Source organism: Callorhinchus milii, unplaced genomic scaffold (genome assembly GCF_018977255.1).
Source record: "Callorhinchus milii isolate IMCB2004 unplaced genomic scaffold, IMCB_Cmil_1.0 Scaffold4, whole genome shotgun sequence".
In the NCBI taxonomy this organism is placed as follows: domain Eukaryota; kingdom Metazoa; phylum Chordata; class Chondrichthyes; order Chimaeriformes; family Callorhinchidae; genus Callorhinchus; species Callorhinchus milii.
This window is the reverse complement of record NW_024704745.1, coordinates 73803400-73947578: the sequence shown is the minus strand read 5'-3', so window position 1 is coordinate 73947578 and position 144179 is coordinate 73803400. Positions and strand designations below refer to the sequence as shown.

The 144179-nt window shown below is 42.3% G+C and overlaps 1 protein-coding gene and 1 long non-coding RNA gene across 2 annotated transcripts; one reads left to right on the top strand and one right to left on the bottom strand.

Moving 5' to 3' along the window:
- Nucleotides 1-50378: 50378 nt before the first annotated feature.
- cog6 (component of oligomeric golgi complex 6) lies at nucleotides 50379-137895 on the bottom strand. Its single transcript, XM_042334026.1, is given in 20 exon segments — nucleotides 50379-51084; nucleotides 51730-51809; nucleotides 55673-55726; nucleotides 55835-55884; nucleotides 55887-55941; nucleotides 62103-62270; nucleotides 63790-63921; nucleotides 68131-68248; nucleotides 69564-69655; nucleotides 71958-72022; nucleotides 75185-75276; nucleotides 75366-75494; nucleotides 84298-84391; nucleotides 86021-86091; nucleotides 86866-86948; nucleotides 87050-87161; nucleotides 123500-123558; nucleotides 125013-125084; nucleotides 127814-127957; nucleotides 137720-137895. Coding segments are annotated over 20 exon segments (1956 nt in total). The 5' UTR covers nucleotides 137858-137895; the 3' UTR covers nucleotides 50379-50936.
- LOC103177179 lies at nucleotides 99056-116284 on the top strand. Its single transcript, XR_487686.2, has 3 exons — nucleotides 99056-99131; nucleotides 101313-101439; nucleotides 115978-116284. It is a non-coding gene; the product is annotated as an uncharacterized LOC103177179 (long non-coding RNA).
- Nucleotides 137896-144179: the final 6284 nt, after the last annotated feature.

Genomic DNA, 144179 nt, shown 5'->3' with positions numbered 1-144179 from the left:
AAAATATGAATTGTCTGACGAACTTACAATGTTCTGGGTCAATTCCTGTCTGGCCTTGTTTGAGCTGCTAACAATATGTATGCAGTACTTTGGGCTCTCCAAGTAATATTTGTCACTGTAAACACAACAGCACTGAGCCCCCAGTTAAAGTCCTGGAATGAACTTATTAAAATGAGAGAGAAAGAGAGAGACAGAGAGGGAACATGACACAAACATCATGGAGTGGTACAGAATGCTATTACTGTGTAAGAAAAGCATGAGAGACATTTCGCTAAGTGGAATATATTAGGATCAGTTTCAGCTCATTAACTTTTCCTAGAAAGCATGTTCTTAGGACGCAGATGATCCTGTTCTCTTTATTACAGTTGTAAGACAGACAGCAACTATTGCTAACCTGGGAACATGTTGTCCTGAGGTTTTTTTCCATTCCAACAACAACAACTTGCACTTATACAGCACCCCCCACACAGGCAGGGAAGTGTCTCAGAGCACTTAACAGTGGTGGAACCTGACTCTGCCTGGGGGTGGGGGGAGGTGGCTGTAAGCACAGTCGAAGAGGAAGGTTTTCAGGTGGGACTTGAAAAAGGAGAGAGAGGGGACATGTGGAGGGATTGAGGGAGAGTGTTCCAGAGTTTACGGGCGTAGTGGCTGAAGGCGCGACCTCTTATGGTGCGGCAGAGGGTGCGAGGGATGAGCAAGAGGCCGGTGCTAGTCGAGCGGAGGTGCCGGATTGGGGAGTGAGGAGGTCGGAGAGGTAGGGAGGTGTCAGAGAATGAAGGGATTTGAATACAAGTGTGAGGAACTTATAATAAGTTCAGTCAGACTGTTCAAATGCAGAATGGAGATGAATCGATTATCTGCCCTGCAGAAAGTATCGGGGGAAGGTATCAAAGCGTTTCACCCGATTCACTGTAAAGTGTAACGACTGTGTATTTGCAGGTGAACACAAAATGCTCAAAATTGTGGCAACTTTTTAAATTCATAGTTAATTCGGGAAGCTTGTTCTTCGTAGGTACTGTGGAAAAATGCACAAGTACAGGCACGATGGGCCGAATGGTCTCCTTCTGCGCTGCAAGATTCTATGATTCCATGAAATGAATTTAGGAATTTTCCATGACACTGTGCAATTTACCTGCCTTTTCCCTCTAACCCTCAAATTACTCGTTTCTAGATATCTCTTGTATCTAGTTCCCTCTTGAAAGATGATATGGATTCTGCTTTGACCACCACATTGGCCAGGACATTCCACATCCTAACAACTCTCTGTATAAACAAATTCCTTCTAATCTCTCCCTTTGATCTTTTGCTATCGGTCTTCAATGTGTTGTGCTCCTGGACCACCAAATACCCTTTTTAAAAAAATTACATTAATTTAAAGTATTGCCACATCATCTTTCCCCTGTTCATAGCTGTTAATCTCCAACACACCTTCCTGCAACTGGGAACGTAAACTAGACTCCTAGAATTTCCACACCATCTGTGTGACTCAATGTTTTATCCAGCAGGTAGTACGCATCTGTGTGAAATAAAACATGGCTAGTAGAGAAGATAGATCAAGTAACAAACAATGCCCTAATGCGTGGATCCATTAGTTGGAAAGAAACACAGGGTTGGGTGTAAATATTGATAGTTTGGTGTAGGTTGGATCTGAAATGCAAAATTTGCTTTGCAACAAACAAGGAGATTGCTGTACGAGTTGCGGGTTCAGTTTTTGCGAATGAAATTGTGGGTTTTGCTGAAAAAGCATTCACTAACATTCTCAGCCAAAGGATGTTATGCAGCTAGCATTTTGCTCTCGAACCTTTTTGTTGCATTTTTCAGGCAAAAAAAAAGCCCCAATAGGGCACGTGCCGATGGAAGGAGTTACAGGATGAAAGCTTTTCCTCATCTCACACTTTCCCTTGCTCTTAAATTGTAAGAATGGCTCTATTGACACTGGGGCAGGAGAGATCTGAATATTAAATGTTGAAGTAATATGGACAATACACATTGAATATAAGGACTATAATACAACAGTGCAAAGCATACAGCAGAATGATACAACCTGTACTTTACAAGGAAGCTTCTTCTAATTCCCATGTTTCCCAGAATTAATACTTTCCCATTACTACTGAAAATACCTTCTATCCAAATAAATGTTTTGAGTCCCCCTGGAATATACCATTACAATGAATGCCCCATTAATAAATTATTAATTAATTTATAAATTAATTAATTAAAAATTAGTGCTGTTGCAGGAACACATTACATAACACAATATTTATCTGACCTGAGTTCAATTCCAGGCACAGGGCGAAACCTTGGGCAAGTTTCCTTACTCCACACAGAGCCTAATAATAATCCCTCCAAAAAAACAAAACAATAATAAATTGGTCATTTTCAATCCATGACTGTTTGTGGGACATTGCTGTGCGCAATTGGCTGCCGCGTTCGCCCACAAATTTACACTTTAGAGTGTGTTCTGTGAAGCGCTTTGGGACGTCCTCCTGACGTGAAAAGCGCTATATCAAATGCAAGAATTATTATTATTATTATCCCTTTCAGATTGCACATCAATGCACATTAGGTTTAGAAAATGGAGTTCAATTGCAGATCGCAGGCAAACAATCAATCTTATTTTGCCCATTGTCCATATAACTTTGTGGCTGTTTGTGGGATATTGTTGTGAACAAATTGGCTGCCACGTTCGCCTACAAACACCATCACTGCACTTCACTGTAGAAGCCTGTGAGGCACTTGGCGAGGTCTCGACGACGTGATAAGTCACTATATCAAATGCAAACAATATTTTTATTGTGCATAGATTATTATAACAGAAAACTATTGCTGCAGATTGTTCCAGTTTGGTGGATGAAATTTAATTTCAATAATTCTCTGTCATTAAACTGGCAAATATTATGTTTCCTAATTACAGTTTAGCTTTTTATTGGGTTCTCTAGGACCTTTGGCTGAACTTCAAAATGTGTCATTTGTGCTGCATTCAAAGCAGGAGTTCAAACTTCAGCAAATGGAAGCAGATTTATACGTTGTTGCTGATTAATTAATACTATCATAAAAGCAAGTGCCTACCAGGGGAGAGGGACTTTCCCATCACTCACAGATTGGCAAACATTGGATCTCTGTCTGACTCAGAGTCTGTCACATAGTACCATTGGGGAAGTGGGGACTTTGGCGCATCAGATGAAAAGACTAACTTGTTGTACTGGTGAAACATAGAGTTAACACTGTATAATAATGTCTGACATGGTCCTGGGGAAAGTCCATGTGTGCCAGATCTGAAAATTGGGGTTCAATAGCTGCCAATATCTGTTGGGATTCGTTAATAAGGAAAACAGAAGTACATCGCACCAAAGTGAGCACACATGAAGCATTACCACTGGCTACAGCCTTCTACATGTCCCTTGTGCCCTCCATTCACCATTGGTGGCCGCGCTTTCAGCCATTACGCCCCAAAACTCTGGAACACCCTTCCTCTATCCCTCCTCCTTGCCCCATCCTTCCCCGTCTTCAGGTCGCGCCTGAAGAACTTCCTATTCGACCGTGTTTACAGTCACCTCCCCCCAGCTTGGGATCATGCTCTGCTACTGTAAGTGCTCTGGGACACCGCAATGTGTGAGGGGCGCTATATAAATGCAAGCTTTTGTTGTTGTTGGCAGTGTTGAGATGAAACAAAAAGGACTTTGATACTTTAATATTTTGAATGAATGGGTTCTGTTTGTTTTTATTTATTTCCCACTGGCGCAGGCCTCTCTGCTCCCAGCGTAGCCTCCTTTTGCCAGTGTGCAGTACCATGATCACTGGCTGCCCTCCGGTACCCCATCCAGTGTTCATGTGTGAGCCTTGGCAATAAGTTTAGGTCGAGTCTGACCTCTCTCCAGCTGGCTGTCACACACGTGTACAACCAGTAATAATAATAATAATTCTTGCATTTGATATACCGCCTCATCACGTCATTGAGACATCTCAAAGCGCTTCACCGCATATTTTGTGGGCGAAGCATGGCAGCCAATTGTGCACCTCAGTGTTCCACAAATATTCATGGTTTGAGTAACCAAATTATTATTATTAATGTGTTTGAAGGGATTATTACCCCTGGAAAGGGATCGCCAATCGAATATCGCCAATCGCACCTCCCTCCACAAGCTGCAGGTCATTCAGTACTCTGCATCTCGTGTACTGTCCCGCACCAGGCTTCTTGACCACATCACTCCCACCCTCGCTCGCCTCCACTGGCTCCCCATCCCCCAGAGGATCGAATTCAAGATCCTCACCCTCACCTACAAGGCCATTCATGGCCTCGCTCCCTCCTACCTCTCTGACCTACTATCCCCCTACTTACCTGCCCGTACCCTCCGTTCCTCTGGCTCCGGTCTGCTCCACATCCCCCGCCCCAACCGCCCTACCATCGGGGGCCTCTCAGCCCCCAGGCTCTGGAACTCCATTCCCCAGTGCCTTCGCCGCCTCCTCCCTTTCCTCCTTCAAGGCCGGTCTCAAGACCTTTCTCTTTGACGGTGCCTTCAGCTCCCCTCTCGACTCTCTACCCCCTCCTCGCTCCCTCCCTTCCCTCACCTCACCCTGACCATTTCTCCTCTGCTCGGGTCCTGACCCAACTGTACATCGCCTTGGGACGTCCTCCCGACGTGAAAGGCGCTCTATAAATGGAATGTTGTTGTTGTAATAACTGGGTTCCTGCGTACTGCTCGATAAACAGAGGTGTGTGGAGTAAGGAGATTTGCCTAAGGTTTTTCCTTGCTCGGGAATCAAAACTGGGTCTTCTTGCTTGTAAGACGAATGCTCTAACCAATGCTCTACAGGACTCGACAGTAGAGAGAACTGGAAGCAGGAACCCCATCTGGTTTTCCTTTCCCTCACCCTAGAAAGTCCCGGATCAATTTAGCTTCACCTACAGTCCCGGCCAAGACCAGCAATCCCAGTACAGATCTGGATTTGAATCAATTACCTCCTAATCTATAAATTCAATCTTGATCAACACTGCCGCGGTTCACCCATAAACTACACAGTCAATCCATTTTACGGTATATTCTGTGAAGCGCTTGGAGACGTCTCAATGACATGATAAGACTCTACATCCAATGCAAATGGAAAGATTAACTACACTACTGAGGTTGCTTTGTTTAGAAATCTTGCCTCTCATGTTCATCATCTTAGTTTTCTTTCCATCATTTTGTTTAAATAAACAAACAAACAAACAAATAAATAAATAAATACACAAACAAACAAAGAAACAAACAAACACACAAATAATTCTTGCATTTGACTTAGTGTCTTTTACGTCGGTTGAGGGAGGGGGCCTTAATGTGCTTCACAGTAAAGTGGAGTGTGTATTTTGTAAGAGGGTTGAATCTGACAATTGAAATAAATTGTTTTTTATCCTGCAAATTTCAGATCTGCCAATAACGTGTTTTACATTCTGAAGTCATATTATTGAGTTTAGGGTCTACACGTAACCTGCCCCGTTAACCCACTCAAAAAGCTTAATTGTTAGACTCAAGACCACATCTACTGTAAGTGCTGTGAGGAAGCTCATGAATTCCAAATCCATAGGGGACATGATCTACTCACAGGGTATGTGATCTGGCTTGTATCTAAGTAGGAATTGGTGTAAATGAGCCCAACACTGTAACAACACAAATAGACTCATCACACCATTTGCTGTTAGAAAAACACTCCCAGTTCACCAACAGTAATGACAAGGTTCCACAAGACATTTCCATTGGGGGTTTGAAACGCTGAGGACTAATGCTTATGTCATTTCTAAGTTAAGTATCAAGCAGCAAACGTTCAGGGTTGCTAGAGATGGATATACCTGTGACTACATGGGATGAATCTTGTTAGAAATTGGATGTGTAGACCAGACCAAAGGGTTACTCTTGGTGGAAATTGTTGTTATATTAAGCAAAGGTATCCGATAATTATATTTTTATGCATATGTAGGAGTTAGATTCCCAAAGATCTCTGTTTTAAGTGAGAATGTGTATGTGATTTGCCTCTCTGTTTTATAATAATAATAATAATACCTGCATTTGATGTAGCATCTTATCTCCTCTTTGAGTTGTTTCAGAGCACTTCACAGGATTTTACTGCAAATTGTGCTGACTGGTTTGTGGGCAAACACAGCGGCCAATTTGCACACAGCAATGTTCCACAAACAGCCAGGAAGTGAATGACCGGTTTTATTTGGGGGATTGTTGCCCAGTTCACTGGGAGAAACTCCCTTCTCTTTTAGATAGTGTCACAGAGTCTTTGACAAGCGCCTAAACAGGCAGACAGGGCCTTGGTTTGATGTCTCAGCCAAAAGATGTCACCTCCAACAATACAGTGGGTTTGAGTGTCAAAGTTGAGTATGTGAATTCAAAGTCCCATCATGGAGATTGGACCTATTACCTTCTATTTCAGAGACAAGAGGGCTACCAACTGAGCCTGGCCAGGTTTTCTACCAATCACACCATTAAATTAGGAGCAAAGGTCAGCATTGTAAGCATGTATTCATATACTGGGTCTTGTGAAAGTTTAACATCTCAAAAAATGGATTCTGTATGGAAACAATATTTCTCGTGTGCGGGTAAGAAATAATGAGACCAAGTTTAACTCCGAGTAACTCACTTTAAATTTGAAGCTAACGTGAGCTCTGGCTGCATGCCCTGCTAATAAGACTGTCACAAACCAGCCAACCTCGCATCCTGACCTGGTGCACCCTCTGCTGACTGATTCATCCAGCAATACTGTAGTTAGAAGTCAGGAAGGAGCCTGCTTATCTCAACTTAAGACTTAGAGGCTGGAGACAATTATGTATCCAGAAGAAAGATGAAGAGGAGAAAACCGGGGATTAAAATTCAAAGACAAACATTGCTACCTGATGTGAATCTGCTCTCGTTACTAGTACACGAGTCTATGTAGTCTCAAGTAGAAGTCTATATACTCCCTTTCACGTGCACATGCATGCACTAGCACATGCACATATACACACACATATATACAAATGTGCATCCATTTTTTATGGTCAGCAAGGTATTTCACACATGTGTAAACTCATCACCAAGCTTTAGAGTATCCAAACCATCTACACGCCACCTAACATGGACATTTCTCTGTGTCTGGAATGGAATGCATAAACTCTCCTTGGTTAGACACATGCTACCTTCCTAATTCTGGATAATATTAGGTGCAGGTTGGCAACAGCCAAGATTTGGGAATCCTAGAATGTGTTTGATATACTGCTGGAGTTAACCAGTTAAAACCGCATAGCTTGCCATTGATTTCTGCTGCTCGTCCATCTAGGAGCACCCCCACCCATTAGGGCTTTGGCTTTAGGGTTAACAAGAGATAATTGGGAGGAATCCCTGCTCCCAGTTTGTTCTCCAAATCCTGCCAATGAGCCAGACCTGCCTGGATCAGGAACCTCCAAAGAGGATTGCCTCAATTCCGACATTCTGTTCTAAACCTATCAACTTGGAGCCGGCTCAGCTCTGATACCCCCCCTAAGGAGACTAGTGCATACATGCATAATATTCCTTGCATTTGATATAGGGCCTTATCACGTCTTCGAGGCCTCTCAAAGCGCTTCACATAATGTACTGTAAATGAATTGACTGTATATTTTGTGGGCGTACACAGCAGCTAATTGCACACAGCACTGTCTCACAAACAGTCGTGGACTGAGTGAATAAATAATTAGTATTATTTCTTTTTGAAGGGATTATTACCCCCAGAAAAGCGATCCGCCAATCAACTAACTACCGGATTCCTACTTACTGCAAGGTAAACAGAGGCATGTGGAGTAAGGAAACTTGCTCAACGTTTTGCCCGCGCGGGAATCAAATCCAGGTCCTCTCGCTTGCAAAGTGAGCGCTCTAACCACTAAGCTACAGGACTCATTTGTTTATCAAAGGGCGTTGGGTTACTGTTGGAGTTTAACCAGCTAAAACTGCAGAGCTTGCCATTAAAAGCACCGTTTGGCAAACTTCCCACTGCTTGTCCAAATAGGTCCATGCTACCTGTCAGGGTTTTGGCTTGCAGAGTTAACTAAGCCAAATCCCTGCTATTGGTGGCACATTTATGCAGAACTCACAATCTGGTTTGCATACTTGTAGACATGCTGATGGTTTTCGGCACGTGTCAGATACCCGACTGACCAAAAAAAAAATCGCAGTGATAAACTCAAACAAGGGAAGATGATCAGATATTTCAAATTGAATTCCGTTGCCCAGAAAGCAGTGAATGTGTAAAATCGAATAACTGAGGTGCCGATGGAGACAGGTTGCAATCGTGACTTCAAGAAGTAACAATAATTTTTGTTGCTGTTATTTGCCTTCATGAAAACTATCTGACTCTGCTTCCTTTTTTCATCAGATACTTTGAGTCAATGCTACATCACTACTAAAAGGCTAGATTCTATCCTAATCGAGATAGCCTAAACGTGCTCTATCACTGATATCATTTTTTTACACAGCATGTTTCACTTTTGCCATTTCTTCCACTATTTTTGTACCCATCTTGAAGACTGGGACTCAGGCCTTTTGCTGGGGTAAAGTAACGGGAGCTTTGCCCTGCAATAAACCATGCTATATCTGACCTGGGAGGCCTGGACAATGGTGACAATGGTGCTCCTTACAGGATAAAATGCTCCACATCCCAACAACAACAGCAACAACAAAATTACATTTATAGAGTGCCTTTCATGTCGGGAGGACGTCCCAAAGCGCTGAACAGTCCGGTGTCAGGGTCCGAGCATGGGGGAGGGGTGGTGTAGGGGTGAGGGAAGGCAGAGAGGTGGGAGGGAGACCAAAGGCACGGTCGAAGAGAAGGGTCTTGAGACCGTCCTTGAAGGAGGCGAGGGAGGAAGTGAGGTGAAGGGACCGTGGGATGGAGTTCCAGAGTGTGGGGGCGGAGAGGCTGAAAGCCCGGCCACCGATGGTAGGGCGGGTTGGGCGGGAGACATGGAGCAGACAGGAGGCCGATGAGCGGAGGGAGTGGGCAGTACTACTACTAATATCACGTACCTTGAGGAAAATCAACAACAAATTACATTAGTATAACATTCTTCTTGTAGTATAACATCCTGCAGTGTTTCATGGTGAAGGGTCAAATTCCTAGCAGGGGAGAGGGGAGAAGTGGGAGGTTACCATAGCATGGACAAAGAGGTAGGTTTTAAGGAAGATGGGAAGGGACAAGACAGAGGGGTTAAGGGAGGGAGTTCCAGAGGTTAGAGGATAACATCTAAAACATAACCAAAATACCCAAACACTTTTTTATAGAAATGCCCCCAAACCATTAGTGAGCAATCTTTCAGCTATTTTAAACCCTGCTGTCTGGAACCCACTCCTTAAATCTCTCCCTCTCTCTCCCTCCCTCTCTGCTTCTAGAACCTGTCTTAAAAGGTGACAACCTGAGTCAGAAGGTTGTAGTTAGAAGGTTGTAGGTTCAAGCAACCAGTTGGCACTTTCTGCTCACCGTTTGGGATTACTCTAATGTGGGTGAGTTGGATTGTTAGAGGTACAGTCCTTCAGATGAGACATTAAATCCACAGCACTGTTCAAAAAGAAAAGAGAGTTTCTCCTGAGGTCCTGGCCAACAATCCCTCAAATATAATTGATCATTCATTTCATGGTTGTTCGTGGGGCATTGCTGTGTGTTCATTGGCTGCCGTATTCACCTACACAAAATAGTCACTACACTTCACAGGTTAATTCCTGTGGAGCACTTTGAGATATCTTGCCGAAGTGATAAGGTGCTGTATCAAATGAACAACAACAACAAGATTACATTTGTATAGTGCCTTTCATGTCAGGAGGATGTCCCAAGGCGCTGGACAGTGTACAGCATTTCAGACCCAAGCTGGGGTCAGGGGGGAGAGGGGAGGGGAGGGGAAGCGGGGTGACCAATGGCATTGTCGAAGAGGAGGGTTTTGAGGCAGGACTTGAAGGAGGCGAAGGAAGGGGCGAGGAGGAGTGATTGGGGATGGAATTCCAGAGGTTGGGGGTGAGTGGCTGAAGGCTCTCCTGCCAATGGTGGGGCGGGTGGGTCGGAGGATGTGGAGCAGGCAAGAGCCGGCTGAGCGGAGGGAGCGGGCCGGTTGGTAGGGGGTTAGGAGGTCACAGAGATAGGGTGGGGCGAGGCCATGGAGGGCTTTGTAGGTGAGGACCAGGATTTTGAACTGGATCCTCTGAAGGATAGGGAGCCAATGGAATTGGGCGAGAATGGGGGAGATGGGGTCATGGAGTTTGGTGCGGGAGAGGACACGGGCTGCAGAGTTCTGGATTATCTGCACCCTGTGGAGGGAGGAGTTGGGAAGCCCAACAAGCAGGGCATTTGCATAGTCGAGCCTGGAGGTGATGAAGGCATGAACAAGAGTTTCAGCGGCCTGAGGGGTGAGGTAGTGGCGGAGTCGGGCCATGTTACGGAGGTGAGAGAAGGCAGAGCAGGTCATGGCTTGAATGTGGGGGAGAAAAGACAGTTGAGGGTCGAACAAGACGCCTATGTTCCTGACTGGCTTGGTGAGTTGAAGTGTGCAACCATGGAGGTTGATGCTGCCAGAGCCTGAGGTGCAATGAAGGATTTTTTCTCTTTGATTGTGTCTACAACCACCTCTCATATATCCCCCCCGCCCCCCATTCCGATCCGGCTTGAAAAGTGCTTTGAGACAAAGTTACAAAATGCAGTTACAAAAGTCAGTGAAGCACTTTGAGTCGTCCCTTATTATATGTTAAGGTACGTAACAACAACAACTTGCATTTATGTAGCACCCTTATTGTGGGATCCAGCATCTGGGCAGTGTTTCAGCATTTCAGTGATGAGGATTTCCTTGTATTATATCTTTGTGTGGAGGGTGAAGGAAAGTGGGGGGAGAGGGAGAAGAGCTGGTGGGGGGTGCGGTGGGGAAATTGTCATATTTATCACATCAAACACATATCATGTCACTAACTTCACCCTATCAAGCTGCGTGATGAATACTGAATAAAGATCTGCACTTTCTATATAAGTGTGTTCAACAAGTCACTCGCTGAATTCATGAGGAATTCAGCATTCCACTGTTTTGGCTTTTCTGCCCTTGTGGAAAATGGTAATAAAATACAGTAGCAAAAACATGTTGCCTGAAGCACAGTCTCACTGAAATGGTGCCAGCAGCACATTGTCAGATAATGTTAGGCCAGCTACTGTCCTTGTGCTGCTGAATGAAAAAGTTTGTAGTACAGATTCACTTTTGGAGTCCTGTAGCTCTGTGGTTAGAGCACTCATCTCTCAAGCCAGAGGACCTGGGTTCGATTCTTGTGCAGGGCAAATCCTTGGGCAACGTTCCTTACTCCACACGGCTCTGGTTACCTAACATCAAGTAGGAACCCGGTTGTTAGACAACTGGCAGATCGCTTTCCAGGGATAATAATCCCTCTAAAAAAAAANTATTTTGGTCACTCAATCTACGACTGCTTATGGGACACTGCCGTCCGCAATTGGCTGCTGCGTTTCACCCACAAATTAGACCAGTCAATTTACGTTACAGTATATTGTGTAAAGGGCTTTTAGACGTCTCGAAGAAGTGATAAGGCATTATATGAAATGCGAAGATTATTATTATTTTACAGGCGAACATTCTCTGTATAATAATAATAATCCTTGCATTTGATATAGCGCTTTTCACGTCGGGAGGACTTGTTAACAATACTCCTGCTTAATAACCTGCTTCTAAATCATTTGTATCCATGGCTTCCGTGCACATGAACACACACAGGTACAGACCTCTTCAACAGTTTCAAATCCAGAGCTATCACTTTCACACAGACCTCATTATACACTCGGTATCCGGGGTAAGGGCAACTGTGAATTGATGCACAATTTTCCCGTTGAGTGTAAGCACAAACCAGGTGACACAGGCAATACTAATGATCCATGGGATTCACATGTCCTTTGCCACTTGCACAATGAGCTCCTATAATTCAGATTCACTGGTGAATTCACTCACCCAACTCTAATGATTCCCCTGTACAGCAGGTTCAGAATAGCCTCTCCCTGCTGACACCCAGCACATCCAATTAATATTCATATTCCAATTAACTCATTTCACCTCATACGCAGTCAGTGTTAACTTTTTTTTATTGCTTTATCAAACTTCTTTCCTCCCCGCTCTGTCACACCAGCTGGGTACATTTAAGTTTTGAATGTCTATATCTTGTCTGTTGCACTCTTAAAGTTAACAATGTAATAGTTCTGAATGTTTTCAGAGTCTTTTTTTAAAGTTTTTGTCTGAAAGATTAAGTTTTACGAAAATTCGTGCAAGTGACAGGATTGTTATTGTTAGAGTTCAATGCTGGGATCAGGATATTTATACTTCCTGTTCCATATTCCTGTCAATTGGGGCCATTCCTTTCCCCTTCAAACATTTTCCTTTCCTCCTCCCCTTTCCACCTCCCATCTTCACTCCCATCCATAGAATTATAGAAATATACAGCACAGGAAAAGCCCATTTGGTCCTAATAATAATAGTGGAGTCCTATAGCTCAGTGGTTAGAGCACTCACTTTGCAAGCGAGAGACCTGGTTTGATTCCCGGCAGGGTGAAACCTTGGGCACGTTTCCTTACTCCACACGCCGGATAATAATCCCTCAAGAAAAAAACCCAATAATGTGGGACACTGCTGTGTGCAATTGGCTGCCGCATTTCGCCCACAAATATACAATCAATTCACTTAACAGTATATTCTGTGAAGCGCTTGAGACGTCTAGAAGACGTGAAAAATGCTTTATCAAATGCAAGGATTATTATTATTGTTTGTCTGTGCCGGCACTTTTAAAGAGCAATCATTTCAGTCCCATTTACCTGTCATTTCTCCCTGTACTCCTCTCATCCCTCTTCCCCTTCCCAACTTATTTCTCATCTCTCTCTCCACCTCCTCCTCTTCCCCCGTTTCAGCTTTCTACCCATTTTGTTTCTAATGCTATTACAACATCAGCTGCTTGATCAGCACTTTAGTAATGTTGTGATGCCAAAAGTGTGACCACTCACTGTAATATGAACACAGCACCATTGTGAACAGCGTGTGTGCCTGTAACACTCTGCACTCTTTTTTTCCAACAACAACAGGCCGTAGGATGGAATGGGCAGGTGTGCTTGTGGCCCATCCAAGCTTGCGTCCCATTTATCATCTACTCTGATTACATTTTGGACTCGTACCGTATCTGTCGTCGTGCAGGGATGTTTGTGTGGTCAGCTCTCAGCTTCCACGAGTTCAGGTTATTTAGAGCTGAATGGTCAGAGTGTACTTGCAGACATCTTTTCACATAAGGACTGGATTTCAGCAGCATGTACAAAGGAATCCAACACTTATAACTCAAGAGTTTACAGACTTTGTGGGTAAATTCCTTTGCACTGATTTCTTAGTAACAATCTGCGTCTTCAGACACTGATGGTTTTTTTTCAGGAACAGGCCACTGCTATTTACTTATGATGCAGAATGTTGTAACAGATACTGATGAGCATGTAAGAATCCCGGCGCTGTTTCTTGGTTAAATTGATAGTTAATCACAGTCCTAAGTTAAGTCATTTCATGTGACAGTGGAAGAGTTCCATATGATGCAAAGTTATTCCATGTGATCTATTAAGTAACAGCAGAGCAGCATGTGACTGAACACTGGAAAATTCCTCAACGAGATCCTGGTCATGTAAAGCGCACGAAAGCAACAGAGAAAGTAGTCCCACTGGGCATTTCCATGTTGTAGTGACTGACTGAACCGGTAATTCTGCGAAGTGAGTGTGGATCCTAAATAGGAGCATTTCACTTGTTAGACACATAGCAACATTTGTAGCATCAATGCTACTTACCAATTGTAAAGCAATTTACATGAATTCCACAGGTGTTCATCATAACCCTTGAATCTGACAAAGCTCCTATAATGTAAAGAGCTTCACAGGTAATTGCTGTTAAGTGTATTGATTGTGTATTGGTAGGCAATACAGCTTGCTCACAGTGATGCCCCACAAAACAGGATGATGTGAATGACTTATTTATCTGGAAGATTGTTGACCTGGAAGGGGGGTGGCTGATGGCACGGTCGAAAAGGAGGGTCTTGAGGCTGGACTTGAAGGAGGCTGAGGGGACGAGACGGAGTGACTGGGGGTGGGAATTCCAGAGGTTGGGGGCAGAGTGGCTGAGGGCTCTCCCACCAATGGTGGGGCTGGTGGGTCGGGGGACGTGGAGCAGGCCAGAGCCGGCTGAGCGGAGGGAATGGATGGGTTGGTAGGGGATTAGAAGGTCGTAGAGGTAGGGTGGGGCGAGGCCATGGAGGGCTTTGTATGTGAGGACCAGGATCTTGAACTGGATCCTCTGAAGGATAGGGAGCCAATGGAGTCGGGCAAGAATGGGGGAGATGGGGTCACGGAGTTTGGTGTGGGAAAGGACATGGGCTGCAGAGTTCTGGAGTATCTGTAGCCTATGGAGGGAGGAGTTGGGAAGGCCGACAAGCAGGGCCTTTGCATAGTCGAGCCTGTAGGTGATGAACAACAACAACAACAACTTGGATTTATATAGCGCCCTCCACGCCGGACAGTGTCTCAGAGCGCTTTACAGTAACGGATCCCGGGACTGAGCCAGGGAGAGGGGGAGGAAGGTGACCAAAGGCGCGGTCGAAAAGAAAGGTCTTCAGCAGAGACCTGAAAATGGGAAGGGAGGGAATGAGACGAACAAAGTGAGGAAGGTAGTTCCAGAGCCTCGGGGCATAGTGGCTGAAGGCACGGCCGCTGAGAGTGGAACGGAGGACTCGGGGGACAAGGAGGAGGCCAGACCCGGAGGAACGAAGGCAACAGGTACTGTTTTGAGGAGCGAGGAGGTCAGAGAGGTAGGGGTGTGCAGAGGAGTGCAGGGACTTGAATACAAGGGTGAGGATCTTGAAATCGATCCACTCTGGGATAGGCAGCCAGTGCAGTCTGGCAAGGATTGGGGTAATCGGGGAGCGGAGTTTCGTGCGGTGAGAATGCGGGCGGCAGAGTTTTGAATGATTTTGATTTTATGGATGGCAGTGGATGGGAGACCGGTGAGGAGGGCGTTAGAGTAGTCCAGCCGAGAGGTGACAAAGGCATGGACCAGGGTTTCAGCGGCTTTTGGGGAGAGATATTGGCCGAGATGGGCGATGGGTTGGAGGTGGAAGAAAGCGGTGCTGGTGAGGGACCGGATGTGGGGGAGGAAGGATAATTGGGGGTCGAACCTGACGCCTATGCTGCGTATGGGTTCGGAGAGTTTTAGGGGGAGGTCGGGTAGGTGGAGCCATGAGATTTTAGACATTGACGAGAGCCAAAGAGTATGACTTCCGTCTTATCAACGTTCAGCTGAAGGAAGTTTGCGCTCATCCAGCCCCTGAGACCTGACAGGCAGCTGACAGAACATCAGGGGACTGGGGGTCGCAAAGAGAGGTGGAAAAATAGAGTTGGATGTCGTCTGCATACATGTGGAAATGTACCCCATGTCTGCGGATGACATTCCCAACAGGGAGCATGTAGATCACAAAGAGGAGGGGGCCAAGGATGGATTCTTGGGGTACCTCGCAGGTGACCGGTTGAGAGCAGGAGGAGAAGCTATTTGTGCAGATGTACTGCTGGCGTTTTTGAGGTAATAATAATAATAATAATAATAATAATAATAATAATAATAATCCTTGCATTTGATATAGAGGGATGGCCGAGATGGGCTTGGGAACCCCAGAGTGTGCATTGGTGGTACTGCTGGGGTCTGACCATTTAAAAAAGCAGTTTGCTATTGAGAGCACTGTCTGCCCACTGCTTTCCCACAGCTAGAATCAGCCATACTGTTGTGTCTTTGGCTTGCAGGGTTAACAGGAGCTGAGTGGGCAGAGTCCCTGCCCCCAGTGACTGGTCTGGCCTTCCAAGTCTGCAATGAGCCAGGAATTCTGGTCTGTCATCAGCAGTGCCCTGGAGTATCCGATACCCATCTGGCTCAGGCACCAGATCACCAAGACCACTACATACGGTTCATGTTTCAATCCCGTAATCCTGTTGATAAACATTCCACCTTGGAGCCATCTTAGACCCTGCTTACCTCCTCCCACCCTTGCCAGGAAGATAAAGGGAGAGTGGATTGGATTATTGGGTGTTAGTGGCTTGGAGGATCTAAACATAGTTACGGCCCAAAGTGCTATTGAGAGAGAAAATGTGTTCTTAATTCCTGTGGAGCACAACTGGCTGTTTCTTTGAACTCTTCTTAAATGGAAATGTTTTGGTTCATTTTGGTACAAACTAGTGAAAAAATAGCACATGCTCAAAATATTGAGCCAAATGTGCAGTACAAATTATAATGCATGTTTTTTTTTCTCCCTCATCCCAACAAAATTTCTCCCGAGATTCATTTGGCCGGCAAATTCTCTCCAATCAGGTGAAATTTGCAGCATTTTGCAATGTGTTCCTTGTGATAGTTGTCACTAGTTGTGAAACATTACAAATGCCCCTCCCCACACATACACACACACACACACACATACTCTACAGGGTGAATCAGAAGTCCTTACTTATAGAATTTTTAATTATTATGTTCTTTTTTAAGACAATATTTGTAGATACTGTGCCACTATTACAGGTACCCAAATTACTACCCGCTGCCTCTGCTCGACTGGCGCCAGGCTAATCCGTGTCCCTCATGTCCTCCTTTCCACCATCGATGGCCGCGAAACTCTAGAACATTGTTCCTCTATCCCGCTGCCTTGCCCCTTCCTTCCCCAACTTCAGATTGGCCCTTCCTCTTTGCCTCCAGTCACCTCCCCCCTTCCCCATCTCGGTGTCATGCTCCACCACTGTCAAACCCTCTGGGAAATCACACTGCCTCAACCTTTATTTATGATGAGCATTTGGTGACAATTGGCTCCGAAACATGCAGTGTAAACACGCCCAAAGAGACTGTTTGTTTTCATCGAATCATAGAAATTTGCAGCTAATCAGGAGGCCATTCGGCCAATCGAGTTTGCACTGGCTCCCAGAGCAAAGAGTTTGTTCATGTGGAGTCTTGCAGCATAGTGTGTAGAGCACTCACCTTGCAAGCGAGAGGACCTGGCTTCGATTTCCGGCAGGGCAAAATGTTGGGCAAGTTTCCTTACTCCATATGCCTCTGTTTGCCTCTGGAACCCAGTTGTTAATCGATGGGCAGATTGCTTTTCCGGGAGTAATAATTGCTTCAAAATAAATTAAAACGATTTGGTCACTCAATTCACGACTGTTTGTGGGACACTGCTGTGCACGATTGGCTGTCGCGTTTCGCCCACAAAATATACAGTTAATTCACTTTACAGTATATTCTGTGAAGCACTTCAAGACGTCTCGAAGACGTAATAAGATACTATATCAAATGGAGGATTATTATTATTATTCATTCCCACTGCCCTGCCTTATCCCCATATCCCCTTCCAATCTCCTATCTTTTATTGCACAGATTCTCCTGGGGAGAGATTAATGGAGATCCTCCTGCAAGATTTGAAGGGCTGATCTTCGAACAAACTTCCAGTAAACAGCTGGATTAGTGATTGCAAACAAATCCTTGGTTAAGGCGTAAGAGTTACTTACATCAATCATTTATAGTGTGGCAATCAATCTATTTCCTTGACTCCTGTCTTGGGTGGGTAATTTTTACTATGAATATTGGAAACCACGCACACTTATACAGTACAAACGAGTTCATTAAACCCTTCAGAGACCCTATAGCATGAAAGCAATGTACTGTATGTATATATCTATCTATCTATCTATCGTGCTAGATGGCATAACCACATGAGAGAACAGCTTGTGCTAAATAAATTAAGAACACAGTGTCTTTACTATATTGAGCCTTGTGGTTTCTGAGAAGGCACAGATTTTATGTCAGTGAGGTAAGAGCACACCCAGAGAATTCCTCTGCATGCTCCAACAAGCCTTATTCAATGCTGCTTAAATCAAAATTCTAACTTGTGTAATACAATAAATGGATTCTCCACAATACCGCTGAAGGTGTTGTCACACCCCTCCTCAAAAAACCCACCCTTGATCCCTCTAATCTCTCACACTACCGTCCCATTTCCAACCTTCCCTTCCTTGCCAAAGTCCTGGAACACATTGTTGCAGGTCAACGTCGGTCATTCTTCTCCCTCCACATCCTCCTCGAACCCCTGCAGTCTGGTTTTTGCCCTGCCCACAGCACAGAGACAGCGCTTGTCAAAGTCACAAACAACGTCCCCTCTATCTGTGACCAGGGCTCCCTTTGCCCCTCATCTTCCTGGATCTCTCTGCCACATTCGACCAGTCGACCATACCATCCTTATCCACTGCCTCTCCTCCCTCATCCACCTTAGTGGGACCACACTCGCATGGTTCAAGTCCTACTTAACCAACCACCTCCATTTCATCTCAGCAAATGATTTCTCCTCCCGCCCCTACCCGGTCACCTGCGGGGTTCCCCAGGGCTCCATCTTTGGCCTTCTTCTTTTCCTTATATCTATATGCTCCCTCCTTGCAATGTCATCCGCAGACACTGGGTCAACTTCCCTGCTCCAGTATCAACTCCAGGGCCACCGATGTTCTATCAACTTGTCTGGCAGACATCAGGGCCTGGATGAGCGCAAACTTCCGGCAGCTGAATGTGGACAAGATGGAAGCCATACTCTTTGACTCCCATCAATCTCTTCACTCCTGCGGATCTGAACATCTCAACCTCCCTGGGGACTCCCTCACACTCACCAAACCAGTGCGCAACCTTGGCATGTGGTTAAACCCCCAGCTGTCCTTCCTCCCCCACATCCAATCCCTGACCAGGATCACCTTCCTCCACCTCCGTGGCCGGCCTCCGACTGTACCTTACCCCAAATGCAGCCGAAACCCTCATGCATTTGTTTGACACCTCCCACCTGGATTACTCAAACACGGTCATCGCCGGTCTCCCCAGCTCCACCATTCAAAAGATCAGCTCATTCAGAACTCTGCTGCCCACATACTGACCCGGACCAAACTCTGTAACCACATCTCACCAGTTCTGGCCCAGGCTCCGCTGGCTTCCCATCACCGAACAGATCGACTTCAAGATCCTCACACTCGTGTTCAAATCCATTCATTCTCTGGCACCTCCCTACTTCTCCGACCTCCTCCCTCCCCAATCCACCATCCAACGCCTCCGCTCGACTGGCACCGACCTCCTGCTCATTCCTCGCACCCTCAGTCCCACCACTGTACGTCGTGCTTTCAGCCACTACACCCCGAAACTGTGGAACACTCTCCCTCAATCCCTCTGCCTTGCCCCCTCTCTCCCCTTTTTCAAGTCCCACTGAAACTTCCGCCACTGTTAAGCCCTCTGAGATGTTATTCTGCATAGACGGCACTATATAAGTGCAAGGTGTTGTTGTTGAAGGCAACTCCCTCTCAAAACCCCTCTGCCTTGTGCTTTCTCTCCCTTCCTTCAGTGACTGAAGTGATCACTGAAGTGGTCCACTCTCTTGTTGATCCTGCTCTTGATCAACTCACTTATTCATTACATTTTCTCCCTGCTCGGTAATCTCCATTTCCCTTTGGAATGCTTTTGGAATGTTTTTCTCGTGTTAAAAGTTGCTTGCTGTATGTTGTACAAGCACAAAATGTTATGAAGCAGAATATTCTTCACAATAATAATCCTTGATTAATATAGCACCTTTTGTGTTGGAAGGATTTTGCAAAGTGCTTCACAGGATTTACTGTAAAGAGAAGTGACTGTGTATTTTGTAGGTGAACGCAGCAGCATAGAGGAATGTCCCACAAACAGCCACGACATGGATGACCAATTTTATTTGAGATAGTTGCTGTGGGTTCACTATTAGCAGAGGCACAATAGGACAATAAGGGTGGGTATTGTGGAACGCGACAAATTGGGCCTTCTTTTAAATCTAAATCTCCCTTGTGTATTTTGTTATCTACATGCATCTATGCTGTTCCCTTGCCATTGCCCTTTCTATGTCTTCCAACTCATTTAATTTTGTTCAGGTCCTCCACCAGGTCACCTGAGTTGCAGATAACATTCAGAGCAGCCATCCTGCATGTTACCATCTTTACATGTGAAGGAGAGGTGTCCACTCCCCCACTAGAAAAGCCACACCATTGCCATGAGCACACGCACTTGCCTCTGATAAGCAGCTCATATTATTGGCCATTGAATCACTGCCTCCAAGAATTCCGACCTGGACAGTTATATTCTATGACCTTTTACCTTAGCCTTCCGTTCCCAACCTTCCAGGTGAATCCATTTCATGGCTATTGGTGAGTTTTTTGTTGGTGCAATACGGTTGCCATGTTTGTCGTCAAAGTGCAGTCACTTGAGCATGACTGGGATTCGCTGTGTAGGGATTTGAGATATTTCGAACCTGATAAGGCATTAATGCAAGGATTCTCAGTTTAACTGTATGTTGAGGGATTTTACAAGTGTCAACCGAACATTGTTGAAATCATCACATGATCTTCGTATTTCAGGAAGCTGATGATTCTACAAGAACGAAAGCAACTTACATATATAGCCAACGCCTTTCTCAAAGCGCATGACAAAGACAAAAGGGAGAGCTGGGTAAGGAGGAGAGTAAGGAGAATATAGGAACATAAAAACATAAGAATTACTGGATGAAAGAAGACCAAAGGTCCATCCAGTACACCTTCCACCATCCTGGCAGTCGCATGCACATGTCCCAATCTACATACTGTATCCCGAGATATTATTTCCTAAAAGAAATCTGTCGAATTTGCTTTTGAAAGTATCTTTCTGCTTTCACCTTCTTCCTATGGAGCCTGTTCCATACGTTTTCTACTCAGCTCACTGAAATAATGTTTCCACAGGTTTGTTTAGAATTTAACCCCCCCTTCAATAAGGGTGGTCACTGACTGCTGTAATTTCATTGCATCTCTGACAGCTGCCATTTTAGAAATTCAGACGGTCATTCAATTTAATTAGCGTCACGTCAAAACGTCTGTTAAACAGCCTTTGAGCCTATTCATAAAGGACAGAGGAATGTGGGGGCCTGGTAAATGGGTCTTCCAGGCTTTTAGCAGACAAGAACATCCTTTTTAAACAGAGATTTACCAGTTCTGACCAGAAACATCCTAACGTGACAATCAACAGTGCTGACTTTCAAAAGGATAAAGAAGTTATTTTTACTGCTACATAAACAGATCAGGGAGGCTTCACAGAACCCACAGCAGACTCCGCCATGTGAACATAGCAATAATTCTCAGCTGCTTATCTGCTCCAGCCTGCCCCGTTTTCCATGGGAGAAACAGATCCGAAATGCGCAGGTTGTTTAGTCTAGTTTAACAGGTGAGAGGCGATTAAGCAGATTCTAATAATCATCAAGTAATCTTCAATTTGCAGGAAGCTGATAATTACACAAGAACAACATTTCCACGGCCTTTCACATGTGATGAACATCGCTAAACACGTAACAGAGACAGTAGGGAGAGGCTGGTAGGGAGGAGTGGATGGAGACCGACAGGATGTTGTACAAAGTGTGGTGAAAGAGAGAGTTTTTTTTAAAAAAGAGGATTTTAAGTGTGAAGTTGATAATTGCTTAGCCAGTGAGACATTGTGATCTGGGAGCATTTCATAATTAATTAGAGTTATAATAACAATAATACTTACATTTGGTATAGCGCCTTATCATGTTGTTGAGAATCTCAAAGCGCTTCGCAGAATATACTGTAAAGTGTAGTGACTGTGTATTTTGTGGGCGGAATGTTGGGTGCTTGTGGCTGTTTGTTATAATTGCCCCCGACTCTGAGGAGGGCTCCTCTGAGTGCCCGCTGCAACCAGTCAGATTCTCACACAATATGAAGTTGTGTGCTTGCTGGCGTCTGAGGGCTGGAGCCACACCTTCGGTGAGGAGGCTGCAGTGGAAATTACAGTGCAATTTTTAGAACGTGCACGTTGGATCCTGGCTTTGTGGAAAATCAGCATCATCCTGTTATCAGAACTTTGTGACCCTTTAGTTAAAGGAAGACTCCAGCTAAAGCCCTGAATTCAACTAAACAGAATTGCTGTGGAGTCCCCATAGCACAGTAACAAGCAAGAGGACCCGAGTTTTGATAAAAATAATGCGGTCATTTATCCACGATAATAATAATCTTTGCATTTGGTATAGCACCTTATCGCGTCTTCAAGACATCTCAAAGCGCTTCACAGAAAAATTGGGCAAGTTTCCTTACTCCACAGGCCTCTGTTTACCTAACAGTAAGTAGGAACCTGGTGGTTAGTTGATTGGTGGATCACTTTTCCGGGATAATAATTCCTAAAAAAAACCCAATAATAATTTGGTCACTCAATCCACGACTGTTTGTGGGACTCTTCTGTGCGCAATTGGCTGCCGTGTTTCACCCACAAATATGCAGCCAATTTTCTTTCCAGTATATTCTGTGAAGCGCTTTGAGACGTTTAGATCAAATGCAAGGATTATTATTATATGCAAGAATTATTACTATTATTATTATTTTATTATTAGAGAGACTTTGAACATAAGGATTTTAAAAGATATAGAGAAAAGGTGGGGATATGGATATGGCCTACTCCTGTTGCTATGTTCACACTGCAGTAAGTGGGGAACATCATGCACTATTTATTTAATCATGGTCTATTTTTAGCAAAGACAGGAAGGAAGTTGCTTTAAATAAGGTCCACTAGATTAAGGACTTGAAATCCAGGTTTGCAGATAGTCTTCTGGTACACGTAATAATACAATAACATGTCTCCAAGAGGTTGAAATCTCAGAGTGCATTGAATCTGGGTGGAGTTGCTCAGATAATTTCATAGAGATTACCTAGAATGAGACTCCCAAATGGTGGCATCTATTGCTGTCGTGGAACTGAAACTGGTGCCTTTAACCTATGTTTTCAGCCTTTTTGTTTCTAAAATTGGCTTCTTCAGGGTGTACATTTCACTGCGTGAAAATGACAACCTTCTTCCCACGTGATCGATAGACTAACACCCGGTTCCTACTTACTGCTAAGTAAACAGAGGCATGTGGAGTAAGGAAACTTGCCTAATGTTTCTGCCCAGGAATCGAACTCAGGTCCTCTCACCTGCGTGGCGAGTGCTCTAACCACTGAGCTACAGGACTCCACATTACCTAAACTATCTCTGTATCCTGAGTTAATAAGAGACAGTGATCAGTAATGGGAATCCTGGCTGACTTTCTCCTTATTCCTTGTCCAGAGGGACTGACGCCAATTGTATCTGCCCTAATAATCCCCAGTTGTAATCAACTAATTCAGCACAGACTTGGGATCAACCTGGGACCTTCCTAGACTGTATAGTTCAGTTTCACTCTAAGCAGTGACTTTACTAATTGCGCCATTGGGTAAGATTACCATAGAGCTATTCTTTCAGTGACACAGTTGTTGATCTCTTATGCAAGAATTGTTACCAGTAGTAAATTGGTCAATTTTTGGATATTTTCAGATGATACCTGACAATTTCCACATATTGGACAAGTAGAAAAGCATTGGAAATGGCACACAGTGAAGGAAGCCAAATAAGATGAGGTTCCTTCTATAATAATAGTCATTTGACATAGAGTCTTTCACGTCTTCTGGACGTCTCAAAGCACTTCACAGAATACACTATAAAGTGAATTGACTATACTTTGTGGGCAAAATGTGGCAACCAATTGCGCACAGCAGTGTCCCACAAACAGTCGGAGATTGAGTGATCAAATCATTATTATTATTATTTTTTGAAGGGATTATTACTCCTGGAAAGCAATCTGCCAATTCACTAACAACCAGGTTCCAACTTACTGCAAGGTAAACAGAGGAGTGTCAAGTAAGGAAACTTGCCTAAGGTTTCACCCTGTTCAGGAATTGAACCCAGGTCCTCTCACTTGTGAGGCAAATGCTCTAACCGATACGCTACTGGGCACATTCCAGCTGCTCTTTGAATCACAGGATTGCTGATCGCAACTGTATTTTGTAGGTACCCAGCAGCCAATTTGCGCTCAACAATGTCCTACAAACAGTGAATGAACAAATGTATTTTGGGGAGGCTATTGGCCAAACTCCCTTCTCTTTGTAATCTTGCTGTAGGATCTTTAATATTTACCTGAATATTCAACTTGGTTTCAAATGTCAATTGAGGGATAGCACCTCCAACAATGCAGTCTATGCCCAGCATTGCATTGGAGCGTCGGCCTAGACTATGTGAGTCATGCGATAGTGCTTTTACCTACAACATTCGTGACACACAGGTGAGACTGCTACCAACTGAGTCAGGCTGACCCTACCTGATGTAATCCTTTACCCCTATCGAAAGTTAAAATGTCTTTGTCTTTCTTATAGTCCATTGATATGAGCTCTGGTGGAAGGAAGAATGTTGGCCAAATGTAGGCAGTGGAAACCCAGGGGTGCAAATTGTGACGTTATGTGCTAATTAACACCTACGGCACTAATTAAGAAACGGATTGCAAAATGGGACCTTGTGGTAATTCACTCATTGACTGGATGTGTGGAGCTGGTTAGCAGGTGACCAGCTCAATGATAAAGTAAAGCCAGAATCTCACCAACGGCAATAAATAATAATAATATAATATTCATTGTATTTGATATAACAATGAACATGATGCACAAATGAGAAGTCCAATACACAGTGAATCTGACTTCTGGATGCAGTCATTGAAAACGTTGTCAGAGGGGTGTTGTGGGTGGGGGTATCTGTTTCAGCACAATTTAGCATCAATTGATGTGTTATTTATGAGGTTGCTTCCTTCAGTGCATGTGTTAATTAGCACCAAGGGTGTTAATTAGCAAATTGCACATAATTCTCACACTCATGTGTGAAAGAAGTGCTTTCTCTTCACTGATTTGTATATTTAGGTTCCCCTGCACTATTCTCTCGCTCAGAAACCCATGCTCCTTTCTACGTGGCTGCTGGATTATAAATAAGTAGCTCATTCATAATAATAGTCCTTGCATTTGTTATCACAGAGTGTTCTGCAAAGTGTTGTGACTGTCTTTTTGTAGGCAAAGCAATTTGCCAATTTGCACACAACAATGTCCACAAATAGCCGTGAAGGGAACACCCAATTTTTTTATCTGGAGAATTGTTGGCCAGGACACCAGGACACCCTCTTTACGAATATTGCTATGGGATCTTTACTGTTCACCTGAACAGGCAGACGGAGCTTAGTTTAAACATCTCATCCAAAGGGCAGCACCTCACAAAATTATGTATGTAATAATAATAATGCTTGCATTTGATATAGAAACTATTCCCGGCAGGGTGAAATCTTGGGCAAGTTTCCTTACTCCACACACCTAATAATAATCCCTCAAAAAAAGCTAATAAAAGATTGGTCATTTCAATCCACGACTGTTTGTGGGACATTGCTGTGCTCAATTGGCTGCCGCATTTCGTCCACAAATATACAGTCAATTCACTTTACAGTCTATTCTGTGAAGCGCTTTGAGACGTCTAGAAGACGTGAAAAGCGCTATATCAAATGCAAGGATTATTATTATCACATTGTTGAGACGTCTCAAAGTGCTTCACAGAGTATACTATAAAGTGGATTGACTGTGAATTTTGTGGGCGAAAACGTGGTAACCAATTGCACATAGCAGTGTACCACAAACAATCGTGGATTGAGTGACCACATTTTTTTTAAGAGGGATTATTACCCCTGGAAAGCAATCTACTATCAATTAACTGCTAGGTAAACATGGCGTGTGAAGTAAGGAAACTTGCCTAAGGTTTCGCCCTACCCGAGAATTGAACCTGGGTCCTCTTGCTTGCGAGGAGAGTTCTCTAACCAATACACTACAAGCCTACAATACATAAGCATTTATGTACAACAACAACTTGTAAAATCTCATCCGAAGGATGGCACCTCACAAAATTACGCATGTAATATATAAGCATTTATAATAACAATAATCCTTGCATTTGCGCCTTATCACGTCTTCGAGACGTCTCAAAGTGCTTCACAGAATATACTGTAAAGTGAATTGACTGTATATTTTGCAGAAAATTGCACACAAGCAGTGTGTGTACTTCAAAAACAACTTGTATTTATATATCGACCTTCATACTGGATAGTGTCTCGGAGCGCTGGTATAAAACACAGCAAGGTGAATAATACATGAACTGACTGGCAGCTGCCGATAACCAGTGGTACAGCAGCATCCACGTGATGGTTCAGGCAGGGCACGGAGCAGTGCATACAGGCTCAAACTCATTCCATTCAGAGAGACATATGATGTGGACATACCTTAAACTGTTTGTGTGCCTGGTTTTATCATTCTGAGTTTATCAGGACTAAACCCTGTCTGAGGCTTCGTCTACCGGATAAACCATCAGAAACATTAGCTCAAGGTTATGTGGATGTGTAAAGCTGCCAGTAGAGATTTGTGGAGATATTGTTTTGACACACATCCAGCCCCATCTCATTATTCCAGTACTTAGCAATTCCAGGGTTGTTTCAGCCACAATCCTTTAGCTTGTTTTGGTCAGCCAAGAGTCTGGTACATCCAGAGACCTCCTAGGATCGCAGGAACCCAGATCAGGAGGAAGGTCCATTCAGCTGATTGTGTCTGTTCTACCAGTTTATTAAATCTTTGCAGATCTCTTAATCTTAAAGTTCTTTACGACCTTTCGCCATACCCTTTCATATCTCTAATATTCAAGTATCTGTCAATTTCTCTTGAAACACTCTTGTTGTGCTAATTCCATCTCACAGAACTCGCAGAAGTAGTGATAATAACAATAACCTTTGCATTCCATATAGCGCCTTATAATGCCGTTGTAATGTTTCAAAGCATTTCACAGGGAATTTTACTGCAAAGTGCAGTGACTGTTTATTTTGTAGGGGCGTGTGGCAGGCAATTGCCCATAGCAATGTCCCGCCACATCTGAATGAATTTCTTCACACAGAGTGGTGAGGAGGTGGAACTCATTGCCAGTAAAAGTAACATGAATGTATTTAAGAGAAAATAACACATACATGATAAAGGAGAGGGAAATAGGAGCAGGGGCTTGGGTGTAGGATAAACACTGGCATGAATTAGTTGGGCCGAATGGCCTGTGTCCATAATATATATGTATAACATATAGAATTTTATCTAATTCTAGATATTCAATACTCTGCAAAACCAGAGTAGCCTCAAAAATCCTGGATGCAAGAGAGTACGCTTTCAAAACTTATAGGCTACAATGGGATCGGGCAGACGTAATTCAATAGCTCAAAACTGCTTTGGAATTTGGAACTAATCTGGCAACCTTGCTCTAAAAGTCACGAGGATAAGAGTGGGAGAAGTGGAAATACACCATTGATGCAGGATACGGCTCAAGGACACAGCCAGGGAAACGCACAGAGAAAGTGGGCTAACTAGGAGTATGTGACTGTGTGAAAGTGGGGGACTTGTTTAGTTCTTCAACACTATCTCCCCGCACCTGAGTAAGCAATCACGTGGGAAGCTTCCAATCCTATCTGCATTAGACGTGAAAACAATGTCATTCATGGATAAGACAGGCTGTAAAGCTTATCTCAGAGGTAAAAATTATGACCCAGGATTCTGGATCGGAGATGTTGCAAAGTATTCATGAGTGTCCTCTCCCTCCGCTTAGCGGGTTCCGGCCTGCTCCATGTCCCCCGCCTGACTTGTCCTACCATTGGCGGTAGGACCTTCAGCCATCCTGCCCCACCCTTTGGAACTCCATCCCACACTCCCTTCGCCTTGCTCTTTCCCTTGCCTATTTCAAGGCACGTCTCAAGACTCTCCTCTTCGACCCCGCTTTTGGTCACCCTCCTACCCCTACCCTCCCTGCCCTCCACCCCTCCTGAACCCAAACCCCATCTCGCATCCAAATCCCTGACTGTCCAGCGCCTTGGGATGCCTTCCCAAAATGAAAGGCGCTACACAAATGTAATTTGTTGTTGTTATTGATTGTCAAATACCTTTCTATGCACCATACACAATCGGAAAGGAATGACTTAAGAATAACAATCCTTGCATTTGATATAGCACCTTATCATGTTATTGCGATGTCTCAAAGCGCTTCACAGGATATACTGTAAAATGAATTATATTTTGTGGGCGAGAGTACAGCAGCCAATTGCACACAGCAGTGTCCCACAAGCAATAAGATGAATCTTGCAAATCTTGCAAAACCTTTTAGAGTCAATCTCGTAGGGTTTCTCTCTCTCTCATGTTTCTGTTAATGCGCGCTTGCGCATCGAGAGGGGGCTTCACAGACAAGTCTTTTGTTTTTATACATAGTGTTCTGTGAAATTGCAGTTCAAAAACAAAACAGATGGGTACAAAAGGTCAGGCTGAAGACATCCAGGTACACACTGTTTGTTACTTCGACCAGCATCTGTGACTCACTGAATAGCACCGATCAATGAAGTGCTGTGGAAAACATTAGATTTACATCCACTTAAAATAAATGAATCCAGTTTCACACTTATTGTATGCACCTTTCGTTGTGCAATCTGACTGACTGGAACATGGAAAACAGGAACAAGAGGAGGCCATTCAGTACATTGAGTAGGTTCCACTGATTAATTAGATCACAGCAAATCATTTCGTCCCAATGCCCGTCCCTTTGCCATACCTTTAACACTGTTCGTACTCAGGTATCTATCTCTTTCCTCTAATCATCCCTATTGATTCCATCTCTACAGCTTCCTGGAGCAGAGCCTTCCACATCTTCACAACCCTCTGTGGGTAGAACTTCAGTCGTAGTTCAGAACATTCGAGAATGGTACCCAGAAGCAAACCAGAGTGACTGGCAGAATTCAGTGCTCCTCCAGTCAGGTAGAAAAGGGCTGTCAGCCCACTTGGTGTGGGGTAAGGGCCTGTTGAAAATAGGTAAGGTCAATTTGTAGGTTAGCAGCGAGTAAGATGGAATCTCTAGCCAAGGGCAGTAACTTGACTGACGATTGAAATATCAATCCTTTGCTTCTGTGGCAATCGCTAGTGAGCGAGGTAACGAACAATGTTATAAACTCATGCGGTGATCTCTCTAGTGTGGTACTGTAGACTAGAGAGATCATAGTATTGTCCCCCTCCACTCCCTCTCTCCCTCCCATCCTCCCTCCCTTTCTCCCTCACTCACTCCCTCCCTCACCCATTTCATCCCCCACTCACTCACTCCCTCACCCACTCTCTCCCTCACCCACTCCCTCCCTCATCCATTTCATCCCCCACCCACTCTCTCCCTCACCCACTCTCTCCCTCACCCACTCCCTCCCTCACCCACTCCCTCCCTCACCCACTCTTCCCTCACCCACTCCTCCCTCACCCAATCCCTCCCTCCCGCATTCCCTCCCTCCCTCACTCACTCTCTCCCTCCCCTATACATACCCTCTCTCCCTCCTTCCTCCTCTCTCTCTCTCTCCCTTTCTTCATCCCTCCCTCCCTCCCTCACTTCCTCCCTCCCTCCCTCACTCACTCACTCACTCACTGTGATGTAAATTATGTAAATAAATTATGAAATTAAGTTCACGTCCTTCAAATGCACACTTTTGGAATACATCGATGGGATGGTTAGCGCTGAGAAATGGGAAATGTGCCGGTCGTACAGTTGGGTTCTGCTTTTTTAAGATTCTGGAGTTCAAAATCCTCGTCCTCACCTTCAAGACCCTCCATGGCCTTGCTCCTTCCTACCTCAGTGACCTGCTAACCTCATATCAACCTGTCCGCTCCCTCTGTTGAGTAGACCCTACTGGACTCTTGGCTAGATAGTTCAGCCTGCTCCACCTCCTCCTGCCATCAGCGGCTGGGCCTTCACCCTCTTTTCCCCCATTCTTTGGGGCTCCATCCCATATTCCCTTCATCTCGCTCCCTCCCTTGCCTCCTTCGAAACGCATCTCAAGACCCTCCTCTTCGACCATTCATTCGGCCACCATCCAAATCATCCCCTCCCCCCTCCTGCCCCCTGATCCCAACCCCCTGCTCGGGTCAAAATCCCTGACGATCCAGAGCCTTGTGATATCCTACCAACTAGAGGAAGATCGACCTTGCAATCTAACCATGTTTTAGACCTAACAGAGGGGCACTTGATAGTGATAACAGGGATCCTAAATTCTTAGCCTTAAGACCATTTATCTTAAAATGTAAGAATGTGTATTATTTTTGAAAATACTTAAATTCAGTCTTAATTTCACAGCTGGTTCTTTTTGAGAACTTCAAGTAACCTGGTTTCCAAAGCAAGAATGAGTTGACAAATTTTTCCAAACTTCCACACGATCTTTAACTTTTAGGACAACGTGCCTGAAATAAAAGAGGAGCGTTTAGAAAACTCCCCAAAATAAGCATAACATTCACACACAAAATAAACGAATAGTTTTATCAATCTGGGATGAAACTGGCTTCAATAAATGTTACAGTGATTGAAAGATATTGATTAAAAATGATATGTTCCCTCCTTTATGAGTTTATAATGCAGAGCAGACCAGATAACGCATAACTTTAAAAATTGTGAGCTTGCAACATATTTAAAAATAGCCTTCTTTACCAGCCAACTGTCTGTCTGTAATGTTAAAAGGACTCACTGTTCTGAGAAACATTTCTGGTTTAACATGGAACCCAGTGTCTAATAGCCTTTGGCACCTACAAAATACATTCCAGTTCTCTCTCAGTCTCAGTAGAAAACAAGCACAACAAAAAGCTACTTTCTTCTCATATTTAAATACAACTAAAAGGTACATTCCTTCCTTCAGGAATGGCCACTGCACGTCATTGAAATCACAATTCTAACAATTTAGAAACAAATATGAAGCGTAATTTAGAAGCACCAATCCGTGCTGTGGTAATTGTTAATTTGTTTTAATAGACTTAGTTAGTTGCACTCACCCCAGTGAGTCCAAGCAGTTGTGGGTTTCAGCCTCACGTCAGGACTTTGAAGTCAGTGTAGCGTTGGGGTGAGCTGCATTGTTGGAGGTGCAGTCCTACCGATGACGCATTAACTGTGCTCCTGGCTGTCTGTTCAGTTGGATGTTAAACAACAACAGCAAGATTACATTTGTAAAGCGCCTTTCACGTCAGGAGGAGGTCCCAAGGCGCTGGGCCCATAGTACAATTCAACAAGAGAAGGGAGTTTATCCTAACCATCAATCCCCCACATGAAATTGGACATTCACTCCATGGCTGTTCAGTGAGTCGTTTCTGTGAAAATCGTCTGCCGCGTTTGCCTGTAAAATGCATGGTCACACCACTTTTAAGTGTATTCTATAAACTGATTTGAGCCATCTCGACAATTTGATGAGATGCTGTATCACATGCAAGGATTATATATGGAACAGATGCAGAACTAATAGTCTGTGAACAAAAACAGAAGTCGCTGGGAACACTCAGCAGTTCAGGCAGCATCTATGGAGAAAGGAAAGTGAGTCAACGTTTCAGGTCCACGACCCTTTGTCAGAACGTTTCAGTTCTCTAAATCTTCTTCACCTGGTCTGTGGTTGCCTAACATCACCAGGTTTATCATTATAAGACCTTAAACAACCACCCCATTCTGCTATAGCTGTATATATAGTAACAATTTCAGACAGGAGTAGACCATTGCACCATCTTGTCCTCTCTATCCAATTTCCCATAAGATTCTTTCAACATATAGGTTACAATAATAATAATCCTTGCATTTGGTATAGCATCTTATCACATAGTCGAGACGTCTCAAAGCACTTCACAGAATATACTGTAAAAGTGAATTGACTGTATATTTTGTGGGCGAAACACGGCAGCCAATTGCGCACAGCAGTGTCCCACAAACAGTCATGGATGAGTAATCACATTATTAATATTTTATTTTTAAAAGGGATTATTATCCCCAGAAAATCAATCCGCCAATCAACTAACAACCAGGATCCTACTTAGTGCTAGGTAAACAGAGGCGTGTGGAGTAAAGAAACTTGCCTAAGGTTTCGCCCCGCTCAGGAATCGAACCCAGGTCCTCTTGCTTGCGTGGCAAGTGCGCTAACTAATACGCTACAGGAATGGTATCAAGGAGAAAAGGCAGGGGAAATGGGATTAAAATAACTGCCACAATCAAATAAAATGGTGGGACAGGCTCCATGGGCTGACTGTTTTTTTGGTCAGCTGAATGGTGGCATAGAAATTTACAGCAGTGAAGAAGGAGATTTGGTCCAACATGTCAACCATTCCTGTTCCTATGTTTCTTTGTTACTATTTATCAATCCATAAATTTAATAATCAAAATCCGTTTAGCATGCAGGAAATTGTCTCGTTACCCGCTTTCAAATTCCTCCACGGCTTTGCTTCTCCCTACCTCTGCGACCTGCTAACCTCATTCCAGCCTGCCTGCTCCCTCCGCTGGGCGGGCTCCAGCCTGCTCCACACCCCGCCAATGGCAATCGCGTCTTCAGCCTCTCTGCCCCCACCCTCTGGAACTCCATCCGACAATCTCTTCGCCTCCGAATCCCTCCTCAAGGCCCGTCTCAGGATCTTCCTTTCCATCCGCACCTTTGGTCACCCTCCTATCCTACCCTCCCTGCCTTTCACCCCTCCTGATGCCAACCTGGGTCCAAATCCCAAAGCACCTTGGAAACCCTTTGTAATATCTTGTTCCACCACCTATGCTGGCAGTTTGTTCCTCATATCTAACACCTTCTTACTAAAATAGTTTTCTGAACTTCTTGTTCTCGGAGTACGCACATACCCAGAGTATGCATCAAGGGATCTTTGTAATATTAACACTAGCACTAATAATCCTTTCATTTGATATAGCCCCTTTCACATTGGGAGGACATCTCAAAGTGTTTCACTACAGAGTATCCTCACCCATACTAAACTCCACACACCCATTATCCCAGTCCTTGCCAGGCTCCGCTGACTCGTTATTGTAGAACAGATAAATTTCAAGATCCTCGCACTCATGTACAAATCACTTCATACCTTGGCACCTCCATACCTCTCCAACCTGCTTGCACCCACTCCACTACCTGCCACCTTCACTCACCTTGCTCCGGCCTCCTGCACATCCCTCGTCTCCTCCGCTCCACTATTACTCCCCAAGTCTCCGGAACTCTCTGTTTCAAATCCTCTGTCTTGCCCCTTCCTTGTCCCCGAAGACCTTTCTCTTTGATCACGTCTATGGTCATCTCCTTCCTGGCTCAAGTGTCAAGTTCCGCTGCTGTTAAGTGTTCCGAGATGCTATATAAATGTAAATTGTTGTTGTTCAAGCCCAAATCCATCTAGGCTGACACTGCAATACTATGCTGGGATTCTGCATTGTTGGAGGTGCCCCACTTTGGTGGAAGTGTTAAATCAAGGGCTTGTCTGCCTGTAAAGTGGACACTAAAGATCCCATGGCACTGTTCAAAAAGAAAAGGGAATTTCTCTTGGAGTCTTCGCCGACAATCCCTCAAATGGAATTGGTCGTTCACTTCAGGATTGTTTGTGGGACATTGCTAGGTCGAAATTGGCTGCTGCCTAGAAAATGTACGGTCACTACACTTTACAGTAAATTCTGTGAAGCTTTTGAGGGAAGTGTAAGGATCTATTGCATTGAGTGTAAGGATTAGTATTATTTTTGTAGTAAAAAGGTCAGTGGAGGGCAACTAGGTACAAAAAAGGTAAACAACTTGTTCGCTTAACACGTTCCAGTGACGTTTAATCATTATGGATGACCTTGCACAATAAATATCTCAATGGGACTGCTGATGTTTGTCAGACGCGGAGCTATCTTCCACGTAATGACAACGACAGATACACACCATCAATGACATCCGCGTCTCACAAACTTCGCAGATAAAGTCAACGGGGTCAGGCAGATTTTGCATAACCTGGATTCTCCTGTTGAGAAATGTTAGCTTTAGCTTCGTGCCGCCCTCCTCAGTGGGGCCAGCAAAAGCAAAATAAACATTGAATGAGCAGCACAACACAGCAGCCCAGAGACAAGGGGCCAAAGGGAGGCATAAGCGTGTGGTGTGACCATCACATTCAGAGTTTTAGTGAAATTAAACACATAATAATAATCTTTGCATTTGATATAGTGCCTTATTACTTCACAGTATATACTGTAAACTATAGTGACCCGTGTTTTGTGGACGAAATGCAGCAGCCAATTGTGCGCAGCAGGTCCCACAAGCAGCCAAATTAACACACCCGTTAAGTTAAACAGGAAGGTAAGGCTCAATGTGAAACGAGTAATAATAATTCTAATAAAAATCCTAAAATCAGTTTCTACAGTATTTGGTTGCAATGCTGGAAACAGCACTTCTCAGAGCCTCTGATGGGTATTACTACTGCCGTTCAAGCAGTCGTGCAACAGAGACGTTCATTCATGCCATTCCAGAACCACCAAGTTACAAGGCGGATTGTGAAATTGATCAAATGCTGCTGTCGCCAAACCACATGCGCAGCCGAAATAAGTCTGGAAAACAATGGCACTCCTGAACATTTCAATTAAAATACAGAGTCCCATAATCTGCATCCCTCGGCAGATTTAGCGTGGCGGACAATTAGGCTTTGACATTTAAAGGTCCCCAAGAGTGATTTGAAACCTGCTCTGCTTTACGGTTAAAACTTGTTTGTTTACAATATTTAGCAAACGTTCTCTGTCTGTGTGTGTGGTGCTGGCTGCCAACCATGGATGGTGATACATTTTGATGTCATCACTGCTCCACCCATTCATAAACTCTCCACCATACTAACACACACGCACTAAAGCACATGGGGTATCGTCAACAAGCACTGCCACAGATGATCGACAGCCTATTTTCTTCAAACTCTGTAAAATGAAAAAGCAAGACTTTTAGCAACGATTGAAAACAACCATTTTGGCTTCCTATTCGTTTTCTGAACGCCGTTGATTTTCTTGTGATAAAACTGAGAAGGGAGGAGATACAAAAAAAAAGCAGGGCCAACTGTTGAGTGTATAAACAGATCCAAGACTTGGAGAGTAATAATAATCCTAATATCATTGTTGAGATGTTTCAAAGTGTTTCACAGAATATATTGTAACGTGAATTGACTGTATATTTTGTGGGTGAAACTCAGCAACCAATTGCGCACAGCAGTGTCCCACAAACAGTCGTGGATTGAGTGACCAATTTATTAATATTTTTATTTGAAGGAATTATTACCCCCGGAAAAGCGATCGGCCAATCGACTAATAGCTGGGTTCCTACATACTGCTGGGTAAGCAAAGGCATGTGGAGTAAGGAAACTTGCCTAAGATTTTCCCTGCCTGGGAATTGAACCTGGGTCCTCTATCTTGCGATGCGAATGCTCTAGCCAATATGCCAGGACTCAGTACACCAATCCTCTCAGATATTCTTCACATAAGATCACACAGTGCAGAAATAGGGACAAATTCTGATGTGCAGAAGAACCATGGGAACAAAGATACTATGCACAGAAAGAAAATCGTTGCTCTCTCAAGCCCTTGGGGAATCTAAAAGCAAATGTCATGTGAACTAATAATACTAATAAACCTTGCATTTGCTATAGTGCCTTTCATGCTGGGAGAACCCCTCAAAACACTTTACAGCACTCTGTGAAGTATAGTGCATTTCTGTATACGAATGCAGCAGCCAATTTCCACACACAAATATCCCAGAGGTGTGATTGTGAATGACCACTTTTGTATGGAGGGTTGTTGGCCAGGACACCGGGAGAGATTCCCTTTTCTTTTTGTAAGTGTCATGGGATCCGTAACATCCACCTGCACAGCTAGACGGGACCTCAGTTTAATGTCTCATCTGAAGGACAGCACTTCTGACAATGCAGTGCCCTTCCAGCACTGCATTGGAGTGTCATCCTGAGCTATGTGAGTTCAAAGTCCCGACGTGAGGCTTGAACTCACAACCTTCTGACTCAGAGGTAGGACTGCTGCCAACTGATCCGGGCTGACACATAAACTAAAAATTGAAGAGTAAAAATAGTGGCGAAAAATTGAGCCAGGGAGAAGAGTTTAAAACGGCGCTTAAAGATTGCATAGAATTACAAAGCAACACAGAAATAGGCCATTCGGCTCAATTAGTCTGTGCCTGTGTTTATACTGCACGTAAGTCTCCACCACTTGTAATCCCCTCTCCAATATCCCTCTATTCCCTTCTCTCATGTACGCATTCCACATCTGGTGCATGTGATACGTTGCACTGGTCAGGACTTTGCCTGAACAAAGCTCTTCGGTTGACAGTTTTTTTCCTGGTGCAAAAGTCTCTTGACTTATTTTATTTCTGCTGACTTGTCTAAACAGTATTGCAAAATGTGAAGCATAGGTCTGTTGCATGAGTTCCTGTGATTTTCCTTATAACATTAAGGTTGGACGTAGAACCATAGAAACTTACAGCACAGAAGAAGGTCATTTGGCCCATGGTGTCTGTCTCAGCTATTTTAAGAGCAATCCTTTCAATCCTATTTATTTGTCCTTTCCTCATGCCTCTGCAGTTGCAGAATTGACATATTTTGCAGGTGAACAGCTCACCTAGTCAAAATGATGCAACGCCAATCTTTTTTAAATAAATAAAATATTGTTTATAATTCAGGGTGGTCTAACCTTTTGGCTGCTGAGGGCAAGATGCTGGATTTGTGAAACATCAGCAGCCACATAAGCAATATGTTCTCCTGTTTGTCTAGTCCTGTTTCTGGACAGAGCCTGAGGCTCCAGTGACCGTCTCCTGATTGGTTCGGGGGCTGCATGTCGCCTGTATTTGCTTGTCGGACAATAAAATTCGAAAGGGTTCACGGGCCGGATAAAAGCATCTCCGGGCCACTAGCTGGACTACCCTGGTGTATACAATGTGGAGTCCTGTAGCTTAGTGGTTAGAGCACTCGCCTTGCAAGCGAGTGGACCTGGGTTCGATACCCAAGTGAAAGGGCGAAACGTTGGGCAAGTTTGCTTACTCCACACGCCTCTTTTTATGTAGCAGTAAGTAGGAACCCGGTTGTTAGTCGATTGGCAGATCGCTTTTCCGGGGGTAATTATCCCTCAAAAAATAATAATAATTCGGGCACACAATCTACGACTAAATGTGGGGCACTGCTGTGTGCAATTGGCTGCTGCATTTCGCCCACAAAGTATGCAGTCAATTCACTTTACAGTATATTCTGTGAAGTGCTTTAAGACGTCTCGAAGACATGATAAAGTGCTATATCAAATACAAGGATTATTATTATTATAGGAAGTTATGGAAGACTTTCTGGGTTTTTGTTTGGAAAAAATGGGGTAATGCTTGCGACATTTCATAATGCTTCTTGTAATATTTACTCTCAATACATATATTTAGACGTGGAACTCATTTGATTGACTGATGACAAAAGAACAAAGAGTGAGTGGACTGATCAAGGTTTGACCTCAAACCTCCTGGTCCATAACTCCAGTGCCCAACTGACGGAGATCCTTATGATGGATTGCAGAACAGACCTGAGCAAGTGACAGATCATTCACCGAGACAACTCTACAATTTGAATTTGAGCAACATTTAAGTGTTAAAGAGATTCAGAGTTGAAAGACCAAAGGCTAGATGACTCAATAACATTGTTTTTCAGTTGAGCAATCTTTGGTGTATTCAATAACTAGGCTTGAAAACTAGGGAGTCCGACATTAAGCACACCCACATTAATATTTAAACACTGCCGTTTAAAATGCAGCTCTCCACAAAACTATTTATTATGGGATCCTACACCCAGCCAACTGCGTAAAGTGCTTTGAGACACCCTCCCCACCACAATGACATGAAACACACTATGTAAATATAAATTGTATTGTATTGATCTCACTTCATTGAAACCTTGAGTCTTACTTAGGATCACACTCAGTGACGAAAATAATAATAATAATACTAATCATTGCATTTGATAATGCGCCTCATCACGTCTTTGAGACATCTCAAAGTTTTTCTCATGTAAAAATAATTGCATTTCATAAAATGCCCAAATGCTATTCTGAATGAGTGATTTTTTTCCCTTCCACCAGATCTCCTGCCCTTTGCTCCTTATCACTTGAAGGCTGTAACTTCTGGTTTTGCAGCTGCTCTGCAGAAAGACCAGGCAGTGAGTTCTCATGTTGTTTGACTGGAGAGACATGTCAAAGCCAAGTCTGACTGTCAGATATTTACATGTACAGCAGGAATCACTGGATAGAAGACAAAAAGAACTTGCATTTTGAATGGGGGGGTGGGGGTTAAATTCAGAGAGAATCTGTGGAAACACTACTTCAGTGAGCAAATAGTAATCATATGGAACAGGGAGACGGTGGAAGCAGAAAATTTCGATTAATTCAAGAACAAATTAAATAGATTTTTGTTAGGAAATAATATCTCGGGATCCAATATATAGTTTGTGACACGACATGTCAACTGACTGCCAAGATGGTCGAAGGCAAGCTGGAAGGACCTTGGTCTTCTTTCACCTAACAAATTCTTATGTTCTTATTTTTATATTGGTAATTTGGCTGATTTTTCCATGTCACTAACTCAATTGCAATGAGAAAGACTGCAAAGCCTCAAACAAATGTCCCAGCTGAGTTTGGCTATCTTAAATCACGGCTTGAACCTGGCATCACAACACAATAACAAAACTTTGGTACAACGGTGTGAAGCATTTATCTACTCAGTCAGCAAAGGAGACCTTTGTACTTATTAATAATAAATAACACCTTGCATTTATATAGTGCCTTTCATGTAAAATAAAACATCACAAAACACTTTACAAGATCAAATCAAAATGAATTGAATGTCATTATTCAAGCAAATGTGGCAACAGAATCCTACAACCAATAAGATGAACAATTAAATAAGTTAATAGGTCAATTAACTTGAAATTGGGGCTACATTTGGATTAGGAGAAAATATAAGGGATGATAACAAGAAATGAACAATAACTTGTATTTATAACAACAGCAATTTATTTATATAGTTGCTTTCATGGAAAAATAAATGTCTCAAACTCTTTACAAAATCCAATTGATTAGAAATGAAAGTGGATGTTGTTATAGGCCTCTAGTGTCCTTCCAAGTTCTGAGAACCAGGCTGGCTGGGCTATCATCAGCAAAGCCCTGGAAGACTGAGGACCTGCCTGGCTCAGAAACTGAACAACTGAGACTGCCACAGAGGGTTGACTCAATTCCACCTGCTCAGTTCCAAAGAAAAGTCTCCCTGCACCCCCTGAGGATAGTCACTAGTTGGTCGTGCCTGAAATTAATTTGAATATTTTTGGAATGGGTGAATTTGGTACTTTCAGATGATAGTTCAAGAATGAATCACATGCCTGAAAAACGTTGCCTGAAGGATGACTTTTTAGACATGTTTAATCTTAAATCCCTTTTGTTGTGAACTTTCACAGTGTGAGCTTAAAGTGGGATAGTCCCCTTTTAAAGTGTGTGTCAAATTTTCCACATTTATTGTAATTAATATACTCTTTCATGGTCTGTACCTCTTTAACCAAGCCTTTGGTCATCTTTCTCCTCCCTACTCCCCTTGGCTCCCCCATTGCCTCCCCACTGCTTGGGTGCCAAGCCAGGGCTATTAAGCCAGGACTGTAGCTCAGTGGTTAAATCACTTGCCTCGCAAGCAAGAGACCTGGGTTTGATTCACGGCAGGGCGAAATATTGGGCAAGTTTCCTTACTCCACACTCCTCTGGTTACCTAGCAGTAAGTGGAAACCCGATTGACAGATCACTTTCCTGGTGGTAATAATTTTAAAAAAAATTTTGAAAGTAATAAATTGGTCGCTCACTCCATGACTGTTTGTGGGACACTACTGTGCGCAACTGGCTGCCACGTTTCATGGCCAATGTTATTTGGGAGATTGTTGGCCAGGATACTGGGAGGGACTCCCTTTCCTTTTCACATCATGCCATGGAATCTTTAACATCTATCAGAACTGGCAGACGGGATCTAACGGATTTAACGTCCCAGCAGTGCAGCACTGCATTGGAGTGCCAGCCTGCACTAGGCGAGATCAAAATCCCGATGTGGGGCCTGAACTGGTTTCTGACTCAGAAGTAGGAGTGCTCCCAACTCAGCCAAAGTGACATTTAGATTAATAATAATAATCCTTGCGTTTGATATAGCGCTTTTCACGTCTTCTCGACATCTCAAAGCGCTTCATAAGATTAGACTGTAAAGTGAATTGACCGTATATTTGTGGGCGAAACGCGGCAGCCAATTACAAGTTATGAAGAGGCAACTAAGACAGAATAGTGATGCAATGTAACGGAACCCCAGCTTTCAGCATCTTGGAGACCCTGTGTTCAATGTATTAGACCCCATATGCATTGTATTTGAGACTCAATATGCAGTACATTAGACACTGCGGTAAAAATTATAATATAATAGATTAGTTTACCACCAATGGTCCTAATTAACATGCACTGAAGAAGCTGCCCAATAATGTCCTCACGAATGGGTGCTTATATGATTAAGTAGATATAAATATGGTTTGGATATGCTTAAGCACGGTGATGGCTCATGGGCATGTGTCAGACATTGTCTGAAAAAAAAGAAAGAAAGCTCCCATGGGATGTGACTGCAAGCTGGAAATATCCAGGCAAATAGCCCCTTTTAACATACTGCACCTCCTTGAAAGGATAACCACGTGGCTCTGTAGACACCATGTATTAAAATTAGCCTCCAGCTAGAACAGAATATTAGCTAAAACTCTGTAAGCCTTATTTATGGGACAAATCCTTCCACAAAGAGAGCCACAGCATCACAGCTATTTTGAAAATCAGACCCATAGTCATTAAGCTTTGCCCGGTAGCCTTTTGGTTGCAACATTTTAATTAAATTGTATTGCGTCAAATGCTTGTTCACATCCCCTTAGAGGAAAATGACCCATAATCTCTCAGTCCTGCAATTTTACGCTACGGATTCAACTACTTCACTTGCCACAATTCACGTGTGCAGAACAATCTATTTTGGAGTGGTCTGACATGTTCGGGAGTGAGTCTGGGAGGTGAGAATTCACATCACTAGACACTGTGTCTGAAGAACAGATCACACATTGCTACGCGCTCCCTTTACAAGTAGGCAAGGCTTGATGCTTCACATTATACAGTCACTGGGGGCAGGGAATCATCCCACTCAACTCCTGCAAGCCAAACCCCTAATGGGCCGGGTGGACAAATAGCGGGAAAGCTTGCCAGACAGCAAAATCAATGGCAAGCTATGTGGGTATATCTGATTGGACTCCAGCAGTGCCCCTACACACGCTCTGGGGTCCCCAAGTCTTGGCTCTTGCCAACCTGCGCCTAATACTTTCGGAATTAGGTAAGCAAAATGCATCCCTCCAGGGAGAGAGTTCATTCCATTCCAACAATCTATCTCTGGGATTTCCATGTGTAGATGGGATGAATAGAATTTTCAGCTTGGTTTGGATACTCCTAAACATGATGATGAGTTTCCGCACGCGTCAGAGACCCAGCTGACCAAGAAAAATGATATTAAACATTTCTTGTATACCTATAATTATGTTGGCAATGGGTACTAATATATAACAATATATAGTGTATATATATATTCATATATAATAATAATAATCCTAGCATTTGATATAGCGCCTTATCACATCTTCGAGACGTCTCAAAGCACTTTGCAGAATATATGGTGAAGTGAATTGACTGTGTATTTTGTGGGCGAAACGCGGCAGCCAATTATGCACAGCAGTGTCCCACAAACAGTTGTGAATCAAGTGACCAAATTATTATTATTATTTTGAAGGAATTATTACTCCCGGAAAAGTGATCTGCCAATCGACTAACAACCGGGTACCTGCTTACTGCTAGGTAAACAGAGGCATGTGGAGTAATGAAAGTTGCCTATGGAGTAATGTTTTGCCCTGACAGGAATCAAAGTGCTCTAATCACTGAGCTACAATACTCCATGTCCTGTATATACATATATCTACAGCATACATATATACATACACATATATATATATATATGATTTGACCAAATCCAAAATTGTCATCTTCTTCAATATGCAGATAGATGTATAATTCCAGCATTGTGGGTTGACAACATATTTTAGAGCAGAAGCTATCACTGTCTGTTCAGGGGCTGTTTATATTAATTGTACAGTATGTGTCATTTTTAGCTTCCTTACAGTCTCTTACTTGTTTCAGTTGAATTTGTAGTCCATACATTAACTGAATGAATAATCCCCAATGCTTGATATTGAGTTTATCCAACGAACTGGTCAAAAGAGATCCTGCTAAATATGCACTATGTTTTTTAAACCACACTGAATGTCTTCTTTCTAGAGCTCTTTCTTTTAAATCCATAAATATCTTGCATTTTTTTGTTGCTAAAAATAGTTTGCATTTCAGACAAGGAGGCACTTTTTCTCAAGTATAAATTCCACTGTATTCAAATTAACTACCAATAAACAAAGGCTTCACTGTTAACACAAATACAGGAACCTGACTGGGTATTCTACAAATCAGAACACAAACCATTTAAGGACTGACTTGGTACATCATGGTTCATAATGTCTATATTGGTCCTGATATTTCTTAAAGAGCATAGTTTAACTTCTCCAAGGACTCAGAGTTTATCCAATGTTTTATTTGTCTGGAGTGTCTGACACGTGTGGAAAACCTTCAACCTGCAAGGTTCTGTCCTTGAATGGTTCAAATCCTATCTCTCACACCGGCTCCTCTTTGTCTCCACAAATGGCTTCTCCTCCAGCCCCCACACTGTCTTGTGTGGTGTTCCTCAGGGCTCTGTCCTCGAACCTCTCCTCTTCAACCTGCACCTCTTGGTGACATCATCCGCAGACATGCGGTCAACTTCCACATGTATTCGGATGACACCCAACTCTACCTCTCTGCCTCCACCCTTGATTCCAAGACCACTGCTGTCCTGACAGAATGTCTGTCAGACATAAAGTCCTGAATGAGAGATAACTGAGAGCTTCTACAGTTGAACGTCTACAAGACCGAGGCCTGATTGGCTCCCGTCAGCGCCTCCTCAAATCAGGCAGTGGCAGCATCAACATCCACGGATACACACTCCACCTCATCAAGCCAGTCAGGAACTTATGTGTCTTGTCCGACCCTCAACTGTCCTTTCTCCCCCACATCCGTGTCATGACCCGCTCTGCCTTCCCCCACCTCCGCAACCTTGCCTGACTCCACCACTACCTCACCCTCAGGCCACCGATACCCCCATACATGCCTTCATTACATCCAGGGTCGACTATGCCAATGCCCTGCTTGTCAGCCTCCGCAACTCTTCCCTCCACACGCTGCAGATTATCCAGAACTCTCTGCCCTCACCCTCTGGAATTCCATCCCACATTCCCTTCACCTCGCTTCCTCCCTTTCCTCCTTCAAGGCATGTCTCAAGACCCTTTTGTTTGACAGTGCCTTTGGCCACCTTCCCTCTCTGCCCTCCAACCTCCCTGATCCCAATCCCCCTCCGCTTGGGTCCTAATCCCTGACTGTTCAGCGCCTTGGGACATCCTCCTGACATGAAAGGCGCTTTACAAAGGTAATTTTGTATTGTATTGTAAAACTATCATCATGATTAATAATATCCAAACTAGTCGGAGTTCCACATAGATATGCCACCTACACATGGAAATTTCCCTGTGTCTGGAATGGATGCATGCTCTCTCCCCAGAAGCACACATCCTGCTATCCTAATCCTGGAGAGTATTAGCTGCAGGTTGGAGAAAGCCAACGCTTGGAGATCCCAGAGTGTGTGATGAGATACTGCTGGAGGTTCATGAAAAGCTGTGCCATATAGACTGGGAAAACCCGCAGGTTGAATCCCTGGCTGAAATCAGCTAACGTCTGGTCAGTGTGGCCTACACTGCTGTACTGGGGCAGTCTCTTTAGCCACTCTGCCATTGGGAAAGCTTGGAAACTAAATATTTTGAGTAGACACCGAATCGACTTGCACTGCGGTCGTGCAGATCGATATCCAGGCAACTCCATGTTCTCAAGAGGATCTCAGTCGCTGGGCTCTAGACAAGTCAATGCTGGTTAAAGAACAAACCCAAGTTGTGAGACTTCACCATTACAGTAAACGAACCTGCAGGTTTAAAGCAAGGATATTGAATAAGAGCCCTTTCAGCCATAGATCGACCACTGGACTTCTTGGCCTACAATTGGTTTGTAGAAAAGAGATCAGAAAGCATCCCCATATTTGCCACTATATTGAAGGCTCAGGTTTTGGAGATGTTGTCTGAGGAGCTCAACAGTGACACAAACTTTCCTACCAATCAAGGTTGGCTTTACCAGTTCAAGCAAACATTGAATCAGCCAGGACAAGGTCTCAGGAGAAATCCGCTCTGCTGATATTAGAGCGTATCCTACCCCTGCCTCATTTTACCCCAAAAAACAACTGGAGATGACACTAGACAAGAGCAACAACAATCTACAACGATACAGCGACGAGTCTACATGTACTTCACACAGCCGCTGGGCACTTGAGCTGGGGCGGGGGGGAGAGCTGTGTAGGGTTGGATGGCAGGGTGGAGAGATGACTAAAACTAGTGAGGAACCAACTTCCATTAAAACCCAATTAGAAATCATCTATGCGACCTTCTTAGCTAGCCTGCTGAAGCACTTCTATTGCCCTTTGGCATACAGTATTTATTAAAATACCAAGTCCATTATTGATAAAGCTGGGATGTAAAACAAAATAATGCTGAGTAGAATTGTAGATATTTGCCAGCGAAAAGCATGCTGCCTCTCAACACAGTGAACGGGCAGGCGATTTAGACTCTAATCTCACGTTGTGTTATATTTGCAGAATGTAAGCGGTGGTGAATACCTCTCTGGCAGGGTTGCTAATGCTACAATTTTGGGCTGAACAACTGGGATAACTTTTGCTGTTCATCCCAGAACAATGAACTCCATTCTGGAACTGAACGTAGAGATTTGTGCTGACTGTTCAGAACTGGGTTGAACTTCCATTGAGAGAGTGCAAGTTCTCTTGTCGAAATCACACTGGGAGCTGCATTTACGTGTGATAGGAACGTAGGAACAGAAGTAGGCAATTCAGCCCCTCGAGCTGGTTCTGCCATTCTATAAGACCATGTCTGATCTGTACTTCAAGTCCAATTACCTGCCCTTGCCCTATATCCCTCCATAATAATCCCTCCAAAACCAAAAACAATAATAAAATTGGTCATTTTCAATCCACGACTGTTTGTGGGACATTGCTGTGCGCAATTGGCTGCCGCGTTCGCCCACAAATATAGTCAATTCACTTTACAGTGTGTTCTGTGAAGCACTTTGGGACGTCCTCCCGACGTGAAAAGCGCTATATCAAATGCAAGGATTATTATTATTTATCCCTTGATATCCTTACCTAACGAATGTCTATCCACCTCAGTCTTGAAAATTCTAATGGATCCAGCATCTACAGCCTTTTGGGGGAGAGAGTTTCAGATTTCCACTACCCTCCACCAGAGGAAATAGTTTCTCTGTATCTACTCAATTGAATCCCTTTATTATGTTAAAACAATAAATAATGGTAATGACTGGTTCCAGGAACGGTCTGAGAGCAAATGGATCAAGAAGGAAACTCGGGAAAAGAGTTGCAAATGTTAATTCCAATCCGAAATGATACCTATTGTGAAAAGCCTTTCAGTGGAGCTTCATTAATCCTGCATTTGTGGTTCATGCAAATTTTGCTCATTCATCTCATTGCTATCCATGGACCCTTTGATGAAAAATTATTAATCCTTGCATTTGAATAAATGATCCTTTTAATAATAATAATAATGTTTGCATTTGATATAGCGCTTTATCACATCGTCGAGATGCTTCACAGAATATACTGTAAAGTGAATTGACTGTATATCCTTGCATCTTTTGGATGAGATATTAACAGGCTTTGTCTTTTAACCTGAGCCGTCCTCCCGACTTCAAAGGCACTACATCAAGTACAATTATTATTATTGTATGGCGGCGGAGGGCTACTTATAAGGAGGTGGGAGGGTAACCAAAAGCATGGGGAACGTATTACAAATGTTAATTCCAAACCGAAATTAATTTAAGGCAAGGTTTGAAGACAGGGAGGGAAACAGAGGGTGTAGGTGGAGAACTAGAGACTATTATGAGGCCCCTCAATTGAAAATGTTTTTACAGTATGAAAGAAGATAATCCTTAAATAATAATCCTTGCATTTGATATAGCTCCTTTCATGTCAGACAGTGGTCTCAAATACTTCACAGGATAAACTGTAAGTGTAGGTATTTTGTAAGTGAATGAGGCAGACAACTTGCACACAGCAATTTGTCCCACAAACAGCCATGAAGTGAGTGACCAATTTTAATTGTTGGCCAGGACCCAGGGAGAAACTCCCTTCTTGTTTTCCATAGTGCCATGGGATCTTGAACAGGCAGATGGGACCTCAGTTTGTCTGTTCCAAAGGATGGCACCACAGGCAATGCACCACTCCCCATCTTTATAGCACTTAATCATGTAAAACATCTAAAAGTGCTTCGCCAATAATTACTTTCTAGTGTGGTGACTGAAGTGTTTGTTTTTGCAGATATTTGCACCAGCAAGGTCCCACAAGCACCTATGAAAGTGAATGAGAAATGAATCTGGAAGACCATCCTTCAGGACACTGGGAGAAAGTCCCTTCACTGAATGTCATGGGATCTTTAACATTCACCTGATCATCTCAACCAGAATATAGCCCTCTGCCAAGGCAGCAATTCCCCACTGTACTGCACTGGAGTGTCAACCCAGAATATGAACCCAAATTCCAATTTAGCCTTGAACCCACAACCTTCTGAGCCAGAGACGTGGATGTGCTGCCAACTGAGCCAGGCTGAAACTGCTAGCTGTACTTTACTCTTATTGAATTCCTATTTTTGGTTGCGTCACCTCACCTCATATCCCAACACTTGTGGCCACACAAGATAAACTGCAATGTTTGGATAGTCATTAAAAACTTTCCCAAATGATAACCAAGTGAACACTGCAAACAAACTATGCGTTCATCTCCCTTGTTGAGAATATAACGCCATCATAAAGCTCTGTGTAATTTCATATCCGCAGACTCCAAACTTACTCACTTTTCCTCTTCCAAATGTTTAATTAAACACATCCTGCCGATTAAAAGCCCCGGTGTAACTAGGATTGATTTAGTATTCAACTTAAATGTGTATTTTTAACGAAATTAAGCATTTGAGACAAACATAGGAATCGTACTCATGTTCTGGATTATGTCATGCAAAACAAGTTACATAAGAGGCAGAATGTGTGTCCTCTGGGTGCCCTCTGCTGACATACAAAACAAACACACTGTTTTACCATATTTATTCTTCATGGCACTTTATTTACAGAATAAAGAAGAACTTGATTTTGATGTATTTACAGCACCTTGTCACACAGAAACATCTAAGAGCATGCACAAGGAAATTACTGGCAGGTGTAGTGACTGTTTTTGTGGGTAGATGTGGCAGCTATTTGTACCAGCAAGACCTCAAAAAAGATCATTAATGGCCATCGAAAAATAGGCAGATGGGACCTCGGTTTAAAATCTCATCTGAAAGATAGCGTGATAAGGCGCTATATCAAATGCAAGGATGATTATTATTATTATTATCTCTAACAATACAGATTTCCCCCAGGCTAGACAAGGAGCCCTATTCTTGATAGGAGTTTCAACCCACACCCTAATGACCCAATTAAATCAAACTGACCCAACAGGTAGCTAAAAGTGGGTTGCAATGATGGAGCTACATACTCTGTGAGCAGTTTGCAAATGTCATATAAAACCTGTCTAATTGCAATACATAACTAAAAAGCTTTTCGATGTGATTGACCTAATACGCATAAGGCTTACCTGCATGTACACATACGTGTGTAAACTGCATTTATCAAAAAAGCAGAACAGAGGCATCTTCACAAAAGTCTGTACCCTGACCATTTTGAAAAAAGATTTCAGTTCAGAATCTGCAAAGTTCAATAATCACCTAATATCATCATCAACCACAGCAACCTTTCACATCGGTACAAGGTGCTGGACTGTCAAGGATTTGCACCCAAGCTGGGGATTGGATTGAGGAGGGGTGGGGTCCAGGCTGGATGGGAGAATGATTGAAGGTACGGTCAAAGAGGAAGCTCTTGAGATGGGGCTTCAATAATAATAATGGGTAAAATAATAATGTTGCTTAAATGTCAGGCTTTTCGTCTTGTGAATGCACCTGGTTTCATCTGCCGCTTTGCTCATATTCCAGCTGAGACACAGCTCATTTAGAATCTGACTTTAAAATGCTAAAAAAAAATGAAAAAGCCTTGCTTTTCTTGGGAAAAAAAAGCAAATTGAAAAAAAATGCATTGGAGATTCAATCTGGTGAAACAAACTGAAATATTTTTCACTGCGATCTATTGACAGGAAAAACAATGTAGAACTAGTGTCTAAGTGTCACTTAGAACTCAACTGATGAGGAAAGAAATTTCTAATGTTTAATACTGTGGTGATCATAGCATTTTACTAAGACAATTTTGATCAATACAACACAAAATTACATTTGTATAGCACCTTTCACATTGGAAGGAGGCTTCAGAGTCAGAATACATTATACATTGCTGGTCAGTGTTTAATGAACTTTGAATATTCCAAACTACCAGATTGCACTGAATTCATTAACTCGATCATCAAACCAGCTCCATTCTACAGATTCTAATTCTGAGCACAAAAAGCAAATGCTCCACTCTTTATTTATGTGAAGTCTTTAAATCTGCATATAGCAGTGTTAATGAACAGCACTCCAAATCCTTTTGACTTGTTTATAGTCAGTGCTACGAATGATTGCAAAATGTACAGCAGTTGATTGACACAATTACCATCAAGACCGACAAAAGCTTTTTCTGAAAATAACATCTAATAGTTAAAGCATTGGCTCAAGAGTGTGGGCTGAAAGCTCCAGTAATACTGCATTGTGCTGAACACAGCCACAAATTTAACATAAACTATGCCCCGTGGGCAAATGTCTCATTCTCAGCTAAAGCCAATTGAAGGCAGACTTCATGGCAACTGATAGTTGAATCTTGGCGTGTGGGACAATACACAAAACCAGACTTGCATTTCAGGACCCAGCTTCTAATTATAACTGGGAGAGAAATAGCAATCCAAGCCTTCTGAATAAGTGGATTAAAATTGGACGTCGAAGCATCATTTGTTGTCAAGACTGTGGAGCAACATTGAAACTGAAGATTGCAAATTACACTGTCTCATTCACAAAGGTGATGGAGGCAAAGAGGTGAGGCGACATGAACTAGAATTCATAAGTTCAAATGTCACTTACATGCAATAATCTCCCAGTTGTAATGTAAAGACATCATCATTTTACTTACCCAACGGTCATAATACAATTTGGATCAGGTTGCAGGTTCAAGCCCTGGTCTGTGCTGAGTTTGCTGGTCTCAGCAATCGTTTTGCTAAATTGGCCTGAGCATCCCTGGGTTAAGAGAGGTGGGGGGATGGCCAGGCCTACTTCTCCAGAAAACAGTGCCGGCAGTTGCTATGTGGGAAGGTTAGGTAATTGGGCTCAGCTGTGATTTCTCTCCTCCCCATCGCCTTCCCCCCCATGTGATGGCCTACCAACACTCCCTGTGAAGGCTTGCTTGAGTAATGGCCACCAGAGGTTTGTGGAACCACAGCCCAATATGTAATTTTCCTCGGGGGGAGGGTGTGGAATGTAAGTTGGGTCTCATTGGAGCTGAGCTAACCTTGGGAGTGCTGGTCTTGGTAGTGTGATTCGAGTCAGCGGTATTCCAGGGCACTGCTGATGACAGAACAGGCAGCTTGGATTTTTGGCAGCACTGGAAGGGTAGACAGTCACTGGGAGCAGGGTTTCTTCCCACTACTTCTTTTGACTCTGCAAACCAAAGCCCTAAAGGGTAGGGTGGGCGTAGCTTGAGAAACAACAGGGAGCTTTACGGACGAAGCTCTCAATGGCAAGCTATGCGGCTATATTTTTAAAAACAAAGACAACACATTGGACAATTGAGGAATTTACTGCAAATTTATTGGTTTGACAAAAACATCAATAATAATCCAATTCACAACACGTGCAAGAGGAGGGAGTTGACAAACAGATCATGCAAGTGATTAAAATGTTGCTCAACTCTTGGCCTATTTGAGATTGTAGTCATTTCGAATACAGAAATTACTGGAAGACGCCAAAAATAATTCATCTATATCAGTATTAAGGTTAAGGCCATTTAAGTTCAAATCAAGTGTAGTATCAATTTTCTTCAGATATTATTCCATGTCTAGCCACTAGCTGAGGAGGTGAGGAAACCCAAAAGTGCTGAGCGCAGAGGGCAAGCAGGAATGCAGCTAGAGAACACAAGAGTAGTGAGAGAATACCTTCATTATGATGTGAACCTTTTCTTCTGGTCTGATTTTTATAATAATTGTCATTGTATGTATTTAAATGTTTGGCACTTAGAATCCCCCTTTTTAATTCAATGATTTTCAACTTGTTTTAAAAGGCTTGTAACGCCTGTAAGCTCTCCGAGACCCCATCCGGCACGAAGGGTGCTATAAAAATACACGCGTCGTTGTCAGCCCTGTAACATCTCAGCAAAAGAAAGATCAAACGTTTGAACCAATTTAGGGCTGCAGGTTTCAGAACTGACCTGGGGCTGTGGAAATCTGCTAAACCATCATACAACTGGTGACAGGAAAATAGTAGTATGCAAACTTCAGAGCAGTTTGATGTGAGTGATGGAAAAAAACAATCAATCAGAATCCTTCCCACATACACAATATATTTATTTAATGAAAATAAAATCAATTTAAGATTAAGTGAAGGTGGAGATGAATTTTCCCAAGCTGGACCTAATGTTAAAACTGTTCCATTGAATTGATGCAAAACAAATGGAAGCAAAGATCAAATATACATAAAGTAACAAACCCCAAGTTTTCATAAATTAAATGAAAAAAAGAAATCCAGATATAATATACAATAAATGACAGGAAACATCAGCAGTCCTTGTTCGAGGATACTGCTTAGGAGAGCAGTGTCTGCACTTGCTGGGGAGATCGGTGCAGAATCGATGCTGGTTCCTTGTACTGATTGTTTGGATCGATAATTGCTGTGTAAATGTCATTGTAGGCGCCACACACTAGCTCAGTGGATCGCTTGAAAATTTGCTCCCTGTATTTTAAACAGAAATGGTCACTGAATGGAAATACCCCACCAAAAAAATACGGTCGATTCACTTTACAGTATATTCTGTGAAGCGCTTTGAGACGTCGCGAATACGTGATAATAATAATCTTTGCATTTGATATAGCGCCTTATCATGTCTTCAAGTGAATTGACTGTGTATTTTGTGGGTGAAACGCGGCAGCCAATTGCGCACAGCAGTGTCCCACAAACAGTCTTGGATTGAGCAAATTATTATTATTATTGTTTTGAAGGGATTATTACCCCCGGGAAAGCGATCCGCTAATCAACTGACAACCAGATTCTTACTGACTGCGAGCTAAACAGAGGCACGTGGAGTAGGGAAAGTTGCCCTATATATATATATGGTGCTATACCAAATGCAAGGATTATTATATTTTTATCACATGCCAGCATGAATACAAATCTGCACTAGCAAGCCTAGGAAGCTCTTAATGCATTTGTTTCTGAAGCGCTGCTTTTATTAAACACGGCAAAACTTATCCTTTATGTATACTATTCCTTCGCTAGTAAAGTACTGTGTATGCTAACAGTTACACATTCCTCAAAAAGGGTTAAAGTCATCAGTTCAAGTAATTTACTTGAAAAGCAATGAATCTTTCGGATACTTACTTTAATGTCCCACTCAAGATAAAATTCAGTTGAGGCATTAGTAGACTATCTGGTGATGACAGGTAGCGATCAAATTGGACCTAAATAGAATATGACATTGTCATGGACTTGGAGAACATTGGAATGCACAGGACCAGTAAAAGTAATTGAAGTTTATATCATCGGTCGCAAAATAAAGAACATTTTCTAATGTCTATATCTGTGAAACAAGGCCTATAATAATAAAAAAAGGATATTGTGGTGTAAGGAGATGAATGACTGTACAAGTTCACATCAGTATCAAAATACACTGACAAGCAGAGAACCCCTTTCTTCACAGACCCTGGTTAAGCAGTTGTAGGTCACACTATATGGAAAATACATGTCTCTTTGCTCTGTTCTCACAATGCATCTTACCCACCGGCAGTGCACCAGTGAAAATATTCTCATATCCCACAACACCTATCCTGATGGCCTCTCTCTGCATGACATGGACAATTTGGTGCTAATTTGATAGTTTTCTGCTGTGATTCTGTACTTCTGAGGAACTGGTTTGACCCAGCTCTGCTCTGGATCTTTAGTCAGGAAAACGCTGCAAAATTCAATCCCTCAATACCATGTTTCATAAACTGAGTCTAACAAAGGTCCTGTTAGCCAATGCTAAATGTATTGTCCATTCCTTTCATATGTATATGAAAATTCTTTGCATCTCCAAATTAAACTCTACACTTAGCAACAGAAAACCACATCACATACCATTCCAGTGCTATAAAAACATTATCAGGGTATTAAATATGTAAGTAAATATTAATAAAGTAAATTAAATCCATTTTCTCAATCTTTCTGTGCTTGGTGTGCTTGATTTCCATCAGGCATGTCAGGAAGGAAATGGCCTCATATGGCACCGCACAGTTCCTGAGGCCATTTCCTCTCCACAGTGACTAGACAACAGATTTTTAAGTGTGGTCAGACTTACAGTGGAAATTGAAACACGTTTGGACACTCAGACTCTCTTTACACCACTTCAAAAATGCAATTCTATTCTTTCCAAAAGATGCCTTATTAATAGATTCCCCAATCTCCTCCACTGTGCAAGTGGTGGAGAGAAGAGGTGGGAAACAGGAATACAGTGATTGATTTGACTCATGCATGAAGTCCTGGCATGATAAAATGCAAAGGCAAATATATTTTTGTCATCGTGCAAAGACAATGACATGCCTCAGGGAACGTTCCCTTCAAATCAAATTCAACATACCCTGGGGTAGTTTGCAGCTAAACTGGCTCTGGCATGCAGTAAATTAGAAAGCAGTTTCATTTTTACCATGCTGGCAGTTTTTGAGCAGCTGACCACAAAAGAACATCTATCTTATAGCAGCTTGGTTCAGTTGATAGCATCCTTGACTCTGGGTTAGGAGGTTGTGGGATCCAGACCTATACTGGGATGCAAACTCAACAGGATGGCAATCCAGCACAATCATGGGGGGAGTCGTGCATTGTCAAAGGTGCTGTCCTTCAGATGAGACATTAAATTGAGGTCCTGTCTGCCTGTGCGGGCAGATATTTAAGCTCCCACAACAATATTCAAATAGAAAAGGGAGTTTCTTCCAGAGTCCTGGTAAACAATCTAGCTGAATTGTTCACTCATGGATTTTTGTTGAGCCTTGCAGTTTGCAAAAGGGTCTTTGCTTAGAAAAAAGTCACCAACCACACTTCCAAGTAATTACCATGAAACAACTGATACTGCTTTTTAATCTCCAGCACTCTACATATGTTAACAGTTACATGTTTCACAAAAAGTTTGAAATCATTAGCAAAAATAATTTATTTGAAAAGCAATGAATCTATATTGGGATTTGAGCTCATAGACAAGGATGACAATCTAACTCAATAATGGAGGGAGTCATGCATTGGCAAAGGTGCTGTCTGCCTGTTCAGGTGGATATTTAAGTTCACACTATGATCTTGAAAGTTCTCTCTTTCTTAGCACACATGACAATATCATGTAAAATCTGTTGTTTGTAAGGCCATTTCTGAAACGATATGGAAACTATAATCATACATGATGAGAAGTCTAAATGTACCAGGAGACCAACTGACAGAGCCAACCTGTGTGACTGGCTCCACATCCACAACACTCTCGCTCATGGTATTAATCAGGAGGCGCTGCACAGTATCCATGCTAATCTCGGTGACCGATTCAAAAGCAACATGATGTGCTCTCTATTCAGTGTGTATCGCACTGTGTGTGTTACTTGAGCATGGGAGTGCTTTGGAATCACTTCAATACAGGCCTGTATACCTGCTGGCTGGAAGGAAGTTGATGATTCGGAGAAAGGCTTACCATTAAAAATAAAGCAAATTTCAGAGTAAAAATTGCTTTCACAAAACCTGCCCGCGCATTCATTTTTAATGTGCAGCAGAGCGTAAACATCAAGCACACTTAAAATGTGATATTCAAAAGTAAATGATATGTGAGATTTACTGGAATCAAAATACAACGTTGAATTTTAATCACTGAGCCATTTTTTGTTCTCTTTAGCAGTGGGATTTAATTTGCAGTATTTCGTAACAGGCTTTAAGGAATCTCATTAGAATCCCGTTGACTGATGGGAACTCTGCACCAGAGCCGACCAAGTTGGAGTGGAATTCCCGTGATGTTATTGGAAGGAATCCACACTGACATGACTTGAATAAAGGATACAGTTAAGAAATACCGCACATTAGACCCCAGTGTAAAGTGTAACCAAAATGAAATGCATTTCTGTCGTGCTGAAATTCCAGCACGATTTAAGAATGCTAAGAGCACTGTGTGGCACAGAATAAACCTGCACCCCCATCCTTTTTACAGAAACAATAGTTAATGTACAGCTGAAGTCAGAGGCAGGTTACACTGTTTACAATGTGCAGGTGGCTAGTGACGAACAAAGTTCATACAGAAATACAAAAATATAGTATTTCTGACTATCAAACCACCCACCATTTCTCAGCCCCTTCCTGGCTAATAATGAGGTTGAAAATGCGCTTTGCTTGCTGCAAAACAACATCCAGTTCACAAACGAAAATGGGGGTGAGTTTGCTATGAAATTCTCTTTAAAAACGCATAAAGGAATTCTGGTGCTGAAAGCCTGATTGTTGTTACGGTATTTAGTCTTTTTGTTGGTTGATAAACAACTCAGAAGTAAAATGCAACTATGATTGCAATCCAAGCAGCTCCTAGCACAGGGACTTCCTAATTGTGAATATTGCATTTTCAACACCGTCGTCACCCAGTTATTATGAGCTCACCAACACCTCTCAACATTCTCTGTGGCAGACTCTCCATTCAGCTTCCCACTGGCCCACAGCACTGATATTGCTCTGCTCAAAGTCACCAATGTAATTCTATCTGACCCCAACACAGCCTCAATCTTTCTAATGCCTTTCACACAATGCTCCTCCATCACCTTTCCTCTAAGATTCACTGCCCGTGACAATGTATTGCCACCATTCCATTCTTAGTTGTCCCAATCCATCACTACATCATTGCAGTGAAGGCAGCTCTGTGTCATGGGGATCTTGAGCATCGCTGTTAGTGACGCTGCAACCTTCACAGTTAGAAATCCTGAGTTGTGTTGGTACCCATGGTGTAAATATCATAACTGTGTGGTAACTTAGGGACTCGCCCGAATCTTGTGAAACCAAATTTCTTTCATTGTCCACTAACAAAATAATAGTAGGGGAGGCTGGGGGACCTGTCTGAATACTTTGTTCCCAATCCCCTGATTCCACTCTCATTAACTGCAATTCCTTTACCATCACCACACAACTGAAGTGGGCAGAAGAGACAAGTGCTTGTCTTATCAATGTGGTATCATCTGGTTGTGCCTGATGTGCATACGATGATGAAAGAATTGTTCTTGTGTCGTAAATATAAAATTGCAGTACTTTCTTGTTCATTTGTACTTTTCTTTTATTTCACACTCACCATAGCAGCTTTTAGCGATCCGCTGTCCACATTAGGCAGGTTAGATAAGGGACCCTAATACAAGAACAAAAAAAGGGTTTTAACAATGCAAATCCTCAATTATTGCATGATCCTTCAATGAATCCAAAATGGTCCATCCCTTGCACAAGTACCTGTACTTGCCTGTTCTGGTTTGTACTGCTGTACGCTGTTGTAAATATGACTCAATCCTGCCTTGTTAATACGAACGATGCCTGTTCATTTATTAACGTGTCTAAGTGGGCCTCAATCTGCACAAACAAAATCAAAATAACGATTAGAAAGGAATTAGAAGCTCTTCTACATGACAGGGAAAACAGAGTTCATACATTGCGCACTTTCAAAATGCCCACAAGTCCATAGTATAATTACTTGCAATGTGAGGGGAATCAAAGAATAGATCTGCTACAGAAACAATGCTCACTAGTATTACTAGTCCTATTGTCTTTTAGACGAAAAGAAATGCTAATTTCAGCGACTGGATCATAGATGTAAAAACTGTACCATAGATGTAAAACTGCTCCATTAATAAAAGAACATGTATTGAGACACATCAAACACATTTCTTACTAACTACCAAACTGTGTCCAGGCTATTGAGTAAAAAGTACAGAATATTTTTCTGTACTTTTTCCATCCCCACATTTTCCATCCCCACATTTCCACTGATGAAACCTTCCCTCCACAGACAACGTTCCAACTCTGCGCTCAGACCGAGCAGCACAAAACCATTGTGACTCATGGAGTATTTGTTCTTCTGAGTCTGTAACTGCCTCTAAAGTCTCCACCATTGTTCCCAAGTGGAGGTTTATCCAGTAAGCGTTTTGAGATGTGTTCCTGACAATAACAATAAGATTACATTTGCATAGCACCTTACACATCGGGAGGACGTCCCAAAGTGCTGAAGAGTACAGCATTTCAGACCCGAAGGGAAGGGACATGTATAACCATATGGAAACTGTATTGTACTGTAGAGCAGTTTATCCTATGCCAGTGAAACTATTTAACAATGGCCACCAAATGTGCTCAAGACATGGTGATTTGTAATTACTGAAACAGCTGATATAAAAGAGAATTGAATTTATAAAAGCTTGCATTTGCATTGTGTCTTTACATAACATAGTCTCAAACTGCTAGCCAAATGTAGTGGTGGACACTGAGCAGGGAAATTAAAGAATTATAGGAAATGAACGGTTGAAGAAATATCTTTTTCAGAAGTTTAGGAGAGTGCGTTTGAAAGGCGAATTCTCAAGCGCACGAGTGCGGTGGCTGAAGGCTTAGAGCAAAGGGAGTGTGGAACGATTTATAGAAACTGGCAAAATAAATCTGTTCAGCTAAACAGGAGTTGAAAATCCCACAAGTGCACATTGTTAAAGTAGTTACACTCAAGCAGAAGAAACAAAAATCTGACAATCCAGTGCACTTCTAGGAAGCCAGAAATTCATCCTTCAGATGAGATGTTAAACCAAAGTTCTGTCTGCCTGTTCTTAGATGGATGATAAAAATTCCATTGTAATATTCGAAAGGAGAAAGGAGATTCTCCCAGCTGTCCTGGCCAACAGTTCCCCAGATAATTGGTCATTCGCATCAAGGTTGTTAGTTTGACTTTGCTGTGGCGCAAACTGCTGCTGCATTTGCCTATGAGACAGTAACTATGCTTTGAGACATTTCATTACGAGTGTTATGCTATAATAATGCAAGTTCCTTTTTCTTAAGAAACCTTGGGGTTGCAAGGCAGATACTGGAAATGATTGAGTAAGAGGTGACCTTGAGCAATGGAAGAAAAGTTGAAATGATCAAAGATTACTTTCAGCAATGTGGTAGGGCAGAACAAGAGTAAGTAGCTGAGTAAGGAAATGTTGCGTAACAGAGTATTTAAGAGAAAACAATCCTTGACTGGGAAACATATAAAAGGTCAATTGAGGATCATTACTTAATGATTTTCGGCCCTACATACACTGTGCAACTTTTTCATCCTTTGTAAAAATACTTAGAACTATGTACTTTCCTATATTACCAACCAAGGTTATTTCTCAACGTAAAATGTTTTGAGTTCTATGCAAAAGTACAGTACAACAACAACAACAAGATTCCATTTATAGAGCGCCTTTCACGTCGGGAGGACGTCCCAAGGCAAAAGGTGCTATACAAAAATACATTTGTAGAGCACCTTTCGCGTCAGGAGGACATCCCAAGTATTAGAAGGGAGTAAAGAAAACAGCATCAAGGCTATTTCAACTGGATTCCTTGAGTTCAGAACCTGAGCGGTGATTCCTACTAGCAATCGTAAATAAGTCACGGAACTCCCAAAATGTATTGTGTTGGAGGAAGGTCTTGGGTGTCAATACTGACAGATTCTTTCATTAAGGAATTCCATTTGAAACCGCCACATTCTAGATCAAGAGAACCAAAGGATGTTTATAAGCCGCAAGCCAAAGCAGGCAGTGCACTAACGTCCAGGTAATGTACCTTTTTAAGTGATGAGGTTGAAGCAATAAAGAGATCAGGAAGCAAGAGATTGGAGTTAAAATCAGTGCTTCACGTTCATCTTCACAAATTAAATCTATGAGCAAATTCTAGATGCACTTGAACTGACTTTGCAATCTGGGACATATGTAGCGGTTAGTAAAGCATTCAAAGAATTAACTGTCAACAGGGCTCTAAGCCATTTGGGATACACCCTGGAAGGCTCAAGGAAATGAGAGAGGAAATAGGTGAGGTTCCAATTAATATTTTTACGAGCTCCATAAACACAGACGCTGTACATTGGGACTGGAGTGTGGCTCATGTGAGCCCAGTATTCAAAAAGTCATGAATTGGAGAATTACAGACCGTTTAGTCTGCCTAAAACTGATATGGAGAAAATGCTCCGAGGAATTTTACACAATGCTGCATTCCATTACATTGCACAATACATCTGAAGACCAGAGAGACCACAAAGGATATCAGCAAGGTTTTAGAAGGAATAGATCTTGCTCCAAAAATCTGAATATTTTGAGGAAAATATATTAATGGATGAGGCATGTTTTTGTCGATTTAGTATAATATAAAATTTTCTAAAGACACTACATAACGTACGTTGGAGATTTTTGCAGAAGATAAAGCCACATGAAATTTATGGCAAAGTAGCTTTACTTGATTGAAAATTGGCCCAGCAACAGGAAACAGAGGATGTCTATCAATGGAAAAAGCTTCGTCTTGGGAGTAAAGAGCAGTGCAATGCTGGTGGATTGCGCCATCTACATAATTCATAAATATGAAACAGTTTTAGCACCAAATGTGTTACTGTCATTTGTTCAAAGGCATCTGGACAAATTAAATAGATGGCAAGAGCAACGAGTATGATCGCTAGTATGAGAGGAATGAGTTATGAGCAATGATGAGACAACCTACGGCTCTTCAGCCTTGAGAGAAGATGACTGCATAAGATTTTAAATGGGATTGAAAAAAATGAATCAGATCAATACTTTAGGATGCAACAAGAGTACATAGGAAGTTTTTCTTGTCTCATGGTGTAACTAATGACTGGAACGGGTTGCCAGGAAGGGTGGCTGAGGCCAAAACTAATTTAACAAACAAATTGATGCCGTGATGGAGGGGGACAGTAGGCTGGGTGTTCTGGAAGGATGGGATTGGATGGGCTAGAGGATCATCCTCATTCAAACCAATTTTGTGATCTTCTGAAGAATTGCAATTGGAATTTAAGCTGGGAGTTTCGACGGCAATGTACAGAATAAACAAAAATCCATTAGTGGTGGGAGATCACTGGGTGGAATTATTGATTATTCACTGAATTTATCCAGTCATTTAGGTCTAACTTAAAGAATTTAACCAAATTCCTTAGAGAGTCATTGCTATTGTGACAACAACAACAAAATTACATTTATAGAGCGCCCTTCACATCGGGAGGATATCCCAAAGTGCTGAACAGTCAGGTGTCGGGGCCCGAGCGTGGGGGAGGGGTGGTGTAGGGGTGAGGGAAGGCAGAAAGGTGGGTGGGAGACCAAAGGCACGGTCGAAGAAAAGGGTCTTGAGACCGGCCTTGAAGGAGGCAAGAGAGGAAGCGAGGCAAAGGGACTGTGGGATGGAGTTCCAGATTGTGGGCGCAGAGAGGCTGAAAGCCCGGCCAGCGATGGTAGGGCGGTTTGGGCGGGAGACATGGAGCAACCGGAGCCCGATGAGCGGAGGGAGTGGACAGGTTGGTAGGGAGTCAGCAGGTCAGAGAGGTAGGAGGGGGCAAGGCCATGGATGGCCTTAAAGGTGAGGACGAGGATCTTGAACTCGATCCTCTGGGGGATGGGGAGCCAGTGGAGTCGGATGAGGGTGGGAGTGATGGGGTCACGGAGCCTGGTGCGTGAGAGGACACAAGCTGCAGTGTTTTGGATGATCTGCAGCTTGTGAAGGGAAGGGAAGGCCGATGAGGAGGGAGTTCCCGTAATCGAGCCTTAATGTGACGAATGCGTGGGTGAGGATTTCGGCAGCCTGAGGGGTGAGGCAGTGGCGGAGTCTAGCGGAGAGGCAGTGACCTCCTCTCGGTGGTCGGATGTTCATCATGCCATCCACTTCCAGAGCAGAATTCCCCTGGATAAACAGGAATTCTATTGGGATCCCGTATTAAGGTCAAAGAAAGAGGTGTTCAAAGGGGGTTTTGGAAGAATAAACGTTTGGATAAGTTACCTCAGATCATTTCTTATCTGAGCTGCATTTAGATTGTGAAATATAAATTTCAAGTCAGATATCAATGGAACAATCTTTTCTAGCGGGTTTCCCTTCCATAAACCTGACACAGATTTACCATCCAATGCAAGCCGCCGAAAACCTCACACATGCATTCATTCCCATCAAGAACACAGTTCAACAACAACAACAACAAAATTACATTTGTATAGCGCCTTTCACGTCGGGAGAATGTCCCAAGGCGTGGGACAGACAGAGTTGCGGACCCAAACTGAGGGTCAGGGTGGAGAGGTGGAGGGCGGGGGGGGGGGAAGCAGGGAGGCCGAAAGCACAGTCGAAAAGGAGGGAATTGGGGTGGGTCTTGAAGATGGCGTGTATGAGGGTTTCGGCGGCCTGCGGGGGGAGACAGTGTAGGAGCCGGGCGACGTTGCAGAGGTGGGGGGGAGACAGAGCGGGTCATGGCACAGATATGGGGTAGAAAGGATAGTTGAAGGTCAAACAAGACCTCAAGGTTCCGGACTGGCTTAGCAAAGTGGAGTGTTCAACCATGGATGGTGATACTTTCAGCGCCTGAGGTGAGAACACGCTGACGGGAGCCAATCAGGAGAGCCTTGGTCTTGTTGAAGTTCAACTGAAGAAAGTTGGCTTTCATCCAGGACTTAAAGTCTGACAGACATTCTGTCAGCACAGCAGTGGTCCTGGAGTCAAGGGTGGAGGCAGAGAGGTAGAGTTGGGTGTCATCCGCATACATGTGGAAGTTGACCCCATGTCTGTGGATGATGTCACCAAGAGGGAGTATATAGATATTGCAGAGGAGGGGACCAAGGACAGAGCCCTGAGGAATGCCACACGAGACGATCCGGGGGCTAGAGGAAAAGCTGTTTGAGGGGATAAAGTGCAGGTGGTGTGAGAGGTACAATCTGAACCAACCAAGGACAGCACCGGACAATCAAGGACAATCAAGATCCTGGTCCTCACCTTCAAAGCCCTCCGTGGTCTTGCTCCCCCCTACCTCTGCAACATCCTAACCCCCTAACATCCTGCCCGCTCCCTCCGCTCAGTGGGCTCCGGCCTGCTTCACGTCCCCCGCCTCACTCATCTTACTATTGGTGGGTGGATCTTCTATCACTCCGCTTCCACCCTCTGGAATTCCATCCCGCAGTTCCTCCACTTTGCTCCTTCCCTTGCCTCCTTCAAAACCCATCTCAAGGCCCTCCTCTTCAACCGTGCTTTCGATTACCCTGCTTCCACCCGTGCCCTCCAACCTCCCCGACCCCCAGCTCGGCTCCGAAACACTGAGTTTCCAGCGCCTTGGGACGTCTTCCCGACATTAAAGGTGCTATACAAACGTAATTTTGTTGTTATTCTTCTCCTGTGACCGGACTCACAAGCAAATATGCTGGAAAATGAGACAAATAATGGTACTCTACTACTGTGACTTCAACCATTCATTTAAAAACTTCTATCAAACTATTTCTGTCTCGTCAGCAAAATAATACCCCAAAGTCTCCAGTGCCCAAACAGTGCAAATATCTTAACTGCTTCGGCACATTACTGGGCTATAAGCAGTAAGGACTGTTTGTAATTTACACATCAGCTGCAACTGATGACATTGTTGACTTTGCAAGTTAAAGTACAAATGTATGCTAGGTCAACCTAGAAGGACATATATCTACCAGGGCTAAAAGCACTCTAATTACAGTTGCTATTCCACTCATGAGGGTTGACAGATGTACCTGAAACTGAAGCATCTCAAGCCGCTTATCAGTAAATTCAAAGAGAGCCAAAGTAGTCTTCATCATGTACAGGGAGTTCACCATGTAGGTTGCCATGTCTGCAGTGTCGAGGTTGCTGGCTGATACAGTGCACAACTGTAACAGAGGGTCCATTATACAGCAGAGCACCTAGTAACAGATAGTAAAATATTTCAAAGGTAGTTGTCATAACTACAATTTCAACTACAAACTCTTTTTACACAACACGACTGAAGTGAAAGATGCACCATGAAAGTTCATGAACACTGCAGTTCAGCATTACCATTATAGAAAACTGTAGATTTAATACTACTACTACTACTAATAATAATAATCCTTGCATTTGATATAGCACCTTATCATGTTGTGGAGATGTCTCAAGCGCTTCACTGAACATACTGTAAAGTGGTTTGACTTATATTTTGTGGGTGAAACATGACAGCCAGTTGCGCACAGTAATGTCTCACAAACAGCCATGACAAATTTTATTTGGGCTCTTATATTGCTTGCCGATTGTTAAACTTCAGAGAATTTCATAAACGAACTCCACAAGCCACTGACAATTTACAAGTTAATGTAGCGGTAGCTGCATCGAAAGAATCAAAGACAAATTGGGTGAGTCGGTCAACTGTGATGGTCTACTATGGCCAAAGCCATACCAAGGTACTAGTATATGATGTGTATTGTGAACTTTCAATATATAGGTCTTGTGCCCTCATCTTGGTATGGAGTAAAACATATTTATTGCTTAAGGATATAATGTTAAAACCATCAAAAAGGCTTCCACATCTGAATATAATGAAGCTTCAGTTAAGACACAATTTTATGTTCAGAAGGGTCTTAAAAAAGCCAAGTAATAAGATATGTATACCACTTATTAGTAGTAATAATAGGTGTACATATGTTATTAGTTGTTATTATTACAATTATTAATAATAATAATTCTTATTTGAACTAGCTCTTCCATGTCAGCTGGCAATTTGCAAACAGCAATGTTCCGCAAACAGCTAACAACAACAACAACTTGGATTTATATAGCGCCCTCCACGCCGGACAGTGTCTCAGAGCGCTTTACAGTAATGGAGTGAGGAAGGCAGTTCCAGAGCCTCGGGGCATAGTGGCTGAAGGCACGGCCGCCGAGGGTGGAGCGGAGGACTCGGGGGACGAGGAGGAGGTCAGACCCGGAGGATCGGAGGCAACGGGTACTGTTTTGAGGAGAGAGGTCAGAAAGGTGGGGGGGGGGGGCAGAGGAGTGCAGGGACTTGAATACAAGGGTGAGGATCTTGAAATCGATCCTCTCTGGGATAGGCAGCCAGTGCAGTCTGGCAAGGATTGGGGTGATCGGGGAGCAGAGTTTCGTGCGGTGAGAATGCGGGTGGCAGAGTTTTGAATGATTTGGATTTTATGGATGGCGGTGGATGGGAGACCGGCGAGGAGGGCGTTAGAGTAGTCCAGCCGAGAGGTGACAAAGGCATGGACCAGGGTTTCAGCGGCTTTTGGGGAGAAGTATTGGCGGAGACGGGTGATGCGTCGGAGGTGGAAGAAGGCAGTGCTGGTGAGGGACCGGATGTGGGGGAGGAAGGACAATTGGGGGTTGAACCTGATGCCTACGTTGCGTATGGAATGAGTGATTTTATTTGGGATATTGCTACATGAAGCCAATTATTACCTGGACAAAGTCTGCCTGCCGTGCATCCAGTGGCACAACTGAGGAATCATGAGAGGAAAGTACCTCACGCAATAGGGATAAGGTGTGGTTCAGTGCAGTGGTGGGTCCCAGGTCAGCCGGTGGAAGTTCAACCTGAGTGAATTGAAATTGAGATGTTAATTTTGAGTTTAATGAAGCATGAGCTAAACTACCAAAACAAAAGATCATGTGACAATAGTCCCCGTACCTCTTGTCTTCAAATTACAGCTCTTATCTTCTATAGGACATATTTATTACACATTTTCATGGAGCAGGAGTAAGCAAAAATCATGTTTCACAACATAGGAAATACTAGCGAGAAACTACCTGACTCATCAGCAATAGTGAATTGACTATTTTGTGGGCGATATTATGATCACTGTAAAAAAATAATTTGCACATGTTACTCGATCAAATAATATTGTTGCATTTGATACCTTACCATATGATATTGTTGAAATATGTCGCAGGATTTTATTGTGAAGTGTAGTGACTGTGTATTTGATGTTGCATGAGATTGCAGAGTATTCAGGAAACTATTAACAAACTTTGTAGCTTAAGGCTTAAAAGTTGCTGAAAATCAGATTTGGTGGATTGAAGCCTCTTTTAAATAAGAATGCCCAAGCCATTTCTGTTGTGCTCAATGCCAGCCTGGATAAACACAGGTGAAGATTTCTGGGATAACATGACTGTCTACCAGGACAGATGCAACAGCTTCAAGCTTGGATAGTTTGAGTCACGATAGGATATGGGCAGGCCAAGCTGAGGGTTTGCTGTCCTTATACTCAAAAGGGATCAAGTTAAGTGAAATTTGTGTTCCACGTGTGTGAAGTTTCTTTTCCAGTGGTTTATGTGAGTCCATTTGCCAGATGTGTATCTACTGTATTCCAGTTTGTCATCATTTCCTATCCATGAATCAAATGTGAACTTTCAAATGATTAAAAGAATTGAAACTTATTCAAAAAAAAGGAAAAGATGGCCCAACCGTGGCGAACTAGAGCAGTTAGGGAAAGTATAAAGTTAAAGGAAGAAGCCTATAAAACAGCTAAGATGAGTAGTAAACCCGAGGAATGGGAGAACTTTAGGGATCAACAAAGGAGAACCAAAAAAGTGATTAAGAGGGAGAAAATGGAATATGAGGGCAAACTAACAAGGAACGTAAAGACAGACTGCAAGAGTTTTTACAAATATATAAAGAGGAAGAGGCTGTCAAAGGTAAATGTGGGTCCATTAGAGGCAGAGACGGGGGGAATTATAGTAGAGGAGTCATGGCAGAGTCATTAAACTTTGCTACTGTCTTCACCTTAGAAGACGCTGAAAACCTACCAAGGATAGAGGGGAACCAAGAAGACAATGTTAGCGAGCAACTTGGGGAAATTAATATTAGTAAAAAAATGGTTTTAGGTAAATTGTCAGGTCTTAAAACTGATAAATCTCCTGGACCTGATGGCCTACATCCTAGGGTTTTAAAAGAGGTGGCTACTGAGATAGTGGATGGCTTGTCTTTGATCTTCCAAAACTCTCTGGATTCTGGAACAGTTCCCATTGATTGGAAGATTGCAAACATAACACCACTATTTAAGAAGGGTGGGAGGGAAAAGATGGGGAACTATAGACCAGTTAGTCTGACATCAATGGTAGGGAAAATTCTTGAGTCCTTAATTAAGGATGTCGTTATGGGATTCCTGGAAGACCATAACAAGATTAGGCAGAGTCAACATGGCTTTACAAAAGGGAAGTCATGCTTAACTAATCTTTTAGAGTTTTTTGAAGATGTATCCAGCAGGTTAGATAGGGGGGAACCAATAGATGTAGTATATTTAGATTTTAAGAAGGCATTTGACGAAGTGCCCACACAAAAGGCTATTGCACAAGGTTAAGGCCCACAGGATTAATGGGAACATATTAGTATGGATTGAAGAGTGGCTAACGGGTAGAAAACAGAGAGTAGGGATAAACGGGTCATTCTCGAATTGGCAGGATGTGACTATTGGAGTGCCACAAGGATCAGTGCTTGGGCCTCAGCTATTTACAATTTACATCAATGATCTAGACGAGGACATTGAATGTAACATATCTTAATTCGAGGATGACACTAAACTAGGTGGGAGAGTAAGCTCTGAGGATGATGCAAATAGATTGTAATGGGCTATAGATAGGCTCGGGGAGTGGGCGAGTAGGTGGTTGATGGAATTTAACGTGGGGAAGTGTGAAGTTATTCACCTAGGTAGCAAAAATAGAAAAACAGATTATTTTGTAGCGGGGGAGAGATTAGATAGTGTCAGTGTTCAGAGGGATTTGGGTGTCCTTGTACACCAGTCTCAAAAAGTTAGTTTGCAGGTGTAGCAAACAACTAAGAAGGCGAACGGCATACTTGCCTTAGAGGGGGTGCAGCGTAGATTCACTCGGTTAGTTCCTGACCTATGAGGATAGGCTGAATAGACTAGGGCTGTATTCTCTAGAGTACAGAAGAATTAGGGGAGATCTTATTGAAACATATAAGATTTTTAAAGGGCTGATAAAGTGGACACTGAAGGTCTGTTTCCCCGGTAGGAGAATCTATAACCAGGAGTCACAGTCTTAAAATTAAGGGTCAGCCTTTTAGAACAGAGTTGAGGAAATATTTCTTCACCCAGAAGGCTGTAAATGCTCAGTCCTTGAACATTTTCAAGGCTGAGACTGATAGATTTTCTTAAAAATAGAAGAATTAGGGGATATGCGGATAGGGCAGGTAATTAGAGTTAGGTCAGAAGATCAGCCATGATCTTATCGAATGGCAGGGCAGGCTCGAGGGGCCAAATGGCCTACTCCTGCTCCTAATTCTTATGTTCTTGTGTTCTTATGTTGCAATACAATGCTTGGATAATTTTTGTAACTCAACAGAATACAGCAAAAATTGTGACCTAAAGCAATCTTAATTAACATTCAAACATCAAAATCGCGGCCCCAGTGTGCAAACTTTTACGTCCTGGGAGGGGCTCTCTGTATTTTTTCCAAAATTCTTTTATTCACAGTATTCTTTTCAAGATAAAATGACAGATTTAAATCGATTTAATGGGATGTAAAGTGATCTGCGTGTGACATAAACAGATGGATTATTTGAGTGGAATAATGCGATAAAGAGATTAATGCAATACGGAACAATAGATTAAGGGATTGACATTATCGTGCAAATAAGATTATGACTTAAAGGCGCATCGTCTTGCTATGTATGTAGGAGAAGGAGACACTGTCAGTATATACTCACTGCACTCGTACCAGCTCATAATAACTAAAACATAAAAATTTAGGTTTGTTTTTCTCCGCACACGGCATTGTGTGGAGAATAACACCAGTGCAGATATGATGGTCCGAATAACCCGTTTCAATGCTGTAACATTCAATGATTCTGACATTTGAGCAGAGTTATTATTACTGTTTTCTTCAGCGTCACAGAGTTTCTTTTTTTAAAAAGAGCTGTCCTCTCCTTAAGGCTCTTGCGTGCCATGTCCCATTTCTTTATTGAAGGGCAGCCTTTCAAACTCCTGGCATGGGCCCACAAACAGCACTGAGGTGAATTACCAATTACTCTGGGAGATTTTTGGCCAGGACATCAGGAGAAACTCCCTTCTCCCTTTCCAATCGTGCTCCGGGAATTAGCTGTTACAAAGCAACAAGATGAACAAAGTATAACAAAATGACACAGATTAGTACCCATTAATCTCTCTACTTCGCTCAATTCACTCCCAAACTCTTTGGAAAGAAGGATCTCTTCTGCTGGTCTGCCCTTTGGGGAGCCTGCTACCTCCGTTCTTGTTAATATTGGCCCAAACCTCGCACTGTACCTCTAACTTGGCACGCACAAGCAACACTGGTAGTCAGTTCATTTTTTGTAACATTGCTGTGCTGTGTCAAAAGTGTAATTAGTATGGTATACATTCTCAACAATTTCTGAAAGACGTAGTCAAGCCTAAGGTGCTAATTGTTTTGGAATGTGTCCGTTTGAAAGTTTTTTAAAAAAAAATTAAGAAATGGACAAATGGAAAACCCACCTTTATCCAGGAACAATGCAGAGCCTTTTTTTGCGAACCTTGTTATTGCATTTTATTGCATTTGAAATGATGATGATAGCTGCACTTTCTAAAATAATCCTCGTTGCGTTCCATCTGCTTCATTTACAAAGCATACCTTTTTTTGCAATAACATTAAAAGGAATGTACAGCACAGAAAATATTTCAAAACCGCGCGGGGCCAGATGCTGTCTTTAGGCGCGGGTTAGTTTTTACTGGCACAGCTTCTGTTGCATATATCACTGCAAGGGCAGATGTTGCTCCTAAACCTCACCTTGTCCATGAGTTTGCTGGCGTGAAGACTCAGACTGTTGAAGAACATTTTTTTGCTTAAGATGTGCATTTCTTCAATAGTTGTCAGCAAAGTGGCAGCACAATTTCCTACAATTCCGCTGTTGGTTCAAAAACAAGTTGTAGGAACATGTGGGGGACTGGATAGGACTATTATAGTTTATCTCTTTAAATTTCCTCTAAAAACAATGCTATCTGTCCCACATACATCATCAATTAAAGTTCCACCCTGTATAAACCCATGTGATTCCTTCTTGAAAGAACCAATACTATTTGTCTCCCTTGCCTTCTTGGGAAAATTGTTCTTCAACTCAAATACCTTACACAGAGGCGGAAAACATCTGATCATATTCACACTTCTGAGCTTGAGGCCATGAACTCCTAGTTATTTTCTACAATACCAAACCTATTACCAGTTATCTGTAATGTGTAGGATCTGAAAACTTCATAAGAAAGGTTCATAATAAGAAAGCCCTCTGTCCCATTTGATCTCATCCTTCTAGAATACCCATCTCTACTGCATTCCCATTACAGCATCAAAATGCTTTTTTAATGTCTCCTGGCCTCAATCAACCTTTCTGCCAACCTGTTTGAGGCATTAATTACCTTCTTTGTAACTAAATACTTTCTGAGCTCGGCCTCATGAAATTGCCCTTCACAGGCCTCCAGACCTGCTGCTTTGCCACATCTGATAGTATTCTTCTGGGTTTACATTCTTAAACCCATTTAGAATCTTATATTCCTTTTTAAAATCCCACCCCTAGCCACCCAAGAATATAATAATATTATTATACTATAATAAAAGGCCTCTTTTCACAACTAAAAATCGTATTGCTTCAATAAATTCTCCCTTAGCCCTCTCCAAAGGAAATATTCCCAGTTCTTGTTGTTGCACCCTCTCCAACGACTCTCACGGATTGGGTCCCAGTGTCTAAACTGTATAAAGCTTTGTACAAGGCCGTTATGATATCTAGCAACATGTGCTCTATCCCTCAAGCTGTGTGTCCTAAAATACAGTATATGCTTTCCCGTCTGCTGTTGTGCAGAATACCTGAAATAAACAGCGATCACAAATAAGGAGATAACAGACAAGCTGAGGGCACTGAAGGACATCCTTGACCAGGTGGGCTGCCAAAATCAGGTCCATCACAAATTGCAGTTAAGTATTACTGGAAACATTTTCATTTTGGTTTCAACACACAGTTTTGCTTACTATAAACAACTGAGAACATCTGAGGGTACAAAACACGCTTGCATCATTAGTCTCACTTTTCAATTTAATTAGTCTTACCCACTCATTTTAAAAGAAAATCGAGATCAGCTTATCCAAATTTCAGATGTACCACCTGAGCTAAGTCTCCACAAAAACATCTAGGTGTTAGTAATTAAAGCCATTTGGTTTGTTCTCTTTCTTACCTGATAGTGTGGTGGTAAAATTTGAGGAGATTGGAGACCTTGTATAGTAAAACCGCACCTGGCTCTGCGACAATTACCTGCTCAATCCGGACCTGTAACACAGCACCGTGCAGGACATTAAAGGGATATTACAGTAACATCGGTCTTTTTAAGCGTTTAAACAATGGCCTTTTTTAAAAAAATAAGAACTTTTGCCTATTTTTACAACTCAAAACTAAAGTAGTAATTTGCTGCAAAATATTTACTTATATAAAGTATTATTTTATAAAATTGTATTGGATATTTCAGCACAGATGAAAGCAAAAACGCTGCATAAAATAAATGGACCGCATTGTCAGTTGCATTACTGGCTGGAAAAATGGAAAATTTAAATCTTGGGATTATTTTTGGAACGAGGGCAAAACTGTTGTACGGTCCTAAATCTCTAATGTTACTAGTTCACAAAATGTCAACACCAAGAAGGCTACACTGAGTTCGTGAATTAGCAGAATTTGAAGCAGTTTTTGGGCTGCAATAAGACAAAAAAAAGACTTTTGCCTATTTTTACAATTCAAAACTAAAGGAGTAGATAATTTGCTGCAAAATATTTACTTATATAAAGTTTTTAGGCTGCAATAGTTGGGAATATGGGAAAACAGAAACTGAATGACGCCGTTCAACCCTTCGATCGTGGTTCACCAGTTTATTAGATAATGAAATAATCCTTGCATTTGATATATCTTTATTACCTGGTTGAGACTTCTCAAAATGCTTCACAAGATTTTACTATGAAGTGCGGTGACTGTGCATTTGTAAGCAAATGTGGCAGTGAAGTTGTATACAACAATGACCAAAAAAATAACCATGAAGTGAGTGACCAATTTTATTGGTTCCCATTAGCTCAGTGGAGTCCTGCAGCTCAGTGGTTAGAGCACTCGCTTAGCAAGTGAGAGATCTGGGTTCAATTCTCGGCAGGGTGAAATGGGAAAGTTTCCTTACTCCACATGCCTGTGTTTACCTAGCAGTAAGTAGGAACCTGGTTGTTAGTTGATTGGCGGATCGCTTTTCTGGAGGTAATAATTCCTTCAAAAAAAATAATAAATTGGTCACTCAATCCACGACTGTTTGTGGGACGCTGCTGTGCGCAATTGGCTGCTGCGTTTCGCCCACAAAATATACAGGCAATTCACTTTACAGTATATTCTGAGAAGCGCTTTGAAACATCTCGAAGACGTGATAAGGCGCTATATCAAATGCAAGGATTATCATTATTAATCTTTCGAGACATTGGCGCTGAGGTCACAGGTTAATTACTGACCTAACTACATCTAAACTGCAACTATGTCCATCTTCAGTCGGGCCATTGGCCTTTACCGATATCTGGATAAATAAATAGTGTGACAATACCAGTGTTTCGTACTGGTACGTCACTTGGTTAATACAACCAAACAAATAATTACAATAATTCTTGCTCAGAAAACTACAAAAACTGACAGTTCTGTGGAAGCATAGAACTTCTCAAAGCCTGAGAGAACAGCGTTTAATTCCAAAGGCAATATTATTATCTTCTACCCATCCTTCATTTAAGTAAATAACTAAGTATCACAGTTTGTGAGGCAATGCATTTCACTTGGGTGGATAACAAATCCTGAGAAGCACTTTGAGACGTCGTGACGACACAATAAGGCAATATATACATAATAATATGTGCATTTGATATACCACCTTATGTCAGTCGTTTCAAAGAGCTTCACAGGATATACTGCAAACTGGTGTGACTGTATATTTTGTGAACGAACGCAGGAACCAATTTGTACACACCAATGTCCCATGAATAGCCATGGATTGAAAAACTAATTTTGTTTGGATGACTGTTGTCCAGGATGCTGGGAGAAACTCGTCCTTCTCTTTTTGAGTAGTGCTATGGGATCTTTAATGTCTGCCTGTGCGCAATTGGCTGCCGCGTTCACCCACAAATATACAGTCAATTCACTTTATAGTATATTCTGTGAAGCGCTTTGAGACATCTAGAAGACGTGATAAGGTGCTATATCAAATGCAAGGATTATTAATATTATTATTATATTGTTCCCACTCAGCTCCTGTTAACCCTGCAAGCCAAAGCCATAACGAGTAGGGTGGTCTTAGCTGGGCAAGCAGTGGAAACTTGCCAGACTGTGCTTTTAATGGCAAGCTCTGCAGTTTTAGCTGGTTGAACTACAAGCAGTACCTAATGTACACTCAGGGGCCTCCAAACCTTGACTCTCGAAGGTAAGCAGGGTGTGTCCCTCAATGGAGCGTATGTATATTCTAGAACCAGACAGAGATATTTCCAAGTGTAGGTGCTGTGTATGTGTGGAACTCTGTAAATGAGCTCTAATATGCAAGATTAAAAGTTTAATATCCGATCCATACCTTTAAAGGTCTGCACACTCCTTCAGTGATGTGTCCTACTACTTCCTGGATGTTATCTTCCACCCCTGCGGCAATAAACATGATGTGTTAAATAGTTTGAACCTAACTGAAACAACATTGCTTCATATTTGAGAGAAGCTTGAAACTGAGTGAGAATGAAGCCCTAAAAATAAGGCCCTTACAAGAGGATAATACTGTACTTAAGTTTGACAAATCCCAATTGTATTGTTGCTTTGTACTAGCATGTAACTAATATTAAGCCCTACAGTCCACTAACAATTAAAGAGTAAGAGATGCCAATATAGCAAAAAATGAAAACTGAATACAAAGTCATAATCCAATTTGTTACACTTTCACTATATAGGCTGACCTTGGAAAATCAAACACCCTGGGGCCTTGGAATGAAAAGCATTATATCTGTGTGCTCACTGTAAGAGGTTCATTAATACAAATGCTGTTGCTGCCATCACCATTTTGACTTGACTGTACAATGCAACACCAACATGAGTGAAAAACATATGCATTGGTTCGTTGGTTCAGTTTAATCAGGGGTGTTATTTCAGGGGCCGCGCTCCTTCAATGATCGCTGTATCAGGATAAGAATCAATGGGTCTCAATGATGAGTTTATTATAACCGGAATCGTAATAACCAGGGTTTGTTATACCGAGGTCAGCCTGTTGTGCTTTCCATGTACAATGAATGTTTCAAGGTGCTTCACATAGCCAGGGTATTGCTGAGCAGGGCCCAAAGGAGAGGGAAACATACTCAAAATACTGTGGATGCTGGAAATCTGAAACAAAAACAGAAGTTGCTGGGAACACTCAGCAGGTCAGGCAGTATCTATGGAGAAAGGAAAGTGAGTCAACGGTTCGGATCCACAACCCTTCGTCAGACCTGGGGCACGTTGGGAGGCAGACGCTTTTAAGGACTGAAAAGCAAAACTTCTTCCAAGGTAGGAATTCTTCAGAAGAGAATTTACTTGCCCTGCCTCCCCCCTCTCCATGTAAATGTATTGAGAAAGAATCTGCAGGTGATTTGCCATGTCCTGTGTATAGTATACAGGATGATTAATACTCCTGGGTGTGACTGCAAACTAGTGACAGTCATCAAGGGGATTACGCTGACATCACAGACCATGAAATTGAAGCCTAACTATTATCTGAGGCAAAGGGGGAAATGAAAGAGACATAAGGTGTAGGTTATGACTCATTGCTCACCATGCTTGAATGAGATTTAAGTCTTGAAATCCCTTAAAGAATAGATATTGTGCAGTTCATGCATCATTTATATTTCGTCTAGATCAGTTATGTTTACTGGAGACAAAGTGGATAACGAGCTCAATGAGGCTATGATATACTTACTTAATAAATAGCAGTCCACATGAATTCAGATGGGGTAGAAGTGAGACTCTGAGGGAGTAACACACCCATCTGATAATGGAAGCCACATAATAATACAATCCTTGCATTTGGTATAGCGCTTTTCACGTCTTCTCGACGTCTCAAAGCGCTTCACAGAATAGACTGTAAAGTGAATTGACCGTATATTTGTGGGCGAAATGCGGCAGCCAATTGCACACAGCAGTGTCCCACAAACAGTCTTGGATTGAAAATGACCAATTTATTATTGTTTTGTTTTGGAGGGATTATTATTAGGCGTGTGGAGTAAGCAAACTTGCCCAAGGTTTCGCCCTGCCTGGATTTGAACCCAAGTGTCTTGCTTGCAAGGCGAGTGCTCTAACCACTGAGCTACAGGACTCCATTTGTGCTAGTACAAGTACTTTTCCAAAAGATCTCCAATAAAATACTCCTTGTGACTCCTTTACAAACAGATGTAACCAGGTATAATAATAATAATCCTGACACTTGATATAGCACTGTTCTCGTCTTCTAGATGTCTCAAAGCGCTTCATAGAACATACTGTAAAGTGAATTGACTGTATATTTGTGGGTGTATCAAGGGCAAGGCATGGGCTTGGATTCATAACTGGCTAAAGGAATGGTTTTAAAATGTTAAAAGGGGAATTAGAACAAAATGGGGGTGAACTAAAGTGATTCAGGGGCCCATTCTGGAATTTCTCCTTATTTCTAAATGACCTGGATTAACAGACTCAGTGTTACGTGATTACATTTGCAGACAACACCAAGCTAGTCGGTACTGGAATCAGAGGAGGCAGACAATATCTTACAAAGAGAGTTTGGCAGGACATGCACTCAGGTTTATCAAGCCAAATGAAGTTCAATACTGCATATAGGAAGTAACAATAGGAGGCACATGTACTCTATAGTGTGAATGGAACTTGTTAAGGGGAAGCTGTTAATTGATTTATCGCTCACTATGTTCAAACAGTGTGAGGCAGCAATGAACAAGGCAAATAGATGAACATTGATCTACACTGCTAAGTAAGCAAACTCAGATCCTCATGGTCAAACTGTACAATACTCTAGTGAGAAGTACTACATTTACTGCATACCATTCTGGTCGTCATGACTAAGGAGACCTAGAGGCATTCTATATGAAAGCCATCAGGCTGATTCCCAGGGTTAGAGATAAACTATGAGAAACGCCTGGATACGCCGTGGCTATTAAACTTTGAAAAGATGAAAGGAGATGTCTGAGAGGGAACTTAATAGAAGTATGCAAGAAGCTTTGTCAGATCGAGAAAATATACCCAGAACATTTTCCGATATGCCAAGACAGTAGGATAAGAAGGCAAAGGTTGTGAAGGGGAATTTTAGGACAGACCAGGATGTACTACTTCACATAGGAAACGATGAACAGCTGGAATGGGTTACCAGGAAGCGTATTTCAGGTGAGGACATTGGATAATAATAATCCTTGCATTTGATATAGCGTTTTTCACGTCTTTTAGACATCTCAAAGCACTTCACAGAATATACTGTTAAGTGAATTGACTGTATATTTGTGGGCGAAGCACGGCAGCCAATTATGCACAGCAGTGTCCCACACACAGTCGTGGATAGAAGTGTCCAATTTTATTATTTTCTTTTCTTGAGGGATTATTAAATTAAATTGGGTCCATTTAAGAAACAACTTGATGCAATAATAAAAAGACGGTACGGTTGCTATTCCAGAAGTATCAAATGGACGAAAGGGACTTCTACAGATGACTCGACAAAAAAAAATCACTGCACTTGACAGCAATTACTTGTAAAGGAATGCAAGCCGTTTAGATGTGAGAAACTAGGGAGAGGTTAAATGTTACCTTGCATAGTCACGTGCTTAAGTAACGCTTCAAGATGTTCCTTCTCTGAAGCAGTTGCCTGGTGCAACCATGCCAGCATGTCACCAACATATCTGGAAGTACATATTTAACAGGATTTACTCAACTGGATTGCAGAAAGCTGGAAAGGCAGGAATAAAAGGTCAAGCCTCCAGTAGCATACCTTAAAGGATCATGAGCGTGCATTTCAATTGGGCGTGGCATTCCGCCTGATCCCCCTCTGGTGAGAGCGTCTATAAAACCACGAACCACTGCACTCCTTCTTGCTGTGCCAAATTCATCCAGTATATACCTAGGGCAAGAGGTTTGCTACAATAAATATACTTGTGAAATGCAAGGTGGGCATATAATAGCAGCAAAATCATCTTAAAAGAGAGATAAACTCTTGGCATTAAGAACTGGAGCTGGGAAGTAATAATAAAAATAATAATACTTGCATTTGATACAGCGCCTTATCACGTCGTCGAAATGTCTCAAAGAGCTTCACAGGATATACTGTAAAGTGCAGTGACTGTGTATTTAGTGGACAAACTGCAGCAGCCAATTGTGCATAGCAGTGTCCCACAAAAAGTTGTGGATTGAATGACCAAATTATTTTTTTTTGAAGGAATTATTGAATCCCAGGCAAGTGATCCGCCACTTGACTAACAACCGGGTTTGTTGTTGCAAGTACTCAAAAGTTTGCTCTTTGTAAAAGTTAACTGTTAAATGACACCCCCCACCCCCCCCCCCCCCACACACACACACACCCCAAGTCCTTATCAAATGTTTTACATATTACAGCACAAACTGAGCCTTAATCAATGTCCTCCTACCTCACTCCCACATTTCACACCTCACTCAGATTTTCATTCTGTCAAGCGCTTTGAAAGGGTAGTATATATTAAAGATACCATATAAATGAAAGTTTTTTTTAAGAAAAGCACTGCTTGCAACTGAGTCTGAGAAATCGTATGGTGGGAATCAACTGATTCCCATCAACTGATGCTGGGAAGCAAATGCATGGGTTAGATTTACAAGAGTCTAATGCACAGAGAGCAGGAAATATAGGGCTCCAAGGAGGTTTAATTTTCAATGGATTCGAAAATAAGTGAGTAAGCACTCATCCAGATTATACCCGTTCCTCGAAAGAATCAGAACAATGAAATCATCAGTTAGCAACTTTACTACTTCGTCTGTGTCGCGTTTCTCATGGAAGTAAACAATAATTTGCGGATTTCTATTTGGCGGGACAGACCGATCATAAAGCAAAGCCATTGCATAACAGGGGAGGCCAGGAAAAAAATTACACAATAAATGGGTGTGATGAAACAGACTGCCTCAAAAGGTAATCATAAACAGGGTCAACTGACCCATTCAAGTCAGATAGACACATGCTCTGTAAGAAAGGATAACAAGGAGTTTGGAAAACAGAATAAATTGAACTGAAGATACTTGTCATATACTTATTAATAATAATAATAATCCTTGCATATGGTGTAGTGCAGAGCAGACTTGCCGGGCTGCTTAACCTGTCGCCACATGCACACTTACCGACAAGTGTTGGAATCGCAGGAAATGAAGCTCTTCTCGCACCTGCGTCGACGGATCAACACTACGTTTCCCGCAATTCAATGCAGCTGGTAAGCGTGGGAGTAATGGAGGGTAGGGGACCAGTGTTACGAAAATAACAGCACTCCCCTACCTAGGAGGTGACTAATATGAGTTGTGCAAAGAAATCTAAGTGATTTTGATAGGAAACTGAATGGGACTCGGATAAATATACGACTTAGGCGATTATAGGATTCATACAGATACGATTCATGCGAGTTTTACTGGCCTTCCATAGTTTCCACTCTAAAGGTACCTGGCAGTGTGCAAGATAACAACAACATTTTGCACATATATAGCACCCTTCACGCCGGGTAAAGTCCCAGAGCGCTTTGACGATACAATGAATAATACAGTGCGAGTCTCACAAAGCAGCTTGTGGACCTCCCTTGTGGTAAAGGTTGGTAAATATATTGCTGCATTGCTTGGGACAGCGGCATGTGGTGGGTTATGGCAATGCTGTCACAGCTCTGCAAGTTTCCATATTGCATACTGCTTGTCCTATGTATGGCGTGTTGTTGAGGTACTGGCCAACCCCTGGCAACAGGCCAGGAATGGAGAACAGACTTTGATTTATCCTCAGAGAATAGTTGATTTATTTCAGACTGGGCTATTTTCCAAAGTGTCTTGACCTAGATGACTCTGGGTGGGGAAGCGGGAAGGGACGAGAGAGTGTGAGAGTGCGAGAGAGCGAGTGAAGAGAGAGAAAGAGCATGAGAGCGAGGCAGAGAGAGTGAGAGAGAGAGAGAGAGAGAGAGAGAGAGAGCAGAAATAGACGTGTATCACCATTTCAGTAAGGCATACCATTGGGCTGTAGTTGGTAGCAAACCCAGGAGGGTGTTTTTCCTGCTTGAGGCAAGAAGGAAACTTTATGGGGAGGCCAGAGAGCAAAGGACTGGAAATTGGTTGTGATCATTTTAATAGCTTCCGTATTATTCCTTCCCTAAATCCATATTATATGTTGGGACTGTATGAATTCCTATTGGTTCTTTGTTAATAATAATAATCAGTTAAGACTTTTCTCAATCTCTCACTGGCTGCTTTGCCTCATTTTTGATTTTCTGGACGGAGATGGATGTTCTTGTAAACTTAGAAAACAATTCTGCACCCCCTTAATGTTAACCAATCTTTCTCTTTTGGACGCTGATTAACCTGACTTTTAGCATTTGTTATTAATCTCCCTGTGAACTTGACAATATCTTTATGAGAGGGTATGAATGTCTCTAATGTCTTGATTACTGCAGCGATGAGATATCGATGAGCTGTTACAGCTGGGTTCCATTGGGGTTTGCTTACAGATCTTATGCCTCAACCCTTGCTTTATATTGGATTTTACATGGCAAATCACCCCGTAAACACAGGCCATGCATTGGCAATCAGAATGGGGAGTAAAATGAGAGAGAAAATTGCTGGGTTCATAGCACATGTTTGTTTGTGTGTCAGCTTGGCTCTCGCTTCTGATTCAAGGTTGTAGGTTCAAGGACCACCTCGGGATTTGGAAGTCTAAGATGACACTCCAATGTGGGTGTGCTGCATTATTGTCCTTCAGATAAGACTTTAAATCAAGGTCACATCTGCCTGTTTGGGCGGATGTTAAAGAACCCATGGCACTATTCGAAAAGAGAAGGGAGTTTCTCCTGGTGTCCTGACCAACAATCCCCCAAATAAAAAATTGGTCAATCACTTCACGGCTGTTCATGGGACATTGCTGTGCACAACTGGCTGCCCACAAAATACACAGTCAATCGAGATTAGTGTATCCAACGAAGCACTTTAAGACTCTGAATGACGTGATCATGCTCTATGTGAAATGCAAGGTTTATTCTACACAGTGACCAAAAAGTCATGATACCATTACAATGTCTAATAAGAATTTTTTTAGATAATAGGGTAGTTATCATGACTTTTCAATCATCCTGTACCATACATATTACTATAAATGGAGAAACGGCAATGGTCAGTTTTACCTGTATAAAGGGAACTAGTCCAAACTACGGTCTAATCTCACCAGCCATCTGTTCTGAATAGTTCAAACTATGGTCTTAACATTTAAGAAATCCAAACCTCTTCCTTCGACTAAAACCTTTGAACCCACTGCCAGGTAATTGTTATCTTACATGTATTCAACACCAGGCTTTTTATAGGGATTGACAATACATTTATGTCGCCCCTTTCAGGTTGGGAGGACATCTCAAAGCACTTAACACTACTGGCTGGAAACCTGAGCTGGGGGTGGAAGGCGAAAGGGGAGGGGAGGGGTGAGATGACAGTATCTGGAATAACTGCACTACATTTTAAAAACACACAAACATACTGTCCTTTTGTTTCGCAATATGTAATATTACTTTACACCTCCCCCATAGTCCTTATAACCATTTTTACACCACCAATGCTACATTTTACACAAATTCTATAGTCTACTGACCTTGGCGTTGCACAACAACATCTTTCATCTATAATAATTTAAAAATTACGAGACTTTTATTACAACACCAACAACTTTCATTTATATCGTGCCCCTCACACAGGGCAGTGTCCCAGAGTGTTTGACAGTGGCAGAGCACGATGCCAAGCCGGGGGAGGGGGACCTGATGGTAGGCACGGTCGAAGAGGAAGGTCTTCAGGCTCGACATGAAGATAGGGAAGGGGGGGGGGCAAGGCGGAGGGATAGAGGAGGAGTATTCCAGAGTTAATATTATTATAATAAGTTATTATTGTATTAACCACGCTCTGAAGTAGATGGTGTCAGTGCAGTGTTCCACTGTTACGGCATGACATAATTCTGATTTTCTCATTAAGGAATCCTGTTAGAAACATACACGATCCCGACGGTGTGATTCCAACTCAAAAAAATTGCACACCTCAGCCTGGTCACACTTGCGCAATGTGTAAAAGGAGCAATCACATCGTCAGCTCTCGGTCTCCACCTAGTGTCAGACTCCTGGCATAAGGCGAACGCTTTAATGATTTAAAAAACAAGAATGTTTTTAAGCAACAAGCTTAGAACATAACAGACAGTGAGAAATATTCTTCTTCTAGCAGAAACAAAAAAGAAAACAGAAATTAATTCATTGGGTCTAGCCTAAACAGCCACTTGTTTAGTAGGCCATCAGAGGAAACACTGCCAGCTTATGCTGTTATTTTTACAAGCAGACAATGTTGATCCATCATAACTGAACAAGGTAGGTGGAGGATTATGGTTGAGAGTTACCCCGAGCACACTTTACACGCTACTGGATTACAATGAAAAGTATCTAATGGTGACGCTGCAGAGTGTCAGCACTCTTGCCTCTGGGTCAGTGGCTTTGATACCTTAAGCTCACACTCTAGGCTGACACTCCAGTGTAGTGCTGGGGGAAGTAAGCCTGGCTTTGTCTTACATTCCATCATTTGGATGAGATGGAAAACCGAGGCTCCGTCTGCCTGTTGAGATGGACATTAAACATCTCATGACAATAATTTGAAAAGAGAAGAGTTTCTCCTGCATTTTGGTCAACAATTCTTCAGCGATAATAGTCATTCACCTCAAGGCTGCTTGTGGGAATGCTGTTTTGCACAATTCGGTAGTTGCATTTGCCTACAAATACACAGTTATTACACTTTACGGCAATTATCTGTGAAGTGCTTTAAGAGTGACATTATAGGTACTATATCAAATGCAAGAATGATTCTTATCCACTGATCAATGGGTAAGGTTGTGTGACCAAGCTGTGGGCAGGAGGATTGTGGCAATGCTCTCACACATTTCACGCTGAGCAGTGCTGCTCACCAGGAGGTTCGCAGGGATTTTCTGGTACTTGCTATCCACCTCATGAGGGTTCAAACTAGCCAGCCTGGCCTGTCGGCAGCACTCTTTCCATTCAGCTCTAGGGAGAGTGCATACTGCAATTCAAACACATGGAAATTTCCATGTGTAGATGGCATATATATGTGGAAGCCTCACTCTAGTTTGGATACTCTTAAACACGGTGATAGGTTTCTGCATGTACCAGACACCCTGCTGAACAAAAAAAAGCAATCAGAAGCCGGAGCCCAATGGATTTGTTCTCCTCCCTGACAGGCATATCAATTGACACCATTTGTAATGCAAGATGGATCAGAAAGACAGCAATATCTTCTCCGTGCTCTAACATGCACACGGCCTATATTCTCATGCACCAAACCTAATTAGAAATCAACTAAGTTAACATAGACTTGGAGATCGAATCTGACACCTTCACATGGCTCAGTCTCACACTGGGTGATGGTGGGAGGGAATTTCTTAAAAAGACAATGTCCTGGAGTGATTGAGTTTTCTCTCACTATGGCTAACCACAAGTCCTAATTGTTCGTGCAGATTGAATAAATGAGAGAATCTGCAAATGCTGAATGCACTGCAGGACTCGGTTACTCCTCTTGACTTGCCATTTTCTCAAATAAAAACAATTTGGGAGCACTGGTTGCATTTTCGTGGCCGCCTGCAGCCTGACCCTAATCAATACCTTATTGAAGTAAACACACTGTTCTGGAGACAAGTGGATCTACAATTTGATGTTTGCATGTACCATCCAGGAAAGATAAAACATATGTTTTAGGATCCTATTTGTTTAAAAAGGGAAATTGCATTTCTTCAAATTCAATTGACTATTCCACCCTGCGCAATTGGCTGCCGCGTTTCGCCTACAAAATACAGTCACTATACTTTACAGTGTATCCTGTGAAGCGCTTTGAGACGTCTCAACGATACGATAAGGCGCTATATCAAATGCAAGGATTATTATTATTACTGAATGCAAATATTTCATACCATTATATATTCCAGAGAATGGAATACATTTTTCACCCATTTCGAACCTCCAACTCCCTCTCCTCTATCCCTCCTGAAGCAGATGCACTGGCCAGGCTAATGTGCATCTTCAAAGACTGCAGAGTGCATTTCTCACAAATTTGACACTTTCATCATTGCAAAGGTCAGAGACTTGACACCAAAGGACACAAGACAGACACACATGCTGGCTTCGAAGTCTGAAAAGTACTTTCATCTTTCTTAACCTTTCCTTTGAATGGGAGAATATCTTCCATATAAAAATGTCAACCTGTCTCTGCGGTGCAAGATTTTCCATCATATTGCATTCTTGCGAAAACCCTCAAAGCGCATTGCACAATAGTTCATATTGAAAAAGTTCAGAAGCGCCCAAGAAATGACAACGAATGCATTACAATTCTGGACAAGAGAGAGAGTGTGAAAGAGAGAGGGAGAGAGAGAAAGGGAGAGCGAGAAGGAGATGGAGAGGGGGGAGAAAGGGAGATGGAAAACAACAAAAAGTTACATTTGGATAGCACATTTCACGTCAGGAGGATGCCCCAAAGCTCTGGACAATCAGGGATGTGCACTGGAGCTCGGGGTTGGGATCAGGAGGGCTGGAGGGCAGGGAGGGTGGGGGTAGAAAGGTGACCGAAGGTGCGGTCGAAGAGGAAGCTCTTGAGACGGGCTTTGAAGGAGGCACGTGAGGGGATGAGGTGAAGGGACACTAGGATGGAGTTCCAAAGGGTGGGTCAGAAAGCTCAACTGCCAATGGTGGGGCGGGCAAGGAGCAAGCCAGAGTCTGCCGAGCAGAGGGAGCAGCATGGGATTAGCAGGTAACAGAGGTAGGGAGGAGCATTAGAAAGGGAGATGAAGAGAAAGGGAGAGAGAAAAGAGATAGAAAGAGAAAGCGAGAGGGAGAGAAAAATGGAGATGGAGAGAAAGAAAAAGAGAGATGCAGTGGGAGGAGAACAACAAATTAATTTTTATAGTCTGTATCACGTGCCGAGGTTGATAAAGAGAGAGAAAGGGAGAAAAGGGGGGAGGGAGAGAGAGGGAGAGGGAGAAAAGGGGGGAGAGAGAGAGAGAGGGAGAGAGAGAGAAAAAATGAGCAAAGGAGAGTAAAAGAGAGCTGAGCTCACATGCGAAGAATGGTCAAAGATGCCAGCCAGCTAAACCTGCTTCTTGCCCTCCACCAATTCTTAGCATTAATGAAACCTATGACCTGGGCCAATAGAAAAGTGCGGAAAATTTTGCCAAAAATTGCTGGGAAATTTTTGGCAAGTTTTGCAGAAAATGGTGAGGAATTGATTGGTGCTATTGAGGTACATTTTATTCCTAACCTACATTTTTTCACTTTATTGATAAAAACTAAACATGAGGAAATAACACATATTAGATTGTTGCAAAAAAATATTAATTGTTTCTTTAACCAAAACTGGGTGGCCTGTTTTTGAGCTGGGGGGGGGGGTGGCCTCCTGTTTTTGTGGTGGGAGGGGGCAACACCAACGAGGCTACAAGAGCTCCCAGGGCTCAACACTGCACACAGACACAGAGGGAGACACACACACTCACAGACACAGAGAGAGACACACAAACTCACAGACAGAGAGAACACACACACTCACAGACACAGAGAGACACACACACTCACAGAGAGACACACAAACATACAGGCACAGAGAGACACACACACTCACGGATACAGAGAGAGACACATATACTCAGCCATAGAGAGACGCACATGCTCAGAGAGAGACGCACACTCACAAACACATGGAGAGAGACTCACAGGCACACCCACGAACACACAGAGGAGAGGGAGACATAGACACACTCACACAGAAACTCACAAACAGAGAGACACACACACACAGAGAGACACACACCAACACGCACATAACGCATATAGTGAGACATACACTCAGACAATCGCGGGAAAAGTGCGGCTGCATTTTTCTATTAGCCCAGGTTATGTCCCACACGTGTGGCTCAGTATCACTTAGCAGTGCAAGCAGTAAAATTACCCATTGTTTCATCAGTGAAACTCAGCAAACATTTTTGTATATGAATGTATTTTTCTAATTATCTCCGCGCTAGCCTTATGTCTCTCTGCTTCAGATACGGTTCCATACTAGGTGTAAGCCTTGGCATTGAGTGTGTGTAGACCACTCGACTGGAGAAGATAATACGTATGAGCCTAACTCCTCACCCAGCTGCCACCAACATTCTTGCACCACCAGAGGGTGCTGAAGGAGTAGGAACCCTAACCAGCGAGCTCCTGCTCTGTAAACTGCTCTATCCAGTGCACCATCAGAGCTGCTCTCATCTTTCACTCTTAAAAGGACGGGATGACATCTTAGGCGAGTTTCCTTACTCCACACGCCTTTGTTTGCCCACCAGTAAGTAGGAACCCGGTTGTTAGTCGATTAGGGGATTGCTTTCTGGAGTAGAAATCCCTCCAAAAATGTGGTCACTCAATCTACGACTGTTTGTGGGACACTGCTGTGCGTAATTGGCTGCCGAGTTTCGCCCATAAAATACAGAATATTCTGTGAAGTGCTTTGAGAGGTCTGACATGCAAGGATTATTAAAAGCACAGTGATCATGACCGAATACAGAATTTAGAGCAAAAATTCATTTTCGTTTACATTTCAAACTGTTCAATAAATGGAATACAGTGACTTTAATCCTGGACCAATTAGGTGAAAACAATACTAACTTGTAGAGTACCAGCCGGTCTTGCAGAGCCTCCATAGCCTGAGATAGTGCTGTAGAAATGTCACAGGATTCCTGGGTCAAAGTTCTGCATTCACCTGCAAGGAAGAGTGACAAAAGCTTTTGAGTAGTGGAATGACTTTCTGTTCTGTTGCAATACATTTCTTTACAATACATATTCAGTTGGATGCAAACATTTCAAAGTTCATGAATTATCATAGAAATTTACAGCAGAAGGCCATTCGACTCATCGAGTCTGCATCAGCTCTCAGAACATGCTGTTGTTTCAATCCCACTGCCCTACCCTATCCCTATACTTCAAGTCTCTAACTTTCTATTTCCCTGTGTGAATAAGAACTTGCATTTAAAGTGTGTTAGCTTGACTGTGGATAATATTCTCGCCTGAGTCAGAAGGTTGTAGGTTTAAGCCCCACATCGGGACTCTGAGCTCAGTCTTGGCTGACAATCTGGTACAGTGCTGGAGGAGGGGCTGCATTAGAGGTGCCATTTTTCAGATAAGATGGTAAACTAATCTCATCTGCCTGTTCAGGTAAATATCAGTAACCAATGGTTAAAGATCCCAGAGCACTACACGAAGAGAACGGGATTTCTCCTGGTGGCATTGTCAACAATGCGTCAGTTAAAATTAGTCATTCACTTCAAGGCTGTTTGTGGGACACTCCTGTGTGCAAATTGCTGCTGCATTTGCCTACAAATACCGCATTATTAAACTTTACATAAAATCCTGTAAGTGCTTTGACACTCGAAGATCAATTACAAAATACAAGGATGATTACATAGCACCCTTCACATAGGATAACATCTTGGAGCTCTTCACAAACTTGTATTATTCAAAGGAGGTGAGAATGAAAGGAATAAAAACAGATCGCTGGGAACACTCAGCAAGTTAGGCTGAGTGTTCCCAGCGATTTGTTTTTGTTTCAGATTTCCAGCATCTACAGCATTTTGTGTTTTAATGAAAGGAGGGTGCTTGGGGCCAGTGAGAATGAAAGGAGGGGACAAGAGAGTGGAAGGTCAGAGAGAGAACAGGAGGAAGGAGAGATGTCAGATTGCGAGGAGACGGGGGAGAATGAGAGGAGGGAGAGCAGAGAAAGAGCGAGAGAGGAGGGAGAGCAGCGGGGGAGAGAGAGAGAGGACAAGAAAAGGGAGAGACCCTGTTTTTGTCTGTAAATCAATCCCCATATATTTATTGCTTCCCTCATTCCAGTAAAATTTCTGAAAGATAACACACAACTTGCAAAACCTTCAGGGCTTTATTAATGATTGTCCAATGATGATGGTGTCCACCTTGGTGTATTTGTTTATTAGTGACACATCATAGCACTCTTTGTCCACCAACAAGTAATTAGCCACAGAGGCCTTGGAACATGACTTGTTCTTGCTGTCAATTTTCAAATCACTTACCAACCAAAATAGTCTGTTCACTTTCATAAATTTTTTTTAAGAAACACAAAATATAGTCAATTCACTTTACAGTACAATCTGTGAAGCGCTTTGAGAAGTCTCAACAAAGTGATAAGGCGCTATATCAGATACAAGGATTATTATTATTAGATATTCACATTGCTAACATTGCACGGCAGAGTCTCTGATGTGTGAACTATAGAATCATGCTGCCTATTTAAGAGATGTTCTCCCAATGCGTAGGGTGCTGTATCAAATGTAAGGATGATTATTCACATTATATGCAATTTCTGGCAACGTACCTTGTGCCCACCTGTAAAGCTTTTCATATGACGTCTCCTGGAGAAGGGCCATTTGTTCCATAATTTCCAGACTTTGGAAGAGATAAACACATTTTGTAAAAGTTACTTTTTGCATCCTCACTTTTTCTTCCAAAGTGTAAGATGCTGGGATTGTCTAAGTAACATAAACTTTTAAAGCTGCCACTCTTTGTCCTGACAAATTGGGAAGCAGATTTCTTTCAAATGCACGAAGGCAGTTCTGCCAGGACCCTCTCCTGGCACTACTAAGATTGAACACCTCTCTTCAGTGCAGCTCTGTTGAGAATGAATGAAACTCATCACAATGAGCAGGGCAAGGCCGGTGATTTTTTAAAAAAAACAAATTGTAGTCTTTAACTGACTTGAAATACCATGACCGGCTTCAATAATTCAATCTGTTTCACACTAAATGTTGAGCTTTTATGTCAGATCAGACATAAAACAGTGACTGATTCCTCTTTCAGGTAAAGTGATTTTTCTCTTTCAGATGCTTAGAACCATAAACATTTACAACACAGAAAGCGGCAATTTGGATGAATGGTCTTGACTCCTTTAAGAGCAATCCTTTCAGTCCCATCTACCTGCCGTTCCCCATACCTCTTATTCACATAAAGAGTTGAATAGAGTGATTAGAGCAGTGAAACAGGCATTCAGATTGACCCACAATATTGTATTTCTCTTTTATTTTCAATATCCTGCAAATTAAATTTTTCTATTTATTTTCCTTTACACCATCTTCCTTCTGCCCTAGAACAGCTTTCAGTAATTTGGTACACGGTGTTGGAAATCGCAAGTCTCTGTCTGCACTGAACAAAATCATAGCTTACCCTGCAGTCTGCTGGTTTGTTCGTAACAGAACCTTAACATCGTTGTGAATCTGCTTCACTCTTCCAAGAGCTTTAAAGAAGTCCTGAAAGTGCATCAAAGATTAAACCGCACAATGTTTAAGGCTATCTGTCATTCAGTGCTTCTGAAGATACGACCTTGTAAAGGAATCACGGGTGAACTTACCTCTGTGATCGGTCCCTCTCTCGTACCTCGGAGGACATTTAGTTCATCCGGACTCAGCTGAAACTTGGACAAGAAGGCATCTGCCACCTGGGCTCGGATTTCAAGCCGTTGACTGTAACAAAGAAACAAAATCACTAACATTAGATCACAGAGATCACCATGGTTCGACGGTGCAAAAATCACCCTTCAAAAAGGTTCCACTTCAAAAACATTCAATACACTTGACATTACTGCAAAGTGTTGAGGTAGTTTGATATATAAGGCACTGTAAAAATGCAAATTCATTCTTTTTTCACAAGTGTCAGGTTCTGATAATGAACTCCATTTAGATATAAAAGCAGGCCATTCACTCATACATAGTTCACGCACTTCTTGTTAGAATTAATGTAAACTCACTCAGCTGTATGCCTATCAGATGGTCTGGCTCTCTGTTGCAGAAGCGATCAATTCCAATATTCTCACTCTCCCTTTTAAATCGCTTCACAATTGCCACAATCGTCACATTTTGCTGCTGCACAAACACAGCAAGTGACATTGCTAATGATCTGAAACGCTAGGCCAGGCCAACAGAGCACCTCTCATAAACAAACCTGCGTTCTAAAGTATTTCTACTGCATACAATTAGAAATTTACAGTGCAGAAGGCCATTCAACCATCAAGTCTGCACCATCTCTCAGAGCCAGCTGTACTTTCAATCCCACTGCCTGCCCTATCCCCATATCCTTTCGAACCTCTGACTTTCAGTACCTGTCCATTTCCCTGTACGAACAATATTTTTTTATTTAAACTGTGTCAGCCTGGCTGAGTTGACAATACTGTAGAACCTCACTAAACCGGTCACTCAAGTGACTTGGCAAAAGTGACTTACTTAGTGAGGTGATGTGATTACTGAAACAGGTTGGGTGATTCAGGTCACTGATGTAATGTTAAGGGCATTGGTAATGGGCGAGGATGATGAACTATCAACAACCTTTGCCATCTCATTAAAATAAAGGCATTGGCACATTTAAAACAGAAGCCATCATGTATTCAGCCTTCCTTTTGAGAATGCATCCAACTTGTGTTCTGCCAAAGCCACAGCTCACAGCTAACTGTCTATGATTTTTCATTAAGTCCAGGCTCTCACGTAAGAACAACTCCTTCCGTGGTGGCACTTACCAAGAATTGTCCGTAGCTCAAGTTAGGCCGCGGGCGAAGTTCATTTCCCGCTCGCGCCGCTTTCGTGATCCCAATACTTCCTGCGCCACACGTCGAGCAAACAAAGCGAAAAGCCCGAGGCCGAGCACACTGTGTACAGGTTAGTAGCGGAGTGGGGTGTTTGTAAGGGAGGAGGATGCTTGTAGTGGCCGCAATCAATGACCGTTGTCCTGAATAGTGAGGTGCCCGGTTTACTGAAGAAGACAGCCTATCTTTTAATGTTGACAATGAAAGAGACTGTGAAAATGTGCCCGCAATTGTGAGGTGGCTGGGTTACTGAGGTGACTGCAAATCAAGTTTCTACTGTACTCTTGCCCCGGAGTCAGGAGGTGGTTGGTTCAAACCATTTCAAATTGCAATCTAATTAATCTACATGAAGAATTTACACAGTCATAAGGTGATGGTGCGTTGCTACTCACTGTAAAATTCTTATTCCTATTGAATAACACCGGTTCTATTCCAATGCTTTAGGGTTCCTGCTTTGCCTTATATTTTATTTTGGTTTCAGCTCATGTTTTCCCATCCCTTCTCCTGCTCCATAGGACTGTCCTCGTCGCTGTTCACTGACCTGTCCCTGATTTTGTTTTGTTTCCTTTTGTCTTTCTACTTCATCATGCCTCTGGCCAGTTTTTCTCACTTCTCTCCTTATTTTACACTGTATGTTGCTGAGTCAATTAATACCAAACAAAATCTGTCAGTGCTGTCATTTTGTATGTTTCAAAACCAGTCACACACATTTTCTTGCCGACTGTTTTTCATGCTGTAATTTGTACCATTGCAAAGAATCCAGGTGGTGGCAGCAATGTTCAGTAAATCACAATTTCTTTCAAATCAAACTATAATAATCCTTTCGGATTTTAAAGATCCCATTACACTACTATGAAAAGAGAAAGGAATTTCTCACGGTATCCTGACCAACAATAACCCACATAAAATTGTTTGTGGCTGTTCGTGGGATATTTCTGTAGGCAAATTGGCCGGTGTTCACCTGAAATTTATACATTCAGGTTATCCCTGATTGGGATAACATCTCATCCAAAAGACAACACCTCTGAAAATGCAGCACTACCCTACAACTGCACTGGAATGCCAGGCTAGACTATGAGTTCAAGTCTTGATATGGAACTTGAACTCACAACCTTCTGACCCAGAGGCAAGAAATCCCCTTTTATTCTATTTACCAAGTAAAGGATTATTATTAAATAAAAGACTTGACTACTTGTTGTAACACTGTATGCCATTACCAGAATTCAAAAAATAATATTTCTCTGTTCTTCACATCAGAAATTCTATTTAGTACAATGTACCTTATATAGCGCCTTTCATGTCGGGAGACGTTTCAAAGGACTTGAAAGTCCAGCATGTTTCCAGAATTACTGCAGTCACATTAGAAACACATTGGCATGTAAAGACAAACTCCCTTTTCATAACCTGCTCTCCATACAAAAACAAAATTTTGCCGAACATGGGAACTTGAGACAACTGCCACCTCTACACAGGAAAGAAGCAGGAACACAACCCCACTTTATATTCTCAGGAGAAACCCAGTGGAGCCAAAGATCCACAATTATAATAAGTTTCCAAGGCAATAGGATTCCACTGTGCGAGCACTCATTTGGGAGTTGCTTGAAACATAGGTCTTTCTTTTTTCTCCAGCACAATACAAAAGTACTCTGTTCTTTGGGATTATCACCCCGGTGCCTCAGAGTATAACAAATAAAGACTGGCCACGATTACCAAAATACAGCTCAGGCCAATTTTACTTCAAGTTTAACTTGGCACGTTTAAGATACAGCTCGAAGAATGTTCCATTATGGCATGCTGTGAATTTGACACGCTAGTTGCATTTGTATAAGCTCATGCACAACAGATCATTTGACTGAGTAAAATACAAGAGTTCTAAGTTTTGAAGCATTCTAAAGGCAGGAGGCTTATGAACCAGTCAAGACAACAATTGCACCAGGAAAACAATCAAATCGGGCTAAATAAAGAACATAATGCATTTTGGTTGTACATTACATGGGCTGCATTGCTCTGCCCAGAAAGAAACAATGCAACTTGGGGGAGGGAAGGAAAAGAGAAAATTAAATCAAAGAAACTACACAAATTTCAGTGTGAAGGCAGCACAAAGCTGAAATGTCCCTCTTTTCAGGTACCAGAGTTTAGCTATTATAGAGGCACTAATATAATCTAATTGGCTGACACGTCAGATTTATTGAACTAATCACCTATTAATATTCCAGCCTCACTTCAAATTTAAACCGAGGCTCTATAAAATGAAAATAAATATTTTAAAAGAGCTTCCTCATGCTTTAATTGGGAAGTTTGTGCTCAGCATGGAATAATATTATAATATTTGCATTTGACATAGCGCCTTATCACGTCTTCGAGGCATCTCAAAGTGCTTCATAGAATATATTGTAAAGTGAATTGACTGTATATTTTGTGGGCAAAATGCGCTATACAGACTGATCGCTGATGTGTGCTGATGTACCAGATCTCAGCTGCTGTTAGGGTGAAACAGCTAGCCTCAGTGCTGCTGAACTGTGAGGGAGGAGGAAGGTGTGTGGGGGGGAAAGCATCCAGGATCGGTCATTATTATTCACACTGTGTAGGCTGTCGAGATGCACTCTTTAATTGACTGATTTACTGCTGTCAGTCACACTGGATCAAAGTTCCACCCTCTGCATGATTAGCTTTCCAGCCAACTGAAGACTATGTGAAATATAATTAAATTTTAAGCGAATTGTGGACGTCTTTCATAAATCCTCATTGTGTATTGCCTTTATGGAAACTCTCGACCCGTTAGCCTGATATCTGATTCTGGAAAATGCTTGAAAGCATTACACAGGATAATATCAATGTTCAACTAAAAAACAGTGGGCACAAGAAACTGTCAAAATGGGTTTAAAAGCAATGGATCATTCATGACTCACTCATGTGTCGTAATTTTTACAAGGCATTCCTGAACTAGTGCATAAGTACAGTTGAAGCAATATAATTTGTTGCATTTGCAGAAACTATGAGATAAAATTGAGGCTTCTGTGGTTAGTGGCAGTTTTCTTGGGGGTCTTCCAGACGTCTCAAAGCGCTTCACAGAATATACCGTAAAGTGAATTGACTGTATATTTGTGGGCGAACGCAGCAGCCAATTGCGCACAGCAGTGTCCCACAAACAGTCGTAGATTGAAAATGACCAATTTATTATTGTTTTTGGTTTTGGAGGGATTATTATTAGGTGTGTGGAGTAAGGAAACTTGCCCAAGGTTTCGCCCTCTGCCGGGAATTGAACTCAGGTCTCTCGCTTACAAAGCGAGTGCTCTAACCACAGAGCTACAAGACTCCATATCTTAAATGAAAGGTTTTCAGAGATTGGTGTTACCTTGGACACCTATGAAACCAATAACTTTAGCACAGCAACAAAAATACAGAAAGGCACTGGGCTTCACAGAAAAATCCCAAATAGAATTAATGTTTTCAGTTATGAAGGAGTTTAACAATGTTGTTAAAACAACTGCTGGGGCTGGAGAAAGATTCACGTCACAAGGGATACAAGTGAAAACGTAGGCTTTGGGTACGCTTGTCAGTTTCCGCTTTAAAAATGGTATAAATTGGCATGATGGTTTTTCGAACGTTCTCATGAAAACCGAGGAAAATGAATCACCAACTTTAATGTTTTCAACTGGTAAAAATGGTCAAATTCCAGGCCGGAAGGTCACCATGAAATCATTTCCGGCGCTGCGCAGGTATTGATATCCATGGCGACGACATGATCCAACAACATAACATGATCCAGTCAGCTATCTTTCTGGTTATGAAAAGCTCATTAAAAATGTTTTTAAAAATCAAGGTAAAATAAAAGTCAATATTTTCTGTCTAAATTTAAAAAAAATTAAATCAGGCAAGTCTAGTGAAATGGAGGGGAGGCAGAACTTTGCTTGCATAAAGCTATTTAAAGCAGTATGTCTTGTATTGTTTTCTTACCACAATATTATCAATACAGTAGCAGTGGCAACTAACTCTTTGTCAAGGCTTTGCAACAACAACAAATTACATTTTGGAGTCCTGTAGCTCAGTGGTTAGAGCACTCGCTTTGCAAGCGAGAGACCTGAGTTCAATTCCAGGCAGGTCAGGGCGAAACCTTGGGTAAGTTTCCTTACTCCACACAGAGCCTAATAATAATTTCTCCAAAAACAATAATAAAATTGGTCATTTTCAATCTACGACTGTTTGTGGGACATTGCTGTGCGCAATTGGCTGCCGCGTTCGCCCACAAATATACAGTCAATTCACTTTACAGTGTGTTCTGTGAAGCGCTTTGGGACGTCCTCCCGACATGAAAAGCGCTATATCAAATGCAAGGATTATTATTATTATTATTTGGATCGCGCCTTTCATGTCAGGAGGACGTTCCAAGGCGCTGGACAGTCAGGAAGATGGGTCTCGAAGGAGGAGGGAAACATTTTACCTCATCCTATTATGAGTATGAGCGTGTCAGGGGCATGCTATTTGACCCTCGAGTCTGTTCTTCCATTTTATTAATTCAATTCAAGGCTACTCTATCATTGTGGATCCACTTCTCTGCCTTTTCCTCATATCCTTTAATATAACAACAACTTGGAACTAACTGTACTTACTTCCCTATAACACATTTTCTCCTAAATTGTTATTAAGACCAATGCAACTGCTAATAATTAAGATAATTAATTTACGTTTTGTTAATGAAATGATTCAGGGTACCGGTAATGCCTGGGTAATAACAGTAACAACTTTTATAACATTTATACAGCACCTTTCATATAAAAATACACATCTAAGCACTTAACAAAATATAACTGAGCAGAAATGAAGTCAATGTTATACAAACAAATCTGCACACATCTATTTACACGTGGTGTTTAATACAGCCGTATTCATATAGAGTTTACTCATGGTGTATAATAGAAACCTTTGTCTGGGGTCAGACATGATGAAAGGCCCATTGGGAGAGGTATTGGGGAGCTGCTGGTGTCTGCAAAGCTGCACCACACAGTGCAAATGTCTGACTTCGGGGAGCAGAGAGAAAGGAATAGGACACAGTTCAGCTGGCAATAGTGTGGTATTCAGACGTGCCCTCCCCTTTAAGATCCGGAAAAGGGAAGAAAAAGCTAACTTGATTAATTAAGAAATTGAACCCTTGCATTTTCACAGACGTTCTCACTCTGACCTCATGTAGGCATTTGAAAAGCATTAAGTTGAGCACTGCACAGAACGTTGGATACAATCTATCATTCACGAGAGAAAATATTAAGTAGGGCAAGTGAAGGTTAATTTCCCAGTCGTGCGATTTGACAGGGAGCTCTGCGCTATCAATACTGAAGCTGCTGAAAACTTTTGTTTTGAAAACTGGGTTACTGAGAGAATGAAAGATGAGACATGATCCATGTCTCATGTATGAAGTTTGGGACATATGTCCATGCGACTGCCAGGAAGGTGGAAAGCGAACTAGATGGACCTTGGTCCTTTTTCATCTAGCATTACATCCTGTTATAAAATTATTAGTTTGAAAAAGTAAATTCATTTTTTAAAATATATTATATCGAAGGGCTTAGCTGATTGCTTAGTGGGTTTACACACCCTCTGGGTGTGGTACTGTGCAATGCAGACACAAATCTCCGGTCATTGCCGAAATAGCTACGCTAAAGCCAGGACAGCTGGTTGGGGGCATTGCAACCGGCCTCAGTGCTCCCAAACCAGGGAGGGGAATGGAGGGGGAATGAGTGCAGCCAAAACTCCCAGTGTTGATTACTTTCCTGTGACCAATGCTGCAAAGTGTGCTTGTGTGGATGCTAAGCGAGGACCACAGCTATGATTCCCCTTGTAAACAAAGCCTTCCAAAACAATATTCACACAATTGAATGAGGTACCAGAGGGCTGTCACAGCCATCTGTAGGTGAGAAAAGTAGAAAAAAAATAAGCTACATTCTCTGTTCAAGCTACATTTCATTCAGTTAAATCAGGTGCAAATCCTTTGGCTGTCCAAGGCTTTGGGACGTCCCGAAGTGAAAGGCACTAAACAAATGTAATCTGTTGTTGTTGTTGAAGAAAGCTTTTCACCAGGTACAAATGCACCAGTTTCATATTCTCTTTAGTGCTAATTTTGAACTGTGATCCACATGATCATGTTACGTTGCAGTTCAGATAAAGAAATGGTTCTATTATGTTTTTTTTTAAAAAATCATATGTAAGTGACGTGCTGGAGCTTACTATATGTATATATATATACACACACATAATAATCCTTACATTTCATATAATGTCTTATCAAGTGGTCAGGATGTCTCCAAGTGCTTCACAGGATTTTATTGCAACGTGTAGTGACTGTTTATTTGTAGAGAAGAGTAATAATAAAATCAAGAAGAGGTTAGGCGATGCCAAGCTTTGGGCTTTATTAAACTGTAGGGAAATTGGAAGAAAATCTTGGGAGAGGAAGAGAAGATTCAATGGGAGCAATTACAAGCACTGGACAGAGGAAATGTCTGGTAGAAAAGGAGGGCAGAAGGATCGCCTGGGAAAGTCACTGGGAAATCCTTCAACAGTCCATCATTTGTGGTGGGGGGGAGAATCAATTTTACGCTATGAACCAAGCTATTCATCTGAGATTGGCAAAAAAAAATCTGAACACTTAACAGAGGTGAGACCATCATGCCATCTGTCTGTGCTGATTTCAATCCTGTGGGAGTGAGAGGATTGTGTTAAGAGAGCAAGATGTCTCCCAATCAGCCTACTGCTCGTTTAAAGGTCTCATCAATTTCAGATTAATGTGCAGTTGCTTCCTTGTAACCCGAGAAAGCGCAGATGTACCAGCTAAATAAATTTGACTCCTTGCTAGATGGCTTCAAGTATTTTGATGCATACCTTTTAACAAAGTCATTGGGTTCGTCCAAATCCCGTTAATAACCTGATCTTCCCATATGTCGAATTTTTGGCCAGGCTACTGCTGTGAGGTTTATAAATATATTAAAATTAGCACACGAAGAAGATAGGTTGATGGATAGTTATCTAATTCGCCCAGCACAATCTCCGCAAAGCATATGCACTCCCAGCTGCCAGGAACAGCCTATGCAAAAGGGAAGGGCTTATAAGCCAGCACAAGTTATCTGACAGGAGCACAGTTAAGGAATACAACAAAGCAGTTTGCTATTTGGGTCTAATGTAATTACAGGTTCTGCGTCACCACCTGTTTTATCAATACTCTGATGGAAGATAATAATGAGGAATATTTGTCACTCTGGCAAACGAAAAGGATTTGGATGCGAGCATCAACTGTGTTTTTTCTCATTATATTTTCAGTGTGTGTGCCTCCAAACAGATCTTGGATTGGTACAGCTTTTTGACAAGTTGGTGATTACCGCATGTTCAATTTATAATCTCAATTACGGCACAAGTAGGATCACAAAAACTGTCCAACATCCCTGGGTGGGTGCGGTTTGTATGGGGGGAAGGGGTGGGGGGGTCATTGAAAGAAATTTAGTCGAATTTTCTATCCCAAAATTGTGGACTGTGCAGGCTGCACATTCCATTCCAATAAATATCCATGCGTAGGTGGAATGCATGCAATTCTCAGTTTGGTTTGAATACTCTTAAGCATGATGGTGGGTTTCCTGCATGTACCAGATACCCAGCTAACCCCAAAAAATGTGTGGACTGTGCGGATGCTTAAGTGAGGGCATGTCTAGCTCATTTGTAACGGTCCCCCTGCCTGCCCCAAGTCAAACAGTCTGCCGCCACTACCTGTCTGTGCTCACAGATGAAGAATGACCACTTGACAAGGTGCCCGAGGTGCCTGTGGAACTGCATGCCAGAATGTCAGTACTTTCAGGAAAGGACAAAAGAAAATAGGAACAAAAAATGTGAATTTAGAATTATCGTCTTTTAAAAAATCTTGAATTTATGGTTCAAAAAAAGTATATCATGTATGGAGATTAACATTAAATAGTTTAAAGATATTTAAGCCTGATTTTACTATTGTATTAATCCATAATAGTCAAACATATACATAGAATGTTTACATCACAGAAAGGCATTCAACTCATCACATCTGTGCTGGTGCTTTCATTCCCACTGATTTTTCCATTCACTAATCCCATTCCCCTGCTCTTTCTACTTATCCTAAAATATAATTTTCTCGCAAGTATGCAATTTCTTTCAGATGCTTCTATGGACTTCGCTTCGAACGACCATTTATAGGAAGACATTCCACATTCTGACAGCTTTGTGTTTCTAAAAAAAATCTCCAACCCTTTTCCCTTCAACCATCCCCTTTCCTTCATTATAGTTAATTGTAGTCCAAAGTCACTCAAAGTGTTAACAAGCTTTTATAGACTTAAGCACCAGATTTCCAAGAGACAAGTCTGGGATGTATCACATGAACATTCTCTCGAGACAAGATCATTAAATCCACATTTTTCAGCCTCAAATCACATCCCCAGTAACTTAATCAGTAGTGTTGTAACAGAAATTGACATAACAATCACTAATGAGCCCATTTCAAACCCAGTTATGTCCCATTAAGAAATTCTCCTTATTATTTTGTCCATTTTCATTGATCCACGTCTACTCCTATATCAATGTGTGAAAACAGCCTGGTTTAGATTTTTCTCTTTTCTCCCCTTTAGTTTTCTCACTCATTGTTCATACGTGAGCCTGGATAGTAAATGTCAGCAAAGTATTGAAAAGAATCCTTGCACTTGGTGTAGCATCTTTCACATCAGAGCAATGACTCAAGGTACTTTACAAGATTTACTGTAAAGTCTAGACTGTGCATTTTGTACGGAAACCCTCAGCCAATTTGCATATAGCAACATCCCAAAAACAGCCATGAAGTGAATGACTTATTTTGTTTGGATAATTGTTGACCAGGACACTGGGTGAAACTCCCTTCTCTTTTCAAATAATGTAATGTGATTTTTAATGTCCTCCTGAAAAGGGAGACAGGATCTTGGTTTAACATTTCACCACAAGGACGGCACTTCTGACAAATTTAGCACACCCCCAGCAATGCACTAGAGTGTCAGACTATATAGACTATGATTATTAGTACATTACATGTTTAGATTATGTGGCAACTGTCAATAAGTCTGACATTTTAATGTTTTTAAATTTCACATCAAACAGATGGACTCTAGCTCAGTCCTGTATATCCCTGTTTTCCCTGTGTTAATCATTGATGCATTTAGTCTGATCAATAATGTATTCCCATATCCTACTCAGTCCATTCCTCACTTGTCTTCAGAACATATGCATTCCTTCTAGGTAATGGAGACTGAACAAGAGTGGAATACCTGGTTTCAATTCTAATTGTCCGGATTAATCCCTTACCTTGGTTAGTAGAATTGAAACATCAAATAATTTTACCTACCAATGGCACCATGGCTGAGATCAAGTAACTCAGCACCCCTCTCTACTCCTTGGGGAAGCTAAGTAGGGTCTCCTCGGAGCTGGTTTGATTTGTATTGAAGAACAATAACTTTACATTTATATAGTGACTTTAAAAGTTCCAGAGAGTGGAGCCAGAATGACTGAAGGCTTGCCCACCGAAGGTGGAGCAGGACGGGCAGGAAACACGAAGCAGCCGATCGCTGCTGGGGTGCTAAGGCTATAGAGGCAGGGTGGGGTGAGGCAGTGGAAGGATCTGAATGTGAGGACAAGGATATTAAATTCAATCTGCTGGCAGATGGGGATTCTGTGGAACTGAGCAAGGATTGGGCAGGACAGGGGGGCAAGGTGTATGGAGCCTAGTGAAGGAGAGAACACAAGCTGCAGAGCTCTGGATGGTCAGCAGCTTGTGTAGAAAGGAGCTAGGGAGTCCTGCAAGCATAGCATTCGAATAGTCTAGCCTGGACAGAATGAAGGCATGAATGAGGATCTCGGCAGCCCAGGGTGAGAGATTATGGCTGAGGCGGGTGATGTTGGGAAGGTGAGGGAAAAGTGGATCTGGCAAATAAAGAACACAACAGCGTGTGCCCTTAAAACGTGCGTGTATAGATACGTTTCTGGCTTCTGCACCTTCTCTGATGGCTGGAGCTAGTCTGTATGGGTTGGGGGACACCAACCCACTTTCGTAGCCTATTCCACTGCAATGCTCAATGCTTACTGAGGAAAACACTGCAAAGTTTAGACTGCCACTTGGTTTGGCAGCTTTTCCAGACGCAGCAATAGAAACTACTTCTTTGGAAGGGTTTTGGTCTCTCTGGAGACAACATCACCTCATTGTTGCTGTCAGCATGCTTTCAGCAGGCAATGCCTTTCCTGATGGGAGGACAACTCTGTTAGCAGGCACTGTCCTATCAGAAGCATTAGTCTTCCTGGCATTTGTCTTACCACTATGTCCCACTGTTTGTAAAATGCTGGTTCCTAGTGAGGACTCAATCTCATTTCAAATCACATCACTGTGGCTCTTAGAGTGACTATGCTGCGTTTGGACAAAGTTCAGTGCATGCACATTCAGTGCTGGAGCCCATAATTATGCCTTGCAGCAAAATAATTTTAGCAAAGGCCAAAAGCTGTTTCTGAATGTCAGATGACTTTGTTTTGGGGCCATTTTCCAGCTTTACCTATAGTAAACTCCCGGTAGCTCATCACCCCAAGGGAAAAGGGTTCAGTGATGAGTTATTCGGAGTGGCAAGTTAGGCATAGGTCCTCCCAAGATACAAGGGGGCACTGTGATTGGTGTGGGAGCTTGGCGGAGGTTGGGCTCACATGCTCAAATGCATTGCAGAGGCCTCTGATCTATCGGAGGGCCATGCCATAGCTTCCCGCCCCGTCTCCTGCTTTTTCCTGTAACAGGATAGGGCGAGAGGCCTCTGCGATGCAAGATGCCATCTTAAAGGACAAGTTATCTGAAGTAAGTACTTTCAAGAATTTTTAGAATGTGACTAGTTACGTGTTAAGTGGAGTAACAAAGCGGAGTCCGTTAACATTTTGCAAGGAAAGCGGCCACGATATTGACAGCGAGTAAGCAACTGGTAGTAAGTGGTCATGACTAGTTAAGCCAGGGTCAAGCTGTCAGGAGTTTATTATTTTACTACAGAGCTGGTTACCTGCACATTGAGTGCGCAATCACGTTGCTACAACATGGAGTAACTGTACAGAATGTAATGGCTTCATTGCAGCTACAGAGGTTCCAACGTGGGTTCAATGTAAATGTCATCACATCACACCTATTGCTGCAGATGTAACACAATGATGCCACTAGGTTCTGTACATGCACAAGATCAATGCTGGAAAATAAATTGAATTATTCTAAGGTTTTGTTTTATGGGGGTTGGGGGGGGGGAGAGAGTGTCTGACTTGATTTTTTTCACCTTTCTTAATGGGTGTCGTTCACCTGAGTAGCTATTCATTTGTGTATCTTGACAGTGAATGTCGATAGTCTATTCACAGTTAGAGCAATCTAAATGCTCTTTTAAATACTAGTTGCACTCTTGCGTTCTGAATTAATGTACTTATTATCATTCATCTGCTCGGCAAACAGCTCAATAATCAGTCTCATTGTCAAAGGACAGCCTTGGGATATTAAACAGTTTCACTGTTTCACCTGAAAGATGGGAAATGCCTCCTTATATCACAAGCTGTTTCTACAGTAGTGTGTGGTCTTACTTCAAAGGAAGTCAGAAAAGCTGCAACAATTGTTTGAAGGCTCAAACTAGGAGACTTCCTCCTGGAGTCTTTGTGGTTCTTATGATCCCCACTGAAATAAATCATTCTGTCATCTTCTATTTATCGGTGTTTCCTGCTGTAAATCTGATACTTTTGCTGTTAATCTGCAAAAGATCAAAATCCTGATCATACCCTCTGAATCCACCACTTTTATATAAAATAATAATGATAATCCTTATATTTGATATGCACCGTTTATAATTCACGGACAACTTGGAGTGCAAAATGTAGTGCCTGTGTATTTTTGTAGGCGGACCACGCAGCCATGAACTTGGCCAAGACACCAAGGGAAACTTTTCTCTTTTACAATAGTTCCTGGGATGTTTAACATCCACCTGATCAGGCAGACAAGATTTTGGTTTAACGTTTCATCCGAAGAACGTTACCTCTAACAATGCAGCACACTCTCAGCACTGCACTGGAGTCTCAGCCTATCCTATAAGTGAAAGTGCCAATGTAGGGGTGCTTGAATCTACCACCTTCTGACTCAGAAGTGAGAGTTGAGCCAGACTGACACACAATGGGCAAGAGTGCAATTCCTTTGCTGAACCTGTTATGGGGCTCAAGGGTATTTATGTATTTAGAATATTTCCTTTGAACATAAGAGCAGGCGAGCAGAGCATATGATAGGGTAGGGTTTATCTGATAACTTCTGCTGAAAGCTGAAAGTAAAACTCAGTTTTGACATCCTTACATCACACACTGGGAACATCTATCCTACCAAATCATTCTAAAATGCTGTGGGCTTCCATCTTAAGAGGAAATAGATGAAAGCTCATACTGAGCTTTCACAGAAAACCACATTTATCATGCTCTGGAAAGGGCTTTGTTAAATCTGTGTGCTATGAAAAATTCTCAAGTCTTATTGAGAACTATTCACGTTGGAAGAGTTCAATCATTCTGACTCCTCGCCCTTCCCCCCACATCCACTATGAGTCAGGGGAGGCTTTATTCTACAGAAAACCTCAGCCATAGATCATGACTGTCTGTGCAGGGAGGTCAATGTGACCATTCCGGCAGCTATTACAATTTGAACAATTCAAAGGCAAGACGCCAAAGTCACCATGGGCCTACATTTCTCTACCAAAATCTTTAGTTGTGACCTGAACACAAGTCCACAGCTGGAGAGGTCAGCATAAACTCATACACCCACAATACGTTTGTATTGCAGAACTGCTTCAGAGAGTGAGTCTGCAATACTGTCCTATCGTTGCGTTCTGACTGCTGCTCAGTTTATATTACAACCAAAAAATGTTTTCAAAGTTGTGTTTAGTAATGGCACACGTGTAGGGTGTAAAAACAGTAATTGCAAAACTACTCAGTTCACCAGCAGTCAGATAAGACGTCACCCTTTGTTTCTCAACAGTATTCCCGATCCTGTTCACATCGCTGGGTTGGCGATGATTCCTGAAGCCCCTGCAAAAACAGTTCCTTTGGTGGTTCCACCAGCTCTGGAAACCTCATTGGCAACAATGGCAGAGATTTGAAATAAGGTACAGTTTAATCTCATTTCACCATATTCAACAGGATAATTGTTGCGCCACACCACATCATCGAAATATCTCAAAGCATAGGATATACTGCAAAGTGGTGTGAATGTGTGTAGTTTGTTAGGGAATGTGGCAGCCAATTTTTGCACAACCATAAATCCTCAAATAAACAACAAAAACAAAATTACATTTGTACAGTGCCTTTCCTGTAGCTCAGTGGTTAGAGTGCTTGCCTTGCAAGCGAGAGACCTGGGTTTGATTCCCGGCAGGGTGAAACCCTGGGCAACTTTCCTTACTCCACACGCCTGATAATAATCCCTCAAGAAAAAAACAATCCCTCAAGAAAAAAACAATAATAATTTGGTCCCCCAATCCACGACTGCTTGTGGGACACTGCTGTGCGCAATTGGCTGCCACGTTTCGCCCGCAAATATACAGTCAATTCACTTTACAGTACATTCTGTGAAGTACTTTGAGACGTCTAGAAAACGTAAAAAGCGCTATATCAAATGCAAAGATTATTATTATATTCACATCGGGAGGATGTCCCAAGGCACTGGACATTTTCCACCCAAACTAGGGTTTGGGATTGGGAAGGGTGGAGGGCGGGCAATGAGGGTGATCGAAGGCACGGTCGAACAGGACAGTCTTGAGATGGGTCTTGAAGGAGGCAAGGGAGGGGGCGGACGAGGTGGGTGACGTGAAGCAGACCGGAGCCCGCTGGGAATAAAGACCTTCTCGACTTTTCCCTATTCTTAAATCACGTAATTATTATATATGCTCATGCAGTTCTGCTCACCAGTCTTGAATTGCTGGAAAAGAGCAGGTCGGGAGTTGAACTTGAAATCAAACCATATAGGACTAGGTTTTTCCTTGGCACGATTCTCGGTCAGTGTTGAACTAAGTCTATTTAAGGTGCGGTAGTAATGGGCAAGCGATAATTGCTCTCAGCGTCCCTGGGCAAAGAAGAGGACGTGAAGAAATCAGCTGTGGTTCTTGACTGATTTGATTGTGATAAGGCACCATATCAAATGCAAGGTTTATTATAAGGAATCATTCTGAATGTAATATGTTTAATTAAATATTTGCCTTAGTTTTGATATATGCTTGCTTGAAGATATGAGCAGGTTCAAACAGCTGATTCCTGTCTTATTACTTCAATCCACGACTGTTTGTGGGATACTGCTGTGCATAATTGGCTGCCGCATTTGGCCCACAAATATACAGTCAATTCACTTTACAGTATATTCTTTGAAGCACTTTGAGACATCTAGAAGACGTGATAAGGCGCTATATCAAATGCAAGGATTATTATTATTATGATTATTATTATTATTAATTGCTAGTCAGAAAATCCTGTTAACCAAAATTTGGATGGATAGGATAAGGCTTGATTATGATACCCCTCATGGAAAAATAGTCCAACATTATTCCACTGTCTGGGCTCATTCATGAAGACTGTCCATCTGCGACCAGGGCTCCCTCTGCCTCCTCGTTTTCCTTGACCTCTCTGCTGCTTCCGACACTGTCGACTACTCTATCATCATCCACCGCCTCGCCTCTCACCTCAAGCTCCACTGCGCTGTCCTTGATTGGTTCAGATTGTACCTCTCACACCGCCTGCACTTCATCTCCTCAAACGGTTTCTCCTCTAGCCTCAGGACCGTGACTTCCACATGTATGCGTACGACACACAACTCTACCTCTCTGCCTCCACCCTGGACTCCAGGACCACTGCTGTGCTGACAGAATGTCTGTCAGACATTAAGTCCTGGATGAGAGTTAACTTTCTTCAGTTGAACGTCAACAAGACCGAGGCTCTCCTGATTGGCTCCCATCAGCGCCTCCTCACCTCAGGCGCTGACAGCATCATCATCCACGGTTGCACACCCCACCTTGCTAAGCCAGTCCGGATTCTTAGGGTCTTGTTTGACCCTCCACTATCCTATCTACCCCACATCTGCACCACTATGCTATGCTTTCCCCCACCTCCGCAAAGGTGCCAGGCTCCGAAACTGTCTCACACCGCAGGCAACCGAAACCCTCATACACGCCTTCATTACATTGAGGCTTGACTATTCAAACTCACTGCTTGTCGGCTTCCCCAACTCTCCCTCCACAGGCTGCGGATCATCCAGAACTTTGGAGCCCGTCCTCTCCCGCACATAGCTCCGTGACCCTATCACCCCCATCCTTGCCCAACTCCACTGGCTTTTCATCACAGAAAGGATACAGTTCAAGATCCTGGTCCTCACCTTCAAAGACATCCACGGTCTTGCTCCCCCCTACCTCTCCGATCTCCTAACCCCCTACCACCCTGTTCGCTCCCTCCGTTCAGCAGGCTCCGGTCTGCTTCACATCCCCCGCCATGCTCTCCCCACTATTGGCGGGTGGGCCTTCCGCCACTCTGCACCCACCCTCTGGAACTCCACCCCGCAGTACCTCCGTCTCGTCCCCTCCCTTGCCACCTCAAGACCCTCCTCTTCAACCATGCTTTCGATCTCCCTGCTTCCCCCCGGCCCTCCACCCTCCCCCATCCCAACCCTCAGCTTGGGTCCGTAACTCTGTCCCAACGCCTTGTGACTTCCTCCCAACGTGAAAGGTGCTATACAAATTAAATTTTGTTGTTGTTGTTGTACGATGTGGATATTGGTCAAAATGAATCAGTGGCTTCAGGACTGGAAGGAGAAAATCTTATTAGAAGATGAAAAAAACACCACTGATTTTACAAAAATCAAACTAGTTTTGATAAGTAAATTCAATTGGAAATGATCTTCTGAGGCTCTGATCAAGAAAAAAAAGTTCCTTCTGTTGATTTGTTATTGATTTTGTTATTCTACAGGTTTATTGACCCTAACATCTTGCTTGTCAGCAACAAGTGGTTTATAATGATAATGCTTGCATTGGATATCGCAGCTTCACGGGATAATAATAATAATAATCCTTGCATTTGGTATAGCGCTTTTCACGTCTTCTCGACGTCTCAAAGCGCTTCACAGAATAGACTGTAAAGTGAATTGACTGTATATTTGTGGGCGAAACGCGGCAGCCAATTGCACACAGCAGGGTCCCACAAACAGTCTTGGATTGAAAATGACCAATTTATTATTGCTTTGTTTTGGAGGGATTATTATTAGGCGTGTGGAGTAAGGAAATTTGCCCAAGGTTTCGCCCTCTGCCTGGAATTGAACCCAGGTGTCTCGCTTGCAAGGCGAGTGCTCTAACCACTGAGCTACAGGACTCCAGAATATACTGTAAAGGGGTTTGACTGCACTTTGTGGGCGAACGTAGCTGCCAATTTGCACATAGCATTGCCCTGGACTAAGTGACCAATTTTATCTGGACGATTATTCGTCAGGACATCGAGAGAAACTTCCTTTCTCTTTTCGAACAGTACCATGGGATCTTTAACGTCCACCTGAACAGGTTCCACGTCCTGATGTTCGGGGCTTGAACTCACAACATTCTGACTTAGAGGCACGGATAGACACACAGATGGAGAGAAACAGTTCAATGTCCTCCTGGCCTCAATCACCAAACCTAGGAACTATAAATTATTCTGTCAGGCACTATTAGGAGTCTAAAACATATAGAACCTCAAATACCACATGTGGAACAGAGTCTTGAGATCAAGGGTCCAAGTGATTGTTTTCCATTCTCTTCTGAATATTTAACATTTTTTAAACCTGAAAATACATCACTTGGTATGGTGGCTCTGAGATTTTTGCTGGGTTTTCATCAGTTTTCAGTCATATCATGAACTCTGCACACATCACACACGAGATCCCACCCATACTCAAATCTGATCATATCCCAAACCAATCTGATGTATCAGTGCTTCAGACAGAACTAGAGTTTCATTTGCAAGTCATACACACAGAAATGTTTCATTTGCAAGTCATATTCATAGAAATTGCACACACACATGAAAGATAAAGGCTTGAGCAAGCATGGGATAGGCAGGGCAGTGGGATTGATTGATTGCTTGCTTTGAGAGCCAGTGGAGACTCAATGGGCACTGTAAATTTATATGATTCTATAAAATTATTCCTATACTGGGGATGAGAGTTATGGAGAAAAGACCTTTTTTTTAACAGCTTTCATTATACAATCCCAGTTCAAGAGCTAACCTGCAAAAAACACATCTTTCATAATAAAATCTGATCAAATTGTCGATAACCTTCAAAGCAAGAGGAACTATTCCAGGAATTCAGTTAAGGAGAAAAGTAGATTGCATTTTATATTAGGAAAAGCACAGGCAAACTTCCATAAATAAATGCCTGTCTGAATCTGATAACAATACTACATTCTGCACATCATATTCTCTGTGGTTACAGTAACAGAACTGTTGGTGCTGAAACATCAGCTATGGTTAAAGATGAATGATCTCATCAAGAATAAAAAGCTATACTAGTAAGAGGGTTGCGCGGGGTGGGAGCGTGGAGGCAAAAGAGAGAGAAATCAAGAATATTGTGCTCAGGATTCAGATGCATCACTGGAACAAAGCATTTTACTGAACTCAAGTATATTGTTCATTATGTTTGTGAAACATTTATTAATAGAAATAAAACTAAGCCCTCCGAGACACTAACTCACATGAAGAGCTCTATAGAAATGCAAATTGTTATAGTATAATTCCTGAAAGAACTACAATTTCCAGCACAATTACAAGGGAAATTAACTGGGGGCAACAAAATACACAGTCTCTCCACTTTACTGTAAAGTGTCCTCTCAATGTGAAAAGGACCACATCAAATGTAAGGATTATTATATTCATTATATTCATCATACTTCAATGAAAGAAAAAGGAGTGGAACCTGTTCAGGAGAGAAGTAAAAGTAAGAAAATTGGTAAAGGGTAAGAATATAGGCATTATTGTCCACTGCCAGTGAACTACAGTATTTGGCCTAGAACCTTTCCAACATTCTTGTAAACATTCAGGATTTACTCTAAAGTGCAGAGAGTGTGTATTTTATTTCTAACGGGACAGAGTGGTAAAAGCATTAAACCAATCAACTCAATGCCAGTTTTATTTTTATCTTCTTCTATACTAATAAAACGACAATGTCTGTCTGCGTTTCAAGGAGAGACATGATATATACTTTAACGGAAAGGTCTTGCAACTAGGAGTGACACGGGCATATTTGTTTTCGGGTATCTCCATGAGTTATTTTCAATTTCGTGTTTTTCGCTGCAGTTACACATGGTGACTACCGAATCAAAGTGGGGCTTTGTCAAAGTCAAATTAGATAATTCAGATTTTATTAATCAAACTGGGAGAGAATTTTTTTTAAGCAGGTTGATTTTGAAACAAATTGACTTTAATGGCCCTTAAGAAAGTGTCAAAAAGAAAATGTTTGCGGCCAGTGTATCAAAAAAGGAAGTCAAATAGTTATGGTAAGAAGGAGACGTTGTCATCAAATTGAGAGACAGATAGGAAAAAGAACACTGGTAGACATTTACTGAAATAAATAAAGGAATTAAAAAATGGTAGGACTGGTTTAATCAGCATTTGGAGCATATCTTGTCCATTCTTTTTTTCTTAAATTCTGATATTTCTAAAAATAAAGTATAAAAATAATCATGTTCTTCAATTGCTCTTGCCTGTCAAAAATACCACCAAGCAAGATGAATTGTCTTTGATTATCTGAATAAATCTTCTGGTGTTAAGGTAAGATTTCATTTGCTTTTTAAAATGGGAGGGGGGTACAGAAAAAACTGTCATGGTGATACACCGATTGCCTAAGCACTCTTTCAGACATTCTTATTCAAATTCAAATGCATGTTTTTTTTCGAGGGAATTTGGAGCCAAACTAAAATCAGAATAAATTAAGGAAGTGTCATTGGGATCCTTGGAGGATTTATATTAAGTCAACGTCAGTTGACACTGGTAATTTATAAGCCTCGAGTTCTTAAGAAGAAAGAACCTCAGGATTTTGACGAATAGTGTGTCTACAAAATAAATTGGTGTTAATAGCTCTCACCTTAAATTCCAAACAAAGTAAAGTTCATATGGCAACCTCGGTCATGCAAGTACACCTGGAAAGCAGAATGTCAAAGTATGTTGTCCTTACAAAGCTGTGGTTCAGGTATGTCAGGGCAAAGTACATTGGGTTTTTGATCTTGTGAAGCAGACAAAACCCTTAATCCCATCACATCTGCTCTTCTGAACCTGACCTTTACTGATAGTTGTTTTTTCCCCTTTATCACTATTACATTAAAAACAGCTTCCATTACAATTCACTTTGCAGCTTTCCAAATTTTCAATCTGTAATTTGAGTGCAATGCTTCAGCATTGAGAATCCCTCAGAAGTGTGTTTCTATATTTAAAACAAAGTTTTTTCTAATCATACCTACTGCACTGAATGTGAGCCATTAAACACAACAAACGTTTTTTGCCCACCACTACAAGAAGGGTATTGAGTAAATGATTAAACTGAAAGTTGCAAAGAAAAGCAAATGAAAAGGAGTTGTCTACATGAAAACAACCACTTTTGCTGTGCCCTAATGGATTTAACAGCAGTGTAACCTGGAGACCACCTGCGCATAATAACACAAGACCAGCTTCACCGTACAAATAAGGAAAACTTCATCGCTGTTGCACAATCATTTCAATAATCAAAGTGAGTTACACAAACCATGTTCCAAATCAAGTAACCAGATATTTACCTGCACATTTACACTGAAAAGATCATAAAGAAACAAATAATTTAGGAAAATGGAAAGGCGACTACAGGATAACACCAAGAGAATCAATAGCAAAATATATTCCAGCTGAATTTGATTTTTGTTATAAACAATTCCATTATGGCCCAGTTACTTGCTTTTGAAACACTCCATACAAAGGATATAATGCTTCCAAGCACTTTGCGGTGATCACAATCAAGTGTAGTGACTGTATTTGTAGGCAAATACTGCAGCCATTATTGCACACAGTACAGTCCCCAAAACAACGACAAGGCAAGTGATCAATTTATCTGGAGAATTGTTCATCTTAAAACCAGGAGAAAATGACCTCTCTTTTTGAATGATGTCCGCTCTAACTTTAACCTGCAGAACAATCAATCTTATCATCCAAGATGCACTTCCAGCAATGAGCACCCCCTGCACTGAACTGGAATGTCAGTTGGGTTTCTGACGCTGTACACGTAGAAATGAGAACAGTACAAGCAAGGTCTGATCTGGGGCAATGAAAATCCTGGCTTCCCTTCAAAGCCAGTGGCTAGCATAAACATCAACCCAATATGCATGCTGAGTATACAATTTATTTCCTGTTCTTCAAAAACAGTTTCACTGCTTCTCCTGCATCACTCTTTATATACAGAATTTCTCCATGGATCCATGTTAACAAACATCCTGGCCACAAAGAAAGGATCATGGATAAAATGTTCTGTCTCTATTCCAGCACCCCCTCCTCCAGTGTCCATGAACTGCCATTAGAAAATACAGAAAGTGATTAGGAAGAAAAATTACTGCTAATAATCCTTGCATTTGATATAGCATCTTATCAGACTGGCGAGCTGTCTCCACAGTGCATTGTGTGGTGACAGAGTATTTGTAGGCAAACTTGGTAGCCAACTTGTGCACAGTTACATCCCACAAACAGCCATGAGGTAAATGACCAATATTATGCATTTGGGGGATTCTTGGTCAGGACACCAGGAGAAACTCTGTGCAATCTTCAAACCCGCAAATGTTGTCACATTGTAGAAGATCACATATTTGATCTCCAGTTCACCCCCTCAATCGTCATACTCACTTTCAAGGCTCTCCATGGCCTTGCCCCCTCCAACATCTCTGACTTGCTGACTCCCTATCAATCTGTCCGCTCCCTCTGCTCAGCAGCCTCTGGCCTGTTCCAGGTCTCCCGCCCAACCCACCCTACCATCGGCGGCCGGACTTCAGCCTCTTTGCCCCTACTCTTTGGAACTCCAATCCACAATCCCTTGCTCCCTCTCTTGCCTCCTTCAAGGCACGACTCAAGACCCTCCTTTTTGACCGTGCCTTCAGCCGCCCTCTTACCCTCTCTGCCCTCCCTCATCCCTATCCTGCCCCCATGCTCGGGTCCTAATCCCTAACTGTTCCGCGCCTCGGGACGTCCTCCTGATGTGAAAGGGGTTTTACAAATGTAATTTTGATGTTGTTGCTGTCAATGAATTTCCAAACTCAGCTTTTGTGTTGTTAAAAACCCACACTGAGTAGAGAATACAAAAATTGGAAGATGTGTGCCTCTTTGGAGGGGTCACGTGTCAATCACAGGGGATTCATGGCTATGGGGAACTAAGAAGAAAATAGAGAATAAGTCAGGTATGAACAATGACTTGGAAGAACTGAATAATGCTATTTGTAATTTTAGATTAATATTCTATAGTTTTCCAATTGATTGTCTTAATGCAAGGATCAAGGGAAAAAAATGTCGAGGTTTTCTTCTTGGTAGTTATCTACAATAATAGATAATAATCCTTGCATTTGATTTTCATTTTCACGTCTCCCTCAGGCAGTTAAATAATAGGCAGAGGTTCTATGCATGTTACATACATTGTGCATAGCAAGCATTTGACTCATGTAAATTTGTGAAGTACATGATTTTATAACTTCAAAAAGTTAAATCTAAAGCTGATTTTGTCTGACTCAATAGAGAAGACAATTGTCAGAGGCGGCAAACAGAATGCAGTCATCGGAAATCACTTTAGATGTAAAACAAAATGAAGCATCTTCTGAATGCATAAGATCCTAATGAAACTCCACTGTCTGATACTGTTGGAGATTCTAAAACAGACCAAAAAAATCGGATCAGTATTACTCATAAAGGGTCTTGCTGACAGAGTTCATGGAAAACCTTCTAAGGTCACATCTGGAAATCAAAATGTATACAGTGTCTCCTGGTTACCAGAAAAGAACTAAAAAAGCTTGGCCCATGTTATTTATGATTCCATCAGAAAGTTATTTCCCACCAAGTAAATTTAATCGAAATGGGGAAGGGGGAGATACACTACAAATCTACACTTATATAGCATCTTTCATGTCAGGAGGACATCTCACAGCTATTGATATACTTCATAACAAAGTGTTATGAGTGAATATTTATAAACTTACAGTACAACATGCTTTAACTTCAAAACCATTTGTTCTTGTGGATAAAGGCCAGTACCAACTTATTTTTCTGAACGAGTTTCATCAAAGTGCATTTCATGTGGTACACAAAGTCACCTGTTCAACATGACCCCTTTTATTTTCTAATGTTTACATGAAAGGATGAACATATCCCGTTCATTTAGTGGTTGCAAGCCAGGAAATTAAGACAGGATGCAAGTTGAAATCTCAGGATTCTTAAATGCATCTAACAAAAGTGCTTCCTGTATTTCAACAGCTAATGTACCCTCAAGGAAAATCAAAATTAATCCTAATAGATGTTTATTATTAACAGGATGAGCACTGAAACCCAGTCCCTTAAATGTCAGCACGACCTACTTTTCATCATTGTTTCGGAATATAAATTGAGAAGTCATGTTGATTGGATCATATGGAGTTCCCATCTGTCTTATACAGATAAGAGACAAACTACACGAGGAATGCAACGTGAAGAAGACTTCAAGTACAAAAGATTCTTTAAGGGGAAGTGAATTCAGATGAACTGTCACCTAATCCTACTCATATGAGCTTACTTATAGCTCAGTTAATAATATTGTTCTGAGCCATACAGACAAGGAAATTCCCAGGTTTGAACCCTGTAGTGTGCCACAAATGCTACCATTGTATTAATTGCTCTTAGTCGCCTGAGAAAAAGAGAATAAAGCTAGAGCCCACGCCCACCCCCACCCACCCTCTCTTCTACACCCTTCTAATCACTGCTCAGTAACCTCAGATGGAAAGAGCGAGAGCAGTTTGGGAATGAGAGCAGCATTTAACTCAGGCACTTTTTCTAGAGAAGTCTCGCTTTAAACAAAAGAATGGCCACATCGCTGAATTTGCCAAAGAAGTTACAGAAAATTTCAAACCCTCATTTATATTCTTGCTGTATTATTTTCCTATTTTCAGCGTGCAACTTGTTTTTCTCCCACGAGTGGAGTTAGGTTGGGGAAGGTTTGACGGGTGCCAGCAGCTCTTGGTAGTTTTCCCAATTGGCCAATATTTACGTGATAGAAACCCTTATTCACCATGAGCATGGGAATGATGCAGCTGTGCTTAGTGCTGTCTACACCCTTACATTTTCCATCAGTCATGAGGAGCAGAGCCTTGGCTGATTTTTTTCCGTTTACTACCCAGAGGTTCTGAGGACAACTGTATGTTACTAAGCCAATACCGAACCTCAGCGTCCTGTTGAACCCTCAAGTGTCCTTCATACCCCACATCTGTGCCATGACCCGCTCCGCCTTTCACCATCTCTGCAACATCACTCCGCACACCGCAAACCACCGAGACACTCATACATGTATTCAAAACATCCAGGCTCGACTGTGCAAATTCCCTGCTTGTTGGCCTCCCCAATTCCTCCCTCCGTAGGATGCAGATTATCCAGAACTCTGCCACCCGTTTCCTTCTCCGCACCAAGCTCCGCGACACTACCACCCATCCTCAGCCAGCTCCACCCAGAGGATACAGTTCAAAATCCTGGTCCTTATTTTCAAAGCCCTCCATGGCCTCGCTCCCCCCTACCACTGTGACCTCCTAAACTCCTACCAATCTGCCCACTCCCTCCGCTCAGGTGGCTCTGGCCTGCTTCACATCATCCGCCTCGCCCGCCCCACAATTGGCGGGGGGCCTTCAGCCATCTGGAACTCAATCCCACAGTCCCTTACCTCCTGCAAGACCTGTCTCAAAACTCTCTTCTTTGATTGTTTCCTGACGTGAAAGGCGCTATAAAATTGTAATTTTGTTGTTGTTGAATACCCAACAACCAGAAAATGAAGCCGTTTTGTCACAAATCCTCCCCACAGAACCAGTAGCTCAGACCATTAATGGAAACAACTCTATAAACGCAACATCAGATGACTAGATGTTCACACCAGTCCTGGGTTAAAGGATCTATACAGGTCATAAAAGATGAAAGAATCTCTGGTAATGTTTATACAGTATACACACAGGATCTGAGAATCGAACAAAGGTTGAAGCCCCCCACATTTCTGCCTTTCACTTGAATTTAGAGTAAGTTTACAGCGAGAGAGCATGTTAAGCAAATACTGTAAACACATCTGAAGTGAATGCAGGGCAAATATTGCTCGATTTATAGTTGTTCCCCAGAGTCTGCTTTAGTCACTGGAAATGTAAACTTTTCCAGTTTGCAGGCATTTAATGAAATGCCACACTTGCATTGAAGCATTCTAGCTGAAGAATAAATTGCTCTGCATATTTCTTTTGGTTGAGCTGTTCTTTATCCTTGCTATTGTTTCTCCTCCAAGTTTCTACCATCTTTCGTCAAGTAATTGTGAGTAATCTTGCTCAACAGCATTATGGTTTCTTGGGCACCGGCTGTTCTCTAATTGTATACTCAAGTATTCGTCGAGAGCCTTAAAAGTGAGTGTTGGCAGGTTATTGACGATTGGGGCATCGCGTTCAAGCCTGATGCATTCGTCACATAATATGCACCTCTAAGTCTCTAAAGAATAATACAATAATCTTTCAATTTGAAATAGCGCCTTATCATGTCTTCGAGACATCTCAAAGAGCTTCACAGAATATACTGTGAAGTGAATTGACTGTGTAATTTTGTGGTCGAAACACAGCAGCCAATTGTGCACAGCAGTGAGCCGCAAATAGTCATGGTTTGAATGACCAAATTATTGTTTATTTATTTATTTTTCTGAAGGGATTTTTACCCCAGAAAAATGATCCGACAATCGACTAACAGCCTGCTTACCGCTAGGTAAACAGAGGCGTGTGGAGTAAGGAAACTTGCCTAAGGTTTCGCCCTGCCCAGGAATCAAACCCAGGTCCTCTCTCTGGTGAGGTCAGTCCTCTAACCAATACACTACAGAACCGCACTGGATGGAACTGGCTGATTTCCTTTCCCTAGTTTAGGGGCCCTGAGGCCATTTTCAGCAATCCTCGTGCCACCCTCATTGAGAATCAGCTCATTCAGCACAGAACAGGATTCATACCTGTGGCCTTTTGGTTTATCTGGCTTAGTGCTGCCCTGGCAGCGTCTTTGCTGACCAGGTTATTGGGCAGAAGTTCTTAGCTGTTTACCATCACCATTGAAACATTAACAAAGGACAAATTACACAGCAACACTTTGAAAACCCCCAAGTTTAAAAAAACAATTTTAGCATTTTAAAACTGATTGAGTTGAAAGTTTTTAAATTATCTTTGCATTTGATAACAATCGTGCAACCCATTAAATTGATAATCACCGACTTTCATGTCAGGAGGACCTTTCAAAGCACTTCACAGGATTTGAACTTCCTGCAGCTGAATATGGAGTAGACGGAAGCCATACGGTTTGGCTCTCATCAACACCTTTACTCCTACAGATCTAAATTCCCCAACCTCCCTGGACTTTCTCTCACTCACCGAACCAGTGCGCAATCAAGGCGTCCAGTTCAACCCTCAGCTGTCCTTCCTCCCCCACATCCGGTCCCTGACCAGGATCGCCTTCTTCCACCTCTGCCTTCTTCCACGCCTGCCTCCGACCATACTTCACCCCAAATGCAGCCGAACTCTCGTGCATGCGTTTGTCATCTCCCGCTTGGATTACTCAAATGCACTCCTCGTCAGTCTCCCCAGCTCCACTATTCAAAAAATCCAGCTCATTCAGAACTCTGCCACCCGCATATTGACCCGGACCAAACTCCGTACCCACATCTCACTCTGAGACGCTACCCTTACATTTATATAGCACCCTTCATGCAGGGTAGTGTCTCGGAGTGCTTAACAATGGCAGAGTCTGATGTCAAGCCAGGGGGAGGGAGGACGTGAGTAGGCACGGTCGAAGAGGAAGGTCTTAAGGCATGATCTAAAAATGGGGAAGGAGGGGAATAAAAGTGAAAGGGAGTAACGCACTTAACATTGCGCTCCCTCTGCTCCTCCTGGAAAGCTCAGCTGTGATTGAAAGATTTGTGTGAGGAAACACGTTATTCAGTAGGGACTGCTCCTCTGAGGTTAGATTTAAGTATTTTTTTTAAGATCAAGCTAGTTGCTTGTTTGAGGGTCATCCATAGTGCCTGCTATGTGGGGAAAGTATTTAGTTCATTTTTGAGCATCAGACACAGGAAGGAGTTCTTAAAATGTCCAGTGGATGAGGTAGTATCTGTGGTTGCCTGGTTACACAGCACAGTGCCTTGTTACTTTTAATGTGTTGCACCTCTGATCTTATTGAATGTCACAGTTGTTTAAGTCTGCTGTCTCACAACCACTTAAAAATAATCATCATCATCGCTCAAGAATTTTAAATGTATAAAAGGTAGCCAGCCCAAAGCTTGACACTAACCCCATTGCTGCTGAACCACTCAAGCTTCACTGCGGCAAGGCCAACATCCAGCTCGTTTCATGTTTTTCCTTTGATTTGTTTTTCCTTTTACCTTTTTGTTTCTTCTTTCACTTTACTTTCATGTCTGCCCTGCCCATTTGTTTCAATCTCAGAATTACCTTGTCCTTTCACAGAAATGTTAATATAGGATGCCAACTGGCCATTGACATGATTCCAGCTCATCTACTGGAGCTAACTACTTTAATCCCAATTCCCGGTATCCTTTTTATATTCTTCGTCTTCAAAGATTTATCCAACTCCCTTTCAAATGCCTTTATGGTCTCAGCCTCAAAACCTTTGTGTCAAAGCATTTCATGTTCTAATAACCCTCTGTGTGAAAATTTTGTCTAACTCTCATTCCATCAGTATCAATTCTGAGTTTATACCAAAATATTGTTTCTAGCACACTCTGGTTCAATGAAACTACAAGTGTAATACAAATCCAGTTCATGTAACGCATTGCCACCTTAAAGACCACCATATATCATAAGCATTCATCCTAGTTCAAGTATAAGAGTCCCTCCACAGATTCTAATCCTTTTGCATATAGAAAAACCTTTGTCTGTATGCCAATTGCCCAAGGCTCATCTCCTGTGCACGACAAGACCCCCACCTCCTTTGGTGTGGAGGGTGGAGATGCATCTAGGTCAAGCAGGAGAGAAGATAACAGTGAGTGTGGGTGGTGTAGCGAGTGGGAGGAAACATAACAGGGAAGCGGAAATTGATAGCCACATGATTAATTTGACCATATATGGCATGAAAGACGTGTCAAGGAAATTACAAATGTGGTTAGGGTATATGAGGGATGAGGGACATAACAATACCTTATGGCAGTATCAAGTTACATCATAATCAATACCAAATATGGGTGTCAACGCCTTACCTGCTGACTCTAGGCCATTCAGTGGCAGTGTCAACTTACATCATAATCAATGTCATTCAACAATCGCGGACCCCCTCAATAAAAAGGTCCCTCGACGGTGGCAAATGTTCATTAACATATCTCGAACTGGTGTGATAGGACTCTACCAGTTATCGGTCAAAACAACCATGACCAAATTAAGATACTGTTCCAGACGCAGTCGCCCCCGCAAATGATGTGGAAGAAGGATGAGGAAAACCAGGTGCCGAGGAAGGCGACAAAGGAGGATTATTCATAGACCCCGTCATGTAACCTATAGGAGGAGGGTACGGAAGATTATGCACCTTAAACGATGCTCTCGGCCTCGGGAAGACATGGAGACCAATTTGAAAGCAAAGACCAAGAGACATCTTATCGAATCCTTGAAACAGCATCAAATGTCCCTGAGGATGCCTTTCTGAATGCCACGTTGCTATGTGAGAAGTAAGACTATCAATTGATATTGAATAAAAACAAGTCTAAGGGGGAAAAAAATATATTGTGCTTTGCCTCGTTTTGTTTCTAAAAATCCCCAAATCCGCAATTAGTACAATGTAGCAAACCTGGGTAGTGAGTTAGATGCTACTCTTGGCAGGAGATAACCTGGGTGAATTAGGTAATGCATAACAGGGACTAGCAGAAATTGATAGCCACGTGATTAAAAAAAGATAATCTGGTCACTCAATCCACGACTGTTTGTGGGACACTGCTGTGCGCAATTGATTGCCGCGGTTCACCCACAAAAGATAGTCAATTCACTTTACAATATATTCTGTGAAGCACTTTAAGACATCTCAACAACGTGATAAAGCGTTATATCAAATGCAAGGATTATTATTACATATTATTATCAGGACTTATCAGCTTGGCTGTTTTATACTGATATAGCGAAGCTGAGATTTTGAATTCAATGGATTTATTTATTATTAATTTTGTTTTTCTTCCCTCCTTGCTTTGCCAATAGTTGCACCTATTGCTATATGTCTTTTCAACCCAATCTGGACAGCTCAATTACCCAACCTTGATATAGTAGAATCATAAACATTTACAGCTTAAAAGGAGGCCATAAGACCCATTGAATCTTCACCAGCTCACTTTATTTCCAATCCTACTGCCATGCCCAGCCCCATACCCTTTCGATCCAGTTAAACGTTATTCTGGCAAATTAAACTGCAAAGGATTCCATGGTAACAGCCATTCCTATAAACGTTCCCCATGGTGCATTCGGATTAAAAACATTCAAACCATCACTGACAAGTTGGAGATTTTTTCAACCAATATTTTCCTTCGGTCAACTTTATTCATGTCAGTTGCAATCCACAATATCATGGAGATTATAACGGATTTGTCAGATATATACCTTATGAGTTATAACAATAAAACCAGATCAGACTAAAGTCCGAAATAATGCGTGTGAAACAAGTTAAATATAGTCACAGACTCCTAGATCAATTAAGGTTTTTATCTAAAGCTGCCTAACTTTTGGATAGCTACAATTAAACTATAAGGCAGATCAAATGTGATGTACAGGCTTTGACAGAAGTTAAATGAAAGGCCACATTTAACACATTCACCGTGGTAATTTCATAAATAGCTTCATCCATAAATGTAATTGCTGTGGTCATATGGAGATTGTTAAATCTCTTAATTAGCTAGATAAAGTAATTAGATGCCTATTCACAGAAGTTATGTAAAAAATGTTAAATGGGTAATAGGGATAGTTAAGAGAAAGAATGCAGTTGTCTCAAAAAGGGATTACTTTCTGCCAATATCAGCCAATCATGAACACCAATCAAGAAACACCTAATTCCAGCTCAGTGAAGTAAAGAAGTCCATGCCTTTGCCTTCAGGCGTCTGAGACCCTCCAATTGAGGTGAAATTCTGCAGATAATAATAATAATAATAATCCTTGCATTTGATATAGTGCTTTTCACGTCGGGAGGACGTCCCAAAGCGCTTCACAGAATATACTGTAAAGTGAATTGACTGTATATTTGTGGGCGAAACGCGGCAGCCAATTGCGCACAGCAATGTCCCACAAACAGTCATGGATTGAAAATGACCAATTTATTATTGTTTTGTTTTGGAGGGATTATTATTAGGCTCTGTATGGAGTAAGGAAACTTGCCCAAGGTTTCGCCCTGCCTGGAATTGAACTCAGGTCTCTCGCTTGCAAAGCGAGTGCTCTAACCACTGAGCTACAGGACTCCACTCAGATATCTCCAGAGGCCGTGCCATCCCCAAAGGCAACAAAAAATAAGTTAAATAAAGGCCAGGGGCCCATCTGTGTCTTCAGGTGGAAATTACAATCCATTTTGTTTACTAGAATCAAATACTTACAGCTCAGAGCTGAATTGTAAATGTCTATGATTCTGGTGCTGAGCCATGTTGCCCATCAGGAAGCTCACAGAGTTGCTGGTAAGTACTATCCACCTAGTGAGGGCTCAAATCCGTGCTTTTGGATGCTCGGATGTCAAATGACCAAGTAGTGACCATCCTCGCAGGGGGAGGTGGGGGGGGGGGGGGGGAAGCGGAGTCTCCTTTGAGCTGAACTCCTCAAAGGTGACATGGTTGGCAATGGAATTTTGAGCCCAACCTCGGTAATCCAGTTCCTGAGCCAATGGGTCCACAGGGCTCAGGACACCGCTGATCATCAGTGGGACATGGAAGGGTAGACCAGTCACTGGGGGTAGGAATCCTTCCCAGTCAGCTGCTGTAACCTGGCAAGCCAAAGCCCTAACGGCTAGGATGATTCTGGCTGATAGCAGAAAAGTTTTCCAGACAGTGCTCTGCAGTTTTAGTTGGTTAGACTCCAGCAGTACCCCAACGCACACTCTGTGATCGCCAAACCTTGCCTCTGTCAACCTGCGCTTAATATATTTCGGAATTGGGTAAGCCCATTCCATTCCAGCTAGCTCTGCAATTTCCATGTTTAGATGGGATACATGGAATTCTCAGTTCAGTTTGGATTTTCTTTTAATAATAATAATCCTTGCATTTGATATAGCGCTTTTCACGTCTTCTAGACGTCCCAAAGCGCTTTACAGAATATACTGTAAAGTGAATTGACTGTATATTTGTGGGCGAACGCGGCAGCCAATTGCGTACAGCAATGTCCCACAAACAGTCGTAGATTGAAAATGACCAATTTATTATTGTTTTTTTTTGGAGGGATTATTATTAGGTGTGTGGAGTAAGGAAACTTGCCCAAGGTTTCGCCCTCTGCCTGGTTCAGGCCCTCTGCCTGAACTCTGGTCTCTCACTTGCAAAGCGAATGCTCTAACCACTGAGCTACAGGACTCCACAAGTCCTTTTAAGCATGGTGATGGGTTTTCTGCATGTGTCAGACACCCAGCTGACCCCAAAAAATCCTCTAACAAGACTATCCCTCTCGCTTCTGCCAACTCTTTCGCCATCTTATTCCACTCCTGGAGGAAACTTCCTCCTCCCAAATATCCCTTATCAAATTCCTGTCTCAGCTTTTAACCCATCTCAGAACTTCTTTCTTTGACTGTGCCTTCAGCCATGTACTCCTAGCTCTCCTATCTCCCTTCCAGCTCAAGCTTTGTAAAATGCTTTGAGATGTTCTCCCTGTGAAAGGTGAAACAAGTGCAAAATACTAAGTGCTATAAAAATTAGTTTTGCATTATGCTTGAAAAAAGATTTTGCCACTAATTTAATGACAATTTATTAACAACGATGTGATAGGGCCCTATACCAAATGCAAGGATTATTATTATTTATAATTTATTGTCAAGTCTTTTCCTTTGCTGTTCGGATCGTTCAGTTTCGCTTTTGTTAAACTTTGCATTTTTTTTAAAAAAAGTAGGTCCTTCTTGTTTCCATTTATTCGAATAATAAATTTGGCAACTATTGAAGAAACTGAATTAGTTCAACAAAGACATATTAATAAAGCTGGCGGCTACTTGCCTAAACTAGCTCAAATGAATCCATGCCCACAATAATTTTAAAATCATGTACTGAGTGAAAACAGTTCAAGGCAATTGGCCTGTTTGAGCAATTTTGTTTAAATGTTCTTGTTCCTTCGGGCAAAAATAGTAATTGATGGATCTGCTTTTCTGGCATATGTCTATAGGATTTAACAAATTCCCTCTAGGATATTTTCATCCAAGTTTGGGGCCAAATACTAATTTTTTTTTCTAAATGGCTGCATCATTGAATTGATTACCATTGCAGCTTTGCTTCACAGTGCCTCAAGGCAAAGCTTTCTGCCAGTACACAATGGAACTTTGCCCCCACTGAAATGTTTCTAGTCAAATTGCAAAGTTAAACATTGGAATATCAGAATTGTAGAGAAGCTGTCCATGGGGTGGGGGGGGGAAATTAAACAGTATAATGTGCTCCCAAAGTTAAAAAAGTTCCTATTATTCTCATTTTTAATTAAAGAAATCTGATGGCTCAGTAAGTAAATACATTGTACGATGTAAGAGTGAGACATACGATCAGGAATGCCGCAGGTTTGGATTCTCGAGTTACGGTGAAAGTGGAAACATCAAAACCATCCTCAATACAAGTCAGTATAGCTCCAAGGTGACCCGCTTACCTTCTGATAGTATTTAGGCCCACTGACATCCTGAAAGCTCCCAAGTCTAGTGTAGTGAAGTTTACTGTAGTGTAGTCCTAAAGTGCTATATAAATGCAAATTGTTGTTGTTGTGTTGTCCAGAGGTACTATTGTGAATGTGAATACATAAATCCATTCACAGAATTGCATACTAACGCAGCTTATATATTTCTATGAACTACATTTAAATTCGTGGAAAAAGGATACAGAATCTCATGTGCAATATTCAAGAATTTTTGAAAATGGTGAATTTCTGTTACACGATAAATGTAAGGTTCAGGTTCACTGGTTCCATTCCGGGTCTGTGCAGAGTTATTGGATCTCAGCAGGGCAGCAGATGGAGCCCCATATTTGACCATAGCGCTTAAATGGGTTAGGGAAGAGGAAAAAAATGTTGCAGTGATACTACACAGAGTCAAATAGCCCACCAGCATCCAAGATTAATAGACCCTTGGGCAAAATACCAGACGCTTGCAAGAACCTGTGGCATTTAGTAGCAAGGGGTAAAAAAGAGTCAATGCCTTCATGAGAGAAGGGAACATAAGTACAGGTATAAACCATTCAGTCCCTCAAGCCTGTTCTGTCATTCTATAAGATCATGGTTGATCTGTGCCTCAACTCCATTTACCTGCCCTTGCCCCATATCCCTTGATATCCTGATCTAAAAAATTGGAGGAGGCATTGGAGTAAAAATAATTAATAATCCTTACATTTGATATACTGACTTTCAAGTTGGGAGGATGACGCAAAGCGCTTTACAGAATATATTGTTTTAGTGTAGTGACTGTGTAGGCATGTATTCAAGACTGCAATTGATTTGTAAAGATTTGAACATCAAGGAAATGCTGGTGCCGCTGGTTCACAGTTCACACACGCTGTCACAATGCGCTTGTGAAGTTTTCTTCTGTGAAAGAGAAAATCTGTAAAGATCGAACTGTTTGATTAAAAAAAGTTTTTCTTTTCCTAGGCCACAAATTATACAGTCAATTCACTTTACAGTATATTCTGTGTAGTGCTTCGAGACATCTCGAAGACATAATAAGGCGCTATATCAGGATTATGGTTACGGAAATCAATGAACGTTACATACAGCACAGAAACAGACCCTTCAATCCCTCCAAAACAAAAACAATAATAAATTGGTCACTCAATCCACGACTGTTTGTGGGTCGCTGCTGTGCGCAATTGGCTGCCGCGTTTCGCCCACAAACATATGGTCAATTCACTTTACAGTCTATTCTGTGAAGCGCTTTGAGAAGTTGAGAAGACGTGAAAAGTGCTATATCAAATGCAAGGATTATTATTATTATTATTCAGCCCATCAAGTCTGCAATCGTGTTTCTCTCCACATGTGCCAGCGAGTCTAATTCCACTTTCCTCCTACTATGACCTTGAATTTTCTTTTTCAAGCATCAATTTCATTCCGTTTTCAAATAATTTATCGACAATCCAACGATTCCACACTAGATGAGACAAATGCAACAAAGCAACTCTGTGAGAGAACTACGTTGTGTCACTTTCACATTTTAAACCTCACCTTCAAATGGATCCCATCTCTAAAAGCAATGGCATGTGTTTGTGTTAGCTATTTTTCACAGGACCAATACAAAGTCAACAGCGTCGGAGAGAGAACATGGATTAGTCACACGGCATTAGGAAAACAACAAATAACTCACTTTCCACGATAAATGGATTTGTTCTGGTACAGCCCAAGGAACATGTCGGTCAGTACATTACTCAGGCACTTCATTCAACCACTCTCAAAAGCTCATTTTTTTTGGAATTGTAGCGAGTTTTCGTAATGAGAAATTCAGTTTTTGACAGCTACACCGAAGAGAAAAGGGATATCCCATGAGACAGAACTGCTCTGTTAACAGACATTCTGCAGGTTACTGTACTTAATCTCCACTTTCAAAAACTTTACAAAATAAATCGAGAAGTGCTTGAGTGTCTGAACGACATGACAAGGTGCTATATCAAATGTAAGGATTATATTAATTATATATCCACTACGCCCACCTTTGTATTCCCAAATTATCATTTAATTTCCAAATGTGCTATTATTTGGGGAATGAGGAGGAAAGACTAGAACTGAAATCACCTATAAATTTGGGGAATTTCTGTTTTCTGAATTTTTCCCTGAACATGCTTCTCTGCAATGGGGTGAAATTCCCAGCCACCAAAAAACCCTCTGGTGCCTTGCTCGAGTAGTCATTCTTTATGCCAACAAAGACAGCGAGTCAGCTATTTAACAGGGAGAGCTTTACCACCGAGACCATCATCTCATTAGCAGACATTTATAGGTTCCCTTCCCAGCCGAGGTCACTAAATAAGGATCAGAAGCATGAACTTCTCCGCAGCCCAAGAACTCTGACGCCAATTGTACCTCCCCTTGCTGACCGCAGCTAACTCAGAACCTGCAACATTCTTGTTTGTGTGGTGCAGTGCTATACTTTGCCAATAGGCCATCATAAAAAAGCCGCTCCATAAAGACGTTTTAAAATCCATCATTCTAGCCCAAATAACCTAATCAGCTGAAAAAGAAGCTAGCATTTGTAGAGCAACTTATCATCTTGAAACACTTACTGTCAGTACTTAGACCAAATGAATATCAGAGATAAATTCAGAGATAAATGCAGAATTATCAAATGGACAACAGCCCCCATGTACATAATGAAAGGAAGTATTTAGCTCTTTTGAATTTACATTTATGTTTAAGCAAAGATAAACAACTTTCAAGCTTCATTAGATGAGACAGATTAGAGTGGCAGTCACTTTTACATACAAGGGAACCCTGTTGTAAGATCCTTCAGCATACCGTTGCCTCGCTTATAGCCTTGTGATACCGCACTAACTAGATGTGCAGTACAGCTGCCTTCTGGCGCTGACTAACTGACTTCCCAAGCTAAAAAAATATAGCCTTCTTCTGTGTCATCAGGTTGCCTTAATGTCACTTCCAGTAGGTTGCACACCCTACTACTGTCACTTCCTACATGCTGCTCATAGACAGCTGAAAGGAAATACTAGACATACTTTCACAATGGATTATTGGAGATAAAATGGAAGCTCCAAACAATACATATAGGTTGTGAAGAGATGTGCACATGACTTACTTTTCAGCCTGAAGCTTGGTAGTTTTGATGATGAGATCTTGGGTCTGGTCCTTTGCTGTCTGGAATCAAACAGCAAAACCAAAGTTCATTTTAAGCAGATGAAAGAAATCAAGTCAATCCAAAGTGTCCACATGAAATAACTTGCCTGGATTCTACATCTGTTCTAAACTTTTAAAATTATATTGTTAGTTTAAACTCTTCATTAGTGTGAATAATTTGTCTGGATCAACCGTATCAATTCCCTTCAAAATCTAAATAAGTTCTTGTTCCCTGTCCAATGAGAACAAATTAATCTGTCTTGACAATCTCCCAAGTGTTGGTATGCTCCAGATTGCCCATTGGGGCACTCTCTCAAATATCCACTCTGGAGTACATGAGCAGCACACAACAATGCAAATGGGATGGTCCAGTAACTTGTTCTTCACCAATTGTTTTCCCTTTTGATTCATATTCTGCTCCTCGATTCAACCCAATATCAATTTTGTTTTCCTTTAAGATGAGATAATTGCTTCATTCAATTCAGTCCTACTTTGCTTCCCTATTCCCACATTAATTAAACTGAATTTACCATTATACTGATCCACTTTCTGAAATCCTAAAGGTATGGTTACTTTGTTCATTACTTGTTGTTCCTTCAATTTCTACATCCTATACAGCAGCAGCAATTGTAAAACATAAATCATTAACTAGCTAATTTGCCCATAGGCACTGCATTATGAAAACAATGAATTATAGAGATAAATGTATAATTCAAGTATAATTTTGGGTGGGGTCCATATGTATCATAATATATTCCATTGAAATTTCCCTCATTATAGCAAATTAGCTAGTTAATGAATTATGATTCATTTATAGGGACACAACATGTCAACCAACTGCCAGGATGGTGGAAGGCAAACTAGATGTTCCTTGGTCTTCTTTCGCCTGGCAAATTCACATGTTCTTATGATTTACGATTGCTTCTGTTGTTTGAAATTTTTAACATCCACCTGAACAGACACACAGGACCTTGATTTTTTAGATCAGTTGCAGCTGGCAACGAAAGTGCAGCCACAGTTTAAATAGTTTAACGCACTTCTAATACAGATTTTCAATATTATAAAAGATTTTGATAAACGTAAACAAAAAAGAAACGTATCCACTGATTGGCAAGTCAGTAAAAAGATGCAAAGAAAATGTAAAAGGCGGACATAAATTGGGGATTATCGACTGAAGAAAAAAGGGTTTGTTTCAAATGGAGTTGTTAGAACTTGTAATTGGTTGCGAGTAATGGGCTGAATGGCCTCCTCTTGTAGAGCAAACGTTCCATGATTTTCTGTTTTAATGTCATGAAACTATGAAGCTAGTGCATCACAACAGGCCATCTGCAAAGTACTCACATAACCACGAGGGACTCAGGTGAAGAAAAAGTGAAAATAATTCAAGTAATGGGCTCGGCATAGCAAGTCAACCTGTGAAACCAGATACACAGTTTTTTAAATCCCTGTGTGGCAGTTACGACTTTAAATATTACCTTCAAACGACTGGTCATATCCTCACAGCAGACGCTCATTGCCTGGACATCTTCGTGTACACTCTCCAGCTCCTGAAAAAACAATGCGCAATTTTCCACCTCGGTTACAAAAGCAACAGGTCATTAAGGGCTTTGTTTTGTTATTCCCTGTGGAAAGTCTAATTTGATTAGCAGCAAAATAGGATTTTAAAACGGTTATAAAAATGTTAATTAATACAATCCAATTTACATTTATATAACTCATTCCAAATCAGGAAAATATTTCAAAGTGTTTCACACTACAGTCTGGTGCACCCGAGTCAGGGGGTGGGAGCTGAATGATGAACAAAAGTGTGGTAAAAGAGTTAAGTCTTGAAACGGGCTTTGAACATGGTGGGGGGTGGGGTGAGGGATTCAGAAGGACTCCGGGATGGAGTTCCAGAGTCCAGGGACAGAAAGGCTGCCGGTTTGCCCACCAATACTGGGATGGATAAACCATGAGGCAGGCCAGAGTTTGTAAGCATACATAAGCAATAATTTCTGAAACAAAAATGTAATACCAAACCAGACAAAACTCATACAAATAGAAACTATGAACTGTAATAAACCATACAGATATGTTCAAAATTCTGAAACAGTTTGAAACGATAAATTGTTTTTAAATTGTTTGGTGCATTGGCAAAAAGGGCATAATTACTGGAACATTATTACTGGAAGCATAAAAGTGGAAATCAAAAGAAACATTTTATACCAAGGCTTATTAGGTTGTGCAATGCATTACCACAATCAGTAATTGAAGCCAAGTTGATTATACAATTTAAAAGAAAATTAAACAGAAAAGTGAATAATGATATAAAAGGATATAGGGAAAGAGGTGAGAAATGGGCTTGGAGCAGTTAGTTCCAGTGGGGAGCTGGCACATCACATGCATGATAGTGCACACATTTCACCTACAAAATACACAGTCAATTTACCTTACAGTATATTCTATGAAGCGCTTTGAGATGTCCCAACAATCTTTTATGGCGCTCTATCAAATGCAAGGATTATAGGACTATTATAAGCAGAAAGGTCTCCTATGCTGAAATCTCTACAGTTTTATAAGGAAGGTCATAGGTTTAAATTTCCGTCTGGGATGAATTTGCTAATCTCAGTCAGGGTAGATGATACAAGTGGCCTTTACGATCTTTCCACACAGCAAGGGTTCTCACTCCTGACCTTTGTCCAAGAGCCCCTGCTGGAAAGTTGTGCACATAAACGTCAGATGAGAAAAGCATCTGGCATAGCTGTGAGGCACTCTTCCTCTTCTAGGTTGATATGGTTACTGCCTGAGGTGCGAAGGCGCTGACAAGAACTGAACAGGATAACCTCAGTTTTGTTAATGCCGAGAAGGAGAAAGTTACAGCTCACCAAGGATTTGACATCTAAAAGATTGTCAGACCCAACAGCAGAAGTCCCTGAGTTGAGGTTGAGGCAGAAAGGTTAAGAGTTAAGGCATCATCTGTGGAGATATGGAAGTGGACCTCAAGCCTGCAGACGATACCATCAAGGGGGAGAACGTAAATGAAGTGTATCAAGGATAGACTACTGTATATGAGGAGAAGCCACAAGAGGAGTTACAGTGATGACTCTGGGACAGGTAGGAGTGAAACTAGGAAAGCAAAAAGAAGCAAAAGGGAGGAGAGACTGTGCAGAAAGTTGGGAGTAATTCAACTGTGTTGAATGCGAACAGTGGGAATTACTGCCTTCTGTTTTCAAATAATGTCACAGGACCTTAGACTTTCACCTGAACAGGGACCTCAGTTTAGCATAACATCCAAAGGACAGCACCTCCAACAATGCAGCATTCCCCAAGCATGGTATTGGAGTGTCAGTCTGGATTGTATTCCGAATGTGAGCTTGAACCCACAATCTTTTGACTCAGAACCGAGAGTGCAACCAACCAAGCCAGGCTAACAACGTGAAATAATGAGTTTTAAACATGCATGACCACCATCGTAAATATGGACACTGAAAAAAACAAGAGGTAATAATAATAATCCTTGCATTTAATATAGTGCCTTATCACGTCTTTGAGACGTCCAAAAGCGCTTCACAGAAAATACTGTAAAGCCCATTTTGTGGGTGAAATGCCGCAGCCTATTGTGCACAGCAGGGTCACCACAAACAGACATTGATTGAAGTGACCAGATTATTATTATTAAGATCACACAATTAATTCATAACTCCCCAAATTGAAGCTCATTACCATGAAGATCAATGTCAACAATGTAGACTCAAAAATATCAAGAGATAAACCTGGGAATTTAGATCAAGATTAGTCGTTTCTGATGGATTTTAGGTCATTTAAAATCAGCAAATGCTGAACATGCATGTTAAAAATAAGCATTTCTTTCTAAAACTTGAAAGTATCTCTTTACATTAAAACACTTATCTTGAAAAACTGAAAAATGTCTGTGCCATGCACAGAACTAGTTTGAAAAGGAAACAGGAATTTCTCTTTCATATCAAACTCCTTTCAGATGGTGAGACCCAGGAACCTTTCCTCACTTACTGTTATCATCCGAACAAGACATGAAGCTGGGGTGTCAGTGGTGAAATAAGAAACTGCAAAGGGTTTCGAAATAAAACTAGACAAGTTCCTGCCAATCAAAAATATGCTGAATTATTAAGATTTCTAAATCGAAACATCAAAGCAATCTTGAGGAAAATTAGATGAGTTTAATTGTCGATTCCTACTCGAAAATGCATGTTATTATTCTGCTCCTGTTGGCTCAGCTTCACACTAGACGTCACTTGCAATAGAAGTCTGACTGCAATACCTCTTTGACATCCTTGAAAACACGTACAAAGTCTTCATTAATGGATAAGCTGCGCCGTTCTATGTCTCCTCGGAGATTCCTCCTGGTACGTAAACTGTTTTCAGTGAAGAATACGGATAGAGCTTTAAGAGCCTCCAGCATATCCTGTAATATATAAAAATCAAATTTAAGTGGTAAAGCGGGAATTGCACCATACTGAAGATTTCAACCTTTTAAACATCTTAAATTGCAAGTTCAAGAACCAATTATTTGTATTTCTGTGAGAAACTGTTTGAAATTATTTCTAAAGTACCGTGATTCTGCAGCTTGAGATTTAAGACTTACATTTGGAGTCAATGGCCCAGTGAACCCATTACTATACACAAGTGCACTTCAGATAATACAATACCTCAGATAATACTTCAAATATCCAATTTTCCTCTATATAATTTTTTATGTAAGTGCCTAAACATTTTAAAGCAGTAAATTGTCTTTTCGAAAAACAAATATTAGCAGCTCTACGTGTACATGCATAAAACAGATTGATAGAAAAATAAAATCTGTCCCCCGTCTATCCAATCTCTTCTAGTTCCGTTCCTCTGCCTTAACTCTGTGCTTCCAAACCCGGTTTGTTTATCATTCGTCACTTCCTTCAATCACCATCAGTGGTCAAACTTCAGCACACGCTCCCATCCTGGAATTCTTTCAAAATCTCTTCCCTTTGCTTCCTCTCTATCTCCCTGCCATCAAATCCCCCTCTTAAAATCACATCTGCTTTTGGTCAACATCCATAATTCTCCCTTTTTTAAAATGTATTTTTATTTTATTGTTGTCCCTGCCTGCTGCTCGGCATTATAGCTGTTCACACGTTCATCCTACATGAAAGACATTTTATAAGAGCAAGGCGTTGTTGTTTCGAATATAAATGATGCAAACTTTTAGTTACTTTTTAATTTAATAGATATTTGAAATACAGTAAGAATGGGAAACTCTGCTATGATGAACTACAACTATAATTGTAGCAAGGAAGGACAACACAGAGTCCCTCGTAGAAAGTAAAGGCACTGTGTGGAGAGTCGTGATCTCCTTCAAGAAATTAATAATCCACAGAATCAGGGTGTGTCTGTGAGAAAACAGCACGAAGGGCTGCAGGAAAAAAATGTCAAAACACATCACTGTGAGAAATCAGATCAAGGGAAATCTTTATGGCACAAGAATCGTAATGAATCACTGACAGAAAAGTGTATCATGGGAAATTCCTACAAGGCGCGAAAGCCCCCATGAATCACTATGACAAATCGAAGCATCGCAGTGAATCGCTGTATTTTACTTTAAAAAATAACCAGTTGGGTGTTCAGGGGGATTGATTGATTGGTAGGTTAATGGAATGTTACTCTCTCAATAGTCATGTTGAGTCTGTACCGACGTATACCTGCTTCAAATATTAAAAAAACACTGCGCATTCAACTCCTAGTCTATGCTGAATTAGCTGGAGCAGCAGAAGAGACAGCAAATTGGTATCAGCATCTGTGAGATAGAAAGAGTTCCTCAGTATCAGTTTGTGGCAGAGAATTCCACATTCCAGCCACCCTCCGTGTCAAGTATTCTCCTTCTAACCTCCCCTTTAGTTCAGTTGTGATTATCTTAAATGTGTGCCCTCTCGTTATTGATCAGTAGAAATTATCTATGATGCCTTAATCCCAACTAAACCTTCATAATCTTTTGGTTCTCCAACAGGTCACGACTTGGAATGTGTATGTGTGTCCGTGCATTTACAGGTGAGAATAGGATTGGGCCGTGTGTGAATGTATTCTACGAATAAAAATGTTGCTATCACCCATCATCAAGGTTCACACAAAGGAAGGCCACCAGCATTCAGGCAACCATACACTACCAAGAGACAATCACCTAAAGACAGAAGATTTAACAGAAATCCACTATTACAAAATTACATTTGTTTAGCGCCTTTCATGGGAGGATGTCCCAAGGCTATTAATCCTATCCACACCAATTATAACTTTTACATTTAGTTACACTGTAACAAGCCATATGAAGCTCAAATAAGATAACTTCCAGAAATGACTATCATTAGTAAATTCATCCAACGTACTGGGAATAAAGAAATAACTTAACAGAAATGAGGCCAAGTCATTGAAAATATTATTCCTTCATTCGCAGTAGAGCCAAAAGAGATTAATGGATTTTAAATTGATTTCTTTAATAATGAAATGTAAAGTAGGCAACTGACAATGCCATTACGTAAAGAGATCAATTTATTTTTTATTATATCTTAAAATTAGGGGTTCAATGAAAAATAAAAAAAAGTGCTGCTGCTGGGATGAGCAAAGAAATTTTAAAAGCATCTGGAGTTAGTGTGTGTTTAAGGCTTGAGAGGGAAATTTTGTCTTCCTTACACATGCTGCTCGGTGTGCATGGTACCTTCGTATTTCTAGATGAATGTTTGCCCAACTGACCAAAACAGAATAACAACAACAGATTACACTTGTATACCGTCCTTCACGTCGGAAAGATTATGAAGGCTTAGGATAGAATAAATGCTATCATCCATTTCATTCCTGTCTGCAATATCATTTTGTAACATGCTTTGGATGCTTGTTAATGTGAAATGAGTTATACAAAGGTAAACAGTTTTATTTTTATTAAGCGCCTGCAGTCTTCTGTCCTCAATTGTCTTTCTTTATCGCTCATAATAATAATAATAATCCTTGCATTTGATATAGCGCTTTTCACGTCGGGAGGACGTCCCAAAGCGATTCACAGAACACACTGTAAAGTGAATTGACTGTGTATATTGTGAGCGAAATGAGGCAGCCAATTGCACACAGGAGTGTCCAACAGTTGTGGATTGAGTGACCAAATTATTATTATTATTATAGTGGATAATGATAAGCATTATCCACTAATGCCAGGTCAAAACAGAGTCCAGACTCATCAAGAGACCCACTTCTGGCATCAGTGGATAACACCTGGGAAAAGGAACTTGGGCCCTTTTTTCCTCTTCCTGAGCTGGAGATGCTGAAGCCAAATATAGCACCACCATTGCCAACCCAACTGAAATCAATCAACTTAGCACAGAATAATCAATCCAACCTAGAAGACCTACTGATTTGCAGGGTTCAGTGCCACGCAATGTGCTTTATTTACCCGCTGAGCCTTTGCAGCAATAGTTTACAGAATTTGTGACAAGTTTTTGATAACAAAGGGTTTAGAATTAAATTTTGCAGGTCCAATAACTCAGGAAATTCACCGGTCAGCCCAAGTTATATACACTGTATATGCCCAGATAGATAAAGAAATTGGAAAAAAAGGAATATATTGTGGAAGGAAGTAGCTGTCAAAAACAGTATGAAGTACACTACATTAAAAAGCTGCAAGATTCTGCCTCTTCCATGTACAATACATGTACATGCAAAAACATCCAAAACTTTCAGAACACACACACACCCATCATATTTTACTGTAGTCTATCTTATGATCAGTGCACTAAAAATTATTTCATGGCGGAATATTATAAGATGGAGTAACAGTTGACACCAGGGGAGGCTTGAGAATATACACATCTTAGACTCACACTGTTCTCTCCCATCTGTTCTGTCTCTCCAAATTACATCTTTCATTTCCCTTGTTCTCCACACCATTCCTTTCCATCTGTTTCTATGTTCTGCACGCCATGAATTCCCCTCACTGCAGCTACAGTCTGTTCTCAATGTCACCCTTGCCTTCTAATCAAACAAGGCAATAAAGCTTCAGCTACGAGCCCTTTCAGCCAAGGTTAAAATCAGCCTTAGAGGAGCAATCTAACGATAATAGTGAGAATTGCTGATCAATCAATTGTATTTTTGTTGAAGGTAAAACACCACTTAGAAGAACTGCATCACAATGAAGCCAACCCAAACCAATTCTGATGGCAAAATACATTTCAATAAGGTTTTGTCCTGAACAACAAATCTCTTTATATGAACAATTCTGCCTCAATGTACCTGTCAATGGTAAACTGGCAAAACTGCACTGCAATCCTATTGAAGCAAACATCTGAAATAAAAACACAATTTTATTTTTAAAATTACATTTATTTCGGGATCCCAAAAGGCTCATTTTGTAAAGACATTGTCTGCTGGAAAACCATGTCATATAGTCCATACAGCTGCCAGCTTCCTACCCCAATCGTTGCTAAGTTACCATATCTCAGTTGCAGGGCCACTAGTGGTGTTATATCAAATGTAAGGATAATTATTAATATTGTAACATAGCCTCACCTCCTTTGGGATTGGAAAAGAGTGAAAAACCTAAACAAGGGTTCCCACTGCTGATCTATATCAAGTAACTTCTTGCTGGAACATGTGTGCGTGTGTGTGTGTGACACCCGGCAAGGACCGGATTGGGCTCAGCGGCCATGTCCTCTGTGGTCAACATTCTCTATATGGGCTCACGCTTGACGAATGATTAGTTAGGAAGGATCCTTGTCTGGAACTGTATCCCAGTATAACTCAACACTTTCAGGAGAACGAAGAAACTTGGAGCAGGGGTAATAAAAAAAAGTAATGTTTATGATCTCAAACACTTACATAAGAAAGGTTCATACTGTAGTTATGAATATACTCCAGAGACTCCTCTGATGACTTAGTGGATTATGTCATTACTTCGATGCAGTACTGAAGCATAAAGACCAGAAGGTCTGCTGAGAGAGCTGATCTCAGTTGGGTCAGCTGAGGGGCTAAAATTGGCCACAATGCTCTTGGCTAGGGAGATGCAATCGGCCAGTGTTCCTGCTCCCAAGTAGCCCTTGTTATGTGGACCTTGTTTCAAGATAACAATAGGCTCAGTTGCGATGATGCTCCTCTCTCCCCCCACTACTACTAATAATAATCCTTGCATTTGATATAGTGCTTTTCACATCTTCTAGACGTCTCAAAGCGCTTCACAGGATAGACTACATGTAAAGTGAATTGACCATATATTTATGGGCGAAATGCGGCAGCCAATTGCGCACAGCAGTGTCCCACAATCAGTTGTGGATTGAAGTGACCAATTTATTATTGTTTTGTTTTGGAGGGATTATTATGAGGCGTGTGGAGTAAGGAAACTTGCCCAAGGTTTCGCCCTGCCTGGAATTGAACCCAGGTCTCTCGCTTGCAAAGCGAGTGCTCTAACCACTGAGCTACAGGACTCCACTGCCTATCATTCCCCTTCCCTAGTCGATTAGCTGCCAATACTCATTTGTGAGAGTTCACACATGGATATTGGCTGGTTGCGTGAAGGAGTAGCGGGTACCTGGAATCAGATGGCACCCGCGGAACTAAACCTCAGCCTTCGGAAGGGGAAGGAAAATAAATAGCTCCATTATTTTGATAAATAATTTGCTTTTAGAATAACAACACTTATAAAGCACCCTTCTCATAGAATACCGGCTCGGAGTGCTTCACAGCAGCCTTGACATCCAACACAATTTCAGCCAAGTTACAGAAAACATATACATTGGTTTAGTATTTTATGTGAACAGTCAATAATCATTATAGAAATAATTTCTACAATGGTGTCTGCCTGGCTCAGTTGATAGGATTCTGAACTCTGAGTCAGAAGATTGTAGATTGAAGCCAAAAATCAGGAGTTTGAATTCACTGACGCACCAATACAGTGCTGGGAGGATGGTATTCTTCGGATTAGATGTTAAACCAAGGTCCCATCTGCATGTTCAGGGTCCATGGCACTAGACAAAACAAGAAAGGATGTTCTCCCATTGTCCTCTACAACAATCCCCCAGAAACAACTGGTCACTAACTAGTTTGTGGGATATTGCAGTGTGCAAGTTCACTGTCACAATTGCCTACAAAATACATACACAGTCACTATACTTTTCAGTATATTCTGTGAAGCTCTTTGAAATGTCCTTCCAACATGAAAGGTACTTTATCAAATGTAAGGATTATTGTTGTAAAACTACCTAATAATTTGAAATTACGCAGTTACAAACCATGCAGATTCAATTACAATACCAGAACTAGAGAGATGGGCAAAAAAGGAGGTGCTCATAAACATCAGTGATATTACCCAGTTAAACTGGGATCAGTTCATATCTGGTTTATTTTTGATGGCAAATAAATATAAAATTCCTGCCTCTCCGTCAGCTCATTACTTTGCAGCTCAAGTATGTTCCACCTGCATATTTTGGCACTTCCCTAAAGTCTAAACTTGTATTTCTGACAGTCTTCAAAACAGCAATAACTATTGTACATCTGTAACTATATCAACTAATCAATTACTGCACCGAATCCCATCCACCTATAATCTCATTATACCAGACCACAACAACAACAACTTAGATTTATATAGCGCCCTCCACGCCGGACGGCATTTCAGAACGCTTTACAGTAACGGATCCCGGCACCAAGCCAGGGGGAGTGGGAGGAAGGTGACCAAAGGCGTGGTTGAAGAGAAAGGTCTTCAGCGGACACCTGAAAATAGGAAGAGAGGGGGCGAGGTGAAGGAAGTGAGGAAGGGAGTTCAAGAGCCTCGGGCATAGTGGCTGAAGGCACGGCCGTCGAGGGTGGAGCGGAGTACTCGGGGGACGAGGAGGAAGCCAGACCCGGAGGAACGAAGGCAACGGGCACTGTTTTGAGGAGAGAGGTCAGAGTGGTAGTGGGGGTGCAGAGGAGTGGAGGGATTTGAATACAAGGGTGAGGATATTGAAGTCGATCCTCTCTGGGATAGGCAGCCAGTGCAGTCTGGCAAGGATTGGGGTAATCGGGGAACAGAGTTTGGTGTGGGTGAGAATGCGGGCGCAGAGTTTTGAATGATCTGGAATTTATGGATGGTAGTGGATGGGAGACCAGCGAGGCGGGCGTTAGAATAGTCCAGCCGAGAGGTGACAAAGGCATGGACTAGGGTTTCAGCGGCTTTCGGAACGAGGTATTTGAGGAGGCGGGCGATGCGTCGGAGGTGGAAGAAGGCGGTGCTGGTGAGGGACCGGATGTGGGGGAGGAAGGATAATTGGGGGTCAAACCTGACGCCTAGGTTGCGTATGGGTTCGGAGAGTTTTAGGGTGAGGTCGGGTAGGTGGAGGAGGTGAGAGCCTTGAGATTTTAGATGTTGACGAGAGCCAAAGAGTATGGCTTCTGTCTTGTCAACGTTCAGCTGAAGGCAATTTGCACTCATTCATCCCCTGAGATCTGACAGGCAGCTGACAGAACATCAGGGCACTGGGGGTCACAAAGAGGGGTGGAAAAATAGAGTTGGGTGTCGTCCGCGTACATATGAAAATGTACCCCATAATAATAAAATAATAATAATCCTTGCATTTGATATAGCGCTTTTCACGTCGGGAGGACGTCCCAAAGCGCTTCACAGAACACACTGTAAAGTGAATTGACTGTATATTTGTGGGCGAACGCGGCAGCCAATTGCGCACAGCAATGTCCCACAAACAGTCGTAGATTGAAAATGACCAATTTGTATTATTGTTTTTGGTTTTGGAGGCATTATTATTAGGCTCTGTGTGGAGTAAGGAAACTTGCCCAAGGTTTCGCCCTCTGCCGGGAATTGAACTCAGGTCTCTCGCTTGCAAAGCGAGTGCTCTAACCACTGAGCTACAGGACTCCACGTGTCTGCGGATGACATCCCCAAGAGGGAGCATGTAGATCAGAAAGAGGAGGGGGTCAAGGATGGATCCTTGGGGTACCCCGCAGGTGACCGCGTGAGAGCGGGAGGAGAAGCCGTTTGTGCAGATGTACTGCTGGCGGTTTGTGAGGTAGGACTCAAACCAGACGAGTGCGGTCCCACTGAGGTGGATGACGGAGGAAAGGTGGTGGAGGAGGATGGTGTGATCGACTGCGTCGAACACCGCGGAGAGGTCCGGGAGGACAAGGAGGCAGAGGGAGCCCTGGTCACAAATCGGGAGGATGTCGTTTATGACTTTCACAAGCTCAGTCTCTGCACTGTGGGCGGAAACCGGATTGGAGGAGTTCGAAGAGGCAGTGGGAGGAGGTGTGCGCGAAGTTGATTGGCAACAACGCGTTCTAAGACTTTTGCGAGGAAGGGCAGGTTAGAAACAGGGCGGTAGCGGCTGGGGTTTGAGGGATCTAGGGAAGGTTTCTTGAGGAGGGGGATGATGACAGCAGTTTTGAGGGGGGCAGGGACTGATCCAGAGGAGAGGGATTGGTTGATGACGTCATCCAGTAGTGGGCTGAGGAGGGGGAGCTGTGTGACCAGCAAGTTGGTGGGGAAGGGGTCGAGGCAGCAGGTGGTGGGTTTCATGGAGGTGATGGTGGGTGAGAGGGAGGAGGGAGAGATGGGGAGGAAGGAATGTGGGATGGGGGTGGTGGGAGGAGCAGATGATGGCGAGGTTGAGGGGGACCGAGAGCAGGTGGTGGTGGGTGACAAGAATTGAAGTATATGTAAGAGATCCTCAACAGTTACATAACACTGTTCACACGGGTAGTATCTCGGATTGCCTTGCAGTAGTGTGTGTGGCTTGTCTTTGAGCCGGGAAGCGAGGTGACCTAAGGCACAGTCAAAGAGCAAACTCTTCAAGTGTGATTTGAAGACGGGCAGAGAGGGGACAAGACGAAGGACTGAGACACCAACAGCAACAACTTGCACTTATATAGCACCCTCCATGTAGGGTAGCGTCTCACAGCGCAGAAGACCCGAGCCAGCTGAGTGATGGCAGCAAGTGTGAGCAGATTTCTGATTTCATTTGAAGAAAAATATTGTTAGCACCTTCTATCTGCAACAGCCTTTGTCAAGTCTGTTGGTACCACACCATCCACACCCTTCCCTTGACAACAATGTCCCCAGAACAACCCCTTATGCCTTACAACCACCAGCCAACCCCTTCCCCTAACTTTACCTCCACTCCCAAACCTCCATCCAACATCTCCTCGCCTCCCTGCTCCATTGACACCTCCCCTGCCACAAGCCCCCCCACACCCGACACTTTCTCCCACGCTGCCCCTCACCCGACACCTCTCCGCACCTCAACACTTCCCTTTGACAACATTGGCCCCCACCAAAACATCTCTTTCTGCTTTGTGAACACCACCTGCCCCCGACACATGTCCTCCTCCCCCGGTCTTCTTGACACCTCCCCACTCATACTTTCTTCCCTTGCTGTCTGTCACCCATGACACCTCCCTTGGGAACACCACCTCCCCCAGAACAGTGTCAGCTGTCGGGGGGAGTGTCAGTTGTCGGGGGGGGGGGGGGGGAGGGGGGGGAGTGTTAGCTGTTGGGGGGGGTGAGTGTCAGCTGTTGGGGGGTGAGTGTCAGCTGTTGGGGGGGGTGAGTGTTAGCTGTTGGGGGGTGAGTGTCAGCTGTTGGGGGGGGTGAGTGTCAGCTGTTGGGGGGGGTGAGTGTCAGCTGTTGGGGGGGTGAGTGTCAGCTGTTGGGGGGGGTGAGTGTCAGCTGTTGGGGGCGGGGGAGGGGGTGAGTGTCAGCTGTTGGGGGGTGAGTGTCAGGTGTTGGGGGGGTGAGTGTCAGCTGTTGGGGGGGGTGAGTGTCAGCTGTTGGGGGGGTGTGTGTCAGCTGTTGGGGGGGGTGAGTGTCAGCTGTTGGGGGGTGAGTGTCAGCTGTTGGGGGGGTGAGTGTCAGCTGTTGGGGGGTGAGTGTCAGCTGTCGGGGGGGGGGGGGAGTGTCAGCTGTTGGGGGGGGTGAGTGTCAGCTGTCGGGGGGGGGGGGAGTGTCAGCTGTCGGGGGGGGGAGTGTCAGCTGTTGGGGGGGTGAGTGTCAGCTGTTGGGGGGTGAGTGTCAGCTGTCGGGGGGGGGGGGAGTGTCAGCTGTCGGGGGGGTGAGTGTCAGCTGTTGGGGGGTGAGTGTCAGCTGTCGGGGGGGGGGGGAGTGTCAGCTGTTGGGTGGGTGAGTGTCAGCTGTCGGGGGGTGTTCCCGGTGCCTCTCCATCACTCACTCACTCACTTTGTCGTTGTCCAGTCTGGTCTCCAGGATTTTATTCAGTTTCCTGGCCAGCGGGTTGTTGTTGTGGCCGGAGCCCAGCCCAGGACCGGGGCCCAGGTCCGGCCCCGCCAGCACGGCCTCCCCGCCTCTGTCGGCCATGTTTCTCCCCTCTCTCACTCCCTCCCAACCTCTCCCGCGGCGGCGGCGGCGGCGGCAACAACGGCCGCCACCTCACCGGAAACACGAGCCGCCCTCAAACCCCGCCGGCCGGGCCTCGCGGGCGCCGCGGATCGGTTCCGCCCGGACACACTGAGCGCTGCTCCCGCCGCTCAGCACCGCACTTCCGGTCACATGACCTCCGCAGCCTCTGCCCTTGACATCGCACAACGCAAACGAGGCGAAGTCACGTGTGTGTGCGTGTGTGTGTGTGTGTGTATGTGCACAGCGTCGCTATATTTATATATCTTTATTATCTTACTTCCGGCGTTCCCGAGTGTCAGCCTCAGGCTCTGCCACTGTGCAGCGCTCCGAGACGCTGCTCCCACCTCAAGGGCGCTGTGTCAATGCAAATTTTCGTCGTCGCCGGCGGCGGCGTTGTTGTCGTCGTTGTCGTCGTCGTTGTTGTCGCCGTCGTCGTCGTCGTCGTCAGCCTGGCTGGGATAATAATAATAATAATAATAATAATCCTTGCATTTGATATAGCGCTTTTCACGTCGGGAGGACGTCCCAAAGCGCTTCACAGAACACACTGTAAAGTGAATTGACTGTATATTTGTGGGCGAACGCGGCAGCCAATTGCGCACAGCAATGTCCCACAAACAGTCGTAGATTGAAAATGACCAATTTATTATTGTTTTTGGTTTTTTGGAGGGATTATTATTAGGCTCTGTGTGGAGTAAGGAAACTTGCCCGAGGTTTCGCCCTCTGCCTGGAATTGAACCCCGGTCTTTCGCTTGCAAAGCGAGTGCTCTAACCACTGAGCCACAGGACTCCACATACCAGCACTCTTGCCTCTTGAGTCCTAAGGGGGTGGGTTCGTGCAGTTCCCGTAGCTCAGTGGTTAGAGCACTCGCCTCGCGAGCGAGAGACCTGGGTTTGAAAGGGGGGGGTGGGGCGTAAACCTTGCGCAGGTTTCCTTACCCCACGCGCCTGATAATAATCCCTCAAGAAAAAACAATCAATGATAAATGGGTCACTTCGATCCACGACTTGTTTGTCCGGACGCTGCTGTGCGCACTTGGCTGCCGCCTTTCGCCCACAAATATACAGTCGGTTCACTTTACAGTCTATTGTGTGAAGCGCTTTGAGACGTCGGGAAGACGCGAAAAGCGCTATTTCAAATGCAAAGGTTATTATTCACGGCCCAAATTGGGAATTTGAGCTCATGCAGTGCAGCATTGGGGGGGCACTGCATTGTCGGAGGTGCCGTCCTTTGGATGATATGTTAATACTGAGGTCCTGATCTGCCTGTTAAAAGATTTTATGGCCACTATTCAAAAAGAGGTGTTTCTCCCAATGTCCTGACCCAACAATTTCCCCCAAATAAAATTGGGTCACTCCTTGAACTAGATTAAAGTAAAAAAAAATTAAAATGAACTTGCTGGTACATCCAGGAAAACTGAAGACATCCTGAAGTTTCCTCCCTTCCCCTTCACCACTCATCCACCCCGCCCCCCACCCCGATTGAGATCAATTATCTCACCATGGATTATGCTTTTCAGATTATCCGTGATTTTCATTGTGGACTAAGATTCAAACTATAATTCACTCCCACAGCAAATTATTATTATTATTATATTATGCATTTAGCCCTGAGCCTCCAAGAGAGGTTGGAGGCTTTCGGTAAGGCCTTATTTTAACCTGGTGTCCTGATCCCTCACCTTCAATGGGAAACAATGCCACTTTAAAAGCCACTTACTTATCGTGTAGTTCACTGACTGACTACAGGTTCCCAAAATAGTCTGCATGAAAGTATCAGTTCATGGGATCTGCAAATTCCTGGCATAATGAGTAAATTGATTTTGTTAATCGCTGTGATATGATTAGGTGCTATAATAAATGCAAGAATTGATCTGACTTTATTATGCATAAAACTGCCTTTGGAGGAGACGGGTAGAATATCAGAAGGGAAAAAAATTGAATGAATAGTAGGTGAAAGTGGAATCACAGCGAATGTTCGGCAGTAAATTATTTCTAAAATGAGCTTTCTCGTCTTGAGAATAATTTTATCTGAAAGACTTCAAAGGCTCTGGATTTCAAAGCTTGACTGTGGGAGGTTGCCAATTCTGCTTGGAATATAGGTCACAAGCTCACACAAAAAAACAACCTCATTCACTATTTAATGCATTGAGACCTTTTATGTTAAGGATGTTTAAATTTGCAGCTCTAGCAGTACATAATAGCTTGGCTCAGCTCGTAGCATTTTCGCCTTCCGCTCAGAAGGTTGTGGGTTCAAATTCTCAGTTGGAAAATGAGATCATAGAGCACACTGACCTTTCAGTGCAATGCATGCCCATCACCTCCATCCTCGCTCAGCTCTAATGGATCAACTTTAAGATCCTCTTCCTTACCTTTAATTGCTTCCTTGAACTTGCCCCATCCTACCAGTGTAATTTCCTGTCATCCTACCCCACCCACTTCTGGCCTGATTCACATTCGCCATATGCACCACACCACTATTAGCAGATGAGGTTTCAGGCACTTTGCTCCCACCTCCCAGAACTCTCTTTCACAACACTTTGCCTGCCTCCCTCTGCTTTAAAAACGTGTCTATAAATACTTTTGACTGCTCCTTTGACCACTTGCCCCCTCCCCCCTATCTTCTACGCAGATCGGGCTCACACTCAACCTTTGTAAAGTACTTTGAGACACTAGAAGCGCTTGAGACATCTCGAAAACGTGATAATCATAGAATCATAGAATCGTACAGCACAAAAAGAGGCCATTCGGCCATCGAGTTTGTACCGGCTCTTTGAATAGAGCAATTAATGTCAATCCCATTCCCCAGCCCTTTCCCCATAACCCTGCAAACCTGTCCTCCTCAATTGCCCGTCCACCACGTTTTTAAAAGTAGTTATCGAATCAGCCTCGACCACCCTTTCAGGCAATGGGTTCCAGATTCGAACAACTCGCTGTGTGAAAACATTTCTTCTCACATTCCCTCTGCTTCTTTTGGAGACTATTTTGAATCTGTGACCTCGAGTCACCGACGCACCCACCAGTGGAAACAGTTTTTCCCTTTCTAACCTATCAAATCCCCTCATGATTTTGAAGACCTCTATTAGGTCTCCTCGTAACCTTCTCTGCTCCAATGAGAATAATCCCGGCCTCTCCAGCCTTTCCTCATAATCAAGGTCCTCATTCCTGCTACCATCCTCGTAAATCTCCTCTGCACCCTTTCCAATGCCTTAACATCCTTCCTATAATGTGCCATATCAAATACAAAGATTATTATTAGTAGTATTACTTGAAAGTTAAGTAAGTGCAAAGTGTTGTGCCTGGAAGTATTGCTATTGTTGTTATTCAGATGAGATGTTAAAACTGATGTCCCGTCTGCCTCTTTAGGTGACATTAAAGATCCCACAGAAACAATTTGAAAGAATCTTCTATTGGTATCCTGGACAACATGCCACCAAATAAATCGGGTATGGTTGTTTGTGGGACTTTGCTGGACATAAAACTGCTGCTGTGTTTACCTATAAATACATAGTAACTCCACTCAACAGCAATTCCCCATGAAGCATTTGTGATGTTTCAACATAAAATATGTTATTATCTAATGCAAGGATTATTTTTAAATGGTTGAAAGATTGGCCCCAAGATCTAAGAGATCTGTTTCATCTTGGCTCAGTTGGTAGACTCTGAATCAGAAGATTGTATCTTGAAGCCCAACGTTGGGGCTTGAACCTATAGTCTAGACTGACACTGTATCACAATATTGTGGGAAGAAGTGGGGGAGGGAGTGTGTTGCATTAATAATAATAATCCTTGCATTTGATATAGCGCTTTTCACGTCGGGAGGACGTCCCAAAGCGCTTCACAGAACACACTGTAAAGTGAATTGACTGTATATTTGTGGGCGAACGCAGCAGCCAATTGCGCACAGCAATGTCCCACAAACAGTCATGGATTGAAAATGACCAATTTATTATTGTTTTGTTTTTTTGGAGGGATTATTATTAGGCGTGTGGAGTAAGGAAACTTGCCCAAGGTTTCGCCCTCTGCCTGGAATTGAACTCAGGTCTCTCGCTTGCAAAGCGAGTGCTCTAACCACTGAGCTACAGGACTCCACTAATCAGAGCATTATCAGAGGTGCCATCTTTTTGATAAAACTAAACTAAGTTTCCATCTAGCTATTCTTTGGATGGATGTTAAAAATTCCACGACACAATTTGAAAAGAGAATTTCTCCCTATGTTCCGGCCACCAATCCACCAGAGAAATAGATCATCTTGGGCTTACGCTCCTACTTTGTAAAGAGCTTTTAGACAATCCCTATTAGAAAGGTGCATATAAGTGCAATTTGTTACTGCTGGTGGGAGAAGTACTGTTTGTTGGAAGTGCTTTAAATTTGGATGAAACGTTAAAATCAAGGTCCATCTGCCTATTTAGATAACATTAAATGTCCCACTTTTTAAAAAAAAACTCATGTCTGTGTCAGGATCTTGTTGCGTGCATAATGGCTGTTACATTTGCCTGCAAATACCCAATCACTAAACCTGACAGCATTTGCCTGTGAAGTGCTACAAGACATTTCAATGTTATAGGCAATAAATGAGATACACAGGTTATTATTTACATGTTAAAGCAGGGTGGCCAATGTTTCTTGAGAGGCTGAGATCCCAGACTGTACTCATGCATTTCTGTGGATTGGCGGTGAGATCGTTAACAGAATCAATCAGTGCCTGTCTCAGGATGCTGTGGAACATTTTAGAGACCCTGTGCTCTACTTATCTATGAGTCATGTTGATTTTTATTATCTCTATGCATGTTTACATGTTGATTTTTATTATCTCTATGCATGTCTGAGCAAGTGTCAGCAAGATAATAATTTGAAGGATGATTCTGGTAGCTAGTAGGTAACATCTTTAGATGAAATATACCCTACAGGAAAACAAGTATTCTATTTTGCTGTGGTGGGCATCACATCCGAGTCTTGTTTTCATTGGGGGTTTACCTCTGACTGTGGAATCCTGTAGCTTATTAGTTAGAGCACTCATCTTGCAAGGGAGAGGACCCAGGTTGAATTCCCAGTGGGGTGGGGGTGAAACCTTAGGCAAGTTTCTTTACTCCACACACCTCTGTTTACCTAGCAGTAAGTAGGAACCTGATTGTTAGTCGATTGGCGGATTGCTTTCTGGGGGTAATAATTCCTTTAAATAAAATAATAATCATAAATTGGTCATTCAATCTACAACTATTTGTGGGACACTGCTATGCACAACTGGCTGCCACATTCAATTCACTTTACAATATATTCTGTGAAGCACTTTGAGACATCTCAACGATGTAATAAAGCGCTATATCAAATGCAAGGATTTTTATTATTATTATTACCTCACATATATTTTCCAGCAAAAGCACTAGCCAGTGATCAGGATTAGGAATTCAGGTTGATTTTCCTCATTCCCTCCTTGTCTAAGATTAGTTAGATGAATTATATCACCTGCAACCTCCCCACAATCCTAACTAGGATTATCACCCCAGGGAGCTTCCTGGTTCGTGTACCTCACTTCCACACATGATACTGTATTTACCAATTGAACTATCTAAGGAGTTGAGAAGGAAATTTTGTCAAGGGCTTTAAGCCTTCAAAAGAGGACTTTTATTGCAATTATATTGGGTTCAAACTGGGTATTTTTGTAGGCAAATGTGGCAGCCAATTTGCACGCAGCAATGTCCCACAAACAACCATGAAATTAGTTACCAATTTTACTTGGCGGATTGTTGGCTAAGACAATGGGAGAAAATCCCCTTCCTGGATGTAGTTACTCACTTCAAGCACTTACTGCTAAAAGAGTCTGTCTAATGGGAAATTTGAAACATGACATGAGTCACAAGCGAGCAACAAGAGCAATCACTCTGAGCCTAATGTCTCCCTCTTTCTATTTTGGGGAAATATTATTAACGGAATTTGTCTAATGAATTAAAGTTGTCTGGGGCTGCAATGTGCTGTGTTGTAAATTTATTAATTTGATGCATTGTAATTGTTCATGTACGTCTATTTAATACAACGGCATATCATGTTGAAACATCTCAAACGAAAAGCATTTTATACTATGAGTTACTCAGAAACGCAGTGATTGTTAAAACCATACTTGGTCACATCCTAGCAGTGAACCAGTTACCACATGCACAATCTCCTTGGAAAGTGTCCAACAATGGTTCACAAGATTAATACGTGGGCTGAAGAGTTTTTGCTTTTATTACAACAACAACAAGATTCCATTTATAGAGCACCTTTCATGTCGGGAGGACGTCCC